A 135576-nucleotide genomic window follows, 5' to 3' on the forward strand; every position below is an offset into this window, starting at 1 on the left:
CAATTGAATGACTCATGTCACATTCGATATTTACTAGGTTTTGCTGGAAGGACGAATTCTATAAATTCTTTCTAGAGAACAAATCTAGAAATTGGAATCAGATAAGTGTTATGGAGGGAATTTGAATTTTATGGGGATGACAGTTCAACTAAAGTCCTGTCAAGCAACATTAGACTAAATATTTTAGCGATCTTTTAAAGATTGGATTTATGTATTTTCTATAACTTTTTGAGGAAGGTTTATCTGTGTGTGTGACAACACACACACACACACACACACACAATGAAATTTGCCACTCACGAGCCAAACCCCCAGTCATAAAAAACATTCCCCACAACACCACAGCCGTAAATCTTGGGGTCTTTCTGGTGTGTGATGTTTACCGCTCAGTGAACCACTCGGTGCCAATGACCTCAGTCTGACCAAAGGGGTTCGCTGTGCGTTCCAACCGCCTGACCGGCCCAGCCAGGGAGTGAGCTTAGACCTTCTCCAGCTGGAGAGACTTAAGACTTCCTCCTCCACATACAGACACACACTGATTATAGACAGTGAACAGATACTGTACAAATGTGTAGGACTATGAGAAGACAATTATGTGGGGATGAACAGTGAATCAGTGTAGGGAGTTAGGTGAACTTTGAACTTGTCGCTGCATTGAGGAAAAGTTTTGTCTTAAATACCAGATGATTTACTATGAACCCTTTTAAAAGACACTGCAGACAAGACCATTTCTTCCCTTTTGAGAACAACTTTGGTTTCAGTTTACGAAGTTAACTTGGTTTCTTGCTTGCTACCCACCAAATAAAAGTAATCAAACCCTACAACAGATGTTGACGCGGTTTGACAGTTTATGCCTATGAGCAAGATATATTTTTGTGTCCACAACTAGGCTGGAAATGTTGCATTCAGCCCCATGGCAACACAATGAACTGTGTTTTCAGGGTGGTAAAACTAACAATCACCCAAATAAAAACTAGACAGTCAGGGAGAATCTAAAATTCTAAAAATGTCATGGCCTGGGGCCCCCATTGATTTTGTTATAATGTTTGAGTCACTCAAATACAGTAGCATGAGAACACAGCATAAGCCATGGCAAAATGTGTAGAATTGCAGGAAATTTGCTTTAAAACTGAAAATAAATTCTCAGCCCCTGACAAAATGTGTAGTTTTGCAGGAAACTAGCTTTAAAACAGCAACATTTTGTCTGCGGCCAAGAGGATGGCATCTAAAATGTTTGGCAGGAGACGGCACCGTTGGCCACGCCCACCCCCCCCAGCCCCCAGCCCCCCCCACTAACTTTTCCACTGCTGCCGAAAAAAATCCTACGGGAAACCCTGATGAATAACACATGAGAAACAAGGTGAAAGTCGTTTGCTCTCTTTCTTCCAGAAAAGATAGCCACTTCTCCCTGACCTACAATTAGGCCTCATTGTTTTTCTCTTTCTCTCTCCCTCTTTTTCTAATTCCATAATTCTCTCTAATTCTCTCTTTCTTCTCGGATGGAGAGACCGAGTCTCTGGACTTCCTCAAAGCTGCTTGGCAAGACGTCACACACACACCCACCCAAGTCGGCTCTGGCCAAATACACAGAGCATTAATTTGTTGCTATTGTTGTGGTTGGCGTGGTGATGCATTCTTTTAAGCTAGGCTAGTATGATTTGTTTGTGTACACACCGCCGGGGGATCAACTTGGTCGAGGGAGTGGGAATAAATCTTAGATGTGCCGGTCGGAAGGGCCGGGGGGTGATAACGACAGATCATTGGACGGCGGTGGAGGGGTGGGGTGACGGTCAGGGGGATGAGGGTCAATGGGTCACTGAGAGATAGCAATAAGGGGGTGTATGTGTGTGTCACTTCCTGGACAATTTCACGCTCATTGCCAGGTGAAATGTGGGGCAGCGGGTCGATTGGCTGTTTGGATCTTGGCAGACGTAGAAACGCAGGCAGGGCTCTTAAAGGATTGATTTCTCCCAGGTGCACGGAGGAAATGAGGACAGGAGGGAGGGTAGGACGGAGGAAGAGACGCTATGGCTTTGTAGTTTGCTCAGGTCATTAAAGCCCACTCGTCGGTGTAGAACTGTAAACAGTCATCAGTCTTGAGTGCTATAAGCTTTCACACATCCGCCCCCAGCTCCAATACAATGTCCGTCATGTCTATTGGATTAAGGTCACGAAGCGTAATTCAGCATACATCCCTCCCTCTGGCTTTCCAGGAAGTTAATTCTCCTAAGGGCTCCTTCACCTACAGGGAGAATGTCACAGAGTCAAAGCTTTTACTGTCGATAGAGTTTGTCCATCTTCCTATGCTTAGCTAGAGTGCATCTTTAGGAAAAGACACATCCAATGGCCTTCAGTATTGTTCATTTCGGTCCATGCGGCTCCAGCAAACCTGACCTTAGATCAGGCCCTTTAGGGACAACTTCATTACTATTCAGACACAGGCCTCAGGAGGGTCGGGGAACAGTCGGCCTGCTAACTTAGAACTAACCTCAGAATGTCCCTTTGAACCAGGTTATGGATTCATCACCTTCAGACCAGGAAGAGAGTTAATAGAACAATGCTCAGTTCTGTATGCTATCGATACTATGGCAAGGAAAATAACACAGGGTGGGGGGGGGTTTACAGACATTGATATACCAATGTGTCCTCCATAGGACGGTGTTGGAAAGTCAAGTAGATGTATAGCCTCTTAATGCTTGTTGTCAGCTTGCATTTATTACATTTATGCAGTGTTTATGCGTAATCTCCCACACCCAAAACCTGTGACGCAGTCATAGGTACGAGGCGGTAGCCGAACCAAGGATAGCTAAAGTAGAAAAGAGACTAGCACCCTGGTTGACATACAAATAAACAAATGTTTAGTATGTTTTAGGACACAGCTGACATACAGGTAGATGTCTATGGAGAGAGTGCACTGACAGTCCCCCTGAGACCCCTCTGCAGTAGACCCAGCTCCTAACCCTATGGTGGTCCCTGGGCCCCCCGCTACTGCCTCCATGTGACCTTTGAGCCACGGGGTCACGACCCCAGGTGGTAGAGGAACACAGGAGGGAAAACAGGGACACAGAGAGCAACACACAGGACACCCCCTGAACACTACGCAACAAATAATGCATGGCCCTGACATTTACAGTTTTAAGCCAATATGTCCTTGTGCCCCGTTTTGGACATTAAAGCACCTCTGTGTATGTAGATGAGCAATGAAGCTGTGGTAATAAGAACAATAGGACAGTATTCTTTATATTTGAGATGTTATATTTGAGATGTTATATTTGAGATGTGCAAACCAAATAGCAGAGTAGCTCCACTACTAAAAACTCAAATGTATTTATCTAACCAGATTTAGGTCTCAAAATTCCAATATGTGGAATTAATTACAAGCACAAGTATGTATGTACAGTGGGGTCTGAAATTATTGACATCTGCTGATAAAGATGAGCAATAATGACTGTATAAAATAAATAATTCAAATACTGAGCTATATTTTACGCTACAAAATTGGGAAATTATATTATTTTATACTAATACAATTGCTCAGAGAAAGATATTTTAATCATTTTCTTTCAAAAAGGTAGGGGTCAAAATTGACAACCCTAAAGATTCTTATAAATAAAGTAGTCAAAGGTTTAGTATTTGGTCGTATGTATGGTGTCATTTTGGAGTGACCTTATAAATAAGAATAGAATATGTTTCTAAACACTTCTATATTCATTTGGATGCTACCATGATTACGGATAAAGAAAGTTACATTACCAATAACAGGGGAGGTTAGCATGTCTTGGGGGTATGATCTTTGAAACATATTCGATTCTTATTTACAATAAAAGTGGCTCCAAAATGACACAATACATTATTTACCATTAATTTCGATTGGCCACAAAATAATCTGAAACACAACCAAAACGAACTGCAAACGCATCCAACAAGTTTGTAGAGTCACAAGCTTGATATAGTCATTGCGTACTAGGAATATGGGACCAAATACTACACTTTTGACTACTTTCTTTATAAGAATCTTTAGAGGTGTCAATAATTTTGACCCCTATCTTTTTGAGAAAATAAAGTATAAATCTCTTTCTCTGAGCAATTGTATTAGTATAAAATAATATGATGTCCTCTTTTTTTTCCACTTACAATATAGCTCAGTTATTGAATTATCTTTATCAAGGGTGTAAATCATTTTGGACCCCACTGTATGTATGTATGTATGTATGTATGACAGACAGTCACAGCCATCCCTATACCATCATAAATTCAAAACAATAAAATAATAATAATAGTAAAATAGAAATAAAACATTGCAATAATGGTCCAAACTGAATCGAGCATTCAGTTGGAGTTCTTCATTTTCTTGAGTGGTCTGGTGGAAGGTCGGAGGTCGTCGGGGCCATGGGCGAAGGCACACTCCTCGGCCTGCAGTGGGCATCCGTGAGGGTGGTGGGTGTGGAACCAGCAGGCCCGGGTCTTCAGGGCACCAGAGAGTAGAGGCTTCCGCTTAGAATCAGCCCTGGTACCCTGCAGCCCTCTAGGCCTCTGGGCCTGTACCCGCCAGTCCCGGATATGGACCATTCCACCTTCCACTGAGGGAGAGAAGAGTGGACTGACTAGGTATTTTCCAGGCCTGCTGTAATCAGGTTAAAGAAGCATGTCTTGAGAGAGATTGCCAAATGCAAATTCCTTCAAGCTGAGAATGGGAATGATTCCATCGACTTTTTCAAGCATTCATATCTGAATGGGCATTCCAATAAGCCCTGGATTGCTTCAGTATGTAGACCCAGAGCCAATGATATATAGTTCAGCAAACTTAATAGCCATCATGTTAGCACCAAAGGTTCCAAGATAATTAACCTTATAGTGAGAATGCAAATTAGAACACTATTTACATGTGATGTTTGGTGCCAAAATAGACACTTAGCAGATCTCCACATAGTATCTACTATGGCTGCGTCCCAAACATCCCTACCCCTAACCCTTTAGGCCCTGGTCCAAAAGTAGTGCACTATATAGGGAATATGCGCCATTTGGGACACATACTATGGCTCTGGTTAGACCCATTTGGGGCTCAAGCTTCTTTGAGAAGAGTGTCTGGATGTGGAGTTTGTACTGCACGTACCTCTGAAGACCTGGTGGTTGTTCTTGAGCAGGGTCTGCAGACCGCCACACTCTTTCTTCAGGACCTGCAGAGTCTCCTGCTCCAACAGCTCAGCCACCTCTCTCACGGACAGCCTGCCTGGAGAAGGGAGAGCCAAGAGTGCAATTTAGAATGAAAAAGGAGAAGAGGAGAGTGGTTAAGGGTTCAATAAAGGAGGACTAGGACAAAGAGATGAGAAAGCCATAGGAGATGATGGGGTTATGATAAACATGACATTGGCGTTGTGAGAAAATGGCTTGGGTGGGTAGGTGTGACTTTTGGGCTGAGTCCCAAATGGCACCCTTTTCTCTTTATAGTGCACTGCTTTTGACCCTGGTAAACATTTGGAAAGCAGACAGAGATAACAAGGGAGTTGTGCTAAATTAGAACCTCAGAAAATAACTTATTCTCTCAGACAAGGTGTCAGTCAGAGCTGTGAAGTCAATTAAAACGCAGTCCAACATGCTGTCATAATAACAGAGGACATTTTGCCACCACAGTTCCCAGCGGCCATTTAAAAATAAATCCTGAGTCATTGTTGTCTGTCATTTCCCACCACCATAATTTCCCCACTGAGAAAGATATTAAAACGAACCCATTCCCCATGGGCCTTAGATAATGCATATACATGGCCAAAAACTCTTTAGGTGTTTCCACAATATTTGTAAGCCGAGTTATGAATTCACAGTTGAGTTCCCAGCAGAGCAGCTAGCCAACCTTTAAGTTCCATTTCATGGAGATTAAGGTATTTCTTTCTTTGATTTCCCCTTCTCCATGGAGAATTCAATCTGTGTTGACCTTTGGTTCGTATAAATGACAATCTTCTCTCTTTGGCATACGGGAGAACAATTCTACCTTAGGTTCCCTTCCCTCATGCTCCATGTTATTTTATTTGTGTTACATCATATTATAATCAGACCGAGTCGTCGGGGCAACCCATTGTAATTTTTCTGCTGTGGCAAAGCCATTACCATCTTACTAACAAATTACAGCGCAATACTTGTCAATCAATCATCAAGAGCCCTCCACTCTTGATTATCAACTTCAAAACTGTTCTGTTGATTTTGTATATAAAGACATTATACATAGCCTACTTAGATTACAGTTATAGTACTGTACCACATGACGTAACAATTCAAGACACTCAAGTTTTGTTTGCAGCCTGGCACAGTAGCTAGGAATAGTATGCCAACGCATGTGTGAACAGAGGGCAGCAAAGAGCAGTCTGAGGGCAGAGACGCCAGGGAGCCCAGGGCCTTAATGTAATAATACAATGTTTACAGCTGCCTTTAAGAGACTATAGCCTACAATGCTAATAGAGATTAATGGGATAAGAGGGGCTATTGACAATGTGGACCTGGACTGGCCTCCCAAACCGTTATTAATGGACTGTCCATAGATAGTGTGTTTGTGTAATGCTGTGGGCTTAAAGCTACACTCAGCAAGGTGACATCGTATTGCTGAATGTATTAAATGGCTCCTAGCAAGATGCTCAGCTAACATAACATTGTATTTATTTAGTGCTATTGTATAAGTGGAAACAGAAATGCTCAAAAACCATTGAGGAATTGTTTTTACCTTGCATTTTAGCTAAGAGTATGCTAAAAGAGTGAATACTTAAAGTGGAACTGACAGCATTTTAGCAACATGAAATCTTGCATGGATCACTGGTGCGGTTGAATGCAGCATTGCTGTATGGTGCACTCAAAATGTATTTTGGTTGAGTAGCCAACCTAGACTACTGCTCAAATGTTGCTGTAATAGGCTTACATGTTTCTAATTTGCATGGTGTTTTGTTGCAGGTTATGATATTTGTTACTGATATTATGATTGTCTGTTTGTTTCATAATCGGCAACGTAGTTAAAACGCTGTCAGTTCCACTTTAATAGTAGCACTTTGCTTTGCCATCTAAAATGGTACATTGAAACTCGGGAGCTAGCCACTGTCCATACAAGCTGCCCCGGCATAACCTCCCTCTTTTCAGAGCAGCGCTATAAGATAACTGGTAGAAATACCGACACAAATACAGACTCATGCATAAAATATCTTTCATCATAGTGCATTATTCATCCAGTAATCTCCATCCTGGATTACAGGCTCTCTGTCTCTTCCCCTCTTTTCCTCTCGCTCCCTTTTTCTCTCTCCTACTCTACCTTTCTGTCCCTCTCTGTAATTTCAGTTCTGACAGAGATTCTTCTGTTTTAATCAGACTAGACTTCATCTCATCCATCGTACAGGGGGAGGGGGGAGTGCAGGTGTGTGTTTGTGGAGGATGAGGGGAAAGTCCGGAAAAAGGTTAATAAAGGAGAGATGGGGGCAGTGTGTGAATGTGGTGCAGGATGGCGGAGGATGAAACGCTGACAGGGTTCAAAGCAGGGTCGCGCTGCGCCACCAGGGGCTTTCCTATTGGTGCTGAGAGAGAACGATAGACAGGGAGAGGTAGAGATACCGAAAGAGATGGGGTGGGTTAAGGGCATGACGGCCCACCACCATTGAGTTCCTGCACACACCCTATCATCCTGAATTCCACTAAATCAACAATACACCATGTAGTACACAGTACATAAATCCAATACACTCCATACTAGTAATGAATCCAAGATCAGATATTTACAATGTACTTTATTCCTAAACCTGTTATGACCTCAATTACAGCTCATGTAAATGCAGACTGAGTGGGACTTTATTGAATTTTGAGGGAGAGATTACCTTGTGATTTGATTGACAGTTTAGTTATTAAGGCCCATTCTCTTACCTCCCGTGTTCCAGGTGCTGGGGACATCACCACCTTCGTCCTTAGTCAACCCCAGCAGAGAGTTGGCCACACGTAGGACTATACCATCTACAAAGTCCCGGGGAAGGGCGGCACAGTTCCGCACTGTCTCAATCCTCTCACGGGGCTGGAACCCAGCTCCCCAGTTGGTGCCGTGGATCCTGTCCGTTTCTGAGTGGTTGTGCTCGGCTTCACCCTCAGCGTTTGACTCTCGAACTGTGACCCCGGAGCAGGTCTGACGACCCTGTATATACTTGACTCTCCACTCCTCCGCCTGTGGCTCGTCTGACAGCTGGTAGCTCCTCGACTTTCCCACCAGACACACCTGTAGAGCAAGGGGTTAGATTACAACAACATGAGTGGTTTGCATTAACACGTTAGCATGTACTGTGTGTTCAAGTGTCATTGTTAGCATTAGCATACCCGCTTTGTGGAGGGGATTCTCAGGCAGTCCTCCTCTGTGTTGAACCCACAGGCTGTGCTGACTTCAGAGATGAAGTCAATGTATTCCTTATACTGGGACTTCTTACAGTGTCTCCGCTGGTACTTCCCATAGAAGTCAAAGAAGCAGCACGGCAGGACAAAGTACCGACAGGAGAAGGATGATCTAAAGTGGGAGGAAAGTGACAGAAATTACACATCAAAACCATGTGGTTTGGACACAGTTATCAATGTACTTTATTAGTGTCTATTCATCCAGGTGAGTTTAAATGAGATATGATGGAACCTCTTTTTTAAAGGGAGCCCTAACCACAGATAGCAGGCAGCATAGAGGTGAGAAAATACCACAAGTACAACGGATGTATGTACAGCTGACTCAAAGTGGGGTGAGAAAAATGTGAGGTTAAGGCAGGAGATGAGGACAATTTAAAATCTATGGAGGTTGTTGGAGTGTTCAAACCAGAACAGGAGATTCAATGCAAAAAGTTAAAGAGCCAAGCTCAACATCGCCACCAGGTGGCTGCCGCATCAGACACGTCGCTTCACACACCTCCATTGCCCCCTTCCCAACCCAACTCATTATTCTTATTTCAAATTCAAGAGATCAGTTGCCACTTGAGGCGGCTAAGCCAAATAGTTTCTGCTGATGACTTGCCTGGCCGCTATAACGGGGATCCACGGTGTGAGCTCGTCCGAGTGGTTTCCAATCAGCCAGTCTGTGCCCGGGAATAAGAAGCCATCACTGGGAGTGATTGCCGTTTCCTGGAATAGAAAAAAAGCCCCCGCCCAAAAGCACAACAGGTCAGAGAGAAGATCAGAGAGAAGCTGACAGTAATTATATATATATTTCTATTAATCATTTTTGAATTACAAATGGCTTATGACACACCCAGCCGCTCTCTATCGCAAAATAACAACTCTGTTGCCAACTTTTAATATTGAAGGAGGATAATGCTTAATGTGATCGTTATCTCATTTCATTTAGTGTCTGGGTGGGTATAAGGAAGGGTGGTCTGAAATACAAAGTTTACAAATTCTGAAAAATACTTTTCAAAGCAACATTTTATGCCTCTTGCCATGTAGGGTCTAGAGAAATTACTGGTTTTATACTTTTAAACAACAACAATAAAAGTAAATAAGAGATTTCAGGCAAAAAATTGACTACTAAGGAAACTAGTTGAAAGGAAAACACTCAAAAAATGACAAGGAAAAACCCTTCAGGTGTTGGAGACCACTTCCCATGTTCTATACACCCATCATATCCCATCACCGACAATAAGGATACCAGAAAGAATCCCGAGCTGTTAGCTAAAAGTACAGTGTGTCCCTATGGGAACAACTACCTCGCCTAGCCACTTCCTGCCTGGCATACACACAGTGAATAATAGATGCAAGGGAACATTCAGCAGCTTGTCTTCTGATGAAACATTGAAGGCGTGCAGCAGGGGGAAAGTACAGCACAGCAGAGCACAGCGTGTCTAACAACGTGTGGGGTTCCCCGCAACCCCATGTGCAATTCCATGTGTATCTATGGTGGTTTAGACTATATGCAACTGTCATATTACTTCATTTGAAAAGGTGAATGAAATAGTTAATATAATACCGTTATAAGACCTACATATCTTCTGAATGAATCTGGTATTCATAAATATTTCAAATAGTGTGATAGTTTTGTTTGCTTTCAAAATATGGGAATACAAAATATCCACAAAGCCCTCAGAATTAAGTTGATCTAGTGCGATTTTAACCCGTTCCACTCACAGCCCATCATCCCGTATACGGGTTGAAAATGGCAGATTGACATTGACAAGTGCCTCAATTGGAATGCAGTGGATGTACATGCTATACATGACGTCAGAGCTCAGGTTCTCCGCTTCACAGCGGCGTATAGGTTTTGACTGACAGTCGTTATAAACTTGAGCACCGCGTGCGACAAGAAGATACCCCCATCCCTCCCGCAAATTGGGCTACTTTTGCACATTTGTTGTTGTCTGAGTGAGGGAAATGCTGTAAATCGAGAAGAGTCGGTGTTCTGAAAGATGAGATATTGAGGATTATAATAAATACCGCTTTGATGTCATACAAGCAAACCACACACCCGTGAGTCCAAATATGCATTTCACATTTCCATATTTGAAAACTCATGTCGTCATTTACAGTATCACTGTTTATGATCGCTACGTTTGAGCCATAGTTACACGCTTCAACATTAACACCGTACCATTCATGACTGTGTGATCTCACTCTCCAAGGCCGACGTGAGTAAGGTCTTTAATCAGGTCAACACTCGCAAGGCCGCGGGGCCGGATGGTATTCCATTGACTTCAGCTCAGCATTCAACACCTTTGTCCCCTCCAAGCTCATCTCATCACCAAGCTTAGTACCCTGGGACTGAACACCTCCCTCTGCAACTGGGTCCTGGACTTCCTGACGGGCTGACCCCAGGTAGTGAAGGTAGGCAACATCACCTCTGCCACGCTGACCCTCAACACTGGGGCCCCACAGGGGTGTGTTTAGTACCCTACTGTACTCTGTTCACCCACGACTGCATGGCCACGCACGACTCCAACACCATCAAGTTTGTTGACGACACGACAGTGGTAGGACTGATCACCGGCAACAATGACACATCCTACAGGGAGGAGGTCAGTGACCTGGCAGTGTGGTGCCGGGACAACAACCTCTCCCTCAACGCCAGTAAGCCCAAAGAGCTGATCGTGGACTACAGGAAATGGGGGGGGCGAGCACGCCCCCATCCACATCAATAAGGCTGCAGTGGAGCAGGTCAAGAGCTTCAAGTTCCTTGGTGTCCAAATCACTAAGGACTTAAAATGGTCCACTCACACACGCACAGTCGTGAAGGCAGCGTGAGAGTGCCTCTTCCCCTTCCAGAAGTGGCGCAGCGGTCTAAGGCACTGCATCTCAGTGCATGAGGCGTCACTACAGACGCCCTGGTTAGATTCCAGGCTGTATCACAACCGGCCGTGATTGGGAGTCCCATAGGGCGGCGCACAATTGGCCCAGCATCGTCCGGGTTTGGCCGGTGTAGGCCGTCATTGTAAATAAGAATTTGTTCTTAACTGACTTGCCTAGTTAAAAAAAGGTCAAATAAAATAAAATAAAAGAGTTGAAAAGGTTTGGTATGGGCCTTCACATCCTCAAAAAGTTATACAGCTGCACCATTGAGAGCATCTTGACAGGCTGCATCACTGCTTGGTATGGCAACTGCACCACCCTTGATCGCAAGGCGCTACAGACGGTGGTGCGGACAGCCCAGTACATCACAGAGGCCGAGCTCCCTGCCATCCAGGACCTCTACATCAGGTGGTGTGAAAGGCCCGTAAAATCGTTAAAGACTCCAGCCACCCAAGCCATAGACTGTTCTCTCTGCTTCCGCACATCAAGCGGTACCAGGGCATCAAGTCTGACACCAACAGGCTACCGAACAGCTTCTATCCCCAAGCAATAAGACTGCTAAATAGCTAACTGAATGGCTACACGGACTACCTGAGTTGACTTGTATTTTATTTTTTCACTGTCTCTAAGCACATTCACAGGACTCTACATACTCACACACACTGACACTCCAACACACACATAACATGCACACACATTTTTTACTGACTCTACACATACAATCATAATTTACGTTGCTGCTACTCTGTTTATCATATATCCTTATGCCTAGTCACCTTACCCCTATACATATCTACCTCTATCACTCCAGTATCCCTGTACATTGTAAATATGGTATTGGAACTGACCCTGTATATAGCTTCTTACTTCCTCGTGTTCTTCTTATTTCTTAATTGTGTGTTTTTGTTCTACCTTATGTTATTTTTAGTGCTAAACAAAGTATTCATATCCCTTTACTTATTCCACATTTTGTTGTGTTATAGCCTGAATTCAAAACGGATTAAAGATTATTTTTCTCTCACCCATCTACACACAATAATAATAATAATATAATATGCCATTTAGCAGACGCTTTTATCCAAAGCGACTTACAGTCATGTGTGCATACATTTTTACGTATGGGTGGTCCCATAATGACAAAGTGAAAACATGTTTTTAGAAATGTTGGCAAATGTATTGAAAATAAGTATTCACACCCCTGAGTCAATACATGTTTGGCAGCGATTACAGCTGTGAGTCTCTAAGAGCTTTGCACACCTGGATTGGACAATATTTGCACATTATTCTTTTTTTAATTATTCAAGCTCTGTCAAGTTGGTTGTTGATCATTGCTACACAGCCATTTTCAAATATTGCCATAGATTAAAACAATTAAAATAACTCCCTGGTCTTTGTAGTTGAATCTGTGTTTGAAATTCACTGCTCGACTGAGGGATCTTACAGATAACTAACTGTATGGTATACACTATTATTGGACAGTGAGTCCATGCAACTGTTTTTGCTAGCACAGACTGTCCATGCAACTGTTTTTGCTAGCACAGACTCTCCATGCAACTGTTTTTGCTAGCACAGACTGTCCATGCAACTGTTTTTGCTAGCACAGACTGTCCATGCAACTGTTTTGCTAGCACAGACTGTCCATGCAACTGTTTTGCTAGCACAGACTGTCCATGCAACTGTTTTTGCTAGCACAGACTGGAATATGTTCCGGGATTCTTCCGATGACATTGAGGAGTACACCACATCAGTCACTGGCTTCATCAATAAGTGCATTGATGACGTTGTCCCCACAGTGACCGTACATACCCCAAACAGCTAATCAAATGGCTACCCGGACTATTTCTGTTAGAAACATTTCAATTTGTCCCTATCCATATAGGTCAATTTCCACAAGTGTAACAGTACTACGGAAGACTCATGCAGTATCTACCCCTAAATCAAATAGTTGATCTAGGCTGAGTTTCATATAGCCCTTCCTCACCTCTAGATGTGTTTGTGGGCCGTACATATCCCAGATCTTCCTTTTCCTCACGTCGATGCCCTTTCCAGGGTGCTGAAACACAAGTAGGCATGATGGTCAGTCCGTAATCACTTCATCAAAATAACATTGTGTATAGTAACACACTTTCCACCTACCCCGTGTGTAATTTCAATTACGGCTATCCAGCGTTTTGATTGGACGTTAAATCACATCACTGATTAAATGGAACATTGGCATGGAATTGGCACAGATTAAGTCTGCGTCCCAAATGGGATCCTATTCCATTTATGGTGCACTATGGGGGCCCTGGTCAAAAGTAGTGCACTATATAGGGAATACAGTGCAATTTGGGACACATCCTAAAGCTTTTTACGACTCGCCGGCTACCCTGTCATTGATTAAGCATCTAGTGGACATTTGGAAATTAAAGGAGCTCTGCTAGAGAGGTCAGTTTTCCACATGGAGTATTTCAGCCCGTAGTCCTGGTGTTACTATTCAGTACCGGGGCATATCAGGTTCTGGTGAACCTAGTGTACTGTTTATCACACATACCCCTTCATTGCTTAGTATGTGAACCAGGAGACCATTTCCACAACCAAGATCCACAAAGGACTGTTTGGCGGTCAGACCCTTCTCTGCTCGCTCCTCGCCCCATAGGACCTGTGCATTAATAGACAATGGTGTTACTGTCATTAGAGTTGGCATTTTACTCATATTAGCATTCCGTCAAATACATTGTCGTAGTTACTGTCCATGTAGAGAAGAGACCTACCAAAAGATAAGTAGCGATGGCAACATCTTCAAAGACAAACTTTTCTGGATCAGTCACTTCAGGCCAAACCTACGCAAAGACAAATATATTCATGCGTTCAGGACTGTTTTGACAAATCTATACCATTAAAGACAAGACATTGACCATTAACTATTAACCATACCTTGACCATATTAACCATACATTCACCATATTAACCATTTATTGACCATACCTTGACCATCTCCTTGTACTTATCCTTCAGCTGTTGGTACATGGTGCTGTACATCTCTACAGGCAGGAGGGACAGGGTGCTCTTGAACTCACTGATCTTACTCTCCGTGGCCCAGCGCACCAGTTTGGGCAGGAGCTCCCCACCGAGCCAGGGCAGTTTGGGGTAGGCCACCCCGTCACTGAACCAGTCACCAGGCCGCATGAGATGTAACTCTAGTGTCCTGGAGATGAGATTACAGAGCAAACCAATGTAGACAATGTCCAATGTGTCCATGCATTTCTGGATCAATGGAAGGATAGGTGAAGAAGCGACACTGAGATTAAACATGGAAACACTCACCATTCATCATTCTTCTCAGCCAGGAGCTGTATCTGATAGATGTTGTTCTTCCGTAGAGAGGCAGTCCCTTCCGCACTCTCTTCAACTGGTAAGAAGCTTACTCTTTGAGTGTCAAAGTCTGAAAATGTCGAGTAAAAAAATGTCACACATCAGACTGTATTCAAATACATATATTGCGTACATGTTGTAAAGTCAGCCAGAACTCAATAATAAGCAGCTTAAACATCAGCTGAATGTCATTAACGCTTACCTTTAAGTATAATGTCTTTATGTACAGTTGTGCCATAACAGTTTACTTTAGGAATGAATGTCCTCACACAAAAAGACCACAGTCTCTTCTTGTCATGTTCAAGTTCAACGCCACTATTCAAGAAAGTAAGAACATCCTTCGACTCTGAAGTATCACTTCCATGAGTTAGCAGAATGTTTCTAATTTCTTCAAAGTCAACATTCTTGCTCTGTGTCTCTTTGACTCCACAAAGACGTTTGTTCACAACGTGTGGTTTCTTTATCCAAACATCAATGGCAGACCAAAATCCTCCCGTATTAGATTTGTCTGTAAACTTTACCTCAAAGAGTTTCGGCATAGTTTAGATAAGAGTAAATTGCATGCCACCGCAGCATGATAAAATGCTAACGTCTGTTTACAAAAATTACATCCGGGGACTTTTACTTTTAAGGGATTTTGTCGCATGTCGATGACGTCATGATAGAACGCATGATAGACCATATGGTTGTTCGAAAAAGAGGCAGCAGAGCGTGCTGTTGTATCGTTAATCTCAACATTTTTTATTTTAATTTTTTTAGCATTATTCTGCTCCCAAACACCGTTCAAGCGGATATACACTACATGGCTTCGGCTATTTCAGTCACATCCGTTGCTGACAGGTGTATAAAATCGACCACACATCCATGCAATCTCCATAGACAAACATTGCCAGTAGAATGGCCCATTCTGAAGAGCGCAGTGACTTTCAACGTGGCACCGTCACAGAATGCCACCTTTCCAACAAGTCAGTTCGTCAAATTTCTGCCCTGCTAGAACTGCCCCGTTTGGAACTACTGAGTTCCAAACGGCCTCTGGAAGCAACGTCAGCACAATAACTGTTTGTCGGGAGCTTCATTAAATGGGTTTCCATGGCCGAGCAGCCACGCACCATGCGCAATGCCAAGCGTTGGCTGGAGTGGTGTAAAGCTCTGGAGCAGTGGAAACGCATTGTCTTGAGTGATTAATCACGCTTCACTATCTGGCAGTCTGACGGACGAATCTGGGAGAATGCTACCTGCCCCAATGCATAGTGTCAACTGTAAAGTTTGGTGAAGGAGGAATAATGGTCTGGGGCTGTTTTTCATGTTTCGGGCTAGGCCCCTTAGTTCCAGTGAAGGGAAATGTTAACGCTACAGCATACAATTACATTCTAGACGATTCTGTGCTTCCAACTTTGTGGCAACAGTTTGGGAAAGGCCCTTTCCTGTTTCAGCATGACAATGCCCCCGTGCACAAAGTGAGGTCCATACAGAAATGGTTTGTCGAGATTGGTGTGGAAGAACTTGACTGGCCTTCACAGAGCCTTGACCTCAACCCCATCGAACATCTTTGGGATGAATTGGAATGCCGGCTGTGAGCCAGGCCTAATCGCCCAAAATCAGTGCCCGACCTCACTAATGCTCTTGTGGCTGAATGGATGCAAGTCCCCGCAGCAATGTTTCAACATCTAGTGGAAAGCCTTCCCAGAAGAGTGGAGGCTGTTATAGCAGCAAAGGGGGGACCAACTCCATATTAATGCCCTTGATTTTGGAATGAGATGTTTGACGAGCACATACTTTTGGCCATGTCCACATACTTTTGGCCATGTAGTGAATTTTGGAAAATATGTGAAATCAGCATGCAAAAAAACAACACAAGTGTGCTCTCACACCAATGACTAATCTGGGTTATAACCTTTTTCTCTTTTGCCTAGGCCTATGCTTTATTATGGGCGAAAGGTTCAGTACACATAATTGCTTTCTGTATCAGAATGTAGGCTGGCCCTCTTTGAAGTCTTGTAGATCAATGTTTTTTGTTTGTTTATAAAGCCCTCTTGCATAAACTTCCACAGATGTACAAGCTACAGGACGCTGGCAACCTGGTCTAAGAGCATCAGGGATGGCTAACTCTGGAGATCCCTTCGATCTCCACTGTTAGGTAAATGCCTCTAGGGCAATTCAGAAGGCTGATAGAGGACCTTTTTACTGCAAAATGTGTTTGTTTTATATGATTGTGTTTTGTTTTTCGTGTATTGATATGTATATTGTATATTGATCTGTATTGATGTGCATGTTTGATACAGGGCTCATTCGTAAAAGAGACCATGGTTTCAGCATGACTACCTGTCAATATAAAGGTTGAATACAAACATTTTAAAAACAATTTGCCCCAGTCTCCCATACTAGCAGAGCAAGGAAATTCCGACAAGCGCTGAATATATTTTTCAACAAAAGTAAAGGACAGTAATATTATGCAAAAAAATAAATAATAATATTATGAGTAAAGTAGAAAGCACACTTTATAAATGTGTATGAAATTTGTAATTAAAGGAGTGTGGATATTTGGCGTGGCGAAGTGGTTTTATGCGTCGACTGAACAGAGCCTGATAATTATGATTTTTTTTTTACTACGCTGCTCTTGGGTGGTCTTGAATGGATCTCCATTCCCTTTCTAGTGTGTTGTGTATAGAGAGAGGGATGGAGGTGACTGGGAGATACTGTACCACCAGTACCAGGAAGTGCAAGGTGCAAGGAGGGGGCACTCCACTGTGTTGCTGCCTGGGTTTACATTCAAATCAGAGGTCATGTGAGAGGCAAAAATCTAGTCAGACTGGATATGCAGGATCAGACAGGTATGGTTAAGAGAGAGAAAGAGAGTAGTTAAGAGAGAGAAAGAGACTCGTTGTTGCTAGCGAGTTTCGGCATCATCCAAACAAGGCATGCAAAAGGTCAATGGACATAGAAGTACCTTGAGACTATTATTGATAGAATGAAACAGCAAAATGTTTCACCTTATACCATTTTACCTGATTTTCCACTTCATCGTCAGAATTTACAATGCCCACATTCAGGGCCATTTGTCCACACTAGACATGCTATGTTATTCAAACACTGTACAAATAATAATAATATGAAAATAGATGTAAAAAGGAGGTTGAATCAGATTAATGTTTTGGGCAAATGAGTAGAAAACATTGTACCACATACATGATATGACAATGTATGATTATTAATGCCTATATCATTTAATTAATGTGTGATTGCACGACATTATGTGTCACATATTATTGTGAAATAACAATTATTTTATGTGTAGGCAGGTGGCTAGGCAATTGTTGTACAAGTGGAAATTGAATAGGGGTGGAGTGAAAATACTTGGAAGAGGCGGAGAGAGCACTGTGGACAGGTAGCCCAAAAAACACTGAATGCTGTTGCTAAAGTTTTTTGAGACACCGGTTGAAGAGAGGATATTTTGCTATGAGATGAAAATACAAAAGGATGATCATTTATGAAATGAAGAAAAACAGTATGGCACGTGATGTGGATTATCCGTAGGCGTAGGTCTATCGATCCTATTGGGACTACTTTCATTTGTTGTAGCATGTCCGAAAGCTGGGTTCATAAATAAGAAAGATCATGTCCCCGGTGGACCGTGGGTCATTTTATTGACGGTTAGTATTTAGCACTTATCTATGTTGACTGAACTTCCGTATCAACTTGCCCCACCTTACAGTAGCCTTGCACTACACAATAATTCCACAGTCTTTATTCTAAAAGACAAAACCATGGCATCCCACAACTACAGTAGACTATGTTGTATTCACTAATACATAGGCTAACACCTGTAGGTCTACTTTCATTGATTGATCAATTATTGTGGACTGTTCTGCCCTCCCCTTTTACTGGTTTAATATGAAATCCTGTGTAACAAATGAAAGAGTTACTTTTATGGATAGCTAACTCATATGAGAAAAAATGTCAAGGACATTTTGATGGGCAAGAATTAATAAATAAATACAATATTAGAGAAAGGCTTAATTGTTCTTGAACGTGCTTCAGTAAGCTCCAAGACATACCTTTGAGTGCATGAACCAGATAATTCAGAGCCTTATGTTCCAAGTTGAGAAATGGATAATCATTTTAATGCTGACCTAATAGATTACAGTTGTGCAATACTTTCATTTTCATATAGACCTACAGGTGGCAATTCCACAATAACAGAATGACTCCTATTTTTCACTTTCAAAGTATGCCAAACAAAAACATTTATTACAAAGTTAAACAAACCAACAAACTCTATGCACAGGGAGTAATTTGAACAATTTCCACTAAACAATTTACAAAAACACATTTACTTGAAAAACAGTGCAGATGTAAAGTTTGGTAACAGAATGGGTAAAATCTCCCCCAGTTGTATTATTCTACACAGTGGCTGTTATTCTAATGAGGTCCGATTTAGTAAAAGAATGAAGTGTTTTAATCACTTAATAAATCCTAAACCAAATTTGTATCAGTAAAAACACTATGTAACTATTTGGTAGGTCTACCGCTACTTGTTACTTCTGTGAACTTTCATCATCCTCCCTCCTCATGAGGGAGAGAAATTAGAAAATACTGTATCTTAAAGATATGTGGGTTTTTGGTAACAGAATGACAACACACTAGGCAATATTTCTTAAATTTACAGAAGGCAAATCATTTCTGCAAAACAAAATATACATGTTGATATTAGCTGGCAGGGTTCTTTCAACATTGTTGTGTTTTGATGTATTTCTAATACCTTTTAACACTTTTTCTACTAGATGTTTTCTAAGACCCTTTTTCCACCTGTTTGACCAGAAATCAAAGCCTTTGCTTATTCCAAATTTTTAGGATGGAAAATGGTTGAAACATTTGATATATGCCTTAATTTCTCATAAATTGTCACGGATCCCCCCGGTACTGCTGCTCATTCTGTTCACCAGCTCCGGAGGTCTATGTCACCGGTCTTCTAGGCGTCACTAACCTGGATCATTACCACCAACCCCGGACTGTCTTGTCTCATTACGCACACCTGGTTCCCATTTCCCCTGATTAGTATGTGTATATATGTGCTCTCTGTAATAAAAAACCCTAATACGTATTCCTGCGCCTGTCTTGTAATCATTATACAACGTGACAAATATATACTCTTAGCTTTCATTTGACACCAAATTTGATGTGCTCCCATAAACTTAATGTTAGTGCCCATGGGGCCTTTTGCATGGAAATTCCCAGGGGTTGATGCATTTTTCATAAGGAAAAATTAAGTCTGAAATCTCTGTGTTTGGTTGCTCATGTGTCTTTACTACAGAATTACAAACTTCAGAAGCCTTTTTAAACCTCAAATACACAACAAGTTTTAAATTTCCTGCATTTCATGAAAGTTCTCCTGCAACAGGGTGATCAAATTAAGATCCTACATCTGTACCAGCGAGCTCAGGATAAACTCCTCTTGACAAATAACTAGTGTATAGCTTTTGAGTGTTATGCTTCTCAATTTAAGCATGAATTTGGATTTATGAACAAATACTTATTCAACTAGGGCCATAGGCAAAAAGTTATCTCATTGCTGAGAGAGTTTGGTGTTACAGTGCATATTCAGGACTTCATGTGTACCTGAAATAATTACTCTACTTCCAGGAAACTTCACAGTGGTCAGAGATTGCTTGAAGGCACTCCCTTTGTTGACTGATGTAGATTGGTGACAGTACCGCTTGGGTCAGTCAGTCAGTCCATGCATTCTCTGTTACAAGAGCCTTTCTCTATAAGGAGACGTTATACAAGTTTATTGTGTTATTATGATTCTTTGTCAAACTCTGTTTTTGTTAGAAACCCTGCTTATCAGGGATCATGTGTCCAGTGGGTTTTTAGACTTCTCCAGTTACCCCCTTAGCAGATCTCCATTTGATCTTGAGTAGCCTTGAATGTAAACAAACCCTCCCAAATGCTTCACGGACAGAGCAAATAGGCCCAAACCTTCTAAATACTGACTGCATACAAGCTTAATAGATGGCTGCTAAGTAACAACATCAAACTAATACTCGCCAGCTTCCTTTCTCTCCACATACTCATTAGTTGTCACCTACCCTCTGCCGAGTTCATAACAACCAGATGTTCTGGTTTTCCAGGAAAATGGAAAGAGAGCTTGTGACGCGACTTCCACATTTACTGGATTGGTTGAACAGTGCAAAAATGAACCTCCCCTGACATTTTTCTCTTCTTCTCGTCAAGACCAGTATGTAGGGGATCTAGTTTCAGGCATTTATTTTACGCCTGCTACGTTAGGTGAGTTGACATCCAAGATTACTCAGTATCTGAGTGGGTTAAAGATTTATACATGTGTACATAAAGCAAAATGACCTTAGAGGTCCAATGCAGCTGTATTTATCTCAATATCAAATATTTTCTGTGTAACATATCTGGATATCAATTTCTGGGTACCTTACTGTGATTGTTTTCAGTTAAAATGGTCAAAACAATAGACAAAAATAGCTTCTTAGCAAAGATATATTTCTCAAGCAAGAATTTTGCTAGGACTGTCTGGGAGTGGTCTGAGTTGGGAAGGGAAAACTGAAAACTAGCTGTTATTGGCAGAGAGGTTTGGAACTCTCTTTCTTATTGGTCTATTAACTAATTTACCGCCTGGTGATGTCACCAGGCAGGCCAAAACTCCATGCCCCCAAAACAGGTTGAAATTTCAGGCGGTCATTCCAAACAGCTCTTACACTAAAAGGGCATTATCATATTTTTTACAATTTAACAGTATTATTCCAACCTCAGTGTGTAGTAATATACAATATATAAAACATAGGAAATGCACTGGGCATTTAAAACAATGGCATGTGTGAGAAATTACCTCAGTGTTTGGTTGCACACGTGTCTTTACTGTACTGCAGAATTGGTCCATGGAGTGTCTCTAATGTGATATTTGGGTGAAGGTTTGGGAGTTGTCTTTGGGAATCTATTTTGACATAAGAAAGTGCTTGTCCGGGCTAGCCCCTTGCGCCTCAGGCTGCATCAATGTGTGTGTGTGTGTGTGTGTGTGTGTGTGTGTGTGTGTGTGTGTGTGTGTGTGTGTGTGTGTGTCTGTCTGTCTGTCTGTCTGTCTGTCTGTCTGTCTGTCTGTCTGTCTGTCGACATACTCAATGTATACAGTGGGGAAAAAAAGTATTTAGTCAGCCACCAATTGTGCAAGTTCTCCCACTTAAAAAGATGAGAGAGGCCTGTAATTTTCATCATAGGTACACGTCAACTATGACAGGCAAATTGAGATTTTTTTTCTCCAGAAAATCACATTGTAGGATTTTTTATGAATTTATTTGCAAATTATGGTGGAAAATAAGTATTTGGTCACCTACAAACAAGCAAGATTTCTGGCTCTCACAGACCTGTAACTTCTTCTTTAAGAGGCTCCTCTGTCCTCCACTCGTTACCTGTATTAATGGCACCTGTTTGAACTTGTTATCAGTATAAAAGACACCTGTCCACAACCTCAAACAGTCACACTCCAAACTCCACTATGGCCAAGACCAAAGAGCTGTCAAAGGACACCAGAAACAAAATTGTAGACCTGCACCAGGCTGGGAAGACTGAATCTGCAATGGGTAAGCAGCTTGGTTTGAAGAAATCAACTGTGGGAGCAATTATTAGGAAATGGAAGACATACAAGACCACTGATAATCTCCCTCGATCTGGGGCTCCACGCAAGATCTCACCCCGTGGGGTCAAAATGATCACAAGAACGGTGAGCAAAAATACCAGAACCACACGGGGGGACCTAGTGAATGACCTGCAGAGAGCTGGGACCAAAGTAACAAAGCCTACCATCAGTAACACACTACGCCGCCAGGGACTCAAATCCTGCAGTGCCAGACGTGTCCCCCTGCTTAAGCCAGTACATGTCCAGGCCCGTCTGAAGTTTGCTAGAGTGCATTTGGATGATCCAGAAGAGGATTGGGAGAATGTCATATGGTCAGATGAAACCAAAATAGAAGTTTTTGGTAAAAACTCAACTCGTCGTGTTTGGAGGACAAAGAATGCTGAGTTGCATCCAAAGAACACCATATCTACTGTGAAGCATGGGGGTGGAAACATCATGCTTTGGGGCTGTTTTTCTGCAAAGGGACCAGGACGACTGATCCGTGTAAAGGAAAGAATGAATGGGGCCATGTATCGTGAGATTTTGAGTGAAAACCTCCTTCCATCAGCAAGGGCATTGAAGATGAAACGTGGCTGGGTCTTTCAGCATGACAATGATCCCAAACACACCGCCCGGGCAACGAAGGAGTGGCTTCGTAAGAAGCATTTCAAGGTCCTGGAGTGGCCTAGCCAGTCTCCAGATCTCAACCCCATAGAAAATCTTTGGAGGGAGTTGAAAGTCTGTGTTGCCCAGCGACAGCACCAAAACATCACTGCTCTAGAGGAGATCTGCATGGAGGAATGGGCCAAAATACCAGCAACAGTGTGTGAAAACCTTGTGAAGACTTACAGAAAACGTTTGACCTGTGTCATTGCCAACAAAGGGTATATAACAAAGTATTGAGAAACTTTTGTTATTGACCAAATACTTATTTTCCACCATAATTTGCAAATAAATTCATAAAAAATCCTACAATGTGATTTTCTGGAAAAAAAATTCCTCATTTTGTCTGTCATAGTTGACGTGCACCTATGATGAAAATTACAGGCCTCTCTCATCTTTTTAAGTGGGAGAACTTGCACAATTGGTGGCTGACTAAATAATTTTTTTCCCCACTGTATGGTGGTGATCAATTGTCAAAGGAAGACATACTATTTGAAATATCCAATGATTTGTCAACAAAGGCGCTGAGTCTGCACCCACTTCAGGCACCCATCATCAGCTATGACATAGACATGGACGCACGTTATACTTACAGTACCAGTCAAAAGTTTAGACACACCTACTCGTTCAAGGGTTTTTCCTTTATTTCTACTATTTTCTACATTGTAGAATAATAGTGAAGACATCAAAACTATGAAATAACACATATGGAATCATGTAGTTACCAAAAAAGTGTTAAACAAATCAAAATATATTTTATATTTGAGATTCTTCAAATAGCCACCCTTTGCCTTGATGACAGCTTTGCACACGCTTGACATTCTCTTAACCAGCTTCACCTGGAATGCTTTTCCAACAGTCTTGAAGGAGTTCCCACATATGCTAAGCACTTGTTGACTGCTTTTCCTTCACTCTGCGGTCCGAATCATCCCAAACCATCTCAATTGGGTGGAGGTCGGGGGATTGTGGAGGCCAGGTCATCTGATGCAGCACTCCATCACTCTCCTTCTTGGTAAAATAGCCCTTACACAGCCTGGAGGTGTGTTGGGTCATTGTCCTGTTGAAAAACAAATGATAGTCACACTAAGCCCAAACCAGATGGGATGGTGTATCACTGCAGAATGCTGTGGTAGCCATGCTGGTTAAGTGAACTTTAAATAAATCACAGACAGTGTCACCAGCAAAGCACCCCCACACCATAACACCTCCTCCTCCATGCTTTACGGTGTGAAATATACATGCGTAGATCATCCGTTCACCCACACCGCGTCTCACAAAGACACGCCGGTTGGAACCAAAAATCTCCCATTTGGACTCCAGACCAAAGGACACATTTCCACCAGTCTAGTGTCAATTGCTTGTGTTTCTTGGCCCAAGCAAGTCTCTTCTTATTATTGGTGTCCTTTACTAGTGGTTTCTTTGCAGCAATTAGACCATGAAGGCCTGAATCACACAGTCTCCTCTGAACAGTTGATATTGAGATGTGTCTGTTTTTTATATTTTTCAATGTTTTATATATATATATTTTTTAGGGGTAGATCAGCTTCAATATTGCAGATAGATTGTAACTTCCATCAACGTAATTGTCTGCATCACTTCCAATCCCCCATATGTTTTTTTTCTCGCAAATATATACAGTTGAAGTCAGAAGTTTACATACACCTTAGCCAAATACATTTAAACTCAGTTTTTCACAATTCCTGACATTTAATCCTAGTAAAAATTCGCTGTTTTAGGTCAGTTAGGATAACCACTTTATTTTAAGAATGTGAAATGTCAGAATAATAGTAGAGAGAATGATTTATTTCAGCTTTTATTTCTTTCATCACATTCCCAGTGGGTCTGAAGTTTACATACACTCAATTAGTATTTGGTAGCATTGCCTTTAAATTGTTTAACTTGGGTCAAACATTTTGGGTAGCCTTCCACAAGCTTCCCACAATAAGTTAGGTGAATTTTGGCTCCTGACAGAGCTGTTGTACCTGAGTCAGGTTTGTAGGCCTCCTTGCTCGCACACGCTTTTTCAGTTCTGCCCACAACATTTCTATAGGATTGAGGTCAGGGCTTTGTGATGGCCTCTCCAAAACCTTGACTTTGTTGTCCTTAAGCCATTTTGCCACAACTTTGGAAGTATGTTTGGGGTCATTGTCCATTTGGAAGACCCATTTGCGAACAAGCTTTTAACTTCCTGACTGATGTCTTGAGATGTTGCTTCAATATATCCACATAATTTTCCTTCCTCATGATGCCATCTATTTTGTGAAGTGCACCAGTCCCCCCTGCAGCAAAGCACCCCCACAGCATGATGCTGCCACCCCGTGTTTCACGTTTGGGATGGTATTCTTCGGCTTGCAAGCCACCCCCTTTTCCCTCCAAACATAACGATGGTCATTATGGCCAAACAGTTCTATTTTTTTTCATCAGACCAGAGGACATTTCTCCAAAAAGTACGATCTTTGTCCCCATGTGCAGTTGCAAACCGTAGTCTGGCTTTTTTATGGCGGTTTTGGAGCAGTGGCTTCTTCCTTGCTGAGGTGCCTTTCAGGTTATGTCGATATAGGACTTGTTTTACTGTGAATATAGATACTTTTGTACCTGTTTCCTCCAGCATCTTCACAAGGTCATTTGCTGTTGTTCTGGGATTGATTTGCACTTTTCGCACCAAAGTATGCTCATCTCTAGGAGACAGAACGCGTCTCCTTCCTGAGTGGTATGACGGCTGCGTGGTCCCATGGTGTTTATACTTGCGTGCTATTGTTTGTACAGATGAACGTGGTACTTTCAGGCGTTTGGAAATTGCACCCAAGGATGAACCAGACTTGTGGAGGTCTACAATTTTTTTCTGAGGTCTTGGCTGATTTCTTTTGATTTTCCCATGATGTCAAGCAAAGAGGCACTGAGTTTGAAGGTAGGCCTTGAAATACATCCACAGGTACACCTCCAATTGACTCAAATGATGTCAATTAGCCTATCAGAAGCTTCTAACGCCATGACATCATTTTCTGGAATGTTCCAAGCTGTTTAAAGGCACAGTCAAACTTCTGACCCACTGAAATTGTGATACAGTGAATTATAAGTGACATAATCTGTCTGTAAACAATTGTTTTAAAAAATTACTTGTGTCATGCACAAAGTAGATGTCCTAACCGACTTGCCAAAACTATAGTTTGTTAACAAGAAATTTGTGGAGTGGTTGAAAAACGAGTTTTAATGACTCCAACCTAAGTGTATGTAAACTTCAGACTTCAACTGTATATACATATACATACATACACATACATATACACATAAATACATATAAATACATAAACATACATATATACACATCCTTTTTTTAAATATATTTCCCTTTATTACTTTCCAACCCCACCACCCCTTCCCTAATTGGAGCAAACTAGTAAACAACAATGCTTAGGCCTCTACTTCCAGCTTATACATACTATATAAATTTTATGGACACAGTCAATTTTACAATAATTCTATTTTGTTTGTTTTTACTCCTGAACTTCTTCTACCCTCAACATCTCCGATCCTTTTCATGATGTCCATCCGGTTTGCTTCTATATGCCATATCTTTCTAACTGTGCTCTTTCACAAAAGCTCTCAACCTATAACCTATATACTTATTATGGACACAGTATTCTTTACATTAGTTATCTTGTTTTTTGCTAAAAGTATTATTATATTATTGATAAATTTTCTATGACTTTTCAGATCACCCAGTAGTGCTATCTGCAGTGTTAGCTCCAGGTAAATATTGCAATCCTTCAGCCATTCCTGGACCTGTGACCAGAAACAAGCTACAAATGGACAGTACCAAAACAAATGATCTAATGATTCTGTCTCTTCGCAGCAAAATCTGCAGAGCTGGGAAGATTGTATCCCCCATATAAATAACATTCTATTGGTAGCAAGAATTTTGTATAATAATTTAAATTTTTGTTTAAGTTTTGAATCCGGCGTCGTTTTGCGTATCAGTTCATAAACACTATGCCATGGAATCGGTACGTCAAAAATCTCTTCCCAACTATTTTGCAATCTATATGGGACGGCTGTAAATCCTTTGGTCCTTAAATGAAACTGGTATACTTTTTTATTTATCACAATTTTCTTTAACCAATTATGTTCTTTAATGCAGGGCCGACAGACAAGTTCCTTCCACTTTCCTCTTCCATTTTTGCGGTAATGCTGCAATTATTTGGTTGTAATTTTGGGTAGAGCAGACATTTACATATGTTTTTGTTAGCTGCGTGTGCGACATAACTCCACCAGTCCTACCTATGATGTCATTTACAATGATTGTACCTTTTTAAAACATTTTTTCAAAAAATAATTTTTTATCAATTTGTGTATTTGAGTTTAACCACAATATTTGTTGCATTATTTGTTCTGTTGTTTCTGGAGGATTAAATTGAAATTGCAACCAACTTTATATGGCTTGTTTAAGTATAACTTTTGTTTGACTGAAGCTTTTAGTGATAGGTCTAATTACATTTTACATTTTAGTCATTTAGCAGACGCTCTTATCCAGAGCGACTTACAGTTAGTGAGTGCATACATTTTTCACACTGCTAATGCTTTAATATTTAATCATTTCTGTCCTCCGAATTCATATTCATTATATAAATAGGCCAGTTTAATTTTGTCTGGCTTGCCGTTCCAAATAAAATGGAATATTTTTTTCTCATATAATTTAAAAAACTGTTTGCAAGGCGTAGGCAAGCCCATAAGCAAATAGGTAAACTGGGATAATACTAAAGAGTTAATCAGGTTAGAAAATGTATCTAGATCCTCTATGAGGCTGTGGAGGGATTCAAGTTGTGGATTTAAAAGAAAACATGAATCATCAGCGTACAATGACACTTTTGTTTTTAAGCCCTGGATTTCTAATCCCTTGATATTATTGTTGGATCTGATTTTAATTTCGATGGCCATATTAAATAGATATGCCGATAGTGAACAACCTTTTTTTACTCCTCTTGACAGTTTAAAACTTTCGGAGAAATAGCCATTATTTACTATTTTACACCTAGGGTTACTATACATGATTTTAACCCATTTTATAAGAGATTCTCCAAAATTGAAATGTTCCAGGCATTTATATATAAACTCCAGTCGTACTTTATTAAATGCCTTTTCAAAGTCTGCTATGAATAGCAGGCCTGGTTTCCCAGATTTGTCATAGTGTTCTATTGTTTCCAGTACTTGCCTTATATTATCTCCAATGTATCGTCAATGTAAAAAACCTGTCTGATTAGAATTAACAATGTCCGACAATACATTTTAAATTCTATTCGCTATACATTTTGCTAGAATTTTTGCATCACAACACTGAAGTGTAAGGGGCCTCCAATTTTTTTAATGGACTGGATCTTTATATTTCCCACTTGTATCCTGTTTCAGTAATAATGAAATCAGACCTTCTTCTTGAGTGTCTGATAATCTACCATTTACATAGGAGTGGTTAAAACATGCTAATAACGGTCCTCTGAGTATATCAAAAAAGGTTTGGTATACCTCGACTGGTATGCCATCCAGATGTGTCTGTTACTTTAACTCTGTGAAGCATTTTTTTTTTTTATTAACTTTTAAGAAGGCACACCTGTTAATTGAAATGCATTCCAGGTGACTATCTCATGAAGCTGGTTGAGAGAATGCCAAGAGTGTGCAAAGTTGTCATCAAGGCAAAGGGTGGCTATTTGAAGAATCTCAAATATAAAATATATTTTGATTTGTTTAACACTTTTTTGGTTAATACATAGTTTTGATGTCTTCACTACTATTCTACAACGTAGAAAATAGTAAAAATATAGAAAAACCCTTGAATGAGTAGGAGTGTCCAAACTTTTGACTGGTAGTGTTTATCACACATGTCAGACATATATGTGAGAACTGGTTAGGGTTTGCCAGAGTAAGTGACACGGGAATGTAGGCCTCTGACACCCTTCTCTCTACTGATAACTCTGGTTGTTTTATGGCGGCAATTCACTGAAACGGAAGTCCACACATAGACAATGACATGAAAAGACAAAAGGCCTGTGTGTGAACTTTGAACATAGCTAGTTACTGTAAAACAGGCTACCTCGTTATTGAATTGCGGCTCAGAAAAGGTACTGTCTCCTTTGGTTACAGCTCTTCAACATTCTCTAATGTCCCTCCACGGAACAACATGAGTGAATTCTCAATTCAATTATGCACATTCAATTGGTGTAACTGCTGGGAATAAGCAACAAGGCAGTGCTTATTGTGCTGTTTCTTGGAATTGGCTTGAAATGCATCCTCCCTTGAGGTTATCACTTGTAATGACTGGACTGGTGAAAGTGCCAGTGCCACTGGCTGCTGGTAAGCTTTCTTGACTTGGACATAAATGTTTGCCAACACATTGCTAACCTTTGTTTAATCAGCTAAACAGCTGACCTTAGCGAAAATGTGTTTGGAGTTAACTTTCTAGCTAATAGGCTGTTAGCGTTTATACTTCCTCTTCCAATTGCAATGTGGGGAGGTCAGAATAATGAAAAACAACCTACCAAATCTATTCATTTTAAAATGACGATTACTTCTCCTTACCATTATCATTCACCTGATGATAAGACAAGACGTGAAAACAATTGTTTTTGATAACGTATAATGGGGGTCCCTGGTTAACTAGTGATGTGGTGCCCTGCAGGGTCATGCTGATGGAACAGGACACTCAGTGGCTGTACCACCTCCTGGCCGAGGTCCAGTTGGAGAGGTTTTACCTGTGTGTCCGGGACAGCCTCAACATCACCCGCATAGAGCATTTTGCCTACGTCAAGGAGTCTGACCTCAAACAGATCGGCATCAGCAAACCAGGTCAGTACACTGTGGTTATTTTTGTCATTTTATAAATTTTTCAATAGCTCTTTTTGGTAACACTTCCTATGAAAAGCTCCTATGTTGTGCACTATAATGCACTATGAATGGTTCATATGGGATTATAAATGCCCTTATGAAGAGGGTATTCATATGAAGTGTAACCCTTGTTTGTATGTTGTATGGCCATATCTTTTTAATTGAATATGGGTATTTTATGTCTACGTGTAGGACAGAGAAGATTATGGGATGCTGTGAAATGCTACAAGATCAACATGAGGCCTAAGTCGTGGATGGTCAAGGTAAGACCTTTCCACATCTCTCATGTCCCTCCAAAATGCAATTTACTATTATATACCATTTGTTACAAGGTAGTGGTGAATTCTTTGAAATAAGTACCAGACATTACTGATTGACACAACATAATAATTGGAATGCTCACCTGTCACTCATGTTGATCTGTTGGTCCCCCAGGCATTCAGTGGGTGTGGTCCGGAGGGGGGTGACCAATGGGGCAGTGTGGGGTCGGGCCAGGGGCAGGGCCAGGAGACAGGGGGGCGGGCCCTCACCTGTCTGATCCAGGATGGTGAGCTGATTCTGGGGGAGAAGCTGGGAATGGGCTCCTTCGGCGTGGTGAAGAGAGGAGAGTGGCAGACCCCCACTGGAAGAGTGGTGAGTGGATTTGTTCAAATGTATGTTGCTTCTAGTGGGACACTATTTAACTTTTTATTTTACTCACCAAGTCCAACGTTAAAAGGCAGAGCTAGGTTGCCAGTTTAGAAAGGCACAGGGCAAGATACTGTACCTTCAAAAGGATCAATAGAAATTGCATAACAGAAATCAAAAATAATTTGCATTAAAGTATATCCCCAATCAATTTAAATTGCATTATAATCTATCCCAAATGATATTAATCAGTACACCCAACTCCTCCATCCTTCCCCTTCTTCTTTCTGTTGCCATGACAGCTGCCGGTGGCAGTGAAGTCTCTTAAAAGTAGTCAGTCCAGACAGACAGACACCCTGACAGACTTCCTCCAGGAGGTGACCACCATGCAGTCTCTAGACCACCCCAACATCATCCGCCTCTACGGAGTGGTGCTCACACAGCCCCTCAAGATGGTGAGAATGACATACTCTCTATCCTCTTAAAGATGGAGTGTAAAACATATTTAGTAGTATTCCTATTTCTGCATTGTAATCCTGTCTCCTTTCATGCCTGGGCCTTTGCATAGGCTAATATTCTAATTGGTAGAATAGTTATTCAAATACAGGCATGCAAATTTAAATAAACATTCAATGGCCATTCAGATGTTATGTTTATCACAGAATTCACTCAGGGAATTTGAGGGAAAATGTAGAATCCTCAGTGCAAAGAAGTCACTTTAAAACCCTCTTCTTCTTCTCCCAGGTGACAGAGTTGGCCTCTCTGGGGTCTCTGTATGACACGCTGCGCTCTCACCAGTACGAGTACCCCCTGGCACGCCTCTGGCTCTTCACCACCCAGATAGCAGCAGGTATGGAGTACCTGGAGGGTCGCAGGTGAGGCACGAAACAGTCCCACCCTACAGACAGACTACAACCAAATATACAATTTTAACCACTAACTTTACTGTAACCCTAAATGTCAACAATTCCTCTGACCAACTTAATACATACACTACCGTTCAAAAGTTTGGGGTCACTTAGAAATGTCCTTGTTTTCGATAGAAAAGCATTTTTTTTGTCCATTAAAATAACATCAAATTGATCAGAAATACAGTGTAGACATTGTTAATGTTGTAAATGGCTATTGTAGCTGGAAACGGCTGATTTTTAATGAAATATCTACATAGGCGTACAGAGGCCCATTATCAGCAACCATCAGTCCTGTGTTCCAATGGCACATTATGTTTGCTAATCCAAGTTTATCATTTTAAAAGGCTAATTGATCATTAGAAAACCCTTTGACAATTATGTTAGCACAGCTGAAAACTGTTGTGCTGATTAAAGAAGCAATAAAACTGGCCTTCTTGAGACTAGTTGAGTATCTGGAGCATCAGCAATTGTGAGTTCGAGTACAGGCTCAAAACGGCCAGAAACAAGGAACTGTCTTCTGAAACTCGTCAGTCTATTCTTGTTCTGAGAAATGAAGGCTATTCCATGCGAGAAATTACCAAGAAACTGAAGATCTCGTACAACGCTGTGTACTACTCCCTTCACAGAACAGCGCAAACTGGCTCTAACCAGAATAGAAAGAGGAGTGGGAGGCCCCGGTTTTATTGCTTCTTTAATCAGCACAACAGTTTTCAGCTGTGCTAACATAATTGCAAAAGGGTTTTCTAATGATCAATTAGCCTTTTAAAATGATAAACTTGGATTAGCAAATACAATGTGCCATTGGAACACAGGACTGATGGTTGCTGATAACGGCCTCTGTACGCCTATGTAGATATTCCATTAAAAATCAGCCGTTTCCAGCTACAATAGCCATTTACAACATTAACAATGTCTACACTGTATTTCTGATCAATTTGATGTTATTTTAATGGACAAAAAAATTGCTTTTCTTTCGAATACAAGGACATTTCTAAGTGACCCCAAACTTTTGAACGGTAGTGTATATTTTTCCTCAATTTCCGTAATGCCAATGAAATTTGAGCAGAGGCGGAAGGAAGACACTTCTAACCAATGAAAATGCTGAATCATTCCTGGTTGTAGCCAGTAAAGTGGGCCTGTGCTATATCTCCCCCAGGTTCATCCACAGGGACCTGGCTGCCCGGAACGTTCTGCTGGCCTCCAGGGAGATGGTGAAGATTGGGGACTTTGGTCTGATGAGGGGCCTGAGCCAGGAGACGGACCACTACGTGATGACGGCCCACAGACGCATCCCCTTCGCCTGGTGAGCTGAGGGGGAACATCAGGGAGATTTTGGGAGGATATATAATTGATGTGTCATTGATTGTTTAGCAGTGTGACTGAATGGAAGCCGGTGTGGAGAGGGGTGATATCACTACTGTAGGATTTTCTTTGGTGAATGATTGGCAGTTTGTAGTAATTCCACCTCTCTCTCGCTCTCTCGGTCTCTGTTTTTTTTCCATATCTCTCCTCCCACGCTCCCTCCAGGTGTGCCCCAGAGAGTCTGCGGGTGGGCTCTTTCACCCACTCCTCTGATGTGTGGATGTTTGGGGTCATTCTCTGGGAGATGTTCACCTACTGCGAGGAGCCTTGGCTGGGGCTATCTGGCAAACAGGTATGTGTAGAAAAAGTGTAGAAATAATGTATGGAGGAGACACCTTGTACACTGTGGTAGAGACCAAATGTTGGAGCAGCCTTAAGGGCAGTAAGTAGCAGGAGGCAGCAGGATCCGGTCCAAAATAGTGTCCAGTTTATTAACAGTGAAAGGTGGATCCCGGTGAATGACGAAATCCAATGAATATTTACATAATCTACAAAGGTATTTACAAAATGAACAGACTCTCAAAATACAGGTTTGAATATAAATCAAAAACCTAAGCCTCAATCAGGCCTACCCTGCCAAACCAACTACAGCAGAGCTAGAACATCACCCCAGCTCACATGTGAAACAGGTAGCTAGCTACCTTTATACCTATGGCCCCTCCCTCTGGACCATACCATTAATCATGGAGCTCTTTACCCAAATATGGCATTACATAATGTAACAGGTATTATACCCACATTTACATATTTTGTCTCTTAAACATTCCTGGCTTATCCTCAAAGCAGGAATATTTTCAATTAATGAATATACATTTCATAACAATAGTTCTGCAGGCCAACAGGCGGCAAAACGTATTACTTATAGAGCCGCGCAGCCGCGCACGCTCCCATTACACACGGACATGACAGACCAGAGGACGTGAAGCTGCGAGATGCGAACTTCCAACACATTACAATCTAGGAATAAACAAACGTCTTTCTAGTCAGTGTAGTGAGTGTTCATGTGCACTTGAATATCCCATCCACTTGGAGGATTGAAAAAGGGTAAAATACTGCATTTAAACATGAAACTGAAATGTAACTTCACCATTTCCTCGACACATAATTAGCCTTACGCACAGTAAAACATTTTTATTTGTATTTAACCTTTATTTGATCAGGGAGTCTTACTGAGACCAAGGTCTCTTTTACAGATGAGCCCTGAATCACATAAATTATAGAAAAGACACACATCAAAATAAATACAAAATGCAAGCAGAAAGAAAAACACGGTCATAAAAAACAAACACATTCATCGGGGGGGGGCAGTGAGCTCCAGCACAAATGGATCAAGTATATCAGCCCCAGTGGATTTTATTACATCAATCTTAAGCAAGGCATCTAGCACATTACAGATAGTAAATTGTTTAAATGAAAAAATAATATTCACTAGAAGTTGACGGGTTAACCAAGAACAGTCGATTGACTGACCAGGGTCAATTAAACCACAGTTTATCTCAAATAAAAAGCCTGCCGAAATAAAATTATGATTAAAAGCATTACTTATCCCATTTTTCTCGGACCTCGCTTTGTGCACGGGGGCATTGTCATGCTGAAACAGGAAATGGCCTTCCCCAAACTGTTGCCACAAAGTTGGAAGAACAAAATTGTCTAGAAAGTCATTGTATGCTGTAGCGTTAAGATTTCCCTTCACTTCAACTAAGGGGCCTAGCCCGAACCATGAAAAACAGTCCCAGACCATTATTTATCCTCCAGCAAACCTTATAGTTGGCACTATGCATTGGGGCAGGTAGTGTTCTCCTGGCATCCGCCAAACCCAGATTTGTCTGTCGGACTGCCAGAGAACGCGTTTCCACTGCTCCAGAGTCCAATGGCGGCGAGCTCTACACCACTCCAGCAGACACTTGGCATTGCTTATGGTGATCTTAGGCTTGTGTGCGGCTGCACGGCCATGGAAACTCATTTAATTAAGCTCCCGATGAACAGCTTTTGTGCTGACGTTGCTTCCAGACAGAGGCAGATTGGAACTTGGTACTTATGTATATATAGTGTATCTTTGACTCTGAATTGTTTAAAAGGGGAATGTTTATCTACCAGAAGAAGAAATATGGAGGAGACATTTTCTAGAGCCAACTCAGGGTCAGGAATACACGAGATAGTGGCTAAATCAGAATACAACATGTAATGTAAAAACCCTTGAAGAGAAAACGTTTTAAAATGTCTCTTCTTAATTAAACAAGAATTACTATTTTGCTGTTTCCTATCTCTAATACATACTATGGGATAATGATCACTGAGATCATATGCAAATACTCCACTAGACAAATATTTATGGGGGTTATTAGTAAGAATTAAATCAATCAATGAGGAGTTAACTGTGTGCCAAGCATTAGGATAATCTGTGTAGAACAGAAGGTCTCCTTTTATTTCCTTGTTCACTTTTAGGATGAAGTCTGCCCTCAGAGTCTCTGGGGATTCGCTTAGCAATTTCTTTTGAATTTTTTTTTTCTGACACACTTGTAACATTTTCAGGATACGTGATGGCAAGGTCTCTGAAACAATGCTTAGAGAAGGCATCCATCTTCATCTCCATGGTGACCTCTAAACAATGCACTATGCTCTAGAATGATGTACATGTGCCTCTTGATGAAAGCACAAATAATGCACCTATAGATAAATGCACTTTCTAAACAATGCACTTTTATAAATAATACAAATAAAGATGTTAAATGTGTTTTTCAATTAAACAACACATTACACATACATTAAGATACTCTCTCAATGTTCAAAATGTTTCCACCTCCTTTCCAAGTGCTCTTTTGCTTGTTTGGTTGTTCGTCTGAATGCTTGTTTACCTATCAAGGCCTGAACTATCCTCCAGAAATCCTTTGTCTTTCTCCCTCTGTTGGTTTTGTGTTTGTTTATCTATGTCCTAATTCTTCTTGTTGTCCTTGTTGGGTTTATAGTCCCCCTATCCCATTATTTCCTTGTGTTGCCTGATGATTCAGCAGATGAGTCCTGCAAGAACCAAGTCGATCAATCTCTCAAAACCTCTCCAAACAATTTCCACAAAAGAAAAGTATCTTCCAATTCACCTAGATGGGCAGAACACAGCAATGCACTAAAATAACTAAACTGTTAACTAAACATATAATTTAAAAAAAATTGCAATTTAAGGAGGAGATCTTTTTAAGTGCTGCTGATCATTTAATTGGTTTCTAGGAGATGTTACTGGCAAAAGAGGAAAAGAAAAACAGTATATGCATTTAGGAGAAATGAATTACTAGATACAGTATATGGGAAACATGAAAGCGCCTAACTATTTATAAGGGGAATCAAATAATGCGCATTCGTAACGAGAGCAAAGGAGTCAGCTTCGTCACATACACCTTGTAGGTAGAGCACTTTAAGTTGAACCATGACTCAAGAGTACTCAAGGCTCCAAGCATTTGTACGACCTCTGAAATAAAATACTCAATATTCTGTATGTGTGTGTGTCCACAAACATATTCAATATCACAATAATGCCATTTCTTTGTCATTAAACGTTCCCCACTCTTTTTTTCTCTCAGATCCTGTGGCGTGTGGAGCGGGAGGGAGAGCGTATGGAGAGACCCCCTGACTGTCCTCAGGAACTCTACTCTGTGATGAGGAAGTGTTGGGCCTGCACCCCCTCCAACCGACCCACCTTCTCCCAGCTCACCACCCTGGTCGCAGAGGTAACACTGTAAATATTTATATGTACATTTATTATATATGTATAAATGTATGCTCACATTTACATTATACTCACATAATACACTCTAATCCAGTGGCTCCCAAGCATGTTTACATTAGCATTTAAGAGTCAATATGGCCAGTGACCAGAATAAAGGTAGTTGGACTACAAGACAGTGGCATTAAATGGTTTTCCTCTCCCGTCTTTCCTCTCTATCCAGGCTCAGCCTATGGAGGTGTGTGCTGTGAGGGACTTTGCGGAACCTAGAAAACTCACCCTCCTGTCCAACGACCTAGTGACCATCATAGACCATAGGTAAGAGAGAAGAGGGATGGGAAGAAGAGGAGTTCATTGTTAAACTTAGACATATTGCTTCAAACAGCTCAACTCTTGAACCTGAATTCCGTTGCATTGACTGTTAACTCTAATCCTCACATTCTTGCCACCTTGTAGTAATTATTGAGAGGGGGGTCTAAGGCCTTCAAGTCTGAGGCTACGAACAAAAGATTTGAAGCTGACTCAAGTTTTATAACGTTTTCAGAGTCCTATATAAAAGCGTGTCAAGACAGTTTATACAAGGGTTTTATAATAGTTTATAGAGTAAATTATTAGTGAATATGTAGTTCATAAATCATCAATAAACTGTTATAAGTCATTGGTTGGAATTGTATGATTGTCGTTTCTTAATGTGACCATTTAAATTGTATCCATGTATTTTTCATATCGCTTACTGTATATCTACAGTATGTGTCTTATCTGATTTGACTCTATGGTTATCCTCCTGTAGTCTGGAGCTGTGTGAGTGGAAGGGCCAGAACCAAAGGACCCTGATGGTGGGCTGGTTCCCCCCAAGCCTGGCTGCTCCCTCCCTCTCCGCCCCCAGCAGCACCCCTGCTCTTCCCGCCATAGCCCCCGTCGCTGCCTCAAGCCTCATCTCGCCCCCCCTGAAGGGCAGTCTGCAGCACACGGGGCAGGCTGAGACCCACCCCGACTGTAACTGGGGAACGCCGGAACGCCTCGAAGAGTCAGTGAAGTTTACACGTTTTTATGAGGCTTTGATATATGGCTGTTGAGCATCATAATGCTATATGCTAGCCTAGGTTCCTGACTATTTTTGCTGTCATTAATGCCACATTGTTGCCTTGTTCAGCATTACAGATATCCGTTGTCATATATTGATAGAAATCAAGTAAAAATGGTATTTGTTTACGTCTTTGTTGGTGGCCCACTATTGGTGGTATGCAAATCTTACAGAGTAAGATGAATGCCTTGAACCTTTGTTTTTGTAAGTGTACAACCATGACCTATGTTTGTTTGAATAGTGTGTTTACCTGACCTCTGACCTTTTCAGAAGTGTAAACTGGAGAAGCAGCCCAGCAAACAGAGAGAGAGAGGCCGGCTCCAATTTACAGAACATGTCAAGTAACAACTTCAAGAAGTTATTCACTCTTTATTTGATTATTATATGACTGATACTAACATATTCCCCAAATAATATTAGCTAATATTCAATCCATGCATATAATTGTTTCACGGGTAGAAATCTGTGGCTAATTGGGCACATTACAACTCTTCTAATCGTCTAGACCTTTGGTACCCTTCGTAGTGTACTAGCCTCGAGAGCAGAGGGTCACAAGTTTGATACCACCCAGGGAAAACAACCCTCAACATGCTGCATACTGTACTTATTTTGTACAAAACACATATACTGTATATGTTTTATAGAACTATCCATCTGTCCCCAGGTATGACCAGGAGTCTGGAGTCTGTCCTGAGCAGTCCCCAGAGCAGGACTGTAGGAGGGGTCAAGGTGGACCCCCGTCGTGGACCCCTCCCCAACGCCATGGTTGCCCGCAGCGTCGTGGTGCAGCAGGACCCCCGTCGGTTCAGCAATGCCAGCATTAACCCCCCACCTCGCCCGCTCCCTCCCAACCTCAAACGCCTCAAGATCCCCCAGGTGGCCTTGAGCCGAGATCGGAGGCCTGTAAATCCAGCCCCAGGCTCCTTGTGGCCTCCACAACCTCAAGAGCATCCACAGCAGCAGATGCTACAGCCACCCCAGCCCCAGCTACAGCAGACCATGGGGGGCAGCAACCTGGGCAAGATGGCCCACATGGCACGGTCCAAACCAGCACTGGATGACTATGGAGACAAGGAGAGGGATCAAGAAAAGGAGACGGTGATGAGGGAACGAGAGAGGGAGAGGTACCCGCCTCAAATGCAACACATCAGGGAAGCCTTCATAGCACAGGTATGGATGGATGTATGATCTTTAGTTCTTGAGTTGTTAGACATAATATACAATTCAGGCTTTGTGACTGGCCTGACGTACTAAGGTCCTCTAGTCTGATTGGTCAGGTCATGGAAGCAGTGCATGGAGTGACCAATGAGGAGGTTCGGAACGCACTTCACCGCAATGAATGGAACCCTATAAGGGCCCAGCAACAACTCAAGGTTAGACAGAATTACTCTAATTCATACTTAATGCATATATTATTTCCATGTACTTCAAAATGTATTCTCCATTGACCAACCTAAGAATACAAAAATGATGTAATATTAAATATGATGCACCAACCTTGTGCTCTCTCCTCTCTCTCTCTCTCATTATCTCCTTCCTTCTCAGATGGAGCAGCTGTACTCTCTGAGCCTGTGTTCTCGTGACGACTGCCTAAGGATCCTGTCCCGCTACCAGTGGGATCTACAACTGGCCAGCCGCTACCTGTTCAGAATGGTACGGGAGGAGAGGACTGGAGGAGGAGAAAGGGAGAGGAGGGACGGAGAAAGAGAGGCACCCCCTGCTGCCATGGAGAGACGAGGAGGAGTGTGAGAGGTGCGGGGATGGAGGGATACTGGAAACAGAGGACAATAAAGCTTTACAAAATTGAAGAGGAACTGAGGAGCTATTTGAGGAATTTAAGAGATGGGATGGTTGATAAAAAAGGAATGGAATATATATGAAGTGAACCATAAAGACATTACAGTCCTCCAAAATACTATTTTTATCCCTTTTTACAGTTCTGTTTAGTCTTTTTTTAATGACGTGACAGACAGCCACATCCTCTCTGTTCTCAAAAAAGTTGTGTATCATGATGAATTTGTTAATACAGTGCCTTGCAAAAGTATTCCTTCACATTTTATTTTGTTACAAAGTGGGATTCAAATTGATTGAATTGTCATTTTTTGTCAACAATTTACACAAAATACTCTGTCAAAGGGGAAGAAGAATTCTAACATTTTAATAACTAAAATATAGTAATTGCATAAGTAGCCAGCTCCCTGAGTCAATACATGTTAGAAACACCTTTTGGCATCGATTACATCTGTGAGTCTTCTTGGGTATGTCTATAAGAGCTTTGCACACCTGGATAGTGCAATATTTGCCCATTATTATTTTCAAAATTATTCAAGCTCTGTCAAGATGTTGGTGATCATGGCTAGACAGCAATGTTGAAATCTTGCCATAGATTTAAGCAGATTTAAGTCAAAACTGTAACTTGGCCACTCAGGTACATTCACTGTCTTCTTGGTAAGCAACTCCAGTGTAGATTTGGCCTTGTGTTTTAGGTTATTATCCTGCTGAAAAGTGAATTCCTCTCATAGTCTCTGGTGTAAAGCAGACTGAATTTTATTTTATTTCACCTTTATTTAACCAGGTAAGCCAGTTGAGAACAAGTTCTCATTTACAACTGCGACCTGGCCAAGATAAAGCAAAGCAGTGCGATAAAAACAACAACAACAACACAGAGTTACATATGGGATAAACAAAACGTACAGTCAAAAATACAATAGAAAATATATATACAGTGTGTGCAAATGTAGTAAGTTATGTAGGTAAGGCAATAAATAGGCCATAGTGCAAAAAGTATTACAATTTAGTATTAACACTGGAGTGATAGATGATGTGCAAATAGAAGCAGGTTTTCCTCCCATTTTTTATCCTGAAAATCCCCAATATTTGCCAATGTCAAGCATACCCATAACATGATGCAGCCACCACCATGCTTGAAAATAAGGAGGCAGTTACTCAGTTATGTTGTTGGATTTGCCCCAAACATAAGGCTTTGCATTTCAGCCAAAAAGTATATTCCTTTGCTTGGTTTTTTGCAGTCTTACTTTAGTGCTTGTTGCATACAAGCTGCATGTTTTGGAATATTATTCTGTATATTTGTATTATTTTCACTCTGTCATTTAGGTAATTATTGTGGAGTAACTACAATATTGTTGATCCATACTTAGTTTTCTCCCATCACAGCCATTGGACTCTGTAGCAAATGGCTTCATGGTAACACAGCAGTTTCATTCCTGTCCTGCAGTTCAGTTCAGAAGGACGACTATTTTGTATGTGTCTGGGTGGTTTAATACGTAATCCACAGCATAATAATTAACTTGACCATGCTTAAAGAGCTATTCAATGTCTGATTTGTTATTGTTACCCATCTACCAATCACTGCCCATCTTTGAGGCTTTCGAAAAGCTCCCTGGTCTTTGTAGTTTAATCTGTACTTGAAATTCAATACTTGACTGAGGGACCTTACAGATGTTGTGTGTATGGGGGACAGAGAAAGAGTTAGTAATAAAACAAATCCATGTAACTTATGGGATTTGTTAAGCCACATTTTACTCCTGAACTAATTTAGGCTTGACTAAACAGAGTATGCATGTATACGTATGCAACAACTATATTTTAGTTATGAATATTGTATTTATCAATAAAAATAAAAGAAATCTTCAGAGTATTGTGTGTAGATTCTTGACAAAAATGACAATTAAATCCATTTGAATCCAGCTTTACCCCAATAAAAATGAATAATTTTGCAAGGCACTGTACTGTATTAGCATTGATTATATTTGTTGAATAAATTGTTGATACAAATTGTGCATGGGCTAGTGATGTGTACATGTGACTAATGCCCCTCAATTTACACCAAGTCATGAGAGTTGGGATGTTGTAAGAATCAAAAGATGATGTACAGTGTGATGTAATTTCCTTTCAGAGGAAGTGTTTGTCATTTCTCTGCTTTGACCTCTTTGGTTGAGGAAGGTGAATTGTGAGCTTCTCATTACGCTGTCTATAACTACAGCTTTACAGGAGGAGCTGGTCACATAGGGCTGGAGAATCCATACTACTAGGGAGGGACATGAGCTTATTTTAACCTGCACCTCAGCATGCTTCCAGCAGGGGGGGTAATGGGAACACCTCTCCCTTTCCGGTCCCAGCCTTTTCCTTTCTACTGCAGGGCTTGGTTACATTTCAAGTCCTCCTGGCACATTGCCACTACCACTTTGGGAATGGGTAAGAGTTAGGGAATGAGACTAGGGGCCATAATGTAATTGTGCCCATGACTTGAAAAAAGGTGGATGGAGACTGGAGAGAGAGACCAAAAGCCTGTAAGGCCACAGGATCAATGTTTCCAATTAGTACCAGATGTCTCATTTTGCTGGGCTTCATAAACACTTCTCTCCACCCCGCCCACCCTCAGTGGCCACTGGCCTAGCGGTGTCTGTCACTTGCAAAACCTAGGTCAGGATTCAATCCGGACTGCGGAAGACTTGCGCTCATTTCTGAGCCGACACACCTGCAGTGTTTATTTTGAATGTGATCTCTGCGAATGCGGAAACATTGCCTTTAAAAAGGTGCATAGTCAAAATGGGGTGATCCGATTGAATCACAAACCTAGGGCTCGGTTCAAATCAGTAGCACTGATATGCTGTAGCGCGAATGAAATGTAAAGGTCATTTCTGATTGAGCCAACATAAGCAGCGTTTACCGTGAATGCAGTCTCCGCGAACACAGGAACATTGGCTTTAAATTTATTTCGCGCTTTAGCGCAGCTCTTCAGTGATATGGATTGAATCGAGCACCTAGTGTAAATATACAGGTCACGCAGAACGAAAAGGTACAAAATCGTACAAAACTGCTTTATTTACCACAACTGTTTGATCCAAGGCTGAATTCCCAATCCGTAATGCCGAAGATATGCGTGGTAGCACAGTTGAAATTTAAAGGTAATTTTCGATTGAGCCGACATATGCAGCTTTTACCGCAAATGCAGTCTCTGCGAATGCAGAAACCTTGCCTTTAAATTTCAATCACGCTATAACGCTGATCTTCAGCACTACTGATTGAATCCAGACCCTTATTACCTAATACAAATATACAACACTTTCCCCAGACAGTGCACAAAGAATCAACATCATACTCACCCCATGAACAAAAGTACACTATATTTAACACCAAGGAAACGTTTTGTAATGAAATGGGCCCCAACTCCTAAAATGTTCACTGTGTCCCCTAAATCAGGTAGACACATTCCTCCATATTATGTGGGAGTGCCCTGCAGTTAAATGCTTCTGGGACAAAGTTACAACATTCATTTTGAAGTGCATGAATGTAAATATGCAATGCTTTGCATCAATTATGTTACTTAATGATGATAGCTTCTTGAATCTCTCAATCAATCAGAGATGATTACTGCTGGCAGGGAGCACTGCTGCAAATTTTTTTTGCCTCAGATGGCAATCACCTCACTCTCCCAATTCCCCAGTGGATACAGTTACTATTAGAAGTTATAAAATTAGAATTATCGACAGCGAGAATTAATGGAGCTAGTCAAGGAACAATTGAGGCCTGGACAAATATACACTGAGTGAACAAAACATTAGTACCACCTTCCTAATATTGAGTTGCATCCCCTTTTTCCCTCAGAACAGCCTCAGTCCGTTGGGGCAAGGATTCTACAAGGTGTCAAAAGCGTTCCACAGGGATGCTGGCCAATGTTGACTCCAATGCTTCCCACAGTTGTGTCAAGTTGGCTGGATGTCCTTTGGGTGATGGACCATTCTTGAAACACATGGGAAACTGTTGAGCGTGAAGAACCCAGCAGCATTGCAGTTCTTGACACAAATCCTTCTTTAACCTGTCTCCTCCCCTTCATCTACACTGATTGAAGTGGATTTAACAAGTGCCATCAATAAAGGATCATAGCTTTCACCTGGTCAGTCTGTCATGGAAAGAGCGGTCTGTCATGTTTTGTACACTCAGTGTACATTTGTTTTACGAATGACATGTTGATGCTAAATATGATCATTGCACACGGACAAAACAGAAATTCCCAAATAAGGAATCTAGAATCTAACACTTCAACTGAAGCGGTATGGTATTATAAAATGCTTGCCATGGCAGTCACACCAAAAAAATACTGAAATAAAGTATTTGTTAAGAACATGTCAAGTTTTCCATACTGTTCTGAACCCCAAATGTATACAGATAACCAAAAAATCTATTTGATAGAAAACAAATACAAAAAACATAGATATGATGAAACAGATAGATATGAGAAAACATAGATACAAACACTCCATGCAGAGAGTGGAGAAACCCATTGAAAGAAAACTAAGGCCTATGTGTCAAAGCCCAGTTGCTGATTCTTACATACACTCTTAAATACACAGAAACAGTCCAGAGGCCATTTTGGCTCAAAGGTAAGCTCATCATCAGATAAGTCCTCATGTTGTGTTACACAGAAAGAGTTCTGGGACGGGCACGGAATGGCAGCTTCCTCTAAGGTTTCGAATAAGGAAGGAGTTTCAAACGGAATCTGAAAAAAGGAGGGTTCCGAATGGGAATGGAAAAACAGAGTGTATTGACTCAAGTGATCAGTCCTTCTCGAAGAACATGAAATCCTGTGAAGCGGAAAGGAGGAATGAAATGTCAACGAAATTTCCTCTAACAACTGCTCATCTTATCAGCTCAGTAATAGGCCTTACACATGTCAAGTTCTGTGATAAAAAAAAAAATCTACATTTTAATTGAATATATCTATATTTAAAACAGACGGATGGACTCACGATGAGGAAGCAGGCGCCCATGAGCACAGCCTTCATCTTGACGTCCAGGTCCAGGGGGAACTGGATGCCAAAGTTGTCCGTGTCGGTGAAGACCTCCTTTAACAGGCCACTCCATTGCTTACTGATGCGGCCGATGGGCTTGCCTCCATCTTTCCCCGTCAGCTACGGGGGGCAGCAAAACACATGGGTCAGAGACAAAGATTTCTGGCCGCTTCACCTCATCACTACTTCTGAAAGGATTGGATGGGTGTGTAGAGAAAAGGGCAACTTATCCAGTCTTTTCTGGTCTAAAAGAAATGTCAAAGTCAAAGATTAGGTTTGTTCTAGTTAAATAGGACGGTTATCAACTGATTTCAGCCAAAGAAAGCCCAAACTGTATGACCCCTCACCTCGAAGTTGACGTCCCCGCAGCAGTTGCAGGCGAAGCAGGGTCCCTCCAGCTTCATTACGGTCTCCTTGTTGGCCCCCTTGATGGAGAACTTGGGCACGCAGGGGTTCCAGTCCTGGAACACATAGCCTATGGTGGTGCCAGGCGGAGCTTGGACCTCGAGCTGAGGGGGACACACATACACAAAATTAGAAAGGTATTTCACCATGCTTAAAATCAGGCTTCGGTCCGTACACTGTAGCTTTAAATAGTACAGTGGGGCAAAAAAGTATTTAGTCAGCCACCAATTGTGCAAGTTCTCCCACTTAAAAAGATGAGAGAGGCCTGTAATTTTCATCATAGGTACACGTCAACTATGACAGACAAATTGAGAAAAGAAAATCCAGAAAATCACATTGTAGGATTTTTAATGAATTTATTTGCAAATTATGGTGGAAAATAAGTATTTGGTCACCTACAAACAAGCAAGATTTCTGGCTCTCACAGACCTGTAACTTCTTCTTTAAGAGGCTCCTCTGTCCTCCACTCGTTACCTGTATTAATGGCACCTGTTTGAACTTGTTATCAGTATAAAAGACACCTGTCCACAACCTCAAACAGTCACACTCCAAACTCCACTATGGCCAATACCAAAGAGCTGTCAAAGGACACCAGAAACAAAAGTGTAGACCTGCACCAGGCTGGGAAGACTGAATCTGCAATAGGTAAGCAGCTTGGTTTGAAGAAATCAACTGTGGGAGCAATTATTAGGAAATGGAAGACATACAAGACCACTGATAATCTCCCTCGATCTGGGGCTCCACGCAAGATCTCACCCCGTGGGGTCAAAATGATCACAAGAACGGTGAGCAAAAATCCCAGAACCACACGGGGGGACCTAGTGAATGACCTGCAGCGAGCTGGGACCAAAGTAACAAAGCCTACCATCAGTAACACACTACGCCGCCAGGGACTCAAATCCTGCAGTGCTAGACGTGTCCCCCTGCTTAAGCCAGTACATGTCCAGGCCCGTCTGAAGTTTGCTAGAGTGCATCCAGAAGAGGATTGGGAGAATGTCATATGGTCAGATGAAACCAAAATATAACTTTTTGGTAAAAACTCAACTCGTTGTGTTTGGAGGACAAAGAATGCTGAGTTGCATCCAAAGAACACCATACCTACTGTGAAGCATGGGAGTGAAAACATCATACTTTGGTGCTGTTTTTCTGCAAAGGGACCAGGACGACTGATCCGTGTAAAGGAAAGAATGAATGGGGCCATGTATCGTGAGATTTTGAGTGAAAACCTCCTTCCATCAGCAAGGGCATTGAAGATGAAACGTGGCTGGGTCTTTCAGCATGACAATGATCCCAAACACACCGCCCGGGCAACGAAGGAGTGGCTTCGTAAGAAGCATTTCAAGGTCCTGGAGTCTCCAGATCTCAACCCCATAGAAAATCTTTGGAGGGAGTGTAAAGTCTGTGTTGCCCAGCGACAGCCCCAAAACATCACTGCTCTAGAGGAGATCTGCATGGAGGAATGGGCCAAAATACCAGCAACAGTGTGTGAAAACCTTGTGAAGACTTACAGAAAACGTTTGACCTGTGTCATTGCCAACAAAGGGTATATAACAAAGTATTGAGAAACTTTTGTTATTGACCAAATACTTATTTTCCACCATAATTTGCAAATAAATTCATTAAAAATCCTACAATGTGATTTTCTGGATTTTTTTTCCTCATTTTGTCTGTCATAGTTGACGTGTACCTATGATGAAAATTACAGGCCTCTCTCATCTTTTTAAGTGGGAGAACTTGCACAATTGGTGGCTGACTAAATACTTTTTTTCCCCACTGTATGTGCTTGGGTTACTGGAAAGCTAATTCAGCATGCAATAGGGCACTAATTTGATGAGTGCATTGGTGTCTGATATTGGCGTAGCAATCACTGCAATGGCAAAGGTAATATGCGTCGCATGGTAACTGTGGGGCTAGTCATAGATGCTGAACTAATGTGTGAAAGGGCAGTCATAAGGGACCTTAACGTCTCATGGGAATGTACTGTACTGTACTTTACGGCTCCACCTGTACCAGAATACCAGAGTCCCTATCCAGGACCCGAGTGGGTCCAGATCCAGAGTTCTAAATAATGTCACTGGTCAAAATGTGCTGTCGTTAGCTTGCCAGCAATGTGATTCAATAGAGACAGAGCTGAAAGGTGAAGAGATGACACCAGATCAAGACAGTTTGGGAGAGGGTTCGGACTGACAAAGGACCATTCAGTGTCATTCATGGGTCTTTACAAAGCACAGAGACTAGGGATTTGGTAGGACAGTCCAAAATGGCTTCCAGTCCAACAGTTTTACTTTTTAGCATTAGCATCGTTAATTTGTAATTCATACAGAGTTGTATAGCAATGCTAATGCTAACCTGAGGATAAATTAACCAATTGCATTTTAGGTGACCTGTCCCTTTACTCCTTCTCTATCACATTAAGACTCAATATTATGATTTTGTCTATTTTTTTCCCTGGTTTGTGTCCCGTGTACATAGTCAAAGTAGTCAAATATTTGTCTCAGTGTTCAGCGCCCCATCGTACCTCTTGCAGGCAGCAGGGGCAACAGCAAGAGGCACAGCGGAAGGGTCGTATGAGGCGGATGACCTCGCGGTCCGTGTTGTCCTTGATCTTCATGTCGAAGCTACGCAGGGCGCCACAGCAGTAGCGTGTGCAGCAGTCGTTCTTCTCCTTGGCCTTGTAGATCTTCTGACCCAGGCTGTTCTTGATCTCGTATTGGTTGTTGGTCTCAAAGCCAATGAACGCTGAGGAGAGGGGAACGGAGGGAGGAAAAGGAAGAGGGGATGGTGGGGAAGGTGAGAGGACAGAAACCCAGGAACGTAAACAGGAAAACAGTAGTTTGGTGGTGGTCAGTTCTCCTCATGATTTATCGATGAGGTGAGAATGGTGACCAGTAAAAATTACCTTAGTTTTCCATTGCCTTTACTTCTGTTCTCTCTGTACTCAGATAAGACTAGCGAGCTCACCTTCCAGCAATTCCAGCTTTTGGTGTATAAGTATCTGGTCAAGCTGAAACACAGAACAGAGTATGAGATAAACGGAGGGTACAAAACCTGCTCTTCCCATGACAGACTGACCAGGTGAATCCAGGTGAAAACTATGATCCCTTATTGTTGTCACCTGTTAAATCCACTTCAAATCAATGTAGATGAAGGGAGGAGACAGGTTAAAGAAGGATTTATAAGCCTTGAGACAATTGAGACATGGATTGTGTATGTGTGCCATTCAGAGGGATGTTTGTGAAATCAGTGTATTTGACAGCCTGTTATGCTACTCTTCCCAAGCAAAACTACCTGTGTTAGGTACTCCAGCCCAGGTGGAACTCCAACAGGAACAACTGCTGCAGGGGCTGGGGAGATGGCTGCAGGAGGGACTGAGTTAGGTGCACCGTATTCGGGTCCAGGCATGGGACCACCATAGCCTGGGCCCATCTGAGGTGCACCGTATTCAGGCCCAGGCATGGGACCACCATAGCCTGGCCTGGGGCCCATCTGAGGTGCACCGTATTCAGGCATGGGCATAGGACCTGGGCCTATTGGTCCAGGCTGGTACATCACAGGCTGGCCTGGGTGTGGTTGTTGGTGGTTGTAGCCCATTTGGAAGCCAACCGGTGGGGGAGCATGGTTAGGGTCACCATACCCCCCCTGGGGAACAGGGTAGGGGTCCATGGAGTAACTTCCAGGACTCTGGTGAGGGGACAGGTAACCTATAGGAGGAAATACAAACAGTGGGTATCATAAATATATTCATATTGACAATATATTCAGATTGACAAAAAGCTACACATGAATATGGAGTAATGGATGCAAATATGTGGGGAGCATGAACTGGTGTTATTAAAGCTCATGAAGTGCATTGGAGATTCTGCATTAAGGAAATGACTGTTTTGCATAACAAAAGTGGGCCGTATTGTTGTACACCAATGGATTCCCAACAAAGCACCACTCATTCAATGGAAACTGCAAAGAACAAGTCATTTTCCACATCATTCTCCCAATAATCTTTTACGTTTATATCAACAGTCAGCCTTTTACACGCCAAGCTCTGGTTTCAAATTATTATCTCGAATACATTGGAATAATAGCATTATACAAATCCTATGGGGGAAATACCCAGGGAGAATTGCAATATGGTGCAACAGGGAAATTAGTGATTATGTGTTGTCAAGAATCTGCGGTCGTCCTGCTCTCCTGCTCAGAATCTAATTCCAGTCAAAGCATCTTCACCATTGCTTACTATTCTTATCAGCCAGTGGCTGGATGGCAAACAATGGCTAAAAACAAGCAAAATCAAAAGTGTACTTTTGAGATATTAATATTTTGAATGTTGAATAAATTAAGGTGAGAAATTACATTTCAGAATCTAGACATACTCCATATTTAAAAGCACACTATAAAGGAGTATAATGACAAGATGTCTGTCATATACGTTTCACAGATCATAGAGTCTTATAGGAGGGCATGTATAGGTCTAAAAAGGGCCTAAAATTGCCATTTTCATCATGTTTTTTTCGAAAATGGTTTGTGATACAAATGTAAAAACAATGTCAAACATCCTTCCTCCCAATGAAGTTACTATGTGACAATTGCCAGAACAATCTGAGATTCCCAAAAATATTTCTGCTGGTATGGAATCACCCAGATGTGAGCAGAGCAACCCACTATGACATTTGGACCTATCGCTCCACCCCTTTCCATATTCCTACCTAGGAAGGAAAACAAAAAAAGTTGACTAGCTTGCTTTTTACTGAGAAATTGCCCCTGGATTACAGACAAACCTACACCAAGAGTTGGAAGGTTGAGACCAGCAGATGTTCACACTTTTGCTTTTTGTAAACTACTGAATGGAAAAATACAAATGGAAATATTGTTTTGGAAGCAAATAACACTTTTCATTGTGTATTTAAAATGTATGAACATATGAATTGACATTGGTCAAAATTGGGATGTGTCTTTTTAGTATCCTGGAAAATAAGAAATTTCAAACATCCTTTTCCTACTTCAACACTGTTGGAGAGGGTAAAGTTTCAGCTGAGAGCCTCGAGGAATGTGGAGTAGAAGCAGGGGTGTATTCACTAGGAACCAAACAGAACCAAACGGAAGCAAGCAGAATGAAACGGGGAGGGACCTACCTGAATTTGTCCAATAGAAACTCTCGTTTTCGTTGCTAAAAGGTTTTCCGTTTGCAATTTTGCTAAGGTGTGCACTAATGATTACACCCCAGGTGAAGAAAAACACCAGTCATTCAGTTAGTTATCCATTCATTCAGAAAGAGACTCATCAACCAAACAGTCACAGTGAGAGTTTGTGATGTCAAACAGATTCACATTCACACACTATAGACCCCTTTCTGTGTTCGCAAACATTGCAGCATGAGGGCGTTGGGCACAAGATGGTGGCAGAACACCACCCTGGTGTCAGAGAATTTTGTATTATTCTGTAAGTAAATCCGAGACACTCCATTTAGTATGATATGTTACATATCGCATGGTATGTACACTGCTCAAAAAAATTAAGGGAACACTAAAATAACACATCCCAGATCTGAATGAATGAAATAATCTTATTAAATACTTTTTTCTTTACATAGTTGAATGTGCTGACAACAAAATCACACAAAAATTATCAATGGAAATCAAATGGATCAACCCATGGAGGTCTGGATTTGGAGTCACCCTCAAAATTAAAGTGGAAAACCACACTACAGGCTGATCCAACTTTGATGTAATGTCCTTAAAATAAGTCAAAATGAGGCTCAGTAGTGTGTGTGGCCTCCACGTGCCTGTATGACCTCCCTACAACGCCTGGGCATGCTCCTGATGAGGTGGCGGATGGTCTCCTGAGGGATCTCCTCCCAGACCTGGACTAAAGCATCCGCCAACTCCTGGACAGTCTGTGGTGCAACGTGGCGTTGGTGGATGGAGCGAGACATGATGTCCCAGATGTGCTCAATTGGATTCAGGTCTGGGGAACGGGCGGGCCAGTCCATAGCATCAATGCCTTCCTCTTGCAGGAACTGCTGACACACTCCAGCCACATGAGGTCTAGCATTGTCTTGCATTAGGAGGAACCCAGGGCCAACCGCACCAGCATATGGTCTCACAAGGGGTCTGAGGATCTCATCTCGGTACCTAATGGCAGTCAGGCTACCTCTTGCGAGCACCCCAAAGAAATGCCACCCCACACCATGACTGACCCACCGCCAAACCGGTCATGCTGGAGGATGTTGCAGGCAGCAGAACGTTCTCCACGGCGTCTCCAGACTCTGTCACGTCTGTCACGTGCTCAGTGTGAACCTGCTTTCATCTGTGAAGAGCACAGGGCGCCAGTGGCGAATTTGCCAATCTTGGTGTTCTCTGGCAAATGCCAAACGTCCTGCACGGTGTTGGGCTGTAAGCACAACCCCCACCTGTGGATGTCGGGCCCTCATACCACCCTTATGGAGCCTGTTTCTGACCGTTTGAGCAGACACATGCACATTTGTGGCCTGCTGGAGGTCATTTTGCAGGGCTCTGGCAGTGCTCCTCCTGCTCCTCCTTGCACAAAGGCGGAGGTAGCAGTCCTGCTGCTGGGTTGTTGCCCTCCTACGGCCTCCTCCACGTCTCCTGATGTACTGGCCTGTCTCCTGGTAGCGCCTCCATGCTCTGGACACTACGCTGACAGATACAGCAAACCTTCTTGCCACAGCTCGCACTGATGTGCCATCCTGGATGAGCTGCACTACCTGAGCCACTTGTGTGGGTTGTAGACTCCGTCTCATGCTACCACTAGAGTGAAAGCACCGCCAGCATTCAAAAGTGACCAAAACATCAGCCAGGAAGCATAGGAACTGAGAAGTGGTCTGTGGTCACCACCTGCAAAACCAGTCCTTTATTGGGGGTGTCTTGCTAATTGCCTATAATTTCCACCTGTTGTCTATTCCATTTGCACAACAGCATGTGAAATTTATTGTCAATCAGTGTTGCTTCCTAAGTGGACAGTTTGATTTCACAGAAGTGTGATTGACTTGGAGTTACATTGTGTTGTTTAAGTGTTCCCTTTATTTTTTTGAGCAGTGTATTAATTTGTGGATGTCCATCACCCATTTCGTATATGTTACGAATTACAATTCGTATTTTTTGTTACGAATTTGTAAAACGTACAATGAGTTACAAATTTGCAAAAATGTACAATATGTTACGGATTTGCAGAACGTGTGACATGTTACAAATTCTAGCTATGTAGCTAATGTTCGCTAGGCTAGGAGTTAGGGATTAGGATTAAGGTTAAATTTAGGAGTTAAGTTAAAGGGTTAAGGTTAGGGGAAGGGTTAGCTAAAAGGGTTAGGGGAAGGGTTAAGGTTAGGGGAAGGGTTAGCTAACATGCTAAGTAGGGTGCAAAGTAGCTAAAATGTAGTAAATAGTTGAAAAGTTGCTAATTAGCTCAAATGCTAAAGTTGTCTGTGATGAGAATCAAACTCGCAACCTTTGGGTTGCTAGACGTAACCATCAGTCTTATGTAACCATACCAAACGTAACATATCATACTAATTTGACTGTTTACATTTATGATGTTACTTCTAGTCCATAACACCAGGCTGAGAACAAGGGGGAGTTCTCATAGAAAGCCAGCAAAAAACACCTCAATTTTCATGCTGCTTATGAGTGCATTTCACACTACTTTTGGATTATAATTGTATTTTAAGGCTCGTATGAATGTCCTGCTTAATGTAATGTCTGTCATTGACGCAAAAATATACTTTAAAAAACACTTCAACTTTAACCAGTAAAATGGCTCTTTGGCTAGCTTTTGCTACAGCCTATGTCAATTAGCATTATCATTCTAGCTAACAACCGCTGCATCCAAAATAGTTATTTTGCAAAGATCACAACCAAATATAATCTTGGTGACTGTTCCAGCAATAATCAAAACAACATTTTAAGCGTATGAGAACCCAAAACAGTTATTTTGTTTATAAGTAATAAAAACGTAAATCTAGGCTAGGTTGAATGGGCGCAGATGGCGATGGCTTTCTTTCAGCCAAAAGTTGCGCGCATCTGTGTGTTATGTACTGAAAAGTGGCCTATGAGCACAGACAAAAAGTAATCCTGCAAAGATGCAATTTATGAGAAAATAAACAAAACAGCAACCCCAGTATAATATGATATCTAAATCAACAGATATTCAGAAGACATTTACCTGGGGCTGACATGATGAATTAGTAGACGCACAGTGGATAGCAGGCGGACTTCCTCTCTTGTCCACTCCCGTAGACTCTATGGAGACAAAAATAAAACTATGGCAAGACAAATTTCAGCACTCTGAGACAAACAGATCAAGAGATATAAACATGTGCCCGTTATAGAGCCACCATGTGGTCGATATGAATGCTCTTGCATATGTTGTGTCTTGACAGTGTTTGCAGCATGTGTACCAAATTGTGTTACAATACGAATATCCTTGACTGATTTATATGCGTTTGTGCCAGACCACGCCCACATGAATGTTTATTGGTCAATAGCAGCCATGTTGTTTTAGGTACTAGTCTGGAAAATGTTGAGTTGAGACCTTTGTCCATAGATGCCACCTATCAAGTTTCATGCAGATCGGTCATTCGGTGCCAGAAGAGTAGCATTTTAAGTGTTTTTCACAAAATTCTAAATGGAGGAAAATCCATCATGGTGGACCTTATGGGTCCCGGAGGCAAATTTGTTCCTTTTGAGGAGAGGGACCTATGCATCACCTTTCATGACTTTAGGCAAAACAGGGGCGTGACCTTTCAAAGTTTGAAAATGCAATCTCTTGTTATAGCGCCACCATCTGGCCAATCAGTGTAATTGTGTAAATGACTGATCTCTATGGCAAGATGCATCATTCACCCAAGTTTCGTCAAAATCGGGCCAGTTCTGTCTGAGATATCGCGTGTGACTAATGTACAAATGAACGGACGGACGGATTTTAAGAGACAGATTCACAGTCCCCTCCCCGATTTCATCGGACAATGATGGGTCGTTGGGCATGGGCTATAAAAAGCAGAGCAGAGAGAGCAGGGTTGTTGTGAATGAGAGGGAGAATGACACTAGACATGTTCACCAGTCCAGACAAACCATTCACAATAAGACAGCTATAACAGCTAACTTTCTCCTGTCATATTCTCCAACATAAAATCTAAACCATAGAGCCCCACAGTGGAGGTGTCATAATACCCATAAAACCTAGTGGTCAAACAGGGAAATGGTTCCAATCATTTTTCCACCATTCATTTTTCCCATAGGGGATTTTAGAAACACTTAAAATAAGGGCTGTTTCGTGTAGGCTTACCCTGGCATGACATTTTGATAAACATGTAAATCTCTCTCGGACAAGGTGACTTCTATCAATATATTTGGCACTATTTACTCTCAGATTCGAAAATGCTAATTAATTACTACATTTAACTTACATTAGATAGTTCATCCAGAGATTCTTACCTTTGCCTCGATTGAGCAGTCTCGTCCAGATCATCATGGCAATTGTAGTTCTTTATAATAGCCACATTAGCATTTCATTTTTGAGGGGTAAATGCAGGCGAATATATTGATAAAAGTTACTTTGTCCTAGAGAGATTTACACGGTTATCAAAACGTCACACCAGGGTTAAGCCTACACGAAACACAGCCCTTATTTTAAGTGTTTCTAAAATCCCCTATGGGAGAAATGAATGGTGGAAAACGATTGGAACCATTTCCCTGTTTGACCGCTAGGTTTTATGGGTATTATGTGGTACTCTATGCATAAGTGCAATTTGCCACTCAATGTTCTAAAAGCATGTGGTTACACAACTTGTTTGATACACAGTACAGTACACCCAATAAGCATTTCAGTTTCTTCCAATAGGGTCTGGCTCCAGCAGGTACTATCTCATGCCACAGACACTGTGAGATGAGACAAGATGTCAATTGGTACCAAAGAGGACGCTGTGTTACTGCTACAAACAGCACGTGGTGAAATTACATTTAGAATTAGATGCTAGGTACTAACAAGTGTGTACTAGCTAGCTAGATAGCTAGCTAGCTAGTGTTGTACTAGCTAGTGTTGTACTAGCTAGTAAGTGTGTAGGGTGTTCACCCATAACATTAATTCATTCAAGGTTCATACAAATATGTCCATTCAATACAGAATTGCGTCAGAAAAGTAATAGTCCAAACCTCATGTCTCTACCATATATGGTTGAAACCTTACAGACGATTTACTCTGAGAATTGAGCATTTTTTGTATTTATTAGGATCCCCATTTGCCGCTGCAAAAGCATCAGCTACTCTTCCTGGGGTCCACATGAAACATTACATAATATATAGTAGAGAACATTATTAGTCAAGGACTGAAATACATACATTTAAAACATCACACATAGCCTACATATCAGTGCATACAGTACACACAATATCTAGGTCTAATACATAGTACAGTGCAAATTACAAGACATAAAATGGCTGTGTCTCTTCACAGTCCCCTTTGTGCAGTAAGGTGTTATTTTAACAGTTTTATTAAACTGTTATTATTGCTAGCTTGAGTTACCTGGGCTGGCACAGAGTTCCATGTAGTCATGGCTCTATTTAATACTGTGCATTTCCCAGCCTTTGTTCTGGACCTGGGGACTTTGAAGAGACCTGTGTTTGCATGTCTTGTGTTGTACCGATGAGTGTCCGAACTATGTGCCAACTGCTTGAACAGACAGTTCGGTACCTTCAACACATCAATACCTCGCACAAGAACCCATAGTAATGCAGTCAATCTCTCCTCAACTTTGAGCAAGGAGAGACTGACATGCATGTTACTGACACTTCCCTCCGTGTACATCTAAGTGCTTTGTTCTAGACCAACTGCAATTTACATTATTTTTTATTTTATTTAATTTTTTTGTCATTTAGCAGACGCTCTTATCCAGAGCGACTTACAGTTAGTGAATGCATACATTATTTATAAATTTTTTCATACTGGCCCCCCGTGGGAAACGAACCCACAACCCTGGTGTTGCAAACGCCATGCTCTACCAACTGAGCTACACAGGGCCCATTTCCATGTTACATGTCATTCTTTTCCGCACATGACCGCATAGCTGGGCAGTAGTCTAGGTGCGACAAAACTAGGGCCTGTAGGACCTGTCTGGTCGACTGAGATGTCAAGAAGGCAGAGCAACGCCTTATCATAGACAGACCTCTTCCCATTTTAGCAACCATTGAGTCTATATGTTTTGACCATGAAAGCTTGCCATCTAGGGTTACATCCAGCAGTTTAATCTCGTTAACTTGCTCATTAGCCACATTATTCAATAATAGATCTAAACGAGGTTTACATTTACATTTACGTCATTTAGCATTGAGCTAGTGATTTGTCCCCAAAATTATGCTTTTAGTTTGAGATATTTAGCACTAGTAGAAAGAGGAGGAAGGGAAGCGCTACTAAGGTACACAATAGTAAATGTTGGTAGACAGAAGGTGCTCTTTGGTAAAAGGGGTGAATTGGTCATCAAAAAGAAAGGAGGACCAAGGCACTCTTCATATAATTAATTAAAATGCCTTTATTTGTATGGCATGTTCAATAGAAACAAGGTTTTTAAAATATCCGACACGTTTCGGCTGCATGGCGTTCGTCAGGGAGTACAAAGAAATAATACAATGTCCTATTGCTAGTTACCCATTCTAAAACTGACTGGAGCTCTATGTTAAGTGTCTCAGTTACTTATTTTACTCTTGCAGCCGACGTTTATACTGTTGAGTCGCCAGCGTACATAGACACACAGGCTTTATTCAAGGTCAGTGGAAGGTCATTTGTAAAAACAGAAAACAATAATGGCCCTGGCCAGCTGCCCTGTGGTACACCACACAACTGAATTTGCATGAAAGAGGCTTCCATTAACAAAAACCCTCTGTGTTCTATTAGATAGGTAACTCTCAATCCATAATAAGGCAAGGGATGCAAATCCAAAATCCACCTACGTTTTTTCAGCAATAGGTTATGATCATTGACATCAAAAGCTTCACTGGAGTCTAACAAAACAGCTCCCACAATCTTCTTACTATATATTTTTTTCAGCCAATCAGTCGTTTATGTCAGTGCCAATCATGTTCAGTGCCCTTCCCTATAAGCATGCTGAAAGTCTGTTAAGTTGTTTTCTGTAAAATCACTTTGTATTTGATCAAGCACTTGTAACAGACTGATTGGTCGGCTGTTTGAACAATTAAAGGGTGCTCTGCTATTCTTGGGTAGCGGAATGACCTTTGCCTCCCTCCATGTCTGAGGGCACACACAGTCTTCTAAGCTTAAATTGAAGATGTGGCAAACAGGAGTCACAATGTATTCTGCTACCAACCTCAGCAATTTACCATCCAGGTTGTCAGCACCAGGTGGTTTGTCCTTATAGATAGCAACAATTTTTTCAATTCTTCCACACCCACTTTGTGGAACTCAAAACTACAGTGCTTGTCTTTCATTATTTGGTCATCATGGGCATGATCAGAAAGTGGTCACTGCTCAATAGAACCAAAGATTTTTATAGCTAACCCAAGATAGACCACAGCTTCTCGTTTCCAATGGGAGCAAAGGAATCATAGTGGTTAATCATAGTGGGCAGAGTGAAGCACGAGCTAGCAAGATCTATTGGCACGTTCTAGCATGTATTTGCATATTTCCGTTAGGGAACACCTACTCTGTGAAGTGTGCGTTTGCAATAACTCAATTCGCCCTTGCATTCCTAAACAAAGCAATTTTTTACAACTTAAGTCTACAAAATGTTGTCCACTCTGTTCGCAATGGCGATTTTAGCATGTAAATCTTGGTGGGGCAAAAAAAAACAAAGTGGGATGCATGCCTGCAAAGCCACTACACAACACTAAACAATACATGAATTGCACTATAAGGGTAACCACAAACTGTTAGGGCCTACATAAAGCTGTCCCAACAGCAGAGTACCAACATCAGTCCCAACACCTTACCACTGCTACACCTGGCTATCAGCGGAGCCTTGTCTGGCAGCGAAACAGTTCATTCAGCCTCATTTACTGCCTTTTCAAAAAAACATAGCCGATATGGCTGACTTGCTTAAACAAATGTGGTTTCTACTGACAATTGAGATGTACAAACTATGGCATAAGGGGACGACGACAAGCGTATAAGAGGCAATCCGTAATTTTGATTAAGCCATTAATGATTAACTCTTTAGTATTATCCCAGTTTACCTATTTGCTTATGGTCTTGCCTACGCCTAGCGAACAGTTTTTTGAATTATATGAGAAAAAAAATATTCCATTTTATTTGGAACGGCAAGCCAGACAAAATTAAAAGGGCCTATTTATATAATGAATATGAATTCGTAGGACAGAAATTATTAAATATTAAAGCATTAGACCTATCACTAAAAGCTTCAGTCATACAAAAGTTATACTTAAATCCGAACTGGTTCTCAAGCAAATTAGTAAGATTGTCTCACCCAATGTTCAAGAATGGCCTTTTTCCCTTTATTCAGATTACAAACACTCATTTTCAGTTATTTGAAAAGGAAATCATCTCCCAAATATCACTATTTCTAAAACAAGCCATAGAAAGTTGGTTGCAATTTCAATTTAATCCTCCAGAAACGACAGAACAAATAATGCAACAAATATTGTGGTTAAATTCAAATATACTAATTGACAAAAAAACTTTTTTTTTTGACATAATGTTTAAAAAAGGTATAATCTTCGTAAATGATATCATCGGTAGGACTGGTTGAGTTATGTCGCACATGCAGCTAACAAAAACATATGGACATGTCTGCTCTACCCACAATTACAACCAAATAATTGCAGCCTTACCGCAAAAATGGAAGAGGAAGGGGGAGCAAGTAAGGAACTTGTCTGTCGGCCTTGCATTAAAGAACATAATTGGTTAAGGAAAACTGTGATAAATAAAACAGTATATCAGTTTCATTTAAGGACCAAAGGATTGACAGCCGTCCCATATAGATTGCAAAATAGTTGGGAAGAGATTTCTGACGTACCGATCCCATGGCATAGTGTTTATGAACTGACACACAAAACGACACCGGATTCAAAAATTAGAATCTTTCAATTTAAATTATTATATAAAATTCTTGCTACCAATAGAATGTTATTTATATGGGGGATACAATCTTCCCAGCTCTGCAGATTTTGCTGTGAAGAGACAGAATCATTAGATCATTTGTTTTGGTTCTGTCCATTTGTAGCTTGTTTTTGGACACAGGTCCAGGAATGGCTAAAGGATTGCAATATTTACTTGGAGCTAACCCTGCAGATAGCATTACTGGGTGATCTGAAAAGTCATAGTCAATCGATCAATAATATAATAATACTTTTAGCAAAAATGTTTATTTTTAATTCACACTCTGTAGAAGCAATGACATCACAGTACAGTTGAAATATATATGGCAAATAGAAATCCTATATGGAGGTGTTGAAGGATGGGACTAATAACAAATAATAACAAGATAACTAATAATGTAAGCAAACTGTGTTCATAATAAGTATATAGGTTGTATGTTGGGACCTTTTGGGAAAGAGCACAGTTAGAAATACAGTGGAGAAAAAAAGTATTTAGTCAGCCACCAATTGTGCAAGTTCTCCCACTTAAAAAGATGAGAGAGGCCTGTAATTTTCATCATAGGTACACGTCAACTATGACAGACAAAATGAGAAAAAGAAATCCAGAAAATTACATTGTAGGATTTTTTATGAATTTATTTGCAAATTATGGTGGAAAATAAGTATTTGGTCAATAACAAAAGTTTCTCAATACTTTGTTTTATACCCTTTGTTGGCAATGACACAGATCAAACGTTTTCTGTAAGTCTTCACAAGGTTTTCACACACTGTTGCTGGTATTTTGGCCCATTCCTCCATGCAGATCTCCTCTAGAGCAGTGATGTTTTGGGGCTGTCGCTGGGCAACACAGACTTTCAACTCCCTCCAAAGATTTTCTATGGGGTTGAGATCTGGAGACTGGCTAGGCCACTCCAGGACCTTGAAATGCTTCTTACGAAGCCACTCCTTCGTTGCCCGGGTGGTGTGTTTGGGATCATTGTCATGCTGAAAGACCCAGCCACGTTTCATCTTCAATGCCCTTGCTGATGGAAGGAGGTTTTCACTCAAAATCTCACGATACATGGCCCCATTCATTCTTTCCTTTACACGGATCAGTCGTCCTGGTCCCTTTGCAGAAAAACAGCCCCAAAGCATGATGTTTCCACCCCCATGCTTCACAGTAGGTATGGTGTTCTTTGGATGCAACTCAGCATTCTCTGTCCTCCAAACACGACGAGTTCAGTTTTTACCAAAAAGTTATATTTTGGTTTCATCTGACCATATGACATTCTCCCAATCCTCTTCTGGATCATTCAAATGCACTTTAGCAAACTTCAGACGGGCCTGGACATGTACTGGCTTAAGCAGGGGGACACATCTGGCACTGTAGGATTTGAGTCCCTGGCGGCGTAGTGTGTTACTGATGGTAGGCTTTGTTACTTTGGTCCCAGCTCTCTGCAGGTCATTCACTAGGTCCCCCCGTGTGGTTCTGGGATTTTTGCTCACCGTTCTTGTGATCATTTTGACCCCACGGGTGAGATCTTGCGTGGAGCCCCAGATCGAGGGAGATTATCAGTGGTCTTGTATGTCTTCCATTTCCTAATAATTGCTCTCACAGTTGATTTCTTCAAACCAAGCTGCTTACCTATTGCAGATTCAGTCTTCCCAGCCTGGTGCAGGTCTACAATTTTGTTTCTGGTGTCCTTTGACAGCTCTTTGGACTTGGCCATAGTGGAGTTTGGAGTGTGACTGTTTGAGGTTGTGGACAGGTGTCTTTTATACTGATAACAAGTTCAAACAGGTGCCATTAATACAGGTAACGAGTGGAGGACAGAGGAGCCTCTTAAAGAAGAAGTTACAGGTCTGTGAGAGCCAGAAATCTTGCTTGTTTGTAGGTGACCAAATACTTATTTTCCACCATAATTTGCAACTAAATTCATTAAAAATCCTACAATGTGATTTTCTGGATTTCTTTTCCTCAATTTGTCTGTCATAGTTGACGTGTACCTATGATGAAAATTACAGGCCTCTCTCATCTTTTTAAGTGGGAGAACTTGCACAATTGGTGGCTGACTAAATACTTTTTTCCCCCACTGTATATGGCATATAGAAGCAAACCGGATGGACATCATGAAAATGATCGGAGGGGTTGAGAGTAGAAGTAGTTCAGGAGCAAAAACAAATAAAATAGAATTATTGTAAAATCGACTGTGTCCATAAAATGTAGATAGTAAGTATAAGCTGGAAGTAGAGGCCTAAGCATTGTTGTTCACTAATTTACCCCAAGTAGGGAAAGGATGGCGGGGTTGAAAAGTAATAAAGGGGAGTATATATATATATATATATAAAGAACATGGGGGATTGGAAGTGATGCAGACAATTACATTGATGGAAGTTACAATATATCTGCAATATTAAGCTGATCTACCCCAAAGAAAAAAAAAAAAAAAGACATTAATGAGCGAGCCAGGACGGACGTAGTCTATGTAACTATTTGTTCAGCACTTTTGAAAAGTACAGCGACAGAATTCACCAAGTCAGAACCGTAGGATAAATAAAGGGGGCATAGAAGCAGACAATGAAATCTCTTACAATATTCGATGATTACATTTCTCAAAAACAGGTTATGGCCTACATGTGCACCACCGAGTCAGAACAGTAAGCGAAATTAAGAGGTGAAAATAGACCAAATGATTAGGGTGAGGCACATGGGCTACTAACAGCTTACTACACAACATATACTTAGTATTACTTTCTTAGCTACAGTATACATATCTCTCTGGCATATTACATCATTTATGCAGCAGCATATAAGACATTTTTGGATTCACCTTGTTGTGATGTGCTCACTTGAACAGGAAGGTTTTATCTATAATTTCTCTTCATATGACAAGGATTAAAAAGGATTTGCCAGTAGATTGTCGACTTGATTCATGATGATGACTGCTAGCTAAGATTTTGAAAGTATGATGTTGACATGATCAGTCCAATTAAAGCTACTGTAGATATAACGTGATTTGACATCATTTTAACAGTGGCCAATGACCTTGAGCCTTCTTGGAAAGGCACTTCTAATGTAACTCTATGGCAGGACCCAAAGGGCTTGAATTTTTTACTAAGGACTTAGACTTGGCGGTGACGTAGTGTCCCCATGAGTGACAGAACACTGAGCCAATCACAGCGCAACACTCCTATTTTCTGCTGGCTTGCCCCACCACCACAGAAAGCTCTGAGCTAGGCTGAAACACCTGCATTTTGGAGCTGCCTTACTCAAGAAACCATGTTTGTATGCGGCTTTATTAACTCAATGATATATTTTTTTTACATTGTTTGCAAACTGATATGTGAGGGCCTCTCTCTCCAGATGAAATCTTGCGACTTGTGACGGCCGGCCGCCCAACAACCTGCCCGCTTGACCCTATCCCCTCCTCTCTTCTCCAGACCATTTCCAGAGACCTTCTCCCTTACCTCACTCATCAACTCATCCTTGACCGCTGGCCATGTCCCTTCCGTCTTCAAGAGAGAGAGAGTTGCACCCCTCCTCAAAAAACCTACACTCGATCCCTCCGATGTAAACAACCACAGACCAGTATCCCTTCTTTCTTTTCTCTCCAAAACTCTTGAGCGTGCCGTCTCTAGCCAACTCTCCTGCCATCTCTCTTAGAATTACCTTCTTGATCCAAACCAGTCAGGTTTCAAGACTGGTCATTCAACTGAGACTGCTCTTCTCTGTGTCACGGAGGCTCTCTGCACTGCTAAAGCTAACTCTCTCTCCTCTGCTCTTATCCTTCTAGACCTATCTGCTGCCTTTGATACTGCGAACCATCAGATCCTCCTCTCCACCCTCTCCGAGTTGGGCATCTCCGGTGCTGCTCACTCTTGGATTGCGTCCTACCTGACAGGTCGCTCCTACCAGGTGGCGTGGCGAGAATCTGTCTCCGCACCACGTGCTCTCACCACTGGTGTCCCCCAGGTCTCAGTTCTAGGCACTCTCCTATTCTCTCGATACACCAAGTCACTTGGCTCTGTCATATCCTCACATGGTCTTTCCTATCATTGCTACGCATACGACACACAATTAATTTTCTCCTTTCCCACTTCTGATAACCAGGTGGCGAATCGCATCTCTGCATGTCTGGCAGACATATCAGTGTGGATGTCGGATCACCACCTCAAGCTGAACCTAGGCAAGACGGAGCTGCTCTTCCTCCCGGGGAAGGACTGCCCGCTCCATGATCTTGCCATCACGGTTGACAACTCCATTGTGTCCTCCTCCCAGAGTGCAAAGAACCTTGGCGTGACCCTGGACAACACCCTCTGCTAACTCCACTAACATCAAAGCGGTGACCCGATCCTGCAGGTTCATGCTCTACAACATTGGCAGAGTACGACCCTACCTTACACAGAAAGCGGCACAGGTCCTAATCCAGGCACTTGTCATCTCCCGTCTGGATTACTGCAACTCGCTGTTGGCTGGGCTCCCTGCCTGTGCCATTAAACCCCTACAACTTATCCAGAACGCTGCAGCCCGTCTGATGTTCAACCTTGCCAAGTTCTCTCATGTCACCCCGCTCCTCCGCACACTCCACTGGCTTCCAGTTGAGGCTCGCATCTACTAAAAGACCATGGTGCTTGCCTACGGAGCTGTGAGGGGAACAGCACCTCCTTACCTTCAGGCTCTGATCAGACCCTACACCCAAACGAGGGCACTAAATTCATCCACCTCTGGCCTGCTAGCCCCCTTACCTCTATGGAAGCACAGTTCCCGCTCAGCCCAGTCAAAGCTATTCGCTGCTCTGGCACCCCAATGGTGGAACAAGCTCCCCGACGATGCCAGGACAGCGGAGTCACTGACCACCTTCCAGAGACACTTGAAACCCTACCTCTAAGGAATACCTGGAATAGTATAAAAGTAATCCTTCTACCCCCCCATAAAAAAAAGAAGAAAAGTGCTTGTCCCACTGGCTATCACAAGTTGAATGCACCAATTTGTAAGTCGCGCTGGATAAGAGCGTCTGCTAAATGACGTAAATGTAAAATAATGCATGGCCATGTCGCAAGGAAATGTACACATTTCCTGGAAGCTGAAAATGTCCCAGTTTTTCCATCACCTGCATATTCACCAGACATGCCACCCATTGAGCATGTTTGGGATGCTCTGGATCGACATGTACGACAGTGTGTTCCAGTTCCTGCCAATATCCAGCAACTTCGCACAGCCATTGAAGAGGAGTGGGACAACATTCCACAGGCCACAATCAACAGCACGATTAACTATGCGAAGGAGATGTGTCGCGCAGCATGAGGCAAATGGTGGTCACACCAGATACTGACTGGTTCTGATCCACGCCCCCACCTATCTGTAACTAACAGATGCATATCTGTATTCCCAGTCATGTGAAATCCATAGATTAGGGCCTAATTTATTTATTTCAATTGACTGATTTCCTTAAAGGAACTGTAACTCAGTCAAATCTTTTGAAATTGTTTCGTATGTATATATATGCTAACAGACTGAATTTCAATATCCACCCTCCATAACGACAATCTGTTCCTGTTTTTATTGTGTAGTTCTGAGTCTTTCCCTTTAAATCGCCATAGAAAGGCCCCTCAACATAGATTGATAGGCAATATAGCCAGTGAAAGACAAGGATCTGGAGATGAAAATGACGAGGGTATCAAGTTGATTTTGATTGGTCCAACCCGCGGTTAGACCGCCAAATGGTACCCTCCCAACGCCAAATATGGAAGAGATGCAACCAAGAGCGGCACGGTCTAAATAGAAACGACCACAGCAAATTAACGTTTTTATTTCATCTACACTGTCAAGTACATTAAGGTTATAATATTGTAGAGAACAACCTAATGATTATTTATGTGGTTAATAATCACATAGGGCAAACAAAACTACGTTTTGACATACATTTTGTAGCACCCTTTTGAATTTTTTCCGTTTTTCTCTAGCTACATTCTAGAGCAGTGAGTGAACGCCCTATAGTGTGTACTAGCTAGCTAGCTAGTGTGTGTACCAGCTAGCTAGCGTCTACTAATTAGGTAGTTAGCGTGTACTAGCTGCACAAGCAACAGTGGTTAACATAACGCTCTGGACCAGAGCTAATGACTCACGCGATACACGATACCAAGAAACGTCTCCAGGTTGCGAGCACACATACCATTTGGGACGCACATGCGCTTTATGGTTCGTAAACCGCGTGGTGTCCGCGTGCTTTGAGGCTTCAAGATGTATAGAGGATGTGGGAGCTGTGAGCCAAGTCAAGGCTCAGGCATTTTCCACTGTGTATATTATTCCAGTCACGTACATTGAGTTAACTGGTTACTTTCACAATACAGTAATCCAGGATCCAAAGTAACCATTTTGATAAACATGGTTTTATCTGATTCATAGTATATATATTCCAAGCACAATAACCTTGAATTATGAGCCCTACCAATCCTCTGTGTGTTACTCGTCATCATGCCAGAGACGGAAGAGGAAGAGACACCCCACTCGTTTTTTTTTCTGGTTCAATGAAAGTCAATGGCCGTGTTCGAGAGGATCTAAACCGTAATGTATCAAGGGTCAATTGTGACTGACTGATCGCCAAATAATAATAAGTAGTTATTTATGATGCAAGGTTCTTTGTAGATCAGTCAGTCGGTTGTCGCCTGCAGTGTCGAACAAGCCCATTGAACTATTAATTAGACCTAACCCAGCTGCTATTGCATTGGGTCTATGGGAGACACACCCAGTTAAGAAGACCGGAACTTACCTTTTTTTTTAAACGCTAAACGGCCTGAATGAACTACCATACTTCACTCTGATCATTCAAGAGGGCTGGGTAAATAATCTTGAATAGCCTATAACAGTATAATATATTCATCTTTATTAAACATCCATAAATAAACACTAAAATAGGCTAGATTTCCCATTGCTCAATATCACCACAAACACTCTAAAGAAAAGGTTGTGGCCTAAAGTTTTAAATCATGTTGAATATCAAACAACCTTTCTGAACTGTTGCCACCAGTTTTCCTTACATTAGTGAAAGTACGGGAAGGAAGACGACAAGAATATCTTACCTTTCAGAAGACCAAAAATGGACTACTTGCTGTTTGGTGGTTCTTGACCGGATGAACCAAGGAAATGTTGAATAGTATGAAGAATCCTACTTGCTTTGCCAGTCTTGTTTGCCTATCGGTAATCATATCAGGCCTAAATGAAACTATCGCGGCCACATTCGTCATTATTATATTATTATATTATTATAAAACGGGTGGGTTTAATCCTGAATGCTGATTGGTTAAAACCGCATTCCAGCCGGTGTCTATTCCACAAATTGCCACCGGCTAAATCTGACGTTAAAATGCCTATTTAATCTGTTCCATCTGACTGCGCAATCCACTGTCTCATCAACCCAGGCGGGCAATTTCTAAACTTGATCTCCACTATAAAAAGCATCTAGACATGATCTCACATTTCTTTTAGACTAACATTTCGTTTTCAACAGCTGATATTTGTATAAACCATGCTGTCTGTCTCTACGACATTTGCGACATTGTTTCAATATTGAAATTCATCTCCTGCTGTCCCATAGTCAATCAAAGTGCTATACAGAATCCCAGCCTAAAACCCCAAACAGCAAGCAATGCAGATGTAGAAGCACGGTGGCTAGGAAAAACTCCCTAGAAAGGCAGAAACCTAGGAAGAAACCTACAGAGGAACCAGGCTCTGGGGGGTGGCCAGTAGTGCACTATAACAGGAAACTATTTTGGACACAGCCATTTTTACAGTGCAGCTAGAGATGGTTGGATGTAAAGGCACTTTTGTGAACCACAAGCCCACCCCGTTGAGGGGCACACCCATGTTATCCATCGAGACACACCAATAAGTGAAATTAAGGTTAAAGCTTTGTTCCAAGGATGAACGCTCTTGGCGCCAAAACTTCACCACTGTTTCACTGAACTGTTTATTTACTCCTCCCAATCACATGGTTACATTCCAATGTACATACTAGCATACTACTTAGAATGCATTGCCAACACATTACTTCATCCTAAGTAGTAAGCAAGTGGACATTGAAACAGAGACATCCCAATCTATTAAACAGCAGTTCATAAGGATAAATGCCGGATCAGTGCACTTTGTAAGGTATGCCTTCACTAATATAATAACATGGTTACAGGGGAAAGTAAAAGTGTTTCCCTGACTGGGGTTTTCCATGCTATATAAGGTCAGACAGTTAAAGGCGCTGCATGGTCAATCTGACTTTTGCATTGGCCGTGCAGCATTTACGGTAATTCAGTACAGCCTCTTCAGAAGTCAGTGCATTCTAACTTCATGCGCTTCACGGAACAGCACAGAGCTGTTGTGAAGGAAGTTGTCAAGGAAGTCAGTTTGTGTTTATACAGGACCTCCCGCCCTCAACTTCAGTCAACCAGTCATGTCAAGGTGGAGCTATACAGAGCCCTCCGCATTGTTACAACATTTGGGAGGCACAAGGAGCTTGATTTGGCCTCTGCATGCCTCCACAGGCTCCGCAATAGCGTCACACCCTCCATACGAAGCCTCCGATCACATTTCCGGATCAAGTATAAATGGGCTTTTTGCCCTATATTCTTTAACCTCAACTTCCCCCCGTCAGTCTCTCCCTCTCAGTATCTCTCTCTGTCCTCCATTGCCCTCATCTCTCCGGGTTTTTGTTGTTGTCCTTCCTCAACTTTCCTATTTTATTTTCCTCTTTCAGAGCCCTCAACTCTCTGCCACTCAGTTTTACTTGTTTTCTATTGGCACTGATCCAACCCTGTGGTTTCCTCCCATCTCTAGAGGAAGGAGTAATGAGGGAGGGCGAGAGAGTGAGGAGAAACTGAGTCAGTCCCCAGAGCAGCAGCACTGACCATGCACAGTGCACTGCAAACAAAGCTTCAAGGCAGGAATAGAGAGTCAAGAGAGAGTCAGGGAAAGAGTAGCCTTGTTGTCCTATACTGTAGCCAACTCTTCTTTATGGCATGACAACAAACAATAGAAGAGTCACACATACAGCATGGGACAAGACAAAGAGCACTAAGCTCCTGAGTGGCGCAGTGGTCTAAGGCACTGCATCGCAGTGCTAACTGTGCCACTAGAGATCCTGGTTCGAATCCAGGCTCTGTCGCAGCCGGCCGCGACCGGGAGACTCATAGGCGGCACACAATTGGCCCAGCGTTGTCCAGGGTAGGGGAGGGAATGGCCGGCAGGGATGTAGCTCAGTTGATAGAGCATGGCGTTTGCAACGCCAGGGTTGTGGGTTCGATTCCTACAGGGGGCCAGTATAAAAAAAAAAATATGTATTCACTAACTGTAAGTCGCTCTGGATAAGAGCGTCTGCTAAATGACTTTAAAAAAAAGCACTTTAGAGTACATGAACGTATCCATCTACAACTATCCTATTTCATTTTCCTGTAAATTTTGTACAAGCATTCCAAGTCAGAATTAGTCTTCTCCCATTAATGGTCCTTCAAACTACTCTAGTTTTCACCTTAGCTCATATTACAGATATACTTTGTTTGTATGTTTATGTACATGGTCATCTTACAAAATCTAATAAAAGTGGCTAATATGACCACAGCTGCTATAGTTACTATAGTAGTGTATTGCACATGTTAATCCTATAATCTCTTTAAAAGTACTAGACTAATCATGAAATTACCTAGATCTCTACAGTAATAATTTGATGGCTGATGCAGTTTAGATAGTTTAACATATATAAACATATACATTTGGCTTATAAATAACATGTTGATGCTAAATATATATCACAAAGACAAAACAGAAATCCCAAAGAATATGTAAAGTTAGGTTAATATAAAAATGGTATTTTTCCATTAAGCCTACTGTTCTGAACCCCACATCAATTTGATAGAAAACAAAGAGAAAACATAGATATGATGAAACTGATAGATATGAGAAAACATACAGTAGATAAAAACATTCCATGCAGAAAGTGGAGAAACCCATGAAATAGAACTAATGCCTATGTGTGATAGCCCAGTTGCTGATTCTTACATTTGGATGGATACACAGAAACAGTCCAGAGAGGGCATTTTGGTTCAAAGGTAAGCATATCATCAGATAAGGCCTCAAGAAAAAAACATATGGGGGATTGGAAGTGATGCAGACAATTACATTGATGGAAGTTACAATCTATCTGCAATATTAAAGCTGATCTACCCCCTAAATCTTTTATTAAATAAATACAAAAAAAGAGTTCTGGGATTGGCATGGGATGGCAGCTTCCTCTAAACTTTCGAATAAGGAAGGAGTTTCATATGGATTCTGAAAAAGATGTAGGTTCCGAACGGGATCGGAAAAACAGACTGCATTGACTCAAGTGCTTCTTTCTCTCCCATTTCCTATGTTACGAGAAGACAGTGTTGCGCTGCTTTGAGTTGCCAACCTTCTCGAAGAATATGAAATCCTGTGAAGAGGAAAGAAATGTCAACTAAATTTCCTCCAACAACTGCTTATCAGCTCAGTTTTAGGCTTTACGCCTGTAAAGCTCTGTAATTCGAAAATGTCTTAAATATATCTTTATTTAAACAGATAGATGGACTCACAATGAGGAAGCAGGTGCCCATGAGCACAGCCTTCATCTTGACGTCCAGGTCCAGGGGGAACTGGATGCCAAAGTTGTCCGTGTCGGTGAAGACCTCCTTTAACAGGCCACTCCATTGCTTACTGATGCGGCCGATGGGCTTGCCTCCATCTTTCCCCGTCAGCTACGGGGGGCAGCAAAACACATGGGTCAGAGACAAAGATTTCTGGCCGCTTCACCTCATCACTACTTCTGAAAGGATTGGATGGGTGTGTAGAGAAAAGGGCAACTTATCCAGTCTTTTCTGGTCTAAAAGCAATGTAAAAGTCAAAGATTAGGTTTGTTCTAGTTAAATAGGACGGTTATCAACTGATTTCAGCCAAAGAAAGCCCAAACTGTATGACCCCTCACCTCGAAGTTGACGTCCCCGCAGCAGTTGCAGGCGATGCAGGGTCCCTCCAGCTTCATTACGGTCTCCTTGTTGGCCCCCTTGATGGAGAACTTGGGCACGCAGGGGTTCCAGTCCTGGGACACATAGCCTATGGTGGTGCCAGGCGGAGCTTGGACCTCGAGCTGAGGGGGACACACATACACAAAATTAGAAAGGTATTTGACCATGCTTAAATCGAGCTTCGGTCTGTACACTGTGGCTTTAAATAGCATGTGCTTGGGTTACTGCAAAGCTAGCTTCAGCAGGTAATATGGCACTAATCTGATGAGTGCACTGGTGTCTGATATTGGCATAGCAATCACTATCATGACAAAGGTAATATGCTTCACATGGTAACTGTGGGGCTATGTCTCCATAGATGCTGAATTAATGTGTTAAAATACAGTCATAAGGGACCTTCACATCTCATGGGAATGTACTGTAGTAGAGGTCTTCACAAATCCCCCTGTACCCAAATACCCAAGACGGGACCCAAATGGGTCCGGATCCAGAATTCTAAATAATGTCACAGGTCTGGGTCGGATCTGATATGATTGTCATGGGTCTCTGGTATGTGTACTTTTAACTGACTTGTCCAGAAGGACCTATACAGATCCGAACACTACTGCTGCAGTAGAGAGAGAGAGAGAGACATTGTATCACTTATGCTGCTGCTATTTGCTTTTCACGAGAGTGGCGAATGTAGGTTGTTGTTGTTGGCCAATCATACTGTAAGTCATCAAAGCGACAATAGGCTACAGTCATAGAGTCTCTGTGTGGCAAAAGTTAGGAGATATCTAATCAATGGAAGATGGAAATAAAATGATGGAATTAAAAGTTAAAGGAGAAGGATAGGCCAAGAGCCAACAGGTAGGCTGCTCCTTTATCTCCTGAATGGAGTTGTTGTTTGTAACTGTGTAGGACGAGAAAGCTCATGCAGCCACTTTGATGCAGTCAAGACAGGTACTATGTAATCATATTGGATGATAAATAACCTAGCTATGGCAGGTATTAGTCTACTACAGCGCGAGTCGGCTTGGTTGGTTGCTGTCGCTAGTGTCTCCTCCCTGTTCCCCATGTCACTCGCTCACAGTAGACTACAAACTAACAGCATGGCCCCTGCTAGAGCATCACCCCTCTCTACCTCCTCTCACTTGCGCTTTATCAGCTCTGGTTAATAAAGTAGCTTAAAAATGGTCTAGTTGTCCCCAGGTCAGTTTGGAACAGGTCTCTCTCTATATTTATATTTTTTATTTATGCATATCGGTCCGGACGGGAAAGCCCCAGGTCCATTCAGGTATGGGTCCAACTGTTTGGACCCGTGAAGGCCTCTATACTGTAGGCAGCCAACCAGCAATGTGAGTCAATAGAGACAGAGCTTGAAAGGGGAAGTGATGGCACCAGATCAAGACCGTCTGGGAGAGGGATCAGACTGACAAAGAACCATTCAGTGTCATTCATGAGTCATTCAGTACAACAGTTTGCATGCATTTATTACCAGCATTAACTTAGCATTAGCATCATTCATTTGTCATTCATACAGAGTTGAATGGAAATGCTAATACTAACCTAAATAAACCAATTGAATTTTAGGTGACCTGTCCCTTTCCTCCTCCTCTAACATATTAAGACAATGATGATTTTATGTATTATTTTCCCTGATTTGTGTCCCATTTACAAAGTAATCAAATATTTGTATCAGTGTTCAGCGCCCCATCGTACCTCTTGCAGGCAGCAGGGGAACCAGCAGGAGGCACAGCGGAAGGGTCGTATGAGGCGGATGACCTCGCGGTCCGTGTTGTCCTTGATCTTCATGTCGAAGCTACGCAGGGCGCCACAGCAGTTGCGTGTGCAGCAGTCGTTCTTCTCCTTGGCCTTGTAGATCTTCTGACCCAGGCTGTTCTTGATCTCGTATTGGTTGTTGGTCTCAAAGCCAATGAACGCTGAGGAGAGGGGAACGGAGGGAGGAGAAGGAAGAGGGGATGGTGGGGAAGGTGAGAGGACAGAAACCCAGGAACGTAAACAGGAAAACAGTAGTTTGGTGGTGGTCAGTTCTCCTCATGATTTATCAATTTCTACATTGCCTTTACTTCTGTTCTCTCTGTACTCAGATAAGACTAGCAAGCTCACCTTCCAGCAACTCCACTTTTTGGTGTATAAGGATCTGGTCAATCTGAAACATGGAACGCACACAGAAGAGAGTGTGAGAGAGATATGGAGAAAGAGAGAGCATGGAAGAAAACAAATCCCAACATTACACTGTAATAACAGATGATGTTTGTGAAATCAGTGTATTTGACAGCCTGTTATGCTACTCTTCCCAAGCAAAACTACCTGTGTTAGGTACTCCAGCCCAGGTGGAACTCCAACAGGAACAACTGCTGCAGGGGCTGGGGAGATGGCTGCAGGAGGGCCTGAGTTAGGTGCACCGTATTCGGGCCCAGGCATGGGACCACCATAGCCTGGGCCGGGTCCCATCTGAGGTGCACCGTACTCGGGCCCAGGCATGGGACCACCATAGCCTGGGCTGGGTCCCATCTGAGGGCCACCGTACTCGGGCCCAGGCATGGGACCACCATAGCCTGGGCTGGGTCCCATCTGAGGGCCACCGTACTCGGGCATGGTCACAGGCTGGTACATCACAGGCTGGCCTGGGTGGGGTTGTTGGTGGTTGTAGCCCATTTGGAAGCCAACCGGTGGGGGAGCATGGTTAGGGTCACCATACCCCCCCTGAGGAACAGGGTAGGGGGCCATGGAGTAACTTCCAGGACCCTGGTGAGGGGATGGGTAACCTATAGGAGGTAATACAAACAGTGGGTATCATAAATATATTCATATTGACAAAAAGCTACACATGAATATGGAGTTATGGATGCAAATATGTGGGGAGCATGAACTGGTGTTATTAAAGCTCATGAAGTGCATTGGAGATTCTGCATTAAGGAAATAACTGTTTTGCATAACAAAAGTGGGCCGTATTGTTAGACACCAATGGATTCCCAACACCGCACCACCCATTCAATGGAAACTGCAAGGAACAAACGTCCTTTATATCAATCAAACATGTTCCGAGCTCATTTTCCACATCATTATCCCAATAACCTTCAAAGCTTACATCAACATATTCAGCCTTTTACACGCCAAGCTCTGGTTTCAAATTCTTATCTTGAATACATTGGAATAATAGCATTATACAAATCCTATGGGTGAAATACCATGGAGCAAACAGCAACCCCAGTATAATATGATATCTAAATCAACAGTGATGTAGAAGACATTTACCTGGGGCTGACATGATGACTTAGTTAGTGGACACACAGTAGATAGCAGGCGGACTTCCTCTCTTGTCCACTCCCGTACTCTATGGAGACAAAAATGAAATGGTCAGTGGTCGTGGGCTATAAAAAGCAGAGCAGAGAGAGCAGGGTTGTTGTGAATGAGAGGGAGAATGACACTAGACATGTTCACCAGTCCAGACAAACCATTCACAATAAGACAGCTATAAAAGCGAACTTTCTGCTGTCATATTCTCCAACATAAAATCTAAAACATGCATCAATGCATGTGGTTACGCAACATGTTTGATACACAATACAGTACACCCAATAAGCAAATAAGTATTTCAGTTTATTTTGCTTTGAGGCTTCAAGATGTATAGAGGATGTGGGAGCTGTGAGCCAAGTCAAGGCTCAGGCATTTTCCACTGTGTATATTATTCCAGTCACATCCATTGAATTAAATAGTTACTTTCACAATACAGTAATCCAGGATCCAAAGTAACCATTTTATAAACATGGTTTTAGATGATTCAGAGTATACATTCCTAGCACAATAACCTTGAATTACGAGCCCTACCAATCCTCTGTGTGTGTGTGTGTGTGTGTGTGTGTGTGTGTGTGTGTGTGTGTGTGTGTTTATTGTCATCATCCCTGAGACAGAAGAGGAAGCGACACACCACACCCGCTGTTGTTTTCTGGTTCAATGAAAGTCAATGAACTAAGTAGACCAGACCCAGCTGCTCTTGCATTGGTGTCTATGGGAGACACCCAGTTACGTGGACCAGAGTTGACCTTTTTGTTATGGTAAACTGCCTGAGTGAACTATCTTCATTTATCAACCATCTTTGATCATACCTCACTGTGATCATTCAAGGGGGATGGGTAAATAATCTTGAATAGCCTATAACAGGATAATAATATATTTTACTAAGCATCCATAAATATACACTGTAAAATAGGCTAGATTTTTCACTGCTCAATATCACCACAAACACTGTAAATAAAAAATTGTGGCTTAATGTTTTCAATCATGTTGAATAACTAACAACTTTTATGACCTGTTGCTGTCTGTTTTCTTTAGATTAGTGAAAGTAAGGGAAGGAAGATGGCAGGAATCTCTTACCTTTCCGAAAACCAAAAAAGAACTGCTTGCTGTTTGGTGGTTCTTGTCCGAAAGAACCGAGGAAAATGTGAATATTAAGAAGAAACCTACTTGCTTTGTCAGTCTTGTTTGCCTATCGGTAAACTAACGTAGCAGGCGTAAAATAAACCATCCGCTACACAACCGTCTTTGTATCATATGAAACCTACAGCGTTGCTGTCATTTCGGGATTTTTTTGTGCAATATCTCCGCCCCTTTAGTGGCTGTCACAACATTTACACAATTGTGGATACACAGGTTTGCGGAATTTAAGCTGAGGGTAGTTAAATATAGGCTAAATGTAGTCCGCAGTAAAACCCACAGAAGAAGAATAATAAATATAGGCTAATACTTCTATGTGATAGAAATGACCCTGTGAACGGACCGAAAACTTTCAGCAGACAATAACATTTTGTGAAGTGCACATCTGTATTAATGCGCACCGTAAAGTGAAACATTATAGCGACGCTCTTCGACTGCTGCTACAATGTGGCCCTGGACCAGAGCTAACTACAATGTAGCGTAGTGAGGCTGCTACAGAGTAGCTCTTTTCTCGTGCGAATCCTCATCATCATAAGATGTTACTTTTTACAGCTAAAGCAATTTGATTCCTTCAGAATCCTATCAAAATTAAGTCGACGTGTAGTTGTTACATTTCGACAGGCTTTCATGTTTTCATTAGCCGACTACGTCATGTTAATTTTCTGAACTTTGACATAGAAGCAATATCCACAAGAGGGCGATGTCGAATCAATTATGGGCTGTTAAATCTTACACCCACTGAGTAGTTGACTCAATTATTTATATATGCATTTTAAATTATATTATGTGAGCTAAACATACAAAATATATTAAAACATTTTCCTTAAAGTATACGTTTTAGAGATTGCTAATGTTACGGTCCCTACTACAACAACAAAAATACTTAAATACATGTAATTTTGTACTTGAAACGTTTAATTTAAATACTGTATAATGTCATTCATTCCTATGGAGGATTGCTTCTACTTGGGAGTGCCAATATGGCCGACCTGTGGCTTCAAAGGCTCTCAATCGCCAATACATAGCATCAGCAATCCAGGGTTTATATACAGTACATCACTGAGTTGAAAAATAGGCTATTATCCTTTTAGATAGAACATGTTAGGACATGTTTATTTGTTTTATTATAGACTCTTGTGGATAATAACAAAGTAGGACTTAATTCTTTATCTTTGGTCCCTGTGCTGTGTGACTAAAAGGTCAAATTACCAAATATCTCTCATGTGGACTCAAAGGCAGAGCTATTTAATGATTAGCCCCATGGTGCATGACTTCATCCCACAAAGACTGGCTTTACACAAAGCAACAAGCACCCAATTATAAGAAAAATATCAGACTGCCAAATTGTTAAGAAAAAGTTAAGATCAACAGGTTAAAAATGGCAGTGCAAGACAAAGAAGTACTCACAACCAATGGGCATGTACAGTGCCTTTGGAAAGTATTCAGACCCCTTGACTTTTTTCACATTTTGTTAGGTTACAGCCTTATTCCAAAATTGATTAAATTGTTTTTTCCCCTCATCAACCTACACACAATACCCCATAATGACAAAGCAAAAACAGGTTTTTAGAAATGTTTGCAATTTTATAAAAAATATAAAACAGAAAAATCACATATACATAAGTATTCAGACCCTTTACTCAGTACTTTGTTAAAGCACCTTTGGCAGCAATTACAGCCTTGAGTCTTATTGGATATGATGCTACAAGCTTGGCACACCTGTATTTGGGGAGTTTCTCACATTCTTCTCTGCAGATCCTCTCAAGCTCTGTCAGGTTGGATGGGGAGCGTTGCTGCACAGCTATTTTCAGGTCTCTCCAGAGATGTTCGATCGGGTTCAAGTCCGGACGCTGGCTGAGCCACTCAAGGACATTCAGAGACTTGTCCCGAAGCCACTCCTGCGTTGTCTTGGCTGTGTGCTTAGGGTCGTTGTGCTGTTGAAAGGTGAACCTTCGCCCCAGTCTGAGGTCCTGAGCGCTCTGGAGCAGGTTTTCATCAAGGATCTCTCTGTACTTTGCTCTGTTCATCTTTGCTTCGATCCTGACTAGTCTCCCAGTCCCTGCTGCTGAAAAACACCCCCACAGCATGATGCTGCCACCACCATGCTTCACCTTAGGGATGGTGCCAGCTTTCCTCCAGATGTGACACTTGGCATTCAGGCCAAAGAGTTCAATATTGGTTTCATCACACCAGAGAATCTTGTTTTTCATGGTCTGAGAGTCTTTAGGTGCCTTTTGGCAAACTCCAAGCTGGTTGTCATGTGCCTTTTACTGAGGAGTGGCTTCCGTCTGGTCACTCTACCATGAAGGCCTGATTGGTGGAGTGCTGCAGAGATGGTTGTCCTTCTGGAAGGTTCTCCCATCTCCACAGAGGAACTCTAGAGCTCTGTCAGAGTGACCATTGGGTTCTTGGTCACCTCCCTGACCAAGGCCCTTCTCCCCCGATTGCTCAGTTTGGCCGGGCGGCCAGCTCTAAGAATAGTCTTGGTGGTTCCAAACTTCTTCCATTTAAGAATGATGGAGGCCACTGCAGACATTTTTTGGTACCCTTCCCCAGATCTGTGCCTCGATACAATCCTGTCTCGGAGCTCTACGGACAATTCCTTCGACCTCATGGCTTGGTTTTTGCTCTGACATGCACTGTCAACTGTGGGACCTTATATAGACAGGTGTGTGCCTTTCTAAATCATGTCCAATCAATAGAATTTACCACAGGTGGACTCCAATCAAGTTGTAGAAACATTTCAAGGATGATCAATGGAAACAGGATGCACCTGAGCTCAATTTCGAGTCTCATAGCAAAGGGTCTGAATACTTATGTAAATAAGGTATTTCTGTTTTAATACATTTGCAAAAATGTCTAAATACCTTTCACTTTGTCATTATGGGGTATTGTGTGTAATAATAATATGCCATTTAGCAGACGCTTTTATCCAAAGCGACTTACAGTCATGCGTGCATAAATTTTTTTTTTTGTATATGGGTGGTCCCGGGGTTCGACCCCACTACCTTGGCGTTACAAGCGCCGTGCTCTACCAGCTGAGCTACAGAGGACCACAGTGTGTAGATTGCTGAGGATGTTTTTTTTATTTAATTCATTTTAGAATAAGGCTGTAACGTAACAAAATGTGCAAAAAGTCAAGGGGTCTGAATACTTTCCAAAGGCACTGTATGTACCCTAAATACTGTAGTTGGCTTATGACCTAGAACATATTAGTTATTGTGTGTAATAATAATGTCCAGTAATATTTTGTCTCATGTTGACTCATCATGGATTTCATCATCAGTGATATTGAGAGCAGAGACATGCATGCTCTGTAATATATCAGCTCTTGGTCTATATTTGGCACACACTGTCATGCTGTATACTTATAGAGCAGCAGACGGGGGGCAGGGGGCCCACATTCAGTAGGCAGGCCCTTCGGTTTATTTTTGCAAGGAGATCTATCAGCACTGGCTCTAGAGTCTATGTTTGGTGGTACTAGCGGCCCCAGGATATAAATCATTAGAGGGCCTCCCTAGTGGCACTGCATCGATCCCAGGCTGTGTCACAGCCAACCGTGACCGGGAGAACAATGAAGTGGCGCACAATTGGCCCAGCATAATCCGGGTTAGGGGAGGGTTTGGCCGGCCCGGGATGTTCTTGTCCTATCGTGCTCTAGCAACTCCTTGTGGCGGGCCGGGCACCTGCAAGCTGACTTCGGCTGCCAGTTGTACGGTGTTTCCTCCGACACATTGGTGCGGCTGGCTTCCGGGTTAAGCGAGCAGTGTGTCAAAAAGGAGTGTGGCTTGACAGGGTCGTGTTTCGGAGGACGCATGGCTCTCGACCTTCGCCTCTCCTGAGTCCGTACAGGAGTTGCAGCGATGGGACAAGACTGTAACTACCAGTTGAGGAGAAAAAGGGGTAAAACAATAAATACAAATTGTATAATAATTAGGATATGGGCGGGAAAAGAGGAAAAGTGAAAACATGTACGCTCCATGCAAAGGCCTTCGGCTCCCTCCTCTATCTCCCTCCCTCGTTCACTGTCTTCCCATTGTTTCATATTCCTGTGCATGGTTGGAGGTCACAATCAGATGCTGAAATTAAGCGAGACAAGGTAGTCAGGTTTTCAAGTTGGCCACACACACAGCATAGACTTCTATCTGATCTGATGCTATCACTCACTGTCTCTGTCTTTAAAAAAATCTACCAGCCACTCAGATTTTTTACCAGCCCAAATATTATTTTTATGCTACAATTACACCAACAAAACACCAACAAATTGAGGAGCATGCTTTGTAATGTCTCTAAAACAATAAATGTATTACTAGTAAGAAGTAATGTGGCATATTACTTCTTTTTTTTTGTGACCTGAGTCTTTTACCAAAAATATCACAAATGTGTAGCTCAGTTGGTAGAGCATGGCGTTTGCAACGCCAGGGTTGTGGGTTCGATTCCCACGGGGGGCCAGAATGAAGAAGAAAAAAATGTATGCACTCACTAAGTGTAAATTGCTCTGGATAAGAGCGTCTGCTAAATGACTGAAATGTGAACGAGAGACAAATGTTCACCTGCCCCTCTGAGGGTAGCGCAACTAGAGTCACTTTTGTGTCATGTTGCCATGTTCGTAGTTTTCTGGGAAAATTGAAAACGATGTCGCAGGTGAAAATGTATTGGTTCGCGGTTGGCGGGTTTTTGGGCTCCTTCTAAATTGTATCGCGTCCACCATATGGCATTTATCTTTAAAAAAAATATATTTAACTGTAACCTGCTGCTGCTGACTATCAGGCAGTGAGCAGGTTGTTAAGTCAGTGAGCAGGTTGTTACTGAGTGAGTGAGTGACTATCAGGCAGTGAGCAGGTCGTTACTGAGTGAGTGAGTGACTATCAGGCAGTGAGCAGGTCGTTACTGAGTGAGTGAGTGAGAGGTAATGATGGGGAGGGCCAGAGGGGTGTGTGTGCTTTGAGAGCACTGGTTGAGAGAGTGCTGCAGCAGAGGCAGCTGAGTGAAGGAGAAACACAAGGACAAAGTCTCACTTCAGTAGACTTTCGTTTCAAGTAAATTAGACACATTTTTATGCCTTTGCGCAGCGCTTCTAAAAATGAATCTTTCACTCAGCTCTTCACGTGCCCCCAGTCCCCAGCCAGGGGGATAGGTGGGATAGGCAGTTTGACTTTGTGCGATTAATTTACCAGCTATGAAACAAAACGGCAGAAATACTTTGAAACCAGCTACTGCAGCATTTATTTTTACTATTAATGTGAGCATACTTGACTTTGTGTATTCACTAATGCGAGTGAAATGTACGCACTGTGGAGCCCTGACCACCCGCCAATCTGACTGGTGAAATAGACATCTTACCCGCCAATGCCAAAATCTACCCGCATTTGGCAGGTGGCGGGTGTTAATTTTAGACCCTGATTGAGAACTCTACAAAAATATTTGTCTCTCAAAACACTATAGGTACATATACTGAACAAAAATATAAACACAACATGTAACGTGTTGGGCCCATGTTTCATGAGCTGAAATAAAATATCTCAGAAATTGTCCATACCCACAAAAAGCTTATTTCTCTCACATTTTTTGCACAAATTTGTTTACATCCCGTTTAGTGAGAATTTCTCCTTTGCCAAGATAATCCATCCATCAGACAGGTGTGGCATATCAAGAAGCTGATTAAACAGCATGATAATTACACAGGTGCACCTTGAAAATGTGAAGTTTTGTCACACAACACTATGCCACAGATGTCAAACATTTTGAGGGAGCGTGCAATTGGCATGCTGACTGCAGGAATGTCTACCAGAGCTGTTGCCAGATAATGTTATGTTAATTTCTCTACTATAAGCCGCCTCCAATGTCATTTTAGAGAATTTGGCAGTACGTCCAACCGGCCTCACAACCGCAGACCACGTGTAACCACGCCAGCCCAGAACCTCCACATCTGGCTTTTTCACCTGCAGGATGGTCTGAGACGAGTCACCCGGACAGCTGATAAAACTGGGTTTGCACAACTGAAGAATTTCTGCACAAACTATCAGAAACCGTCTCAGGGAAGCTCATCTGCATGCTCGTCGTCCTCATCAGGGTCTTGACCTGACTACATTTTGGCATCGTAACCGACTTTAGTGGGCAAATTCTCACTTTCGATGGCCACTTTAGCATGCTGGAGAAGTGTGCTCTTCACGGATGAATCCCGGTTTCAACACTACCGGGCAGATGGCAGACAGCATGTATGGCGTCATGTGGGCGAGTGGTTTGCTGATGTCAACGTTGTTTGACAGTGCCCCATAGTGGCGGTGGGGTTATGGTATGGGCAGGCTTAAGCTACGGACAACAAACACAAATGCATTTGATCGATGGCAATTTAAATGCACAGAGATACCGTGACGAGATCCTGAGGCCCATTGTCGTGCCATTCATCCGCCGCTATCACCTCATGTTTCAGCATGATAATGCACGTCCCCGTGTCGCAAGGATCTGTACACAATTCCTAGAAGCTGAATATGTGCCCGCTCTTCCATGGCCTGCATACTCACCAGACATGTCACCCATTGAGTATGTTTGGAATACTCTGGATCGATGTGTACGTCAGCGTGTTCCAGTTCCCGACAATATCCAGCAACTTCGCACAGCCATTGAAGAGGAGTGGGACAACATTCCACAGGCCACAATCAGCAGCCTGATCAACTCTATGCAAAGGAGATGTGTCACACTGCATGGGGCAAATGGTGGTCACACCAGATACTGACTGCACAGGGGGTTGGTGGTTCCTTAATTGGGAAGAACGGGCTTGTGTTAATGGCTGGAGCAGGATAAGTGTAATGGTATAAAATACATCAAACACGTGTTTGATGCCATTCCATTGCTCTGATCCGGCCATTATTACAGATACCTTTTTTTAAGGTATCTGTGACCAACAGATGCATATCTGTATTCCCAGTCATGTGAAATCCATAGATTAGGGCCTCATTTATTTATTTAAATTGACTGATTTCCTTACATGAACTGTAACTCAGTAAAATCTATGAAAGTGTTGCATGTTGCATCTTTCTTCAGTGTAGTATCCTATAGTAGAGATACTACAGGTGTATAGGGCTCGCGAGTGGCGCAGTGGTCTAAGGCACTGCGTCTCAGTGCTTGAGGCGTCACTACAGACCCCCTGGTTCGATTCCAGGCTGTATCACAACCGGCTGGGATTGGGAGTCCGATAGGGTGGTGCACAATTGGCCCAGCGTCATCTGGGTTTGGCCAGTGTAGGCTGTCATTGTAAATAAGAATTTGTTCTTAACTTACTTGCCTAGTTAAATAAATATAGGAAAACACAAGAGCCTACAGTTGTTTAGAGTATTGTATCATATAAAGATGTATTTTCTAATTTTTTTCCTCTGTGAAATACTGTAGAAGATAAGATATAATAATGGACAGTGCATTCTGAAAGTATTCAGACCCCTTCCCTTTTTCCACATTTTGTTACGTTACAGCCTTATTTTAAAATGGATAAAAAAAAAAAATCTAAATAATATATGTGAGAAATTTGTTTTGATTTAGAATGGACCATTATCATGCACCTGTCTCGAAACAGGGGCAGTGGAAAAAAATACATGTAATCTATGCACTTAAATAGCAAATGGAGGACGCTTTTCCAGTGGTTCTATTTCATGCTAGCCAGGTAGGCTATATTCCTTTTGTAAAGATAAGCAAAGTGCTTAATATTAGGAAAGTTGAGAAATAAATATAGTAGGCCTGGCCTATAGAAAGCTGATGGGATCCTCCTCTTTTTAGTAGAGGCCATCACTCAGTTTTCTCGGCAATTGCATATCCTATAAAAAGGTTGAGCAACATGAGCTCTCATGAAGTGTTTTATTTTTTATAATTATTATGTTTTACTTTTTTACCCCTTTTTTCTCCACAATTTCGTGAAATCCAATTGGTAGTTACAGTCTTGTCCCATCGCTGCAACTCCCGTTCGGACTCGGGAGAGGCGAAGGTCGAGAGCCATGCGTCCTCCGAAACACGACCATGCCAAGCCGCACTGCTTCTTGACACACTGCTCACTTAACCCGGAAGCTAGCCACACCAATGTGTCGGAGGAAACACCGTACAACTGGCGACCGTGTCAGCGTGCATGCGCCCAGCCTGCCACAGGAGTCCCTAGAGTGCGATGGGACAATGACATCCCGGCCAGCCAAACCCTCCCCTAACCCGGATGACACTGGGCCAATTGTGCGTTGCCTCATGGGTCTCCCGGTCGCGGCCGGCTGTGACACAGCCCGGGATCGAACCCAGATCTGTAGTGACGCCTCAAGCACTGCAGTGCCTTAGACCACTGCGCCACTCAGGAGGCCTCTAATGAAGTGTTTGATTAGATTTTCGATCACATTTGCATTGAGGTCAGAGTAATTAGAGGGACAATAGAGTGCTGAGTACCAGGCATTTAGCAAGTTTGGTAGGCTACTAATGACCATCAGCAGTATCAGAGCTTGGAGAAGCCTAATTACCGTGACTAAACTGTCACGTGGAATTTGACTGCCGTCATGACTCGTGACCGCAGATGTGTCGGTAATACGGTCACCGCAACAGCCCTAGACTCACATCTGGAGGAAACCTGGCACCATCCCTATGGTGAAGCATGGTGGTGGCAGCATCATGCTGTGGGGATGTTTTTCAGCGGCAGGGACTGGGAGACTAGTCAGGATCGAGGGAAAATTCTAAAAACCAGTTTTTGCTTTGTCATTATGGGGTATTGTGTGTAGATTGATGAGGGGGAAAAAACTATTTAATCCATTTCAAAATAAGGCTGTAACGTAACAAAATGTGGATAAAGTCAAGGGGTTTGAATATTTTCCGAATCCACTGTAGATAAGGTTGCCTTTATGATATCAAGAAAACAGGACATCTTTACCAATCTTATCTCCATAGGAACAAACGGATGAAAGCCAGTCTGAACCAATCACATTGGGGTTGGTTCTCCCATTCTTCTCTGCAGATCCTCTCAAGCTCTGTCAGTTTGGATCGGGAGCATCGCTGCACAGCTATTTTCAGGTTTATCCAGAGATGTTCGATTGGTTTCAAGTCCGGGCTCTGGTTTCAACCCCAATGTGCAGTTTTAACCCCAGTTTCTACCCCACTGATTATGCCCTTATCATTAACAAATCTTTCTTCCTTAGTCCCGAGGAAGGTGGAGGGTGAAGGATGGTGGTGGTAGGGTGGTGTGTGTGTGTATGCATGTATGTGCAATTATCAAAAGTCCTGAACCGCCTAAAACATGACTGCCCAACCCTGTTCCTGGAGAGCTACCGTCCTGTAGGTTTTTGCTCCAACCCTAATCTAGCACACATGATTCTAATAATTAGCAGGTTGATAAGATGAATCAGGTTAGTAACACCTGGGGTTGGAGCGAAAACCTACAAGAGGGTAGCTCTCCAGGAACAGGGTTGGGCAAAAGCTTTGACCCCAAGTCCAGCCATGGAGAGGCTGAGCATGAGACATATGAGATACAGTTGTCACATCTGAAGTCCCATAGTCTCCAACACACACACCCTTAGCCTAACCCCCCTGCATCCTACTCCAATATAAACCCACCCCAATCCCATTCCTACAAATACCCTAAACACCAGCAGTTGGCAGAGGATAAGTCAGGATCCAACAATCAAGAGGAACTACAGAATTTGTCAATTATCTTCACAGAAAGGATACGTCTTAAGGTGAGTACACCTTTGGTTGCCCTCTTTACATGTGTGTTTTTCACTAGTATGTTTTTGGATGATATCAGAATTTGAGCTATTTCAGTATTGTCACGGATACAGCCGAGGCTGCCCCTCCTCCTTGCTCGGCGTTCGTCGTCACCGGAGTACTAGCTGCCACCGATCAATGTTTCTGTGTCACACTAGTCCTGTCTTTATTATTCACACCTTTTACTCATTAGGCTTATTGGTTTCCCTATATTACCTCTGTTTTCACTCCTGGGTTTGTGCATGATTGTTCGTCGTTACGTCGTCTGTTGAGCTGTTGTTTTGCTCTTCCCCGCGTGGAGGGTTTGATATGGTTTACTTTGTGTTTAGTAAAGCCATACTTTTCTCAGTTCTGTGTCCTGTGCCTGATTCCGTTTCACCACTTCACCCAGACGCTGACAGAATCACGCACCAACTATGGAGTCTGCAGGCACGTCCGATCCCAGTGCCTCGGTGGAGGAACGCATCCAACAGCACTCGACCATTCTGCAGAGACTAGGTTCGGCTATGGATCGAGTGATCAACACCATGGATCGATGGGAGAGAGTCTCCTGTCTGTCGGGCAGAGCGCTGGAATGGGACAACGCGGAGTGGGGTGGAATAGACGCTGAGTCCGTTCGTTATGAGGATTTTACCTGCCGTTTCCGGGCAGTATTCGATCATCCGCCAGAGGGGAGAGTGGCAGCCAGTGCAGGATGGAATGAGAGGGCCCTGATTGACCACTACCGATGCAGTCTACGGGAGGACGTTCATAGGGAGCTGGCCTGCAGGGACACTAATCTTAACCCGGACTAGGTGGTAGATTTATCGATCCGGCTGGATAACCTGTTGGCCACCCGCGGACGTCCAGATAAGGGTCCGTCCAGTCCATCCCCCAGCACTTCCGACTCCACACCTATGGAGCTTGGAGGTGCTGAGGTGGAGAGAATGAGCAAGTGGGTGGTCTCCTGCACTAACTGTGGCAGCAGAGGACACACTGCGGGCCGGTGCAGGAGAGGACCCTCATGGAACCGAGGCAGCAGGCAGGGTTCTGGTGGACCATCCCAAGTGAGTAGGTACCCAACTCACCCAGAGCTCCCTGTTGCTCACATGATGGTAAATGTTATTTTCCCTGAGTTTTCCACACATTCCCAGCATAGGGCGCTCGTAGATTCCGGCGCAGCTGGGAATTTCTTGGATAGGCTGGTTGCGCATAGATTAGGGATTCCTATATTGCCTTTAGATGTGCCCTTCCCCATATATGCCCTAGATAGTCGCCCTTTAGGGTCGGGTATGGTTAGGGAGGTCACAGTTCCACTCCGGATGGAGACACAGGGGGGTCATGAGGAGAGAATTAGTCTCTTCCTTATTGATTCTCCTGCATTTCCCGTGGTGCTGGGGCTTCCCTGGCTAACCACCCATGACCCCAGTATTTCGTGGCAACAGAGGGCTCTTAAGGGATGGTCACCTCAGTGCTCGGGAAGGTGTCTAGGGGTTTCCGTAGGGGCAACCACGGTGGAGAGTCCAAACCATGTCTTCACAATGCATATTCACTCAGAATATGCCGATTTGGCTCTCGCCTTCTGTAAAAGAAAGGCGACTCCATTACCACCCCATCGACGAGGGGATTGTGCGATAGATCTCCGTGAGGGCGCTGCACTTCCCAGGAGTCACGTGTATCCTCTGTCACAGGAGGAGACGGTGGCTATGGAGACATATGTCACCGAATCTCTGGGACAGGGATACATTCGGCCCTCCACTTCCCCTGCCTCCTCGAGTTTCTTTTTTGTGAAGAAGAAGGATGGAGGTTTACACCCGTGCATTGACTATCGAGGTCTAAATCAGATAACCGTAAAACACAGCTATCCTCTTCCTCTCTTAGCTAGTATGACAGAGTCATTGCACGGGGCGTGCTTCTTCACAAAATTGGATCTCAGGAGCGCGTACAATCTGATCCGTATCCGGGAGGGGGACGAGTGGAAGACGGCATTTAGTACCACCTCTGGTCACTATGAGTACCTCGTCATGCCGTACGGTTTGATGAATGCTCCCTCAGTCATTCAATCCTTTGTCGATGAGATTTTCAGGGATCTGCACGGACAGGGTGTAGTGGTGTATATACAGTGGGGAGAACAAGTATTTGATACAATGCCGATTTTGCAGGTTTTCCTACTTACAAAGCATGTAGAGGTCTGTAATTTTTATCATAGGTACACTTCAACTGTGAGAGACGGAATCTAAAACAAAAATCCAGAAAATCACATTGTATGATTTTTAAGTATTTAATTTGCATTTTATTGCATGACATAAATATTTGATACATCAGAAAAGCAGAACTTAATATTTGGTACAGAAACCAATTACAGAGATCATACGTTTCCTGTAGGTCTTGACCAGGGATTGAGCAGGGATTTTGGCCCACTCCTCCATACAGACCTTCTCCAGATCCTTCAGGTTTCGGGGCTGTTGCTGGGCAATACGGACTTTCAGCTCCCTCCAAAGATTTTCTATTGGGTTCAGGTCTGGAGACTGGCTAGGCCACTCCAGGACCTTGAGATGCTTCTTACAGAGCCACTCCTTAGTTGCCCTGGCTGTGTATTTCGGGTCGTTGTCATGCTGGAAGACCCAGCCACGACCCATCTCCAATGCTCTTACTGAGGGAAGGAGGTTGTTGGCCAAGATCTCGCGATACATGGCCCCATCCATACTCCCCTCAATACGGTGCAGTCGTCCTGTCCCCTTTGCAGAAAAGCATCCCCAAAGAATGATGTTTCCACCTCCATGCTTCACGGTTGGGATGGTGTTCTTGGGGTTGTACTCATCCTTCTTCTTCCTCTAAACACGGCGAGTGGAGTTTAGACCAAAAAGCTCTATTTTTGTCTCATCAGACCACATGACCTTCTCCCTTTCCTCCTCTGGATCATCCAAATGGTAATTGGCAAACTTCAGACGGGTCTGGACATGCGCTGGCTTGAGCAGGGGGACCTTGCGTGCGCTGCAGGATTTGAATCCATGACGGCGTAGTGTGTTACTAATGGTTTTCTTTGAGACTGTGGTCCCAGCTCTCTTCAGGTCATTGACCAGGTCCTGCCGTGTAGTTCTGGGCTGATCCCTCACCTTCCTCATGATCATTGATGCCCCACGAGGTGAGATCTTGCATGGAGCCCCAGATCGAGGGTGATTGACTGTCATCTTGAACTTCTTCCATTTTCTAATAATTGCGCCAACAGTTGTTGCCTTCTCACCAAGCTGCTTGCCTATTGTCCTGTAGCCCATCCCAGCCTTGTGCAGGTCTACAATTTTATCCCTGATGTCCTTACACAGCTCTCTGGTCTTGGCCATTGTGGAGAGGTTGGAGTCTGTTTGATTGAGTGTATGGACAGGTGTCTTTTATACAGGTAACGAGTTCAAACAGGTGCAGTTAATACAGGTAATGAGTGGAGAACAGGAGGGCTTCTTAAAGAAAAACTAACAGGTCTGTGAGAGACGGAATTCTTACTGGTTGGTAGGTGATCAAATACTTATGTCATGCAATAAAATGCAAATTAATTACTTAAAAGTCATACAATGTGATTTTCTGGATTTTTGTTTTAGATTCCGTCTCTCACAGTTGAAGTGTACCTATGATAAAAATTACAGACCTCTACATGCTTTGTAAGTAGGAAAACCTGCAAAATCGGCAGTGTATCAAATACTTGTTCTCCCCACTGTAGATGATATTCTCATCTACTCCGCTACACGCGACGAGCATGTGTCCCTGGTGCGCAAGGTGCTTGGTAGACTGTTGGAGCATGACTTGTACGTTAAGGCTGAGAAATGTCTGTTCTTCAAACAGTCCATCTCTTTCTTAGGATACCGCTTGTCAGAGTCAGGGGTTGAGATGGAGTATGACCGCATTTCAGCCATGCGTAATTGGCCGACTCCTACCACGGTAAAAGAGGTGCAGCGATTTTTGGGTTTTGCCAACTACTACCGGAGATTTATCCTGGGCTTTGGCCAGGTAGCAGCTCCCATCACCTCTTTGCTAAAGGGCGGAACGGTGCGCTTGCAGTGGTCAGCTGAGGCGAACAGGGCTTTTGGTCAGCTGAAGGCGCTGTTCACCTCGGCTCCCGTGCTGGCTCATCCGGATCCTTCCTTGCAATTCACAGTCGAGGTGGACGCGTCCGAGGCTGGGATAGGAGCTGTACTGTCTCAGCGCTCGGGTACGCCTCCCAAACTCCGCCCCTGTGCTTTCTTTTCGAAGAAGCTCAGCACGCCGGAGCAAAACTATGACGTGGGGGATTGGGAGCTGTTAGCTGTTGTGAAAGCTCTTAAGGTGTGGAGACATTGGCTTGAGGGGGCTAAACACCCTTTTCTCATTTTGACTGACCACTGCAATCTGGAGTACATACGGGCAACGAGGAGACTGAATCCTCGTCAGGCAAGGTGGGCCATGTTTTTCACGCGTTTTGTGTTCACCCTATCATATAGACCAGGTTCCCAGAATGCTAAGGCAGACGCTCTGTCCCGACTGTATGACTCAGAGGAGCGGACCAGGGAGCCCACTCCGATCGTTTGATCTATTGGGCTCACACGTCACCCTCTTCTGGCCATCCTGGCATCGGTCGGACAGTGCGCTGTCTTAGTGGGAAGTACTGGTGGCCTACCTTAGCTCAGGACGTGAGGGTTTATGTTTCTTCCTGTTCGGTGTGCGCCCAGTGCAAGGCACCTAGACACCTGCCCAGAGGTAAATTACAACCTCTCCCCGTTCCACAACGGCCGTGGTCACACCTATCAGTGGACTTTGTTACAGATCTTCCTCCGTCACAAGGTAACACCACGATCCTGGTCGTTGTGGATCGGTTTTCTAAGTCCTGTCGTCTCATTCCTTTGCCCGGTCTCCCTACTGCCCTACAGACCGCAGAGGCCCTGTTTACACACGTCTTCCGGCACTACAGGGTACCTGAGGATATAGCGTCTGATCGGGGTCCCCAGTTTACATCGAGGGTCTGGAAGGCATTTATGGACCATCTGGGGGTCTCGGTCAGCCTGACCTCAGGGTTTCACCCCGAGAGTAATGGGCAGGTGGAGAGAGTAAACCAAGATGTGGGTAGGTTTCTGAGGTCGTATTGCCAGGACCGGCAGGGGGATTGGTCAGTTTACATCCCCTGGGCAGAGATGGCACAAAATTCCCTCCGCCAATCCTCCACTGACCTGTCTCCCTTTCAGTGTGTACTAGGTTACCAGCCGGTCCTGGCACCGTGGCATCAGAGCCAGATCGAGGCACCTGCGGTGGATGAATGGTTTCGGCGCTCGGAGGAGACATGGAACGCTGCCCATGTACGCCTGCAAAGGGCTATTAGGAGACAGAAGGCGAGTGCCGACTGCCACCGCAGTGAGGCTCCGGTGTATGCACCGGGGGACCGGGTCTGGCTCTCGACCCGAAACCTGCCCCTTCGCCTGCCCTGCCAGAAGCTGGGTCGGCGGTTTGTGGGGCCCTTTAAAGTCCTGAGGAGGTTGAACAAGGTTTGTTATAGGTTACAGCTCCCCCCTGATTACCGTATTAACCCCTCGTTCCATGTGTCTCTCCTCAGGCCGGTGGTAGCTGGTCCGCTCCAGGAGTCTGAGGTGCTGGAGGTTCCTCCGCCCCCATTGGACATTGAGGGGGCACCGGCGTACTCGGTCCGTTCCATCCTAGATTCGAGGCGTCGGGTTGGAGGCCTGCAGTATCTCGTGGAGTGGGAGGGGTACGGTCCGGAGGAACGGAGCTGGGTTCCCTGGAGGGACATCCTCGATCCCTCCTTGTTAAGGGAGTTCCATCGTCATCCGACTCGCCCTGCTCCGCGTCCTCCTGGCCATCCCCGAGGCCGGTGTCGACGCACGGCTGGAGCCGCGTGTCGGGGGGGGGGGGTACTGTCACGGATACAGCCGAGGCTGCCCCTCCTCCTTGCTCGGGCAGGCTTCGGCGTTCGTCGTCACCGGAGTACTAGCTGCCACCGATCGATGTTTCTGTGTCACACTAGTCCTGTCTTTATTATTCACACCTGTTACTCATTAGGCTTATTGGTTTCCCTATATTACCTCTGTTTTCCCTCCTGGGTTTGTGCGTGATTGTTCGTCGTTACGTTGTCTGTTGAGCTGTTGTTTTGCTCTTCCCTGCGTGGAGGGTGTGATATGGTTTACTTTGTGTTTAGTAAAGCCATACTTTTCTCAGTTCTGTGTCCTGCGCCTGATTCCGTTTCACCCAGACGCTGACAAGTATATTTTGATTGTGTTACTTGTTCAGCAACTCATCAAGTCAACAATAGAATGAAACTCATCCTCTATAAGAAGTTGATCAATGGCTAAATATAATATTTCCTGTCTGCCTTACAGACGCTTTAGTCAAGGTGTGCATTACCTGTCCTGGAGCTTTACCTGATGCTGGGAGACTTGTCTGCTTTCCTGCTGTCTGACAGGCTGAGACAGAAAAGGGTAAGAAACACACTCATTACGCACACTCTGTGGCTTTTCTTAGAAAAAGTTTGAACATGGATAGTGGCAGCCAAAATCCTTCAGACACTGCATCTTGGAACTATCTTGGTGCCGTTCTTATACTGCTTTCATGGATGTTTGCCATTTGTTTGTGTGGGACTGTGCATCTACTTTAATGAAGATAAATGGTTTCAAATAAATATACACTGAGTGTAAAAAAACATTAGGACCACCTTTTGGCCTCAGAACATCCTCAATTCGTCGGGGCATGGACTCTACAAGGTGTTGAAAGCATTCCACAGGGATGCTGGCCCATGTCGACTCCAATGCTTCCCACAGTTGTGTCAAGTTGGCTGGATGTCCTTTGGGTGGTGGACCATTCTTGATACACACGGGAAACTGTTGAGTAGGAAAAACCCAGCAGCGTTGCAGTTCTTGACACACTCAAACCGGTTCGCCTAGCACCTACTACCATACCCCGTTCAAAGGCACTTAAACCTTACCCATTCATCCTCTGAATGGCACACATAAACAATCCATGTCTCAGTTGTGACAATGCTTAAAAACCCTTCATTTACACTGATTGTAGTGGATTGTTCCTAATGTTTTGTACACTCAGTGTAGATCAATAATATTATATGAACTGTATTGTTATTGCATGCTGTATGATTGAACATGTCCTCCCTCTGTCTCCTCAGGATGTGAATTGGCTGGACCAAAGGTTCTTCCCACACCTGTCTGAGCTCTCTGACCTCACCTACCTTTCCCCACTGGGAGACAACCCGGGATTGGGAAGACCGCCATCCCAAGTCTGCCATCTTCCTCGCCCCTCTGTAACACATCCCTAACCCCATGGAACATATCTCCGTCCATCATCACAACCACCACCGCCCCAAACCCAAGGACAAGAGGTGAGACAATCGAGGAGTGGGCGATGATGTAACATTGTGACAAGGAGTAGCCACTGATGTAAGTGTAACAGCCTTGCAGTGCTGTGAAATGTGCATCACTTTAACTACCAAACAAGTCCAGTCTGAATTATTTAATATCCTGTCATTCCAGGAGGAAGGCAACAATTCCTCTCGATTCTATTGGAAGCGCCTTTATGTCCAACCAGCAGAGCGGAAAGGTGAGAGTACAGAACAGGGAGGGGGAGGACTGACCATCCTTTACTGGTGAACTGACTTATAGATGTGTATCTATTTGTGTTGCAGGATGAACCAGAAGACTACTGGGAATATTTAACTGAATGAAGAAGCAACACTAACTGGTTCCAACTCCTTCAACCTCATCCAATGCTAACTTTACTGTCCAAATCAGAATTCAATGTAAAGGTTAGTTGGTTGTTTTGTAAAGATGAATTCCCACAAACATGTTTGACGGCATATGTACTAGTGTACTAACCTGCTTAGATGTTAGGGACTGATCACCCTCTAGTGGTTGTGTAAGTATGTACAATGACAAACATCCTGTGTGCCTAACTTAAATATAATGCATTCCTTATAATATATTTACCTACTTCACATACATTGAAAGAACAGTAGACAACACAGGTGCTCCCCAAAAAAGAAGAAGTTTTAATTTTTCAAGCTACAGTTAAAGAAAAACAATACCAGATGCCGAAAATATAACATTTGCTTGGCTTTTTTTCCTCTCTTTTCACTTTCACATATGTACAGTTATCGAAGAACATGGTATATACAGAGAATCAAAGGGAAGGGTGGTGGCAAGAGTGCATTTGCTTTTTGGGGACTAAACATGACTCTTCCACCAACAAAAAAAGCAAGGTAAAACCAACCAACATAAAAGGACCTGCCACGACTCTGGTGATATCAACTTATTTTTCTGTACAATACAAACAGTCAACTTCGTTTCACGAATGAGAATCATGAGGGGCCGGGATTTGTATGTTATTCTCTGATTCGGAAGCAAATCTCAACTAGCGTTTTCAGAAAAGTTTTAAACCCCCAAAAAAGAATGATAATACAAAGTATATTTTACAACCATTCATGCAAAAAGATGTTCAAGCCACTTCTACAAGGTGAAGCAAATCTCCAACTTTTTCCGTCACGACAGTTAACAACAATTACATCATTCTCCCAAACCAGAAGTCTCTCGATAATGAAAAACAAAACGCACACAAAATGTGAATAAAAACTAAAAACCACGGAAGAAGAATTGTAGAGGAATTTGAAGTCTGTCGCCGTGTCAAACCGCAACCAACAGGTAGTCATAGGATTCCATTGTCATGCGGAGGAAACTCAAAGTAATCAAGTGGTGATGTAGCAAATGTTGACCCACTCCTCAAAGTTTATACAGCACCAGTTGACAAAAAATAAAAAAGGGCGAATAAAGCAAAAAATATTTAATGGTTATGGGCTGCATCAAAAAACTTTACAGCACATCCCTTAGTTTAAAAGTTACAGGCTATTAGCAATTGGCAAAACTGTAAAGGAATTAACTTTCCAATGAAAAATAACGACAAAGGTGTGTTTGGTTTGGGCTCAACTTTTTTTTTTTTTTAAGTGCACTGTTGTAGCTCAATAGTCTGTGCATATTTCAGATTTGGTCTAGTATTTGTTTGAATCAGAAAACATCCAATGAGCGAGATCTCAGTGGCTTAACACTGTGGTAAGCGGGTACTGAGTGTAATAGACAGAAACTAATTAACAAATCCCAAATCAAAAGCTTACATGAGAAATTTCAACACAACAAAAAATCAACACGAGAGACGCCCTCTTAGACCTAAAAAGAGAAACTTACGGACAAAAATAAACATGAGTATCCGTTTTCTTTTCAGATAATGAAAAGGGTTGTGCCTGTGCCATGGTGTGGCAGTCGCATTGAACACTGGTTACAGAGGGTCTGACAAATGTTGATGTACCATTATAAAATACAAGCTTTTTTCTTTGAACGTTGACAGACGGAAAAGCAGCCCATCAATATCCTAAATAAATAATTATCTATACCTTGTCATGCACCTTATGCTATGACCTTATTAATAGGAAAGCCAGGAGATGGATATCTGTATGGTTGCCTTAACATTTCAATAAAAAAAGTAAGCCAGTCTCAATTTAGTAAGACTACGGAGCAAGAGTGTCTATTTGTATGTTACAGATAATAAAGAGATCTCGTCCCAATATCTTCCTGTTTTAGTACAGTTTTCACAGAGGCAGAACGTGACAAAGAACCTACATGAATAAGTGAGGATGGTGATTGTCAAAAAAGAAAACCTAGAAAACGAACGATACAGTTGCCGTCCAGGTGAGGGTTAACAATCAGCTGTAGGCATTGCAGAAAAGAACTTGGTTGTAGTAGTACACAGAAAAAAGGGTAGATTGAAAAGGGATATAGGAGGGATACAGTCCCTCCCACCCCCTCTCTCTTTAGGGGTCTTTCTTTTGCCCAGACCGTCGAGTGTCCCTGCACTTGTGGCAGTAAAATATGTCAGGGACGTTGGACTTCTTGATCTTGGCGCATGACAGATGGACCCACACTCCGCACTGGTTGCACTCGATCATGGGTCTCCCCGCAAATGGCTTGCCGCAGTAACAGGTGATCAAGTCCCAAGAGTCGTCACCTGTGCGGGGAAGGAGGGAGAAGAGAGAGGTAAGAGGGGGCATCTCATAGTGGGACAAGCAGGGATGGGTTCAGTGGGCACCTTACAGGGGCAAAGGTTTTCAAAAAGAAGAGGCTCTTCAACTGTTTGTTTTGTTTGCGGAGGTTTTATTTATATGGCCCCCTAATTACTTGGTGTTTACTAAGGAACTACATGGAAACACCAGAATTACATAATTATTACCCATTAATTATTCCCCAGTGACTCGTAACGAATGCAATAAAGTACCTATTGTTACCAAGCAGATTCAAATTAAATACCACATTTTCCCTTATTTATGCCCAAGGAAAGCAAACCTGCTATGAGCCTCTGGTTTAGACCTCAGGGAACAGGTCAGTGCACTAATATCGACCCATTGTAAGCCAAGCAGCAAAGCATATTACCAGGAAACAGCAGCCGTACACTTAGAAAAGCTGAAGTGATGCAACTTTTATTTGTGGAAATAACAGGGCACCCACATTTACAGCAAAAAAAATTGCTTTCTTGTCCACAGTATGGTCAGTATGAAATCGCTTACCTGACTCCACCATGATGTCCTCGTCGGCTATCCATGTCTCGCCTTCACTCGAACTCATCTCTGCCTCACGGTTGGACACCATTCCTGCCTGCATCTTGGCCAGCCCCTGCATTCCTGGGGAGGAGACACTGTGCCCTGTCAGGTCCTCTCGGACCGAGCGCTCCCCGGGGTGGGCGTGACCGGTCTCAGAGTCTGTCTCGCTTTGAGTGGCCGAGCTCTTAAGCTTCTTGAGGGCTTTGGGCTGCTTGGGGTTTTTGCTGCGCTTGATGCGGGCCCTCTTCTCACCGCCACTGCTCCCGCTGTCGGCCGCACCGACAATAGCGGAACCCATCGACAACTTTTTGAGCTTTTTGTCCTTCTTGCGCTCTGCCTTGCTGGCAGTCTGGCTGTCGTACAAAGAGTCTTTCAGACGCATCTTGTCCAGCAGGGAGCTGTCCGAGTGCATGCGGCGCATGCTCTTGCCCTTGTTGGCGCGGGCCTTGTGGACAAACGTGTGGATGGTGTGCAGGTCATTGCCGCCGTCTCCCCAGCTGGCCCCCAAAGAGCTGCCGCCACCTCCACCGCCACTTTCCCCCGATGCCCCTGAGCTGTGTGGGGAGCTGGAGGACGCTGGCGACCACGGACCTTCCTACACAGCCACAGGTGTAGAGAAAGAACAATGAGGAAAAAAACTTATAAGGACAAACAAAACTTGATGCATAGGGTCGTAAATGTCATTTAAACCCCTAGAGTTGATTGATGTACCGGTGCGTCAATCTATGTTACGTAAAAAAAAAAAGTCTGTTTAAGCTAGAGAGTTTTTTTTGCATGGGATGAGTCTCAATCCACCGCATCTGCCAGTGTCACACTTCCGCATCTGCGGTGAAAGGTGGCAGAGCTAGAGCGGTGTTTGTCAGACCATGAGAGATCCCAAAAATCGGTCATCTCACGTAAACGTCTGTAGCGTTATTACTATTAATCTATGGAAAGGGGAGACTCTCACGAACACGATGGTGTTCTCCGTTTTGCTCTACGACCCCCACAAGTGTCAGGAGACTTGTCTGAAGTCGGTACCATCAATGTGCCAACTTCTGTTGAATGTGTTTTCAATGTGTTTCTATGGGCTTTAGCAGTAAAGGCCAAAATCGATATTTTATAGTTAAAGGGGTCCTAAAATTCAAAATCAAATTGCTAAATGATCCATAGTATGACCATCTTAAAACAATTCCATATGTCAGCTTAGCACCCCCCTTCCCCCAACATCTTACTCTGAAGAATAAAGAATGTGCCTTCAGAAAGTATTCACACCCCTTGACTTTTTCCACATTTTGTTGTGTTACAGCCTGAATTTAAAATGGATTAAATTGAGATTTTTTGGTCACTGGCCTACACACAACAACCCATAATGCCAAAGTGTAATTATGTTATTATAATTTTTTTAACAAATTAATTTAAAATGAAAATCTGAAACGCCTTGAGTCAATAAGTATTTTAACCCCTTTGTTTTGGCAAGCCTAAATAAGTTCAGGAGTAAACATTTGCTTAACAAGTCACAAGTTGTTTAACATTATTTTTTAATGACTACCTCATCTCTGTACCCCACATATACAATTATCTGTAAGGTCCCTCAGTCGAGCAGTGAATTTCAAAATGGATTCAACTACGAGACGAGGGCCTCGCAAAGGTAGATGGGTTAAAAAATAAAAATAAAAAAGCTGACATTGAATATCCCTTTGAGCATGGTGACATTATTAATTACAGTTTGGATGGTGTATCAATACACCCAGTCCCTACAAAGATACAGGCGTCCTTCCTAACTCAGTTGCCTGAGAGGAAAGAAACCGCTCAGGAATTTCACCATAAGGCCAATGGTGACTTTAAAACAGCGACATAGTTTAATGGCTGCCAAGAGTGTGCAAAGCTGTCAAGGCAAAGGGTGGCTATTTGAAGAATCTCAAATATAAAATATATTTTGATTTGTTTAACACTTTTTTGGTTACTTCATGATTCCATACAGTGGGGAGAACAAGTATTTGATACACTGCCGATTTTGCAGGTTTTCCTACTTACAAAGCATGTAGGAGGTCTGTAATTTTTATCATAGGTACACTTCAACTGTGCGAGACGGAATCTAAAACAAAAATCCAGAAAATCACATTGTATGATTTTTAAGTAATTAATTTGCATTTTATTGCATGACATAAGTATTTGATACATCAGAAAAGCATAACTTAATATTTGGTACAGAAACCTTTGTTTGCAATTACAGAGATCATACGTTTCCTGTAGGTCTTGACCAGGTTTGCACACGCTGCAGCAGGGATTTTGGCCCACTCCTCCATACAGACCTTCTCCAGATCCTTCAGGTTTCGGGGCTGTCGCTGGGCAATACGGACTTTCAGCTCCCTCCAAAGATGTTCTATTGGGTACAGGTCTGGAGACTGGCTAGGCCACTCCAGGACCTTGAAATGCTTCTTACGGAGCCACTCCTTAGTTGCCCTGGCTGTGTGTTTCGGGTCGTTGTCATGCTGGAAGACCCAGCCACGACCCATCTTCAATGCTCTTACTGAGGGAAGGAGGTTGTTGGCCAAGATCTCGCGATACATGGCCCCATCCATCCTCCCCTCAATACGCTGCAGTCGTCCTGTCCCCTTTGCAGAAAAGCATCCCCAAAGAATGATGTTTCCACCTCCATGCTTCACGGTTGGGATAGTGTTCTTGGGGTTGTACTCATCCTTCTTCCTCCAAACACGGCGAGTGGAGTTTAGACCAAAAAGCTATATTTTTGTCTCATCAGACCACATGACCTTCTCCCATTCCTCCTCTGGATCATCCAGATGGTCATTGGCAAACTTCAGACGGGCCTGGACATGCGCTGACTTGAGCAGGGGGACCTTGCGTGCGCTGCAGGATTTTAATCCATGACGGCGTAGTGTGTTACTAATGGTTTTTTTGAGACTGTGGTCCCAGCTCTCTTCAGGTCATTGACCAGGTCCTGCCATTTACGTCATTTAGCAGACGCTCTTATCCAGAGCGACTTACAAATTGGTGCATTCACCTTATAGCCAGTGGGATAACCACTTTACAAATATTTTTTTTGTTTTTATTATTTGTTTTTTATTTTTATTTATGATTATTTTTTTTATTTTTTTTGGGGGGTGGGGTAAGGGGGGGTTAGAAGGATTACTTTATCCTATCCCAGGTGTTCCTTAAAGAGGTGGGGTTTCAAATGTCTCCGGAAGGTGGTGAGTGACTCCGCTGTCCTGGCGTCGTGAGGGAGCTTGTTCCACCATTGGGGTGCCAGAGCAGCGAACAGTTTTGACTGGGCTGAGCGGGAACTGTGCTTCAGCAGAGGTAGGGGAGCCAGCAGGCCAGAGGTGGATGAACGCAATGCCCTCGTTTGGGTGTAGGGACTGATCAGAGCCTGAAGGTACGGAGGTGCCGTTCCCCTCACAGCTCCGTAGGCAAGCACCATGGTCTTGTAGCAGATGCGAGCTTCAACTGGAAGCCAGTGTAGTGTGCGGAGGAGCGGGATGACGTGAGAGAACTTGGGAAGGTTGAACACCAGACGGGATGCGGCATTCTGGATGAGTTGTAGGGGTTTAATGGCACAGGCAGGGAGCCCAGCCAACAGCGAGTTGCAGTAATCGAGACGGGAGATGACAAGTGCCTGGATTAGGACCTGTGCCGCTTCCTGTGTAAGGCAGGGTCGTACTCTCCGAATGTTGTAGAGCATGAACCTACAGGATCGGGTCACCGCCTTGATGTTAGCGGAGAACGACAGGGTGTTGTCCAGGGTCACGCCAAGGCTCTTCGCACTCTGGGAGGAGGACACAACGGAGTTGTCAACCGTGATGGCGAGATCATGGAACGGGCAGTCCTTCCCCGGGAGGAAGAGCAGCTCCGTCTTGCCAAGGTTCAGCTTGAGGTGGTGATCCGTCATCCATACTGATATGTCTGCCAGACATGCAGAGATGTGATTCGCCACCTGGTTATCAGAAGGGGGAAAGGAGAAGATTAGTTGTGTGTCGTCTGCGTAGCAATGATAGGAGAGGCCATGTGAGGATATGACAGAGCCAAGTGACTTGGTGTATAGCGAGAATAGGAGAGGGCCTAGAACTGAGCCCTGGGGGACACCAGTGGTGAGAGCACGTGGTGCGGAGACAGCTTCTCGCCATGCCACTTGGTAGGAACGACCGGTCAGGTAGGACGCAATCCAAGAGTGAGCCGCGCCGGAGATGCCCAGCTCGGAGAGGGTGGAGAGGAGGATCTGATGGTTCACAGTATCAAAGGCAGCCGACAGGTCTAGAAGGACAAGAGCAGAGGAGGGAGAGTTAGCTTTAGCAGTGCGGAGAGCCTCCGTGACACAGAGAAGAGCAGTCTCAGTTGAATGACCAGTCTTGAAACCTGACTGGTTTGGATCAAGAAGGTCATTCTGAGAGAGATAGCAAGAGAGTTGGCTAAAGACGGCACGCTCAATAGTTTTGGAGAGAAAAGAAAGGGATACTGGTCTGTAGTTGTTGACATCAGAGGGATCGAGTGTTGGTTTTTTGAGAAGGGGTGCAACTCTCGCTCTCTTGAAGACGGAAGGGACATAGCCAGCGGTCAAGGATGAGTTGATCAGCGAGGTGAGGTAAGGGAGAAGGTCACCGGAGATGGTCTGGAGAAGAGGAGGGGATAGGGTCAAGCGGGCAGGTTGTTGGGCGGCCGGCCGTCACAAGTCGCAAGATTTTATCTGGAGAGAGAGGGGAGAAAGAAGTCAAAGCATAGGGTAGGGCAGTGTGAGCAGGACCAGCAGTGTCATTTGACTTAACAAACAAGGATCGGATGTCGTCAACCTTCTTTTCAAAATGGTTGACGAAGTCATCCACAGAGAGGGAGGGGGGGGGAGGATTCAGCAGGGAGGAGAAGGTGGCAAAGAGCTTCCTAGGGTTAGAGGCAGATGATTGGAATTTAGAGTGGTAGAAAGTGGCCTTAGCAGCAGAAACAGATGAAGAAAATGTAGAGAGGAGGGAGGAAAAGATGCCAGGTCCGCAGGGAGTCTAGTTTTCCTCCATTTCCGCCTCGGCTGCCCGGAGCCCTGTTCTGTGAGCTCGCAATGAGTCATCAAGCCACGGAGCTGGAGGGGGAGGACCGAGCCGGCCGGGAGGATAGGGGACATAGAGAGTCAAAGGATGCAGAAAGGGAGGAGAGGAGGGTTGAGGAGGCAGAATCAGGAGATTGGAGGGAGAAGGATTGAACAGAGGGAAGAGATGATAGGATGGAAGAGGAGAGAGTAGCGGGAGAGAGAGAGCGAAGGTTGCGACGGCGCATTACCATCTGAGTAGGGGCAGAGTGAGTAGTGTTGGAGGAGAGCGAGAGAGAAAAGGATACAAAGTAGTGGTCAGAGACATGGAGGGGAGTTGCAGTGAGATTAGTAGAAGAACAGCATCTAGTAAAGATGAGGTCAAGCGTATTGCCTGCCTTGTGAGTAGGGGGGGATGGTGAGAGGGTGAGGCCAAAAGAGGAGAGGAGTGGAAAGAAGGAGGCAGAGAGAAATGAGTCAAAGGTAGACGTAGGGAGGTTGAAGTCCCCCAGAACTGTGAGGGGTGAGCCATCCTCAGGAAAGGAACTTATCAAGGCGTCAAGCTCATTGATGAACTCTCCAAGGGAACTTGGAGGGCGATAGATGACAAGGATATTAAGCTTAAATGGGCTAGTGACTGTGACAGCATGGAATTCAAATGAGGAGATAGACAGATGGGTCAGGGGAAAAATAGAGAATGTCCATTTGGGAGAGATGAGGATTCCTGTGCCACCACCCCGCTGACCAGATGCTCTCGGGTGTGCGAGAACACATGGTCAGACGAGGAGAGAGCAGTAGGAGTAGCAGTGTTTTCAGTGGTAATCCATGTTTCCGTCAGCGCCAAGAAGTCGAGGGACTGGAGGGTAGCATAGGCTGAGATGAACTCTGCCTTGTTGGCAGCAGAACGGCATTTCCAGAGGCTGCCTGAGACCTGGAAGTCCACGTGGGTGGTGCGTGCAGGGACCACCAGGTTAGAGAGGCAGCAGCCACGCGGTGTGAGGCGTTTGTATAGCCTGTGCTGAGAGGAGAGAACAGGGATAGGCAGATGCATAGTTGACAGGCTGCAGAAAATGGCTACAATAATGCAAAGGAGATCGGAATGAAATGAACTAAACATTTGGGAAAGGAGAGAGCGGGGCCTCCCTCACCACAACACCCAAATATAACTCTCCCAACTTCCACCTCAAAAACTATAATTGTTGTAAACTACAGCGGTTCAATGTTTTCTATGAATAGACTAACTTAGTTTATTCAGCTAGCTAACTAGGTACAGTATTCTTCCGTGAAAATCGTCCAGGGCACCTAGTCATAAGACGCCACAGCCAGCTAGCATGCCGGACTCCAACAACACGGTTTAGCACCAATACTCGGCCACAACAAACCACCAGTGTGTCAACACGCCAAGCAGATCGTTCGTGTTCGTGTCTAACGTTGTGTGTTAGTCCCGACAGCTTGAGCGAGTCCTCCGTCAACTTATTCAGCCAGCTAGTTAGCTAGAATAGTTAGCATACTAGCTAGCCATTGCTTTCAGACAAAGAAGAAACCCCTCCTTTCACGGCACGAACACACAGAGAGAGCAAAACTAACGTTAACTAGTCACCCATGTCCCGAATTCCTTGAACGACTCTAGCTACCAATATGTAAAAATTAAACACAAATGTAGGTTATGTATTTCTGGACTGATCCTTCACCTTCCTCATGATCATTGATGCCCCACGAGGTGAGATCTTGCATGGAGCCCCAGATCGAGGGTGATTGACCGTCATCTTGAACTTCTTCCATTTTCTAATAATTGCGCCAACAGTTGTTGCCTTCTCACCAAGCTGCTTGCCTATTGTCCTGTAGCCCATCCCAGCCTTGTGCAGGTCTACAATTGTATCCTTTATGTCCTTACACAGCTCTCTGGTCTTGGCCATTGTGGAGAGGTTGGAGTCTGTTTGATTGAGTGTATGGACAGGTGTCTTTTATACAGGTAACGAGTTCAAACAGGTGCAGTTAATACAGGTAATGAGTGGAGAACAGGAGGGCTTCTTAAAGAAAAACTAACAGGTCTGTGAGAGCTGGAATTCTTACTGGTTGGTAGGTGATCAAATACTTATGTCATGCAATAAAATGCAAATTAATTACTTAAAAATCATACAATGTGATTTTCTGGATTTTTTAGATTCCGTCTCTCACAGTTGAAGTGTACCTATGATAAAAAGTACAGACCTCTACATGCTTTGTAAGTAGGAAAACCTGCAAAATCGGCAATGTATCAAATACTTGTTCTCCCCACTGTATGTGTTATTTCATAGTTTTGATGTCTTCACTATTATTCTACAATGTAGAAAATAGTAAAAATAAAGAAAAACCCTTGAATGAGTAGGTGTCCAAACTTTTGACTGATACTGTATGTAAATTAGACATTTCTGATTTACATTTTCAATACATTTGCAAACATTTCTAAAAACATGCATTCACTGTCATTATGGGGTATTGTGTGTAGATGGTTGAGATTTTTGTTTTATTTAATCCATTTTGAATTCAGGCTGTAACAAAATGTGGAATAAGTCAAGGGGTATGAATACTTTGAAGTTCTCATCTAACCAACCATGTATTAAGTTATTCCAAGTTTCCGTGTGGCCTTTGAATAGTTAGTTTAAAACAGCGCTACACACCAAATGTTTGCCCCGTTCTATTGATTTCAGCGTGATAGATGGAAGTGATTAACAAAAAGTGTTGCATTACACTTACCGCGTTGGCGACCCACTTGAATCAAAATGGAACACTTTAAAATGTAGCTAGCGGTCTTCTACAAATTGTCCTCTAACCAGTGATTCCACTAGTTTTTTTTTAGCAGTTTTAGTTAACAGAATTGATTTCAACGTGATAATCAATGAGTGATTGACAAAACAGTGTTGCTTTTCTCTTTCGGTTTTGGTGACCCTTGTATCAAAATGCAACATTCCAAAATGTAGTTGACTGTTCTGCAGGTGGTCAGTTACGTAAAAAATGTTGTTTCCATGTGGTTTTTGAGTAGTGGTAGTTTTAACAATGCATATCCCCCCCAATCGATGAGTGATTTATTGCCACTTGTCAAAACAGGGTTTTTGGTGCATGTGCAGTTTACAAGGTGTTTGTTTAAAAAAAACAAGTGATATGTTGTTGCACATTTACATTTAAGTCATTTAGCAGACGCTCTTATCCAGAGCGACTTACAGTTAGCACATACATTATTTTATCGAACCCACAACCCTGGCGTTGCAAACGCCATGCTCTACCAACTGAGCTACATCCCCTGCCGGCCATTCCCTCCCCTACCCTGGACGACGCTGGGCCAATTGTGCGCCGCCCCATGGGTCTCCTGGTCGCGACAGAGCTACGACAGAGCCGTAGACAGTACATTTTATGTTTAGGTTTTCATTACATCAAACTGTTACTGCATATTGGTTATTGATTTGGACACAGTACATTTTATATTTAGGTTTTCATTACATCAAACTGTTACTGCATATTGGTTATTGATTTGGACACTTAAACTGTATTTTGACATTGGGCTATTTATCAATATGCATTGTCAACAGGAAGCAGCGACAGCATCATTTTCAACGTATGTTTTAGGAATATAAACGGAACTTTCAACATTAATTTCCAATGGTATTGTACTTAAATCAGGTAAAAACTGCTGAATGAGTCCAAAAATGTGCTGATATACCATAAAAAACACCAAAACAGGTTTGCCCATGCTACTCTATAGCCCCGTTTTTATTGGCACTTTGAAGTCAACCCGGGTTGGGCTTGCCTTGGTGGGCTAGCTCGAATTGAGTTTCCACTGCCTCCAGAAATGAGAAATGTCATATTCCTAGGTAGCCAATATGTGACTGTGCAGCTGGCTTCACTAATGTTGCTAGCTAGCAAGATGTTGAAGAACTTAATTCACCCTCACCATGCTGTAACTTAGGTTACCCCATACTCCTGCCAGTGCCAGCCAGACTCAGAGCCATGTATTTAGCTTTCTAACGTTTGCTAGCATAACAGGCTAGCTAGCTATATTCTTACTTTGTTTGCCATGGCATTGGCTATTAGCTAGCTAACCAAGCAAACCGGACGACAGGTTTGATAGCTAGCTTTCAATAAGACCTGGCCAGTTAAAATTCCTGCTAACTCACGTTAGCTAGCTTGTTTCCACTGATTGGCTAGCCAATGTTAGGTATCTAGCATTCGAGGGCTGACTGTTGTCGTAAAAGTTTATTGTGTAGTGCAAAAGTGAATGAAGGATCCAGCTATGGTGGTAATTCGTGTCATGTCTGACTACTGCAGTACTGCTTGTCCATATGCTAGCTAACAGCAACAAGCTCAGACGAACTAGCTAAACGTGGTGTCAGCATCCACCAGTGATCAGCTGGTGGTTGCATAGTAATGGCGTCACCAGCCCGAATTCTAATCGAGCTGGCACCAGTTGTGAAACTGGGCTGTGCTGGCCTGGGGTTCTCTCGAGCCAGCTTGAATTTGGCCCTAATTTTAAGTGCCAGTCGAAACGGGCTTATGTCATTGTGTGCCTAGTTAACATACCTCTTTAGGATTGGGGATATAGCCTGCATATGCCAAGACAAAGTTGCAGAACTTGTTAAAGTCTTCGACGGTCCTCTTTCTCCTCTCTGGAGGCTAAAGAGATAAAACAAACAAACACATTAATGAGATCCACACATAGATGAACCAAGCTAATTACTCACACAGACAACACAAAAAAGAGTGAACAGGTTTAGGGTGAGGTGAAATTGAACATCACACCGGAAGTCTACTTACCAGAGTCTCCGTTTTGCACTTCAATAACGAATCTGTGTAGGAAAAAACAATTACTATACTAGCTATAATCTGTTTAACATTTCTACACAAAGTCATTTGGATACAAAAATTAAACATTACTGCAAAGTACAATTGTCAGGTTATAATAACCTCATTCTCTCCACTGTGTCTATTTGTGTTCGGCCTAGCGATGTATCGAGAGAATATGAAGAATATAGGAATAACTAGTTAACGTTAGCTTGCTAATGCAATGAAAAACTGAACCAGGCAAGGGTGCTGCAATGCCAGTCGTTATGGATAACGTACTGCCTGTATAGATGTTAGCTAGTTGTCTTAAACGAGTGAATGCCTGCCCTGCTCGCCAGTAACGCCGTTAGTCAGCCAACCATGTTGTCTTTATATGTTCACAACGGGTCAATAACTGTTAACTGGGGATGCAAAGACAAAGTTAAGACTGGTGCTTGGTGGTGAAAATGTTGAGTTGTAACTAGCTGTCTGGCTACAGTATGTTAGATAACGTTAGCGAACAAACTTGAACCATGCCATCCATGCATTGTGAGCCAGCGTTAGCAGCTCACCGCCCGGCTGGGCTGGCGTGAGGAGCCGGCTCAACCCCGAATTTTGAACTTGGCTAGCAACAGCTAGCTAAGTAGTTAGCTTACTAACGTTAACTTACTAGTTACTGTAGCAATCTAACTAACAAACAAACACTGGTAGTTAGCTGTTGAATGCAGGTTAGTTGACTGGCAAAGCAACCGTCATTATGCCCCATTTTGTTAGAACTAATGTTAGGCTTGCTAGCTAGTTACCGTTAGCTTGCCAGCGGTTATTTTACATTAGCCACATCAATGGCATGGTTAACAAGCAAACGTTAGCTAGCTACGCTATCTAGCTAGTTGTCGTTACTGCATAAAATCGCAAAGTTTATCACTCTGCAAGCTAATTTACGTTGTCGACTGTTTGATGCAGATTAAGTCAATCTAGCTAGCTGCCAGTTGATGTTAGTTAACCATAGCGAAGTATTAGCTAACGTTAGCCAACTAACATTGCGAATGAACAACCAACAGTTGCTTTACTGTGGGAGGCTTAAACAAAACCGACAATGTCCGCTATCTAGAAAGCAACTCTAGATCAATTTACTATGTGAACTGACACTTAACGTACCTTGGTGTTCAGACATTATTTCAAGCATTGTCGCCTCAGCAACAAGGCCCGTTGTGGTGGTAGCTACCAGGCAGGTAGCGAGCAGCGGCAGTGCTTTACTCCCGGCTTGACTGTAAACTGTCTGTGTGTGGGACACCCAGCCGAGAACGGAGGAGTCAACAACTCTTCGACGACAAGCGACTTTCCTTGACTTTTTGGATTGTGGTCCCCAGTTCTGGATAGTTTATCCGGCTAGGTACGAGCTAGCCAACAAAAATTGCAAAAATAATTCCTTATTAGCCCGTTACCTAGCTAACAAGAACCAAGGTTAGCTAGCTAACGTTACTAGCTAGCTAATTTCTTCGTCACAGCAGCTATATGCATAAATAATCCTGGCAATCAAACTCCTTTTTTAAACTATCGAGCTAAGCCACCGTTGAAAAACTGCAGCAGGTGAATCCATTGTAAAGGACAAAAGCATTCAGGTAACACATTTCTTAGATGAAGTTTAAGTTTTTCCATAACACGAGCAAAATCGACGATACTAGTGACTAGAATATGTCTACTTGGTGTCGTCCCTTGCGCGCCTCACTCCAGCCAGGCATCTTCTTCTCTGGTATAATGGCGTTTGCAACAATTGGATGTGCATTCCGCCACCTACTGTGCAGGTGGATAACAAAGACTCCAAAATGAAATTATGCGGGGTAAAAATATTCATACAAACCATCAAAAAGAGAGTTAAACTAGGCTAAATCAACATGCTTTTCAGTTAAAATCCAAAATTCGAATCAGGTCCCTACACAGGCTCAGAAGGATCCTGTGAGGGTGGGACATTTTCTGACGACAGTATAGTGCTTCTGCCGTGAAGTCTTGGAGCCCCAAAAACGTTTCGGCTGCAGATACAATGATGTACAGTACAAATAATAACTCTGGCTATAAATGCTACAAAATTCACCTTCACAGTGAGTGTATCCAGATCTCTTGATTGACGTAAAAACATTTGCAACTGGTTGTGGTGCATCCACCACCATATCTTCTTCAGCACAATGGCCTCTTGCCCCTTTGTCTCTCTTCACCGCCACCACATAGGAGATCTGCTGTACAACCCAGATCCTTGACACCTTGACCTCTTTCACCCTAAAAGGGCACTCAAGGAAGTCCGGAGTACGATCCCCACCACAGTTGCAACATTTTCCCTTCACAGATTTTTCAATAACATACTTGTCCCGTCTGCCAACAATTGACACGTGGCCACTGTAGGGGTTTGGACACAAATGCTCTCTCCGCATACCTCACATATCCAAGCTTCACATGCGCAGGTACAGTCTCCTCAAACAAGAATAATATCCATAGGCTTTTCTCCTTCTTTCCATTTACAATATGGGTCAGGCGATGTGCACTGACCACTCCTGGGATTTTCTGAATAAGGTAGGCCTACTCGTCATCTACAGTACCAGTCAAAAGTTTGGACACACCTACTTATTCAAGGATTTTTCTTTATTTTTACTATTTTTTACATTGTAGAATAATAGTGAAGACATCAAAACTATGAAATAACATATATGGAACCATGTATTAACCAAAAAGCGTTCAACAAATCAAAATATATTTTATATTTTAGATTCTTTAAATAGCCACCCTTTGTCTTGATGACAGCTTTGCACACTCTTGGCATTCTCTCAACCAGCTTCACCTGGAATGCTATTCCAACAGTCTTGAAGGAGTTCCCACATATGCTAAGCACTTGTTGGCTGCTTTTCCTTCACTCTGCCGTCCGACTCATCCCAAACCATCTCAATTGGGTTGAGGTCGGGGGATTGTGGAGGCCAGGTCATCTGATGCAGCACTCCATCACTCTCCTTCTTGGTAAAATAGCCCTTACACAGCCTGGAGGTGTGTTGGCTACCACTAAGCCCAAACCAGATGGGATGGTGTATCGCTGCAGAATGCTGTGGTAGCCATGCTGGTTAAGTGTGCCTTGAATTCTAAATAAATCACAGACAGTGTCACCAGCAAAGCACCCCCACACCATAACACCTCCTCCTCCATGCTTTACGGTGGGAACTACACATGCGGAGATCATCCGTTCACCCACACCGCATCTCACAAAGACACAGCGGTTGGAACCAAAAATCGCCCATTTGGACTCCAGACCAAAGGACAGATTTCGTGTGTCTTGGCCCATTTCGTGTGTCCTTTAGTAGTGGTTTCTTTGCAGCAATTCGACCATGAAGGCCTGATTCACACAGTCCCCTCTGAACAGTTGATGTTGAGATGTGTTTATTACTTGAACTCTGTAAAGCATTTATTTGGGCTGCAATTTCTGAGGCTGGTAACTCTAATGAACTTATCCTCTGCAGCAGAGGTAACTCTGGGTCTTCGTTTCCTGTGGCGGTCCTCATGAGAGCCAGTTTCATCATAGCGCTTGATGGTTCTTGCGACTGCACTTGAAGAAATTTTCAAAGTTCTTGAAAATGTTCCGTATTAACTGACCTTCATGTCTTAAAGTAATGATTCTTGCCATAATATGGACTTGGTCTTTTACCAAATAGGGCTATATTCTGTATACCCCCCCTACCTTGTCACAAAACAACTGATTGGCTCAAACGCATTAAGAAGGAAATAAATTATACAAATTAACTTCTAAGAAGGCACACCTGTTAATTGAAATGGATTCAGGTGACTACCTCATGAAGCTGGTTGAGAGAATGCCAAGAGTGTGCAAATCTGTCATCAAGGCAAAGGGTGGCTATTTGAAGAATCTCAAATATAAAATATATTTTGATTTGTTGAACACTTTTTTCGTTACTACATGATTCCATATGTGTTATTTCATAGTTTTGACGTCTTCACTATTATTCTACAATGTAAAACATTTCAAAAAGAAAGAAAAACCCTTGAACGAGTAGGTGTATCCAAACTTTTGACTGGTACTGTATATCTAACGAGACTCCAGATATAACTCCTTTAGCAGGTACCCTGCTCTGAATATCAATGAAGGTCAGTTCCGACGTGGGGAATTTTGCCAGATCCAGTGCACGCTTCTTCTGTTCTTCATTTACACAATTAACCAAAACAAGGCCGCTTCTAGTCACCTTGATTTAATCCACCTTTCCCATTGCTCTCTTCACAGTCCTCAACAGTAAAAAAGGATCTCCCAAATGAACCTCCTTGTCCAAAAAACATTGGGTTACGGATGTAACCTTGGTTCTCTGAGTAGAGTAACGGGTCGCCAAACAACCTATGGGAACTCCTTCCCCTTCACGCGATGTGATTGAGATGTTTAATATCAAAGATGTTTACTATCACGCCACACCTTTACTGTACCCACGTGACCTGTCACTATAAAAGGTGGTGTGTTGTGACAATGTCTATTACTTCACTTGAACCCCAAAGAGGTGGAGGAACGACATGAAAGCTTGGCGACCCGTTACTCTACTCAGAGAACCAAAGTTACATCCATAACCCAACGTTCTCTTTTGTTTTTGTAACGGGTGGGAGAGGCTGTGGGAGAGGATGTACCAAAGATGTTGTTCGGACAACAAATTGGGATAACTCACCAGACGTACTTGTATGCAACAGAATATAATTACCCAACATGGTAACACAGATTTTCAACTGTGGTATACAACCGTATACACAAGCAAGCTGAAAGCTAGAACGTACAACATGAGGCTTCAATTGGGTGCAACAGCACCAAGAGTGGAAGGCCTCTGTATAGAACATCCATCTCACTGATGGTTGATAAGTAAGTATGTACAAGGTTCACAGTATGCTCACTTATCTGGGTTGAGAGAGCATGCTGTGTCCAGAACCACAGACCCCACTGATGGTGTGGACATAACATTAAGTCTGTAGAACCTTATCAAAGTCATGGGTGTTGCCCAACTTGCAGCAACACAGATACAGTCCAGGGAGGCCCCTCTGAACAGGGCCCATGAAGTGGCCATACCCCTGGTGGAGTGTGCTACCACGTGGTCTGGTGTTGGTCTACCTGCTGCAGCGTATGATTTTGACACTGCATTGGTAATCCAATGTGCCAGTCTCTGCTTCAAGACCTTTGATGTTTACACTCCCCATAACACACACAAAGCTGTTCTGTTTGACGAACAGTTCTTGTTGCAGCAAGATAGGCACTCAATGCCCTAACCGGTCAAAGTGTATGCAACTCACGACTCTCCTGTGAGGAGTGGGGAGGCGGGTGAAATGTCCCTATGATTAAGGGCTGGTTAGCATGTGGTGATGAAAGCACCTTAGGTAAGAATGCTGGATTTGGCTGAAGCACTGCCTTAAATCAATTTTCTGCTAGTCTTGCTCTTCATTGTAATCAGACGGCTGAAATAAATACTATGCATGCCAGCTCTTGGCTAAGAGTTGAGGAGAGACTGACTGCATCACTTCTTCTTTTTATAAGAAATATTAATGTGTTGAAAATCCCAAATTGTTTGCATAGTCAACTTTAACACAGCTCTGACACACACACTTACCCCACCAGACATAACCACCAGGGGTCTTTTCACAGTCCCCAAATCCAGAACAAATTCATGAAAGTGTACAGTATTATATAGAGCCATTATAGCATGGAATACAGTGTTGCCAACGATTTCCCAACCAGGTCTAACTGTAGATAGTTCTTTCATGGTCTCAGCATCATAGTTTGCGGAGTGGCGTGCCTGCAGCTCCTTTTGATAGAAGGCCAGTATTGCTGCTGAATTGCTACGCCTAGCGGCTGAAGAGGTGCTGTCATATGTCCTGCGTAGGAAGCAATCAGATACCCTGCATCGTTTATTAGGCAGCTCTTGGTCTGAGCTGTGACGGAGAAAAGCAGGTAGAACAAGCAAAGCAAATTATTTGTCCATACGGGGGAAATGGCCAAAACCATCTTCATCTGCACCATGAACTGTAGCTAAGCAAGTGCATATGCTTGGCATGGCGGGGGTTCTGTCATTTGGTGTGCTCCAAGTGCATTGGAGCTCACGCATGAAGTCTGAATGACGGGATGGGTGTCTCAGTCTTTGAAGAATTGAATTCATCAAACTTGGATGTGGATGCCATGGCAGTAGATGCATTCTCCACATTGAGGTTTCTGCTTGCCCTCTCAAAGATTTCAGACAAGGATATTTTCTGGTCGACCGTCACTGGGACTGGACGATGCTAGAGCTGTGGTACACAGCATCATAATCATCATCAGAGTACTCATAGTCTGTGTCATAAGAATGGGAGGCTCTTGTGGACAATACGTCAGTGTCAACTGATTCAACAACCACGCTCCGTTCAGAGGTAGGGGTAGGGTTTGGTACTAGCGGGGGAAGCCTGGCCAGGATGTGCTCGAGGGCAGACTCAATAGTTGCCATACAACTGTCCAGTGACTTAATCTCCTTGCGCATCTCAGTGCGTCACAATTTATTACCAGTCGAGGATTTATTATCACGAGGGGAGTGAGACGCGTCATTAGACCTGGAGCGTTTAGAATGATCATTGATCAGTGAGGCAGACACATCTGATGAGAATGTGTCTGCCTCACAAGTCGAGATTTCAATGCTCTCGGTTTGAATTTCTGACAGTAAGTGCAAGTGCTACTACCCTGTGTAGTTGCTTGAGCATGTTCAGCTCCCAAGCAAAGAACGCAAAGTTTGTGATCATCCGAGGCTGGGAGTTGTTTTTCACACTTGACATGGGTGGAATGACATCCTGTGTACAGCACTGAATCAGTGTGCAAAGAACGAGATGTGTGTTCCAAGAAAAAGGTAACAAAAAATTGCATCTCGGTGTATCAAATCAAATCCAATTTTATTTGCCACATGCGCCGAATACAACAGGTGTAGACATTTGTTACGTGAATTATTTAACAAACTATTTCAGTGTCTCTGTGCGTCTCCCAAAAGGTTGTAAGTCTTTTGGATTTAAGAAACGGACAGAGTCCCGGTCTGCATAGTCAGAGATGTTTATTCATTGAGAATTCTGCCATCACAATTTCAGAGTCCATCTTTTATACTCACACGTCATACAAAAATCCCTCCCCTCTTTAGGCAGGCTGTAGTTTTCCACTTTATAATTGCTCTCCTGACCATCAGTTCACACACACACTTTCTTATCATAGCCTACTCCCTGCATTCCTCAGTTATCGCCGTTCTCACAATAGTCTGCACCATGTTTCATATTCCTTATAAAGCCTAACAGTTTCTCTCCTCCCTAAATTGGGAGGCCTCTTTATCTTGGTTTCTCAGTTGTCTGTAGACAGTTCTCCTTGTCCTTTGTTGTCTGGTCTAACTCTTACTCACATTTCTAAATAGTAGCTCAATGTCATAGTCTTTACTGGTCCTACACTCACACATTCTAACACATTTCACACAGTTTCAGGGTGTAATAATTAGTCATTAATAATTATTCTATCAATCCACCCTTTGACTAAAAATTACACACATACTCACAAAATATATGTTGTTATAGAAATGAATCACACACATTGAAGCATATAAGTTGATTTGCATATAAAAACATAAAAAATTGTCTCATTCAATACAGGTTCGTCAGGGTTACCCCATGATTAAAAGCATAACGTTACTCATAACGTTACTCCTTATCAATGGTACCTAACCTGTTTACCCACTATCTGGAAACAACAGTCTAAGCCTATAGTGAAGAACATTTGCTTCATCACATCCTGCAACATCGGTTAACTAGTACATCATACTTAAAACAAGACTTTAATACACAAAAGATCATTACAATAACTTTTAAACTAGAGATTTATAGTTCTAGGAAAACATCCAGTCTCAAACTATCTGAATCGTCGTCGTCCTCCACCAAGCCTGGTGGGTCATATTCTTCATTCCTTAGGTCGGAGTCCGGGATTGGGCCGTATCTCACCATCTGTTGGGAAACTGCATTCTCCAACGCCTTGCTCACCAACCCTCGGACACAGGGAATAAGACAACATCCACAAAGAACAAGCATACCCATAGACGCGATTGCCGCGCCTAAAATAGTTACAACAATAGTTTTCCATTTACCAAACATGTTATCAAATCAACCAGTCATTGATGTATTCACCCCCCAGTTCTCAGCCCATTGTTTACTTAATGCAGTGAGACCTGCCAGTGCTCTAGTTACTGTACCATCTGGGGCTGTATTGTTGGGGATAAACATACAACAATGACCTCCCACCATCTTGTAAATCCGCCCTTCTCTGCTAAAAGTATTTTGAGAACCAAACTATTCTGCAGGTCATGAGTGAGGTGGCGGATAGTTGGCCTAAGATTCTCTTCACTGCATCCCTTGTCTAATTAACAAACCTTTGTAGATGTAATTAATCCAGTCAACATTTTTATCAATTGTAACCCACCAGTAAAACCTTCTCCAATTTTATCTGTGATTCGCATTATTTTGGTGTCTATAACATTGATAATCTCCGGGGTTCATGGTGAATTGGGGTGCCTTAGTATTATCCTTTTTAAGAGTGGTTATTTTAATATCAGAACAATTAGATGAGGTTTGGTTTGATCCCAAATCTATCACACAAGAGAACATGTTCTGAGGCATAGGTGCAGTTACAAGGGTTGGCCTACCTGTTGAACAGGCATAACAATTAGTTTGACCCAACGCCCTAGCTGTGTAGTTCATCCACCTTACCCAGAAGTTCTCATTTGAAATTCCTTCTACTTCTCCTTGGTTCATTTCCTGCAAGAGGAAATATTCTACCCTTGGTGGTTTAGTGCTATTTAGGATTCCTTCTGAGGGCCTTCCAAGGGGTATTAGACTATTTGTTGCTACCTCTGGTGATAACATTGGATCTACCTGCTGATCTGTCTCGGAGGTGGAAGATTAATTTCTCTCCTGAAAAATGAACCTCAAACATATATCTTCCCCGAAATCATCAACACAGGCCCAATAGTTCCTTGCTATGTCATCTTGCATAATTGACTTTACCGTTATCACCAGTTCCGTTTTACATGTATCATGGGTTTGTTTAATTCCCCATCGGTGTACTGCGTCCATTCCGTTCTCATAGTATGTTCCCCAGGTATGTTTAAACACCCTTGCCCAAGGACATGAGCGTTCCCCAGTGCAAATGTATTTACCATACCTTCTAGGACCTAACTTTCTTGTACACGCCCCCTTCTTACCAAAGCCTCTAAAACCTCCTATCTCTTCATGTGTCACGATGTCGGTGTATGCGGTAGACTGAAGTCAGGCGCAGGACACAGAACTCAAGGAAAAAACGTAACTTTACTAAAGCTCGTAAAGAAACAAGAAGCCTCCACGCAGGGAGGAATAAATCCGCTCACCAATGACATACGAGTACAAGCAACAAACACGCACAGAACACAATGGGAGCCACAGGGTTAAATAGGGGCGGAGTAATCACAAGATGGGCAACAGGTGTGAAACAATCTGACACAACAGGTAGAACATAGAAACATAGAACATAGATCGGCAGCAGCTAGTACTCCGGTGACGACGAACGCCGAAACCTGCCCGAGCAAGGAGGAGGGGCAGCCTCGGCAGAATCCGTGACAGTACCCCCCTGATGCGCGGCTCCCGGCCTTGGGGACGGCCAGGAGGACGCGGCGCGGTGCGAGTGGGATGATTGCGGTGGTAATCCCTCAACATGGATGGATCGAGGATATCCCTCCTAGGAACCCAGCACCGTTCCTCCGGACCGTACCCCTCCCACTCCACGAGATACTGCAGGCCCCCACCCGACGCCTCGAATCCAATATGGACCGAACCGAGTACGCCGGTGCCCCCTCGATGTCCAGCGGGGGCGGAGGAACCTCCCGTATCTCCGACTCCTGGAGTGGACCAGCTACCACCGGCCTGAGGAGAGACACATGGAACGAGGGGTTAATACGATAATTAGTAGGAAGTTGTAACCTATAACATACCTCGTTCAATCTCCTCAGGACTTTGAATGGCCCTACAAACCGCCGACCCAGTTTCCGGCAGGGCAGGCGAAGGGGCAGGTTTCGGGTCGAGAGCCAGACCCGGTCCCCCGGTGCATACACCGGGGCCTCACTGCGGTGGCGGTCGGCGCTCGCCTTTTGACGCCTGATGGCCCGCTGCAGACGTACATGGGCAGCTTTCCAGGTCTCCTGCGAGCGCCGAAACCACTCGTCCACCGCAGGTGCCTCGATCTGGCTCTGATGCCAAGGTGCCAGGACCGGCTGATAACCTAATACACATTGGAACGGAGAAAGGTTAGTGGAGGAGTGGCGGATGGAGTTCTGGGCTATCTCTGCCCAGGGGAGGTAAACCGACCACTCCCCCCGCTGGTCCTGGCAATACGACCTCAGAAACCTACCCACCTCCTGGTTAACTCTCTCCACCTGCCCGTTACTCTCGGGGTGAAATCCTGAGGTCAGACTGACCGAGACTCCCAGACGTTCCATGAACGCCCTCCAAACCCTAGAGGTGAACTGGGAACCCCGATCAGACACTATATCCTCAGGCACCCCGTAGTGCCGGAAGACGTGTGTAAATAGGGCCTCAGCTGTTTGTAGGGCCGTAGGGAGGCCGGGCAGCGGAATGAGGCGGCAGGACTTAGAAAACCGATCCACAACAACCAGGATCGTGGTGTTCCCTTGTGAGGGGGGAAGATCCGTCACGAAGTCCACCGATAGGTGGGACCATGGTCGTTGTGGAACGGGTAGAGGTTGCAATTTCCCTCTGGGCAGGTGTCTAGGAGCCTTACACTGGGCGCACACCGAGCAGGAGGAAACATAAACCCTCACGTCCTTAGCTAAGGTGGGCCACAAGTACTTCTCACTAAGACAGTGCTCTGTCCGACCGATACCAGGATAACCAGAGGAGGGTGACGTGTGAGCCCAATAGATCAACTGATCGCGGACATCAATCGGTACGTACACACGACCTCCTGGACACTGGGGAGGAGTGGGTTCGTTGCGCAACGCCCGCTCGATCTCCGCGTCAACCTCCCACACCACCGGTGCCACCAGACACGATGCCGGAAGTATGGGAGTGGGCTCCACGGAACTCCCCTCCGAGTCATACAGTCGGGACAGAGCATCTGCCTTAGCGTTCTGGGAACCTGGCCTGTAAGAAAGCGTGAAAACAAAACGGGTGAGATACATGGACCACCTTGCCTGGCGAGGGTTTAACCTCCTCGCTGCCCGGATGTACTCCAGATTGCGGTGATCAGTCAAAATGAGAAAAGGGTGCCTAGACCCCTCAAGCCAATGTCTCCACGCTTTCAGAGCTTCGACCACAGCCAACAGCTCCCGGTCCCCCACATCATAGTTGCGCTCCGCCGTCCTGAGCTTCTTCGAAAAGAAGGCACAGGGGCGGAGTTTAGGTGGCATACCCGAGCGCTGAGACAGTACAGCGCCTATTCCAGCCTCGGACGCATCCACCTCAACCGTGAAGGCTAAAGAGGGGTCCGGATGAGCCAGCACTGGAGCCGAGGTAAACAGGTCCTTCAAATGATTAAAAGCCCTGTCCGCCTCCGCTGACCACCGCAGACGCACCGGCCCCCCCTTCAGTAACGAGGTAATGGGAGCTGCTACCTGACCAAAGCCCCGGATAAATCTCCGGTAGTAATTAGCAAAACCCAAAAATCGCTGCACCTCCTTTACCGTGGTTGGAGTCGCCCAATTACGCACGGCCAAAATGCGGTCACTCTCCATCCTCACCCCTGACGCGGACATATGGTACCCCAAGAAAGAGATGGACTCCTGGAAGAACAGGCATTTCTCTGCCTTAGCATACAGGTGATGCTCCAACAGTCTTCCAAGCACCTTACGCACCAGGGACACATGCTCGGCACGTGTAGCGGAGTATATAAGGATGTCATCAACATACACCACTACCCCTTGTCCGTGCAGGTCCCTGAAAATCTCATCCACAAATAATTGGAAAACTGAAGGAGCATTCATTAACCCGTATGGCATGACCAGATACTCAAAATGTCCAGAGGTGGTGCTAAATGCCGTCTTCCACTCATCTCCCTCACGGATACGCACTAGGTTGTATGCGCTCCTGAGATCCAATTTTGTGAAAAAGCGTGCCCCGTGCAATGATTCCGTCATACTAGCTATTAGAGGTAATGGATAGCTGTACTTGATGGTAATCTGATTTAGGCCATGGTAATCAATGCACGGGCGTAACCCACCATCTTTCTTCTTCACAAAAAAGAAACTCGAGGAAACGGGTGAAGTGGATGGCCGAATGTATCCCTGCCTCAGAGATTCGGTGACATATGTCTCCATAGCCACCTTCTCCTCCTGAGACAAAGGATACACGTGACTCCGGGGAAGTGCAGCTCCTACCTGGAGATTTATCGCACAATCCCCCGGACGATGGGGTGGTAATTTAGTCGCCCTCTTTTTGCTGAAGACGATAGCCAAATCGGCATACTCGGATGGAATGTGCATGGTGGAAACCTGGTTTGGACTTTCCACCAAAGTTGCCCCCAAGGAAACTCCTAAACACCTCCCTGAACACTGACTGGACCATCCCTTGAGAGCCCTCTGTTGCCATGAAATAGTGGGGTCATGAATGGCTAACCAGGGAAGTCCCAACACCACAGGATGCGCAGGAGAATCAATCAGATAGAGGCTAATCCTCTCCTCATGACCCCCCTGCGTCATCATCAGCAGAGGAGCGGTGACCTCCCTGATTATGCCTGACCCTAACGGGCGACTATCTAATGCGTGAACAGGGAAAGGTTTATCAACAGACACTGTGGGAATCCCTAGGCTACGTGCATACTGGCGATCAATAAAATTCCCAGCCGTGCCTGAATCTACTAGCGCCTTATGCTGGGAATGAGGGGAAAATTCTGGAAACATAATGTCGATACACATATTAGCAACAGTGAACTCTGGGTGAGTCGGGTGCCTTCTCACCTGAGACGGTCGACCAGTGCTCTGCCTGCTGCCTCGACCTCCTGAGAAACCTCCCCTGCACCGACCAGCAGTGTGTCCTCTGCGGCCACACTTGGTGCAGGGGACAGTCTCTCTCCCAGTCTCCCTACCTGCAGCACCTCCTAGCTCCATAGGTGTAGGCTCGGAGGTGCTGGGAGATGAAATGGACAGGCCCCCATCAGAACGGTTATCCAACCGGATGGACATGTCCACCAGTTGGTCCAGGTTGAGATTGGTGTCCCTGCAGGCCAGTTCCCGACGGACGTCCTCCCTTAAGCTGCAATGATAGTGGTCGATAAGGGCCCGCTCATTCCATCCTGCGCTGGCTGCTACAGTCTTAAACTCCAGCGCAAACTCCTGCGCGCTCCTCATCTCCTGTCTTAGGTGGACCAGACGTTCTCCCGCCGCTCTCCCCTCAGGTGGATGATCGAATACCGCCCGGAAGCGGCGGGTGAAATCCGCGTAGCGGACAGTTCTCGAGTCTATATTTCTCCACTCGGCGTTAGCCCACTCAAGCGCCTTCCCCGATAGACAGGAGATGAGGGCGGACACACTCTCGTATCCCGAGGGCGCCGGGTGAATGGTGGCCAGGTAGAGCTCTACCTGGAGGAGAAATCCCTGGCACCCGGCAGGTGTACCGTCATATGCCCTCGGGAGCGAGAGCCGAATCCCACTGGACCCAGGTGGCGAAGTGGTAGCCAGTGTAGCAGGTGGTGGTGTGGTGGGACATGGTGAAGGGATACCACCTCTCGCCAATCGCTCTATCATCTGGAAAACTTGTTCCATCGTCTCACCGAGATTCTGAAGGATCGTCCCTTGACGTTGGACTCGTTCCTCCATCGTCTCGGTAGATCCAGTCGTTCCTGCTGACTCCATTGTGGTGCGTGTTTCTGTCACGATGTCGGTGTATGCGGTAGACTGAAGTCAGGCGCAGGACACAGAACTCAAGGGAAAAACGTAACTTTACTAAAGCTCGTAAAGAAACAAGAAGCCTCCACGCAGGGAGGAATAAATCCGCTCACCAATGACATACGAGTACAAGCAACAAACACGCACAGAACACAATGGGAGCCACAGGGTTAAATAGGGGCGGAGTAATCACAAGATGGGCAACAGGTGTGAAACAATCTGACACAACAGGTAGAACATAGAAACATAGAACATAGATCGGCAGCAGCTAGTACTCCGGTGACGACGAACGCCGAAACCTGCCCGAGCAAGGAGGAGGGGCAGCCTCGGCAGAATCCGTGACATCATGGGAGAAGTCGAATGGTATCTTGAATCCCCCATCTTGTGCTAAACTGACTTTAACTATTAAAATAATCATTGCCCCAATAGTCTTTCTTGGTTTCAGTATTTCTACGAGATCGAATCAGTGCATAATTTCCCTGTTTAGGTTGACCTGGATTAATCCATAATATGGTTAACATGATGATGCAGCTCAGAGTCCCCCAAAATCCCCAAAACCGCCATCCCAATCCCTGACCCACCTGCCTGGTACTTCCCCATACCCACACCTCTATAAACACCCCACAGTGATGAAAGGTCGGGGTAGGGTTTCTTCGTTAACAGAGTTTACCCCCGAACCCTAGTGGCAAGTTCTTCTCTTTAACTCTATGTGTGTTCAACGGTGTTGGTATGTGGGCCTACCTTTTTGCAGTGGGTAACGTGGACCCAAGTGGCTCTCTCAGCTATTCTTATAGCGAAGGCAGTTACCAATAGGACTTGGTATGGTCCCTCCCAGCGTGACTGCTTTCAATCCTTTTTCCTCAACGATTGGATCCACACCCAGTCTCCAGGTTATATACTATGAATCACCTTCTCCTTTAATTCTCCTGTAGGACACAAATTCTTAGACATACGGGTATGGTTAACGAACAATTTTCTCATGTGTTCTGCTAGTGTATTCTCTAGTTCTATGTCTGCCTGTTCTGGTCCTGCCAACTGTGGCATTCTGTAAGGTCTTCCAAACACTTAAAAAAAAAAAGATATATATATATATATATTAGTAATTCGTTATACCATAGGCCACAAAGTGTTTCCTAACCTGCTCTACCATCCATCCCTCCCGTTGACACATGACTCTGCCCGTGTGTCAATATTGCAGCATATCTAAACAGTAATTTCGGGAGAATTGGTAAGCTGTCTTTGACCCATATTCCTTCCTTATTTACTGCGCCTTGCTTCACCCATCTGTGAACTTCCTTAATTGGGGCCCTACTGTAGCTCTCTATAAGTAGATCTCTATCTATCGAAACTTCCTCTTTTGACAGCTGACTGGGACCAGAGAAGTGTTTTAACCCTGCTGACAACATTTGATAATACCTCAACTTACATCTATCCCGTAAAAGTAATCCAAGATTAGTACAATTGACTAGCAACAGGTATCCCTCATTCAGGGAAAGCTCTCTCTCTCTTCTGTTATTTTATGGTTCGAATCATATATATTATTACCGAATTATACATTTCTTCACACTTTTCACAGTACTATAAATTACCCTCAACTTGGTAAAATAAACTATCTTAAAGTCCTCCTCATGCCTTTAGTATTTACCAGTGTGGATGATCAATTAACACCAGAAAGTCAAAACAGAGTTCAGAGGCCATTGAAATCATTCAACGAACTGTTCCATCCCATAGTATACTAAACATTACCATCATCCTAAATATTTCATAAATGTTACTTATCCCAAGTGTTCATTAAGTCCTCATGACATTTATTCTCATAAGAAATCATATATACCCTAAACTCAGTCAAAACAGAAAAACTCCATAAAATTCACTGTGTGTGCTCCTTTAAGACTTCACCTTTGACCTATTGAAAACCCCCTAAAATTGAAATAACAACCCTTTATAAACATCATACTAGGTGTGTTGTTTTTTATTTGAAAAACCCAATTGAAAAACATCAACCAAAAATAGCCAGGCCCGACTTAATTTGGTAGCTCACTTTTACGACCTAAATACTGCCTAACTCCACTAAACTGCTCCCCCTATCCCTGGGCAACATTCCAATGAGATAAGCGAATCTCTTTCTCCTGGAAGATAAATTATTCTTTTTGTTAACCTTCAATTACCATCAGTAATCTAAAGATGGTAAGTACACACAAAACATGATACAGATATCCCCAGTCCTAACTCATCAATAATCGTTTGTATCAATCTAATTCCTCATAACTAATCCATAAAACCACTCAGAATTCTTCGAGTATACAATGATTATGTTTAATTAATTACCCTTCAGATCATATCCTCTTTAAATCTCACAATGATTATTGAACCCCTAAATCTGCTCCATGGGATCTCATCTCAAATGATCCATTATCAATTATTTGATCAACACCATAGGAAAATCTGTCTCCCCTTCTATTGTTCCTGTCGCCCCTGTAAATGTCATATTTCATTCATTAGCCAATACAATCACATACTCCGTGTAAGTAAGACATTATATTTTATCCCAGGCATCCCCTTAACATAATGCTATAGGAGACTTCCATCAATCCTGGAAGACATTATATAATACCACGTTTCATTAAGTTCCCTACACCTTCTAATATAAACCTATAACCCCTTTCTATTAATTTAATCATCGCAACCTGTTGCATTGATGTTTTTAAAATATAAACCTATTGTTTAATAAATCCACTGTTTGCATTAAACACATCTCTCAGTCTCTCTAGGTATTGACTAATAGTCTCACAGTCTCCCTGCTTACACTCGTGGACTTTGGAGAAGTCGGCATGTCTGTGACAATATTCTCTCAGATTATCACAGTGTTGTGCCAATTTATCTCCATAAGCCCCTCCTTCTGCCCACTCTAGAACCGGCGCATTCCCATCTCCGGGAACACAGTTTCCTCTCACTGCCGCCCAGTCCTTTAACACTATCTGTCTGACTGCCCTCTCTAGTTCCCCTGTATTCAGCTTAAAGCTGGCGGTCAGCCCTTCCATATCTCTTCTGAACTGGTGTACCCCCGTCTTAGGGTGGGGTATCCCTTCCACTGCTCTCACTACATCTCTCTGCTTTGTTTACTAAATCCTGGCATTAGTAAATTCTATCCACACACCACCAAAAACGAATAACATATTTGCATACACATAACTAGAAAGCATGAATTTAATGCCATTCTTGCTTAAACAATGCAATTCAACATTTCTCATCACCCAATTTCTGTTACTTTTTTCACACAGGAAACCCTGTAGAATCTCTATCCTCTATTGCTGACTTTCCATCTAACATTACTTTTCAACATTTCTCAAATCTAATTACCTCTGTTATCAACTAAAATTATAGCCACCTCTTATGAAACCCCCAATCTGTCATTGTTTAGAATACAGCAGATATAGGTAACTCTCCTTTCTAAGTAGGCTACAAATAACACCAAACACATGCCGCAGTTGACCAGCATATACCGTATTGGTCCGAATATAAGACGGCCTTTTTTCCCCTCGAAATAGGTCCAAAAAAGTCGGGTCGTCTTATATTCGGGGTCTAGTATTCAGAGCGCAGTTTCTCTTCTTCGGCGCTCCCTTTAAATGTCAATACACATTCGCGGGCACAGATGGCGCCAAAAATTCGTTCCGGACGGAGGGAAGAGGCGTCCTTAACAACCAGCCCGTTACCGGTGTTTAAAGATGGAAAGACAGGCTGACCATTTAGAGACAAGTGGCTCAAAAGTGGGCCAGGTCAATAAACAACAGCGGAGGAGCTATGATGCCAATTTCAAAATAATGGTTGTCAATAAGGCAGAGTCATCTAACAACTGCCAAGCTGCCAAGACATTCGGGGTCACTGAGTGTAATGTAAGAAGATGGCGAGCAGAAAAACAACGTCTAAAAGATGCTAACAGTCAGCGAAAATCCTTCCGTGGTCCTCAAAGTGGTCGTTTCATTGAGGTTGACCGGAGGGTTTTTGAATATGTCAGGGAAAAAAGAAGTGAGGGAATGCCCATTACCAGAGCTGTCATCCAGGTTAAGGCCCTGGAAATCGCCAGAGAGCTCAACATCACTGGATTTAAAGCCAGCCTCGGCTGGTGTCGTAGGGATGATGCGGCGTAATGGACTGTCACTTAGACGGAGAACGAGTTTGGCCCAACGCCTGCCGTCAGACTTCGGAGAGAAGTCTACTGTGTGAATGGATCCTGCATGCATGGGATGCTATTCCCTCACAGAGCATCATCGATGGCTTTAAAAAATGTTGCATCTCAAATGCATTGGACGGCAGCGAGGACGACGTGCTTTGGGAGGAGCCGGTGGAAGCGGAGCAGCTGGGGAGCGATGACAGCGAGAGCGAACACAGCGGGGCAGAGGACGTGTGTGAGGGATAGAGAGACATCGGAGGAGAAGTTTGGCGAATTTTTTGTTAAGTTTAGTTAAATGTGTGGCCTGTATTTTCTCTGTTATTTAAAAATGTTGCTTTATTATTGCTTGATATTAATTTTGAATCATACTGTACATAGTTTGCCTTTGTGTTTAATTCACTGTGTTTTTAATATTGTTATTTTAAAATAAAATGAAGTTCTTTGTTCGGCAAATCTAGTCTGCAAATCTGTTTTTCTAAATGTTTGTGTTGAAAAACGGGGGGTCGTCTTATAATCAGGGTCGTCTTATATTCGGACCAATACGGTATTGGATTTATCTCCATAGTATTAATATCCAATGTAGGGATTGACGTTCCTTAATGGAAACCCTAAATTGGCTTTGTACAATATTATATTAATTATGTCTCACCCATGACGTATGTCTACGTTTGGGTGAGCAAGTTAATATATAATTATTATTCCAATTATTATTTTATGAAGTCTCTAGCCTCTCATTCAACACAAATCCCCATCATCAAATATACTCCCAGCAGAACTGAAAAAAAAACACAAAAAACAGACTGTGATTTCCAGGACACTGCCCCTTTGTTTCTGGCCTCACTATCTCCCAGAGAGTTGGCACTCCCTTAAGGTCTCTCTTACTCCTCTTTTTCTCTCCCAATCTGCTCTTGGTAAACTGCATACTTTTTTAACCTCAATCAGTGTTGCTGTGCCGTTCTCCACCCTATCAAAGTATTTTTAATGGTCCTGCTTATCTCTGGTCTCATTCCACTGAGGAACGCTATATTTTTAATTACTGATGGTAGGGCGTATCATTCCCCTGTCTCTGGTCTGGCTCGGGTATGCCACTGTTTGCGTTAAACACATCTTTAACCCTCTCTAAGTACTGGCTGACAGTCTCACTATCCTCTTGTTTACACTCATGTACTTTAGAGAAGTCTGCATGACGATGGTAATGTTCTCTGAGGCTATTACACAATTCAGTTATTTTCCCAACATACTCTCCGTGATCGGCCCATGGCAAAAGTGCCCTCTGGGCATCCCCTGAAACCCACTGCCCTCTAATGGCAGCCCAAACCTTACTATTCCTGTTTTGGGGTACGTCATTCCTTCTACCGCTCTGGCCACGTCCTCTGTGTTCATGGCCTGTCTGCTAAATGACATATTATTATTATTATTACTGTATACATCTAAGGTTGCTGGGGCCCCTTCATTCCCTGCCAATAGATTAGGTAAGGCTATCAGTGGGTACTGGCCCCCTCCTACTCTCTCATCTCCTGACTCATACTGACTCTCTCCTGAGCTTAGCTCTGAATCCTCCTGTTCCTCTCTTTTCTGTTTCTTTAGATCATTACCACAATTTACATGCATTTGTTTAATCATGGACTCTAGTTTAATTACTCTCTTTTCTGTTTAATTTAGATCAGTACCACAATTTACATGCATTTGTTTAATCATGGATTCCAGTTTAATTACATCAAGTCGCCCAGTAAAGCAATTTTTTTTTCTTCCAATTAGGTCCATAATACACATTTAGTTTGTCTCCAATTTCCATGTATTTCTCGTCCCCAGTAAATTCTGGGACCTCTTGTGAGGATTTGCCTCCCATGGTTGGTACTGTTAAAAATCCCTTAGCCACCTCTTCTATATAACAAGTTATTCAAAACAGTTTCACACCACACCTGGAATCACCCCTTCCTGTATAGGTACAACAGGTTGACTAGTCCCCCAGAATGATCTCCTACTCTACGGAGGAATTTATCCCCACTATGTAATCTTGATAATTCCTGACAGTCCCATACAACAGGTTGACTAGTCCCCCAGAATTATCTCCTACTCTACGGAGGAATTTATCCCCACAATGTAATCTTGATAATTCCTGACAGTCCCATACAACAGGAATGGGTTCTCCCTCTCCTGGTGATCTTAACCGTCTAAATTTACTCAATTATATCCTCTCTTTTACTTTTTGTATTTGTTTAACCCGGATTATTTGTTGACTGTTCTATAATCTCTTACAGGTTACATCCCTTAGGTGTACTTTTAATAGTTCCTTCTATTTCAACACCAGGTAGTTTCTTAAGGTAATGGCCTATTACCATGAATCGTTACGGACCCACCAACATTTCACTTAAAATGGCTACGCATTGATCAATTTACTACTTTTCAATATTTTAGCAAGTTCTCAAATCAATTTCACCAAGTAATGAATAAAGACTACTGACCTTATCCTTGCAGCCGAGATTCAATGTAGGTTTGGATTCCGTCACCGTCTCTATCATTAATCAGGTGTCCTCTGGTCTGTCTTAACCCTTAATGTCAAAGGGCAGGACTTTCTATTTGCGAATGTATCATTCACCCGTCGACGGTTTTCAGAGTTACCTGGAATGACAGAGGCAGGTATTGGATTCCGGCTCAGAAGAACCAAGCTGTTACGTGAATTATTTAACAAACTATTTCAGTGTCTCTGTGCGTCTCCCAAAAGGTTGTAAGTCTTTTGGATTTAAGAAACGGACAGAGTTCCGGTCTGCATAGTCAGAGATGTTTATTCATTGAGAATTCTGCCATCACAATTTCAGAGTCCATCTTTTATACTCACACGTCATACAAAAATCCCTCCCCTCTTTAGGCAGGCTGTAGTTTTCCACTTTATAATTGCTCTCCTGACCATCAGTTCACACACACACTTTCTTATCATAGCCTACTCCCTGCATTCCTCAGTTATCGCCGTTCTCACAATAGTCTGCACAATGTTTCATACTCCTTAAAAAGCCTAACAGTTTCTCTCCTCCCTAACTTGGGAGGCCTCTTTATCTTGGTTTCTCAGTTGTCTGTAGACAGTTCTCCTTGTCCTTTGTTGTCTGGTCTAACTCTTACTCACATTTCTAAATAGTAGCTCAATGTCATAGTCTTTACTGGTCCTACACTCACACATTCTAACACATTTCACACAGTTTCAGGGTGTAATAATTAGTCATTAATAATTATTCTATCAACATTACAGTTAAATGCTTACTTACAAGCCCTTAACCAACAATGCAAATAGCCTGGGTAGCCATGATTAGCTGTTCAGGATTCTTATGGCTTGGGGGTAGAAGCTGTTAAGAAGCCTTTTGGACCTAGACTTGGCGCTCCCGTACCGCTTGCCGTGCAGTAGCAGAGAGAACAGTCTATGACTAGGGTGGCTGGAGTCTTTGATAATTTTTAGGGCCTTCCTCTGACACCGTCTTGTATAGAGGTCCTGGATGGCAGGAAGCTTGGCCCCAGTGATGTAATGGGCCGTACGCACTACCCTCTGTAGTGCCTTGCGGTCAGAGGCCGAGCAGTTGCCATACCAGGCGGTGATGCAACCAGTCAGGATGCTCTCGATTGTGCAGCTGTAGAACCTTTTGAGGATCTGAGGACCCATGCCAAATCTTTTCAGTCTCCTGAGGGGGAATAGGCTTTGTCGTGCCCTCTTCACGACTGTCTTGGTGTGTTTGAACCATGATCATTTTTTGGTGATGTGGACACCAAGGAACTTGAAGCTCTCAACCTGTTCCACTACAGCCCTGTCGATGAGAATGGGGGCGTGCTCAGTCCTCTTTTTTTTCCTGTAGTCCACAATCATCTCCTTTGTCTTGATCACGTTGTGGGAGAAGTTGTTATCCTGGCACCACACGGCCAGGTCTCTGACCTCCTCCCTATAGGCTGTCTCATCGTTGTCGGTGATCAGGCCTACCACTGTTGTGTCGTTGGCAAACTTAATGATGGTGTTGGAGTCGTGCCTGGCCATGCAGTCATGGGTGAACAGGGAGTACAGGAGGGGACTGAGCACGCACCCCTGAGGGGCCCCCGTGTTGAGGATCAGCGTGGCAGATGTGTTGTTACCTATCCTTACCACCTGGGGGCAGCCAGTCAGGAAGTCCAGGATCCAGTTGCAAAGGGAGGTGTTTAGTCCCAGGGTCCTTAGCTTAGTGAAGAGCTTTGAGGGCACTATGGTGTTGAACGCTGAGCTGTAGTCAATGAATAGCATTCTCACGTAGGTGTTCCTCTTGTCCAGGTGGGAAAGGGCAGTGTGGAGTGCAATAGAGATTGCATTATCTGTGGATCTGTTGGGGCGGTATGCAAATTGGAGTGGGTCTAGGGTTTCTGGGATAATGGTGTTGATGTGAGCCTTGACTAGCCTTTCAAAGCACTTCATGGCTACAGACGTGAGCGCTACGGGTCGGTAGTCATTAAGACAGGTTATCTTAGTATTCTTGGGCACAGGAACTATGGTGGTCTGCTTGAAACATGTTGGTATTACAGACTCAGTCAGGGACATGTTGAAAATGTCAGAAAAGACACTTGCCAGTTGGTCAGCGCATGTTCGGAGTACACGTCCTGGTAATCCGTCTGGCCCTGCTGCCTTGTGAATGTTGACCTGCTTAAAAGTCTTACTCACATCGGCTACAGAGAGCGTGATCACATAGTCATCCGGAACAACTGATGCTCTCATGCATGCATAAGTGTTGCTTGCCTCGAAGCGAGCATAGAAGTGATTTAGCTCGTCTGGTAGGCTTGTGTCACTGGGCAGCTCGCGGCTGTGCTTCCCTTTGTAGTCTGTAATAGTTTTCAAGCCATGCCACATCCGACGAGCGTCAGAGCCGGTGTAGTATGGTTCAATCTTAGTCCTGTATTGACTCTGTGCCTGTTTGATGGTTCGTCGGAGGGCATAGCGGGATTTCTTATAAGCGTCCGGGTTAGAGTCCCACTCCTTGAAAGCGGCAACTCTACCCTTTAGCTCAGTGCGGATGTTGCCTGTAATCCATGTCTTCTGGTTGGGCTATGTACACTACCATTCAAAAGTTTGGGGTCACTTAGAAATGTCCTTGTTTTCAAAAGAAAAGAAAAAAAGTGTCCATTAAAATAACATCAAATTGATCAGAAATACAGTGTAGACATTGTTAATGTTGTAAATGGCTATTGTAGCTGGAAACTGCAGATTTTTAATGGAATATCTACATAGGCGTACAGAGGCCCATTATCAGCAACCATCAGTCCTGTGTTCCAATGGCACGTTATGTTTGCTAATCCAAGTTTATCATTTTAAATGGCTAATTTATCATTAGAAAACCCTTTTGCAATTGTGTTAGCACCGCTGAAAACTGTTGTGCTGATTAAAGAAGCAATAAAACTGGCCTTCTTGAGACTAGTTGAGTATCTGGAGCATCAGCAATTGTGGGTTCGATTACAGGCTCAAAATGGCCAGAAACAAATAACTTTCTTCTGAAAATCATCAGTCTATTCTTGTTCTGAGAAATGAAGGCTATTCCATGCGAGAAATTGCCAAGAAACTGAAGATCTCGTACAACATTATGTACTACTCCCTTCACAGAACAGCGCAAACGGGCTCTAACCAGAATAGAAAGAGGAGTGGGAGGCCCCAGTGCACAACTGAGCAAGAGGACAAATAAATTAGAGTGTCTAGTTTGAGAAACAGACGCCTCACAAGTCCTCAACTGGCAGCTTCATTAAATAGTACCCGCAAAACACCAGTCTCAACTTCAACAGTGAAGAAGCGACTCTGGGATGCTGACCTTCTAGGCAGAGTTGCAAAGAAAAAGCCATATCTCAGACTGCCCATCTTAATATTTTCCTTTTATTGGCCAGTCTGAGATATGGGTTTTTCTCTGCAACTCTGCCTAGAAGTTCAGCATCCCGGAGTCACCTCTTCACTGTTGATGTTGAGACTGGTGTTCTGCAGGTACTATTTAATGAAGCTGCCAGGAAAATGTCTATGTGACCCCAAACTTTTGAACTGTAGTGTACGTACGGTCACTGTGGGGACGACGTCATCGATGCACTTATTGATGAAGCCAGTGACTGATGTGGTGTACTCCTCAATGCTATCGGAAGAATCCCGGAACATATTCCAGTCTGTGCTAGCAAAACAGTCCTGTAGCTTAGCATCTGCGTCATCTGACCACTTCCTTATTAACCGAGTCACTGGTGCTTCCTGCTTTAGTTTTTGCTTATAAGCAGGAATCAGGAGGATAGAGTTATGGTCAAATTTGCCAAATGGAGGGCGAGGGAGAGCTTTGTATGTGTCTCTGTGTGTGGAGTAAAGGTGGTCTAGAGTTTATTCCCCTCTGGTTGCATATTTAACATGCTGGTAGAAATTAGGTAGAACAGATTTAAGTTTCCCTGCATTAAAGTCCACAGCCACTAGGAGCGCTGCCTCTGGATGGGCGTTTTCCTGTTTACTAATGGCCTTATACAGCTCATTGAGTGCAATCTTAGTGCCAGCATCAGTTTGTGGTGGTAAATAGACAGCTATGAAAAATATAGATGAAAACTCTCTTGGTAAATAGTGTGGTCTTCAGCTTATCATGAGATACTCTACCTCGGGCGAGCAAAACCTTAAGACTTCCTTAGTATTAGATTTTATGCACCAGCTGTTGTTTACAAATATACACAGACTGTCACCCCTTGTCTTACCGGAGTCAGACGTTCTATCCTGCTGATGTAGCGCATATCCTGCCAGCTGTATGTTATCCATGTCGTCGTTCAGCTACGACTCGGTGAAACATAATATATTACAGTTTTTAATGTCCCGTTGGTAGGATAACCTTAATCTTAGGTCATCCAATTAATTTTCAAATGATTGAACATTGGCTAATAGGATTGATGGAAGAGGCAGTTTACTCGCTCGCCGTCGGATCCGTACAAGGCACCCCCGACCTACGTCCACGATATCTCTGTCTCTTTCTAATGCGAATGACGGGGATTTGGGCCTTGTCGGGTGTCTGTAGGATATCCTTCGCGTCCGACTCGTTGAAGAAAAAATGTTTGTCCAATACGAGGTGAGTAATTGCTGTCCTGATATCCAGAAGCTCTTTTTGGTCATAAGAGATGGTGGCAGAAACATTATGTACAGAATAAATTACAAATAACGCGAAAAAACACACATAAAAGTACAATTGGTTAGAGGACTGTAAAACGGCAGCCATCTTCTCCCAGTTGCCCTCACCATAGTGGGAAACCCCAGCTTCCACCCACTCCTTGGGGGTCCACATCCTCTTCTTTCCAGGTTTACTCTTCCTAGTGCTGCTGCTATCTTCAAAGGCATCTTTATGAGGAGAGTCTGATAAAGATTCCTCATCACTCCACATTTCCCTTGCAACATTGCCCTTCTGGTGGGTGGAGGTAGGATGCACACCCCCATGAGGAGCAGGTTCCAGGCTCACCCAGCTGCAGGCACCCGCTCTTGGGAGGCAGTGGATTTCTGCCCGCTCACCTGGCTGTTGGGATCCATAGCTAGCCTGGCCACTGTGCACCACCTGCCCCTCCTCTGTGGGGCTGTCTCCGGATGGAGGACCATGTCTGCCCCTCAGGCCACATCTGCTGGGGAGGCTTCCATGGGGCTGCTGCCTGATCTGCTCTGAGGCCGCAACTTCTGCATTCTCCTGTTGCACTTCTCTCGCCAACTCCTCCTCTAACAGGCAAAGGTAATCTGCTGGTCAATCTGACCAGTGTACACGGCAATCAGCTGGGTGAGTTTAAACTGAACATCAGGGGGGTCACTGGCAGAAAGAAGGAGCACAGCAGATTACACTTGGTCTACATGCATGCACATTGTAGTGTAGCCCAATGACCTGTCAAGAATGATATGAGTGTCTACCTTGGTTTGGGTGTGAATGCTTTCTGCTATGGAACAAGGAGCATTGCTGGCACAATGTGCTCCTTTGGTTGAGGCTGTGAGGGGGAATCTTGCACCACGTCCTGTTTGAATTGTCTTGCAGACAGTTGTTGATACAAGCACACACAAACAGTGTGATTGGAGACACAGCACTCTCAATGATCCGTGAACCGTACATGATACAGACAACACCTTGTCATTATACTCCTAATAGTGTGCTCTAAAATATAGAGTATAGCTACATTCTGATATAAAATTGTACAGATTAATTTATTCAACATTAAAACGATTAATATGAATATCTCAAAAGTACCCTTTATGATTTTGTTGATTTTTAGACATATTGTTTTAAACAAATGTCCAGAGTATGCTCTGGGTAGTCACAGAATAACAGGCTTTATTCCGCAAATACAGAGTTATGCAGAATTGTGTCAAAACCACTTCAGTGCGCAAAACAGGCACACTGGAAAATACAAGGCATACAGGGAAATATCCCGGTGATACACAATACACGGAGCTCCACTGAGCTTCACTATCCTCCACAATAAACAATCACACACAAAGACAAGGGGGAAGAGGGAACACTTATACAGGTACTGATGAGGGGATATGAACCAGGTTTGTGTAATAAACAAGACAAAAATAAATGGAATGATGAGATGAGGAGCGGCAGTGGCTAGAAGACCGGTGATGATGAACACCAAAGCCTGCCCGAACAAGGAGAGGAGGCAGTCTCCCCCCCTGTACGCGCAGCTCCAGCAGCACGCCAACACCGGCCTCGGGGACGACCAGGAGGACGCAGAGCAGGGCGAGCCAGATGGCGACTGTGGAAATCCCGCAACAGGGAGGGATCGAGGATATCCCTCACCAGGACCCAGCACCGCTCCTCCGGACCGTACCCCTCCCACCTCACGAGGTACTGAAGGCCTCCCACCCGACGCCTCGAATCCAGGATGGAATGGACAGAGTACGCTGGGGCCCCATCGATGTCCAGAGGGGGCGGAGGGACCTCCCGCACCTCAGACTCCTGGAGCGGACCAACCACCACCGGCCTGAGGAGAGACACATGGAACGAGGGGTTAATGCGGTAATCTGGATGGAGTAGTAACCTATAAGTAACCTCGTTTATTCTCCTCAGGACTTTGAACGGCCCCACAAACCACGGGCTCAGCTTCCGGCAGGGCAGGCGGAGGGGCAGATTCCGGGTCGAGAGCCAGACCCGATCACCCGGTACAAAGACCGGGGCCTCACTGCGGTGGCGGTCAGCGTTGGCCTTCTGGTGACGCACGGCACGTTGGAGGTGTACGTGAGCACCGTGGCTCTGATGCCACGGTGCCAGAACCGGCTGATAACCTAAAACACATTGAAATTGCGTTAGGTTAGTGGAGGAGTGGCGGAGAGAGTTCTGGGCATATTCTGCCCATGGCAAGAACACCGAACACTCCCCGGCCGGGTCCTGGCAGTGGGACCGCAGGAACCTACCCACATCCTGATTCACCCGTTCCACCTGCCCATTAGACTCGGGTCAGGCTGACCGAGACCCCCAGACGTTCCATGAACGCCTAAAAGACCCTGGATGTGAACTGGGGACCCAGGTCAGACACTATGTCCTCTGGCACCCCGTAGTGCCGGAAGACGTGTGTAAACAGGGCCTCCACATTCTGCAGGGCCGTGGGGAGACCGGGCAGAGGAAGGAGACGGCAGGCTTTGGAAAAGCGGTCCACAACGAACAGGATAGTGGTGTTACCTTGAGAGAGGGGAAGCTCAGTTAGGAAGTCAATACACAAGTGGGACAATGGCCATTGTGGAACTGGTAAGGGTTGTAACTTACCCGCTGGGAGGTGCCTAGGTGCCTTACTCTGGGCGCACACCGAGCAGGAGGAGACATACACCCTCACGTCCTTAGCCAAGGTAGGCCACCAGTACTTTCCGGTCAGGCAGCGCACTGTACGACCGATACCTGGGTGACCAGAGGAGGGAGATGTGTGTGCCCAATAGATCAGACGATCACGGATAAGAGCAGGCACGTACTGCTCAGCTGGACACTGAGGTGGAGATGGATCTGTGCGTAACGCCGCTCTATATCCGCGTCCATCGCCCATACTACCGGCGCCACAATGCAGAAGGCCGGGAGTATGGGGGTGTTGTCTATGGGCCTCTCCTCTGGGTCGTACAGCCGTGACAGTGCGTCTGCCTTCACATTCTTCATACCTGGGATGTAAGATAGGGTAAAATCAAACCGGGTGAAGAATAGGGCCAAGCTGGCCTGGCGAGGGTTCAGCCTCCTCGCTGCCCGGATTTACTCCAGGTTACGGTGGTCCGTCCAGACGAGGAAAGGGTGTTTCGCCCCTTCGAGACAGTGCCTCCACACGGTCAGGGCTTGGACAACAGCCAACAGCTCCCGATCACCAACGTCGTAGTTCTGCTCCGCTGGGCTGAGCTTCTTTGAGAAGAAGGCACAGGGGCGGAGCTTGGGTGGCGTGCCCGAGCGTTGCGATAGGACAGCGCCTATTCCTACCTTGTACGCATCCACCTCCACTACGAACGGTAGTGATGGATCGGGATGGGCTAGTACCAGGGCTGAGGTGAACAGAACCCTCAGGTTACTGACGGCCCTGTAAGCCTCAGCAGACCAGCGGAGCCGGGACAGCCCACCCTTCAACAGTGATAATAATAATAATATGCCATTTAGCAGACGCTTTTATCCAAAGTGACTTACAGTCATGCGTGCATACATTTTTGTGTATGGGTGGTCCCGGGGATCGAACCCACTACTTTGGCGTTACAAGCGCCGTGCTCTACCAGCTGAGCTACAGAGGACCACCCATGTGATGGGAGCTGCGACCTTGCCAAAGCCCTGGATAAACCTCCGATACTAGTTGGCAAAGCCAATAAAGCGCTGCACCTCCTTAACCGTGGTTGGATTCGGCCAATTACGCACGGCTGAAATGCGATCTCCCTCCATCTCCACACCTGAGGTGGTAATGCGGTGTCCGAGGAAAGAGACAGACTGTTGGAAAAACAGACACTTTTCTGCCTTGGCATAAAGGTCATGTTCAAACAGTCGGGCCAGCACTTTGCGAACCAGGGACACATGCTTGGCGCGCGTAGCGGAATACACCAGAATGTCATTGATATAGACCACTACACCGTGACCAAGCATGTCCCAAAACACCTCGTTCACAAAGGACTGGAAGACGGATGGAGCATTCATCAAACCTTAAGGCATCACCAGGTAATCGTAATGCCCCGTGGTTGTGCTGAATGCTGTCTACCACTCGCCCCCCTCTCGGACACGCACCAGGTTGTACGCACTCAGGAGATCTAATTTTGTGAAGAAGCGCGCCCCATGCACGGGCAGGCCCCTTCCAGGACGTCCTCTAGAAGCCAGCAGCTTGTCCAACCGGATGGCCATGTCCACCAATTGATCGAAAGACAACGTGGTGTCCCGGCAGGCTAGCTCCCTTCGGACGTCCTCTCGTAGACGGCACTGGAAGTGGTCGATGAGGGCCCGCTCATTCCACCCGGACCCAGCCGCTAGAGTACGAAACTCCGGGGCGAAGTCCTGCGGTCCTCGTCCCCTGCCTCAGGTGGACCAGCCGCTCGTACGCCTCTCTACCTTCGGGCGGGTGATCGAAGACGGCCCGAAAGAGGTGAGCGAACTCCCCATAGTTGTCCAACGTGGCTCCTTCTTCACTCCAGACCGCATTGGCCCACTCCAGGACTTTCCCCGAGAGACAGGAGACGAGGGCGGACACCTTCTCCCGCTCCGGTGGAGCCGGGCTGATGGTCGAAAAGTATAATTCCATTTGTCAGAGGAATCCCTGGCAAATGGCAGCTGTCCCGTCAAAATCCTGTGGTCGAGATATGTGAATTCCTCTGGGTGGTGGGGTGTGGGTGGCTGGATCCGGTCACTCAGCTGGTCACACACAAAGACAAGGGGGCAGAGGGAACACTTATACAGGTACTGATCTGGGGATATGAACCAGGTGTGTGTAATAAACAAGACAAAAACAAATGGAATGATGAGATAAGGAGCAGTAGTGGCTAGAAGGCCGGTGACGGCGAACGCCGAAGCCTGCCCGAAAAAGGAGAGGAGGCAGCCTCTGAGGAAGTCGTGACACTACAGGAGGGCTGTGATTGGTTAATGACCTATAATGTCAATTTCTATAGACGGGTTGGCTGACAACGTCACGAAAATGGGGATTGGAAGTGTCCGGTGCGAGAGAGGCAGGTTGAAGTGGCCAGAGTCAGAGTAGTGCAGAGGGTGTTGTATGCGGAGGCAGTGAAGAAAGTGGAGGAGGATGGATAAAGGGTGAGGATCCTGAGAGGATCCCAGTGAGTAGTAGATTTGTGCCAGCACAGAGGGATAGGGAAATGAGTGAGTTATGCTTCAGTAAGTTTGGCTTCTTAGCATTCATAACAATGGTTATCAATTGTACCTAAGGAATGGAACGTAAATCACAGAGAATAGATGTTGTGGTGGCAGCTGCAGAGAAGTATTTGGTTATACGCACCCCCTGAAAAATCAGAATAAAAAATAAAATATATTAATAAAAATATATGTATTTTTGGATTTAAAACTAATATTTCACAAAAGTAGTGCACTGGGCCTTTACTAGTATTAGCAGACCTATATAGACATCTGTAGCGTAGGCAAACACATTTTTTCAGCATTTCTGCTTTGGCAAAAAAAGTAGTTGCCCATAACTTTGCACCTTTTGATGTAAATGTTTGAGGACAGGGTTTGGTTCTTTCTGGATTCCAGAATGACAATCACAGAGATAGTGACAGGGCAACAACTCTTACAATTCCAACAAATGAATCCTGCGATATTAATGATTGATCAAATAACCTGGGGAAAAAACACTTTTTGTGCAGTATTAATTTACCATCCTTACAAACCACTTAATGTAAATGTACATTACTTTATTGTACATAGGCTGGTCATGTAGGTTTGTACCTGTAGACTTTCCATCACCATGTAGAAAAACAATGCACAACACAGTAATTGAGTACATTGAGACATCAAGTGGTTTGTGATGATGTGCTGAGATGATGTGGCTCAGTTGGTAGAGAATGGTGCTTGCAATGCTAGGGTTGTGGGTTCGATTCCCACGGTGGAACAGTATGAAAATGTATGCACTTACTACTGTAAGTTGCTCTGGATAACAGCACCTACTGAAAAGGAATGAATAGACCATTTCAGTTTTCACATAGAAATAA

General features: G+C 43.7%; 5 protein-coding genes and 1 long non-coding RNA gene across 9 annotated transcripts; 2 read left to right on the top strand and 4 right to left on the bottom strand.

Annotated features, from left to right (window-relative positions):
• Positions 1-4167: 4167 nt before the first annotated feature.
• Positions 4168-15227, bottom strand: trmt44 (tRNA methyltransferase 44 homolog). The gene is made up of 11 exons (XM_041867643.1): positions 14819-15227; positions 14569-14686; positions 14230-14449; positions 14016-14084; positions 13796-13903; positions 13244-13315; positions 9002-9108; positions 8329-8512; positions 7888-8230; positions 5114-5230; positions 4168-4580 (listed from the first exon to the last, which is right to left on the bottom strand). The coding sequence occupies exons 1-11, from the start codon at positions 15153-15155 to the stop codon at positions 4330-4332; spliced, it is 1926 nt and encodes a 641-aa protein (XP_041723577.1). The 5' UTR covers positions 15156-15227; the 3' UTR covers positions 4168-4329.
• Positions 15228-29589: 14362 nt separating this feature from the next.
• LOC121554412 (activated CDC42 kinase 1) lies at positions 29590-39712 on the top strand. Its single transcript, XM_041867988.2, has 14 exons — positions 29590-29752; positions 29984-30054; positions 30227-30424; positions 30721-30873; positions 31163-31293; positions 32486-32632; positions 32857-32983; positions 36264-36410; positions 36630-36724; positions 37197-37433; positions 37761-37831; positions 38155-38660; positions 38768-38863; positions 39036-39712. Exons 1-14 carry the CDS (start codon positions 29590-29592, stop codon positions 39237-39239), a joined length of 2346 nt encoding a protein of 781 aa, XP_041723922.2. The 3' UTR covers positions 39240-39712.
• A 3675-nt stretch (positions 39713-43387) lies between these two features.
• LOC121554378 (phospholipid scramblase 2-like) lies at positions 43388-64997 on the bottom strand. 3 transcript variants are annotated; one of them, XM_041867938.2, is made up of 8 exons: positions 64932-64997; positions 52880-52956; positions 47996-48408; positions 47669-47711; positions 47226-47446; positions 44650-44811; positions 44261-44422; positions 43388-44095 (listed from the first exon to the last, which is right to left on the bottom strand). In XM_041867938.2, the coding sequence occupies exons 2-8, from the start codon at positions 52890-52892 to the stop codon at positions 44069-44071; spliced, it is 1041 nt and encodes a 346-aa protein (XP_041723872.2). In that variant the 5' UTR covers positions 52893-52956; positions 64932-64997; the 3' UTR covers positions 43388-44068. The 3 variants fall into 3 exon arrangements, with proteins under 3 accessions (XP_041723872.2, XP_041723870.2, XP_041723869.2); XM_041867936.2 differs by having other exon boundaries at positions 64885-64939; XM_041867935.2 differs by lacking the exon at positions 64932-64997 and having other exon boundaries at positions 52880-53100.
• Positions 64998-68135: 3138 nt separating this feature from the next.
• On the bottom strand, positions 68136-74465 carry LOC121554470 (phospholipid scramblase 2). 2 transcript variants are annotated; one of them, XM_045211775.1, is made up of 9 exons: positions 74161-74465; positions 73042-73120; positions 72336-72551; positions 72094-72275; positions 71890-71932; positions 71482-71702; positions 69741-69902; positions 69352-69513; positions 68136-69212 (listed from the first exon to the last, which is right to left on the bottom strand). In XM_045211775.1, the coding sequence occupies exons 2-9, from the start codon at positions 73052-73054 to the stop codon at positions 69153-69155; spliced, it is 1059 nt and encodes a 352-aa protein (XP_045067710.1). In that variant the 5' UTR covers positions 73055-73120; positions 74161-74465; the 3' UTR covers positions 68136-69152. The 2 variants fall into 2 exon arrangements, with proteins under 2 accessions (XP_045067710.1, XP_041724002.2); XM_041868068.2 differs by having other exon boundaries at positions 72094-72551; positions 74161-74463.
• Positions 74466-90164: 15699 nt separating this feature from the next.
• On the top strand, positions 90165-91879 carry LOC121554335. The gene is made up of 4 exons (XR_005997659.1): positions 90165-90371; positions 91070-91282; positions 91434-91500; positions 91586-91879. It is a non-coding gene; the product is annotated as an uncharacterized LOC121554335 (long non-coding RNA).
• A 49-nt stretch (positions 91880-91928) lies between these two features.
• On the bottom strand, positions 91929-106078 carry LOC121554334 (PHD finger protein 23B-like). Its single transcript, XM_041867856.2, has 5 exons — positions 105504-106078; positions 104340-104371; positions 104106-104198; positions 94508-95135; positions 91929-93951 (listed from the first exon to the last, which is right to left on the bottom strand). The coding sequence occupies exons 1-5, from the start codon at positions 105529-105531 to the stop codon at positions 93758-93760; spliced, it is 975 nt and encodes a 324-aa protein (XP_041723790.1). The 5' UTR covers positions 105532-106078; the 3' UTR covers positions 91929-93757.
• Positions 106079-135576: the final 29498 nt, after the last annotated feature.

This window comes from Coregonus clupeaformis, chromosome 39 (genome assembly GCF_020615455.1).
Source record: "Coregonus clupeaformis isolate EN_2021a chromosome 39, ASM2061545v1, whole genome shotgun sequence".
Taxonomy (NCBI): domain Eukaryota; kingdom Metazoa; phylum Chordata; class Actinopteri; order Salmoniformes; family Salmonidae; genus Coregonus; species Coregonus clupeaformis.

Excerpts from the sequence above, each read along its gene's own strand:
- LOC121554470 (XM_041868068.2), bottom strand. Across the intron at positions 71,703-71,889 it reads AAAAGTGGAGTTGCTGGAAG|CGTTCATTGGCTTTGAGACC; the intron begins GTGAGCTTGCTA and ends CCCTCTCCTCAG. Across the intron at positions 69,514-69,740 it reads GCGGGGACGTCAACTTCGAG|CTGACGGGGAAAGATGGAGG; the intron begins GTGAGGGGTCAT and ends TGCCCCCCGTAG.
- LOC121554334 (XM_041867856.2), bottom strand. The coding sequence starts at position 105,531 with ATGCTTGAAATAATGTCTGAACACCAAG. Across the intron at positions 104,372-105,503 it reads AATAATGTCTGAACACCAAG|ATTCGTTATTGAAGTGCAAA; the intron begins GTACGTTAAGTG and ends TTTCCTACACAG. Across the intron at positions 95,136-104,105 it reads ATATCCCCAATCCTAAAGAG|GAAGGTCCGTGGTCGCCAGC; the intron begins GTATGTTAACTA and ends GTGGCTGTGTAG.
- trmt44 (XM_041867643.1), bottom strand. The coding sequence starts at position 15,155 with ATGCCGAAACTCTTTGAGGTAAAGTTTACAGACAAATCTAATACGGGA. Across the intron at positions 9,109-13,243 it reads GCCCACAAACACATCTAGAG|GAAACGGCAATCACTCCCAG; the intron begins GTGAGGAAGGGC and ends TTTCTATTCCAG. Across the intron at positions 4,581-5,113 it reads CAACCACCAGGTCTTCAGAG|TGGAAGGTGGAATGGTCCAT; the intron begins GTACGTGCAGTA and ends TCTCTCCCTCAG.
- LOC121554412 (XM_041867988.2), top strand. The coding sequence starts at position 29,590 with ATGCTGATGGAACAGGACACTCAGTGGCTGTACCACCTCCTGGCCGAG. Across the intron at positions 31,294-32,485 it reads GAGTACCTGGAGGGTCGCAG|GTTCATCCACAGGGACCTGG; the intron begins GTGAGGCACGAA and ends TATCTCCCCCAG. Across the intron at positions 38,661-38,767 it reads GGGAAGCCTTCATAGCACAG|GTCATGGAAGCAGTGCATGG; the intron begins GTATGGATGGAT and ends CTGATTGGTCAG.
- LOC121554378 (XM_041867938.2), bottom strand. Across the intron at positions 47,712-47,995 it reads GGCTGGAGTACCTAACACAG|CTTGACCAGATACTTATACA; the intron begins GTAGTTTTGCTT and ends TCTGTGTTTCAG. Across the intron at positions 44,423-44,649 it reads GCGGGGACGTCAACTTCGAG|CTGACGGGGAAAGATGGAGG; the intron begins GTGAGGGGTCAT and ends TGCCCCCCGTAG.